At 41.1% G+C, this 144,179-nt stretch overlaps 3 protein-coding genes across 6 annotated transcripts; 1 reads left to right on the top strand and 2 right to left on the bottom strand.

Moving 5' to 3' along the window:
• Positions 1 to 637: 637 nt before the first annotated feature.
• Positions 638 to 70,204, bottom strand: AFG1L (AFG1 like ATPase). 4 transcript variants are annotated; one of them, XM_082047234.1, is made up of 14 exons: positions 70,071 to 70,204; positions 63,470 to 63,693; positions 54,305 to 54,356; positions 53,573 to 53,674; positions 52,069 to 52,199; positions 46,676 to 46,775; positions 43,723 to 43,781; positions 28,318 to 28,400; positions 24,817 to 24,887; positions 24,460 to 24,560; positions 8,225 to 8,384; positions 7,264 to 7,361; positions 6,499 to 6,612; positions 638 to 5,777 (listed from the first exon to the last, which is right to left on the bottom strand). In XM_082047234.1, exons 1-14 carry the CDS (start codon positions 70,174 to 70,176, stop codon positions 5,649 to 5,651), a joined length of 1,530 nt encoding a protein of 509 aa, XP_081903360.1. In that variant the 5' UTR covers positions 70,177 to 70,204; the 3' UTR covers positions 638 to 5,648. The 4 variants fall into 4 exon arrangements, with proteins under 4 accessions (XP_081903360.1, XP_081903359.1, XP_081903357.1 ...); XM_082047233.1 differs by lacking the exon at positions 7,264 to 7,361 and having other exon boundaries at positions 8,244 to 8,384; XM_082047231.1 differs by lacking the exons at positions 7,264 to 7,361; positions 70,071 to 70,204 and adding an exon at positions 69,616 to 70,010 and having other exon boundaries at positions 8,244 to 8,384.
• A 7,391-nt stretch (positions 70,205 to 77,595) lies between these two features.
• SNX3 (sorting nexin 3) lies at positions 77,596 to 96,133 on the top strand. Its single transcript, XM_082048823.1, has 4 exons — positions 77,596 to 77,917; positions 91,490 to 91,585; positions 91,855 to 91,979; positions 95,441 to 96,133. The coding sequence occupies exons 1-4, from the start codon at positions 77,756 to 77,758 to the stop codon at positions 95,544 to 95,546; spliced, it is 489 nt and encodes a 162-aa protein (XP_081904949.1). The 5' UTR covers positions 77,596 to 77,755; the 3' UTR covers positions 95,547 to 96,133.
• Positions 96,134 to 96,281: 148 nt separating this feature from the next.
• NR2E1 (nuclear receptor subfamily 2 group E member 1) lies at positions 96,282 to 116,780 on the bottom strand. Its single transcript, XM_082048822.1, has 9 exons — positions 116,684 to 116,780; positions 111,585 to 111,730; positions 110,739 to 110,826; positions 110,214 to 110,449; positions 108,810 to 108,956; positions 103,911 to 104,007; positions 103,375 to 103,524; positions 103,000 to 103,105; positions 96,282 to 100,399 (listed from the first exon to the last, which is right to left on the bottom strand). The coding sequence occupies exons 1-9, from the start codon at positions 116,706 to 116,708 to the stop codon at positions 100,237 to 100,239; spliced, it is 1,158 nt and encodes a 385-aa protein (XP_081904948.1). The 5' UTR covers positions 116,709 to 116,780; the 3' UTR covers positions 96,282 to 100,236.
• Between the last annotated feature and the right edge of the window lie 27,399 nt (positions 116,781 to 144,179).

Genomic DNA, 144,179 nt, shown 5'->3' on the forward strand with positions numbered 1-144,179 from the left:
TGATAAGGTCTCCTCTCAGCCTCCTTTTCTCCAGGCTGAACAGCCCCAGTGCCGGCACTTCTCTGCCTGCCCAAACGTCAAGTAACTGCTTCCCAGGGGGAGTTTTCCAAGCTGCGTAAAGCCTGTAACAACTAACCACAGAACTAATTGGCAGATGGTAAAAGCAGATACCGAACAGTAAGAATCCCAAATTAACAGGAAAAAAAAAGAGCACTTGAACGGTGGTTTGCACTCAGCTGGAGGGCCCCACCCTCGAGGTGCCAGAGAAAAGAGTCAGAAAGGCAGAAAACAGTTCCAAAACCAAAATTTAGGGTTGCTGGCAGCAGTAACTGAGGAGGACGAATCTAAACTGTCTGTGGAGGATGAACCTTCTGACAAGCCCTGGAAACATCTACCAAAAGCTGAGCCACGTGCAGGGCAATGGCCTGTGGTGCTGCGGCTCAGCCAGGCAACCAAGGGCCCAGACACTGCCAGTGCTGCAAGTCTGGGGTTGCCCCCTGGAGACAGAGATTAAAAAACAACCAAACACTCCCCCCCCCACCACCCCCAACTCACTAAGTAATTAACAGAAGACTTATCTATTTAAAACAACGTTCCTACAAATAGCACGAATAATAAGTGTAATGTTTATAAAATCTGGATTTATTATTTTTTCTTTATTACAACTAAATTCTTCTCAAATAACAGAGGGATTTAACAGTGTTCAGTTTCTTATATAGATCAGATTCAAATGTATGTGTTTAGAAAAAAAAAATTCTCAGCATATAACACAAAGAAAATCCCAACAGAATTTACAAAGCCACCACAGTTCCCAAGTACAGGAGCTAAGGTTGTAATGAACCTTATACGAAATCCATCATTGCAGGTAGAAGAAAAATTACATTAATTGGTTAGTATTTTAATCAGAAATCTCAGAATTTATTTTCTTTAAAACAGATGCATTAAAAAAATCATCACTACAAAGAGGCACACGGTGTTTAGTTGATTCAAAACCCACCTGGACACCTTCCTGTGTAGCCTCATCTAGGTGTTCCTGCTCTGGCACGGGGATTGGACTAGATAATCTTTCGAGGTCCCTTCCAATCCCTAACATTCTGTGATTCTGTGATAGCACTAATTCTGTAACCCAAACAAGGAAACTAATCCACTTGGAGTAGTTTGGTTTTTTTTGCACTATTTACATACTTTACTGAAGTATTTTTGTTCCAGAGCCTCAGCAAGCATCTAAGAATATTAATGAGTGAAGCCTGGCAGCACTCCAGTGTTGGCAAATGAGAAAGTAACATAATTCCCATTTTAGCAACAGGGAAACTGAGGCACCAGGATTATTCAGCTCCAGGTAGCTGCAGAAAGAGAACTCCTGGATCTTGATCCTCTTCAACAGGTCTTGATGGAGCGAGTAGCCTTTCTCCTTGTTAGATCCCTGGTGACCGTGCCAAGCACTGTTTGAAATCTGGTCAGTTTTTTCATGTTTAAATTGCTGCAAAATAGGTGACGTCTATCCAGCTATATTATCACCTATCACCATTATTATCACCTTTACTCAAAAAACCCGCGTCATTAGTGGTTTTCCTTTTTAGAACAAAAATCAACAACAGCAAGAAGTGTATCTTCAATCGCTCCAAAGACCTTTGGAAGGCTGTCTCATTATACCCAAATTACTGCAATTGTTCCCTTGATCTCTGCAAGGGTAAATTCAGAAAACCTGTAGCTTTGAAGGACAGAATTGCGTTATTTATTTAAAAAAAAAAAAAAGAGAAGAGCTACTTCACAAGAATGCAGAATGAAAATACAGCTTTAAAGATAAAATGCCTACATGGATAGAGTAACTATGTTCACAGAAGCTGTAATTTGAATTTTCAGGCATTGGGAACATTCCTTTGTCAATCAAGTATTCAAAATAAGTTAGTTGAGAGATTCCTAGCCAGGATGTGGCCTTTATAAACCAACATGAAACATTTTACATGGTCCATAATCACAAGGATTTTATGTCCTGTGACAGCAAAATATCATACCACACCAGTGAGGTTACTTGAAAAGACCTTTAAAAATAACTTGGCAATAATGTTTGCTGAATGACTAAAAGGGAAATAAAAACATGTTGCAGATCTGAGAGGACATTAATTTGCCAAGTTAAGAACCACCTAAAAAGCCAATACTTGAATTTGGGATAGAAGCACCTAGCACAAACCCAGCAATTTTAAGGCCATTAAGGAATGTGCGTACCTTATTCACACTGTTTACATTTGGGCAAATACAACTTGTTAATGTAGGAATAAGAAGCTATTGAATGCTGCTGTCTTAGAGCAGCAAGGAGTGGGCCAGGGGACAGGACTGCTGGGAGTGCAGGTGACCCATCATCCCAGGGCAGGACATGCCCAGTGGTGTCCATCGTGCCCCAGTGACACATTCTGGCCAGCACCAGTAGCCTGGGAGCTGTCTGGCCTCAGAAGCAGCTCCTCCAAATCCAATGCTGGAAGGAGACTTCATGCGAGCTACATCACTAGCAGCATCGTAAAATACACATACAGGGTCTCACTTTCTTCAGGAAACTAGACCGAAATAAACGTGCTGCTTCTGTGGTTACTGTGGGGATCTCTGCCCTGGCATCCGGGCTGGCTGACAAATTGGTCCCATCAATCTCTCTTTGTGGTCCTGACCTAAAATGTGGCAATCCACACGCTGCAGTGCAACCACAAATACTGCACAATGATTTAAGGAGCTTATATTGTTTTCAGCCCCAAACCACTTCTGGAATATTCTCCATTTCTTCTCCTTCATTACTGCTGGCACCCGCCAATGACCGCCAGCAGACAGCTTCCTGGCTGGCCACGGGAAGGCTGCACTGTGATTTTATTCAGCAACATGCCTTGGAAGCAGTGCTGGCTCTGGAAGCTTTTGGGAACTTCCCTCCTGTGGCTTGAGAGAGATCAAGAGACTGGGGCTGTTCAGCCTGGAGGACAGGAGGCTGAGGGGAGACCTTAGCACTGTCTACAACTACCTGAAAGGAGGTTGTAGCATGGAGGAGGTTGGTCTCTTCTCTCAAGTAGCAAGTGATAGGGCGAGAGGAAATGGCCTCAAGTTGTGCCAGGGGAGGTTTAGATTGGAAATTAGGAAAAATTTATTCAGGGAAAGGGTTGTGAAGCACTGGAACAGGCTGCCCAGGGAAGAGGTGGAGTCACCATCCATGAAGGTGTTTAAAAGCCTTACAGATGAGGCTCTTAGAGACATGGTTTAGTGCTAGAGTTAGGTTATGGCTGGACTAAATGATCTTAAGGGTCTCTTCCAACCAACATAATTCTACAATCAACAATATATCAGTCCCACTGCATTTATGAGCTTCCAAAAACCTGAGGTACCTGAGTCTGAGATGAGTGCTCAGATTGCAGGAAAGCCTCATACTGATGGGCAAGGCTGTACCAGTTTGAATACAAACAGATGTGCCCGAGGGGCTCCAGGGATCCCCTGGTTAAAGGAGGATGGTCACCACCCACACAGACCATGGAGAAACACTTGACTTCCCTGACCCAAGACAGTCTTCGTGGGGATGCACAACCTGCCAGGACCTCCTCTCTCACACATCCCAAATGTCTCACTTGTGTTGTGCAAGATTATGCACTTCCCCTGTACCACATGGCAGAAGAGGACATACAGGCTAAACATATAAACAGGTCTTAAAAGAACTGCAAATAAATATCCAGATACAAGGTGCTTTAGGATACCTACCACCACCTCCCATTTTCCCACAATACATTCTGGGTCAGACAAGGCAGAAGGCATTTGAAGGCTATTAGAAAAAAAGTAATGGCAGAAACTTCAGGAGATTCATCAGCACAAGCCCAGGCTGATGAGTATAGGCTGCCATATATAAATATAGAACCACACACATAAATTTTATATATATATTATTTTTTTATATATTTATATAAATTAAGTATACATGTGTGTGCATATACAGACACACATGCATGAATCTCAATAGTCCCCCTGTTGAGAAACCTAATACAAATCTCTTAAAATATACATCAATTATTTGGTTATTCTTAAGTATTCTTAAGTATAAGCGATGTATTCTGATTGGGGTTTTCATAAATATGCATTAAAATTTTCCATGGTCGTCACCCTTGTGGGAATAACAACATAGTTGCATATGTTGTCAACTATAAATACAGGCTCTACAAATTCTTTGAAGAACAGGTATAGCCAGTATAAGTAACCTCCAGGATAAACAGAAGTGATCAGAACAGAAAACCAGTCTTGAGCACGTGGTTCCAAACCATCCGTGTTGCCACAACACATGGAAGTGCACAGGACCTCTCTAGTCCTCCCTGCCCCTCAGAAGCGCCTTTTAAAAGCTTTCTGTAATTAGGATGGGGGCTACAACTGAAACAATTTAATCAGGCTTAATAAGGGCAGAGAAAAATATTTTGATAACCGCTACAGTACAAGAGAACAGTCATGTTGCAAAATCAAAGAAAAATCCTCAATTTCTTTTCCTCCCGAAGAATTAGGACAATCTTTTCAGTCCATCTGCATAATACTTTTCCCTGTTCAGGGTTTCTAATTATGCTCTTAAAATGACTTTTTATAAAAACACACTATAAGCCAATACACGCAACACCATATTTTGTTTCAGTTAGCTTAAAACCAAGAATGACACAACTGCATTTTTAACTAAAAGAAAGTTTCCAGCTACAAACATGAGACAGGCGACGTGTTTTGAGGTATCGGTTAATACCCCGTCTGTCTTCTCCATAAAACATATTCCTACGGCAACACGATGAATTGCCTCAGCAGTACCACGTACTGCGCTCCCCAGATGAGGGGAGGTGACCCAGCAGCAACTGAAGGTTTGGTATAGATGAAACCTGAGAAAATTCAGGTTACAGATACATGACTGGTGTAGAGGCACCATATCCAGGCTTGCAAAAACTGCAGAATTTAGGAAGAGTATTAACTTGCACTTATATATTACAGTATACCCTGTCTTATCACAGTTTCTTTTCCCAAACATGATTACTTAGATCGTAATCCTGTGCGGTTTCAGGTACCCTCAAGCTGTTCCCCAGGGTTCTCTTGTGATTTTAGTTTTCAACGAACCAGACTGAGCAGCTGCCTGGTTACAAGAAACTCTTGCACTCTGAAAGTCAGCAGATGGCTACACACAGAAAATAGGAAAAAAAATCCCAGAATACACTACAGAGGAATTCCAGGATTCTAGCAAGGACCCATACAATACCAGGAGTTTCATAAAGAAAGCACTTGATTTCTCTTTCGTGCAAACTGCTGTGACAGCACCGCAGGAACCACAAAGTGCCCTCTTCACATGGCATCATAAATCTACTGTGAACCCTGCATGGCCCATTAACTTTGTCTCTAGACCAATTCTCCAGAAAAATTCTAATCCCATTAAATTTCCTGAATGTCAAAGTTATATTTTACAGAAAAGAAAATGAAGGCAAAATTTCACATGTCCACACACTGGTGGTACAGAAAAATAACTGAGTCCTCATGTATTAAACGCAAAAAACAACTGATGAAAGAGAACATGGTCCAGATAAAGTGCAATTATCATTTCAGTTGTGCTAAAAAGCTTTCCAATTCTGTAATTTTAGTTCTTGGTGACTTTATTAAACTTTTAATTATAACTATTTTTTGCTTCTGTCCCCATCTTTCCAGTACTGTTCAGTTTGCATTTCTGTGAGCCGTGAGACAGTGCGCTGAAAGGCAAAGATTTCTTCTTCTCCTGTAAACATGGAGAGTCCTTTGGCGGCATCCTGCATTAATACACAAAAACAGCACCACAGAACTGTGAGAGATGTAGCTGTACTGAAGTGCATCCTATCTAATTCCTCAGGCTGAGCGCTTCACAGGCTTTGACAATGCAAGACAGCAGTGTGGCACCAAAAAATAAAATTAACATCCAAAAATTAAAGAAAAGCACCTATTTCAGCCAGATGATCTTCTGAAGGAACATGACAAAACAATTACTTGGGTTTAAAACAACATGATGACACGTTAACCACCTACTTTCACTTTTCTGATGACTATTTGTATACTGATTTAGACATATCATTTAAAAATTCATTAGCAGTAACTAGATTATAAGGAAAAGGAAAAACAGAATCAGCAACATGCAAAATAGTACTGTTTGTGAGAATTTGTGAGGTAGTGCTATATAGTTTAAGAAGACCATCTTTTATTTCTGTATTTTAAATGTGGGAGATAAACTTAAATCGGTATTTTCATACATGATTGAACAGATATAATGATTAAAAAATGACCCTAAAACTTACGCAAAATGGTTTTATATATTGTGACATTTTGGCTACGAATAAATAACGTAACATGCAATTATGAGAGCAATAGATACACTGCAGAAAAAGCAGCAAATCACTAGCTAAATGTTTACTTGAGTCCTCTTCCTAAAATGCTGTTGTAATTATGAGATCAAACCCAATTTTGTTACAAAAGGGAGAGGATGTTAATATCATGTACCTGGCTCAAGTCCAAATCATCCATCAACACTCTGTTGTCCTCTTGCTCTCCACTGTCATGTTCTACCAGGAACAAGCTTTGGAGAGGAGTCACTGCAGAACAAACAATACGCACCTGAGAGAAGGAAAACATATCATCACTTGGGCTTTACAGAAAGGGGATAAAATACTTGTTTTATGAAAAGCAAACTTCACATTACGACTTTCCCCCCCACCCCCTCAGGTATTTTCTTTTTCTGTTATTAGCACTGGTGTTACAGATTTAACTGACTCAGTCATTTGGAGTATTAACTTTACAGGATTTTCTTCTCAGTAACAAATCATGTAATTTTATTTGGACAACAGCACAACTGTGCTATTAAATACTCATACAAGCAATGAGTTCACAATCAAGTTTACTTTTTAGAACAACAGCTATAAAGTATTAGGAACCAGTGTTTTCTTTCCCCTCATAGTTAGATTCCTCTCAGTAGGTAAGTGCACTGCATACATATTTCCATCTAAAGAATGTTTACATTCCAAATTTACCAGAAGGCTGAGTGGAACCACGCTTGCTTTCACCTACACTACTCAAGTGCACATTATTTGCTAATGACAATAATGATGCTGTTTTCAGGTCTGCTAGGAGAAGATACAACATGCAGTGATCTAGAGTATCTCTTGGGGGGCTGCAATGAAGACAGGCTGAAATATTATTACAGAACAAACAAATATGCTCTCTTGGGTAGTTGTTCCAAACTACTTGTGATGGGAGTTTAACACTTGTGGTTTTCCTGTGGAGGAAGTAACAGAAAGCGGCTGATCGCTTGCAGTTCTTAATGATAGCATGTAGATAGAGCAGATCACAACATTCGCCCCCCCACACTATTTCTAACACACTATTATTAGTTTATAAATATTAGCATGTCCTCTGAGAAACTATCCATTTACAAATCACAAAGCACAAAGAATCTGGCTGACTTGAAGGAAACTACTTATATGCTTAGTTAGTTCAATACCTTGCTGAATCAGGGCCTTTCTGATCACCTTGCCAGGACATCCTTGAAAGAAATCTCAATCGATATTTCCTGATTGCATAAATATTTAAGTGTGTGCATATATAATCACACATAAGATAGGGTTTCGTATATTTTACTAATTTTAAAAAATAATCTTAAACATTAACTTCTCTTTGTTTTAGTAGTGTTGATTTTGCTTCCATGATTGAAACCTCTGTAAATCCACATGAAGTGCTGCATTTATCATTACGATTCCATTAGCAATTCTGCAACCTAATATAAAGTCTACAATGACTGTGTTTCCTTCAAAATTAATAATGTAACTATGCTTTTAACTCCTCAGTACCCTGTTCAGGAAGGCACCGATACCTGACCAACTGCCCACACATGAAAATTTGCTCCAGCACAGTTGGCAGCACAATCTTTCATTATTAAAATGGTGGTTTTCCTGGGTTAGAAAAGAAATATCATCCCTATTCATGACAGGCAAATAAGCTCAGGCTTGTAGTTACGGTCATGCTTAATACTCTCAGAAATAATAAAAAAAACCCCACCACCTGCTTATTGCCTTTACTGGAATGGGGCCTTTCTTGTGAAACAGGAATGATGTTTCTTTGCAGTGCTTGTTCATCCCACTTATGTTTTCCAAATAATTACTACAGAAAACCTTACTTCAAATAAAATACAACAGTCAGGTTTTAGGGCTCCCAGTATTATTCCCACACATACAGGAAAGGCTTATTCTCACCTTATGCTCATAAAAGGTATCAATGAGAGTAATGAAACGACGAGCTTGGGTCCTTTTTGCCATTGTAAGAAGTGGGATGTCGCGAACAAAGACCGTGTCAAAATGCTTTGATATCTCCAAATAGTCACTGGCCCCAAGAGGCTGAAACAAAAGAAGCCGTAAGAAATGAAAACCCATGATAGAATGACACATAAACGCTGTACCTTGAAATACTAGAATTACAGAATAGATCATATTCTTATTTTTGTTCCTTCACATCTCTCTTCTTGAATGCTTGTTTGTCCTTACTGACATAGGTATACATGGGTGCTCATTCATACTGTCAACGTTACCTGAACAGTCTCTGATAGTTAAAAACGTGGCTCTTTTGCATCCTGACAATGTTAAGATCTCTCTGACAACCTCAAACAAAATAATCACTATGAACTATAATCCATAGAGGAAAAGGAAAAACATAGTTAAGCTACTCAGTCAACCTTAATCATAAATAGTTTGAACAGCTATCTGAACAGCTGCTTTTCAGCAGCAAGATTTTAAAATGCAAATGCAGGGGCCAGTTAGTAAATTGTAAGCAGAGCTGTATTTGGTTCACCTAAGACTAAACCAGACTGAATAAAAATCTAGTGTTCTAAGTACTGAAAGCAGCAGGAAACAGGAAAAAATACAATTTTGTAGCAGTTCCTTTGTTCATGGTTTCACCTGTAATGATGAAATAAAAACCCTTAATAAGAGCTTGTTAGTGTCTATTTGTATATCTAAACCACCAATAGAAGATATGCAAAAATAGCAGTACCTCATTAAAGTACCCATTCAAATACATTCATTTAAAATGACTTTTTCCATTACATGGAAGGTAACTTTTTTCAGCAAGATCTACCCTATGAGTACTGCAGGCAGTATTTTATCTTGAGCTATTAGGTCATTGTATTTAGCAGAAAAACTTCATATGCCTGAAACGCATTCCAATTATTTTAATTGTGCAAGTACTTCAGTACCCTGGATGCAACTACTTCATAGAGCAAGATGAGCAGCATTTTGCAAGATAACGTTACCACTCCTTCCTCAGCTAATGAAATGTGCTGTACCAACAGGATAATATGGTTATGAAGCACTGCAATACCACTCGTATCTTAAAAACAGGAAATAAATATTTTCTGTAACTGAAACAGCTAGACAAATTTGCTGTAGGCCAAGAATAACTGCTTAACTAGAAGGCTTCTGCAAGAAGTTATTTTGAGTGATTATTAATTGCTGTCCATGACCAGGACTTTGGGGATTATTTAGATGCAAGAATGAAAAACCCGTAGAAGTGGTCTATATGCAAGCACAGGAGAATGCAGCCCTGATGGCATTCCAGAAATTCTTCTGAAAATTAATGGGAATAAGCCAGAGCTGCTCACTAGCTACCCCCGGCAGGTATTAAAGCATCTGCCTCTAAGCCAGTTCTCTCATTCGCAGTCTCAGGAATTACCCTGCTTTCCCATTCATGACCATGCAACTTCCCCACAGCATCTATGGAAAAGAATTATTACTGAAAACTTGGAATGTTTTAGCAGTGTTTAAGAGCATTACATACTATATCATCTCCTCAAAGTTATATATATACTGTTTATTTCCTCCCTCCATTTCAATCCCCCAGCCACTATTACAGACTTCTTAACAAGAAACTATCGTGAGGGTCACCAGCAACAGCTTCACCCATCACCTCTGAAAAAATCTCACCTGGACAAAGAGCAGCTGAACTTGAAATGTTTTGATGAAATAAAGCATGAAAAGGTTAAAGAACGTGAAAGGAACCGGTGGATGGCAACATCACAGAGCTGACCCAGAGCACACCTCACCATCAGACACAAGTAACAGCCACCTGGACAAGCGTCACATCCAATGCAAAACAAAACAATAGGAGCACTAAAAGCAACACATAATGGGATGTTGCTGGAGATTTTAAGATTGGTGGTAAGCAAATGGTTCAAGCAACAGTAATTTTTATTCCATACTTAGGACTGAAGTACTGTTAAGTACAGAGAAGATCAAGCACATCTGTGTGCTGAGTACCTGAAAGGGACACCAACACTGATCTAATTGTACGTGGGAAAAAAAAAATAGTTTCCCATGGCTCTCTTTAGATAAGAAAATACAGACATCACTGCTATTCAGGTTCATTCTTTTATGAGATGAAGAGCCAAAGCACCCTTCTGCCAAAGCCCAAAACCCCGAGGAATTTCTGTCTTGCCCCAAAGTGGTATACGTTTTCACCCAAACCATGAGTACACCCTTCTCATTTCAAACACAAAGTATCAAATATTAAAAGCTGTTTCCTAAGACAAATAAATAAATAATGATTAAAGGCTTTAAGCTTTTGCAAAATCTGCAAACTGAAGTGCCCAACCACTGTGCTATACATCCAAGAACTTGGTGGGCACCTTGGTGGATATCCAGATGTGAAAATGAAGAACCCAGGCAGTCGGGTAGAGGAAACAGGTGGGGGACAAAACCAAGGCTAATGCATTTCAAACGGGAAGAAAGGAAGATGAAATACTCCTTTTGCTTTTTATACAGACATAAACCCAACATTCATAGAGGATTACAATATGCATCTTTATCACAGCCAAACAAGAATTTGATCTACTTCAGCAGTGCAAAATGCAGGCAATTCAGAAACTCCTCTAATTAAGGACATAAAAGGCAGATCATTTAGAGCTGTTTAACAAGAATTTCTGAAACACCTACGCCAGTGCTAAGTGATAATATTCCATAAATGCTGGCAGAAACGTGCCTCTGGAGACTCCAAAAATCTTATGATCAGAGAGATGTGAGCCTAGCAGCCAGGAGTATTTTAATAGAGTGAGTATGTAGCTCCCTGCAAAGACTCAAGTCTGGCGAAACACAACTGAAACTCCAGGTCAGCCCAACTGTTATTTGTGGCTCAGCTGGCATCAGCTGTAGTTCTTTACACAGCAAAGTTCTCAAACCCTCTCTTTTTTAGAGTTCAGAAAGACATAACCCTGAAGATGAAGACAAAGCTTTTAATCTTGTTCTCAACATGACTTACTGTCATATCGGACAAGTCCTGTAATTTCCTTCTGCCTTACTCTACTTAGTGTAAAAAGAAGGAACAACCAACAAATTTACACATGCTCTGGGAACAGTTTAAAACCCTTTTTGTATTCCTCTAACCTTGCTATTGGCCCAGTTTCCATGCTGCCTGCAATTGCTTCAAAGCTTTTCTCACGCACCAGCTACACTCAAAATGCCCCCATGACCATGACCCAGGGGCACCCTGACAGCTTCTCAGGCCACATTCTCACATGCCTGTTGCCCTTGCAAAAATGGCATGGGCATCCACGTAACAGCTCTGTGCCACAGACAAAAGAGAGACAGGGAAAACGGGCTCAAGCCCAGGTTACACCACTGCTAGAGGTTCTGGCTGTACAGTCCATATACAGCAGGTTTCTGCTGTTCCAGCAGCCAAAACCTCTTCCCTAAACTTCACAACGTGGCCTCCAGGCCATTCTTCCTCACCACGCAGCAAGTACTGGTTGAGTCCTGACTGACAACAACACAGGCTGGGGACAAGATGACAAGACGAACAGCATAGAGTCTTAGACATCGCTGTCCCCTGTGTAACCCTCCAGGGCTGAAATTTATTTTACAAAACCTCAAGCAGTCACAGAGAGTATTACCACGAAGGTATTACCTCCTCTGAAGGTGTTAATGAAGCTACAAATCCTCCTAATATTGACACACATATATGTAATCCCCTTATTAAAAGTTTAGCCTGATTAATCTGGTCCTCGGAAAAACATTCTAAAAATAACAACTTGATTTGGTGTGTGTTTCACGTACTGTCTGATCTTTTTTTATTTCATTAATTATCAATCAAAACTCAACTTCAGAACCATAACGCATTTATCTAACAACTGTCACTTAGTATTTGTTACGAGCTCCTTTGCAGGCTGCTTTTTTTTTTTTTTTACAAAAGCATTAACAGATAAGAATCTTTCTTATGGCATTATTGTTCCTGCATGTGTATGTAAGGTAAAAGCGATGTAGGTTTTTGTCATTGACTCTGATGCCAGGAGTCAGTATTTTATAGGCATCATACTAATGCAAAACGCATTAGCACTAGCATGGGCTGCTTTGCTGACACTACTTACTCCACTTCAGCCTGCTTGACTGAGTTCTCACCTTCATTTGTTTTTGTCTCGCTGTCTACTTAATGCATTTTCAGCTATCATCATCTCAGTTCAAGTAGGATGTTTATTATTTGGAGCTCTCTGTGGACTGTTTTAAGAGTTAGTCGTCTCCCGTTTCTATTATATATGCCATTTAATTAAAGTATAAAGCATCCTTCTTCTTTGTTGACTCATCAATGACAAAGTAGCTCATCGTTTAGAGGTTGTCTGAAGAATACATAATGCTTTACATATGTTAGAAAAAGATAATGTTGGAAGATATTCCAGGGCCAGATCGAATAACATCCTGAAGAGCTGTGATTGACAATAACTACAATTTAGTGCAGACACCCCAACACTCCAAAACTTCCTAACACTAAAATGCAGTTTAAGATTAGATATTATTCACAACTTAGACATTAAGCAATAACAAAAAATTATAGAGCCCTTTCTGTAGTTTCCAAAGGAGCCATGCCCTATCACCGTGGTAATATTTCAAGATCATAATTCAAGAAAGAAACAGAAAAACCTGGGCATGATCTGCAAGGCAGTTGCATGCTGAAGTTTAAAAAAAAAGAAAAAGACTAAAATAGTTAAGGCACAGCTAACAATGAAAAAAATTTACTGATGGCAGTACAAAGCTATTGGGAAGCTCTGTAAGTTACAGGCAAAGATAACAAGTTAATTTGAAGCATTATTAATAAACAGAATTTAATTAAGAAGGCAATTTCTTATCAAGTTTTACTGAAGGTTTCTCATGGCAAAATTAAAAGGTATGTCGTTGTGTAATTATAAAACACATCAGAGGGCATACTGAGGAAGGATTAAAATAACATGCAGTTTTGTTTTGGAGCTTCCTAACTAAGCCCTGTGAATTATCCTGCAACTTTCAAATCATTATTTTAAGTTGTCTGAACACTACTTGATGTGAGGTTATACAACTTGTTTGTTAAATTATTCACTAATTGTTTTATTATTCTTTCTTTTAAAATATTCTTTAATGTACATTTTAGTTACTAAGAGCGAAGACACAAAAAATAAATAGACAAATGATGTTGCCAGCAGTAACCACACAAATGAAAACTACATTTTAAAAACATTATTAAAGCTAAAAAGTCAGACACAGATGTCAGGCAGCAGTTGCCTGTGCACCCTTAATCTTTATCTCTTGGATATATGCAACAGTCTTGACTTACATTACCTGATGCTTCCCCTTCTCCCTGGACCTTTGACCCACCAGTATTCACAATAGTGATTCTCATATAAAACACACTTGGAAATAAGTGTTTTGTCCTCATTTCTGGTGTGTCACAAGATGTAACTTTTCATGGACTTTTCAAATACTTGTGTGGAAGAAGAATTACGCATTTCTTCTTCGGCTTTTATTACCACAACAGCTACGTACTTCACCTGCAGTAACAAATTTATCTCTACAACTACAGCTGTGAATCAAGAAAGTGATACTATCTCCATTTTACAAACAGAGGACTCAGAAATTAAAGTTAAAAGCATATGTGAGCTCTTGATGCCATGTTAAGGACCTCTGAAAGCTGATTTTTCAAGTTTCATGGAACACCACCAATTCAAAATACAATGCTCACTTCAGTGAGAGCCATGACTATGGCAGCCTAGGATTCAGTGCCTCAAGAAAATTGCCCAGAAAATTAAGATTACAATTGCCAACAGTGAAAAGGTGGGGTTTTGGCTGGGTTTTTCTGCTTTTGAGTGTGCATGTGCACCTGGTGCAGACTGTGGCAGGCAGCATTCAGCTGTATGTGATCGTGTAATTACAGTATCACATAGGCACTACAGTAATAGTCATTGCTATGTAGAAAGAGGAACAAACTCAGATAACACAAGCAACAGTCTGGAATTTCCCAACTGCATTTTAGTGTTCATAGCACCTTATCCAATACCTACTGCACATCCCTTATGGAAGTTGTTTTCTAGCTTTGACACCCACGTGGTTGATCAGTAGAGCAAGAATCTGAGATCTATAAACCCTGGGGTAGATGATTTTTCTGGATCAAGCACAGCCCCCCTCTATCTCCCGTGACCTCATCACAGAATCTTGGTAAGAACCAATTTTGCTTGATTTTACAGCAAAAGATTTTTAGTCATGTTTCCCATAGCACAAAGTTGTTTCAGACCTTTGCTTTTCTGCTGATTAAGAAGATGCTTGTGACCTCCAGCTTTTTCCCGTATTCATAAACAATTTTACACGCATGTATCACAATGCTATCTCACTAAAATAGTGCTGTTCTGTTCCTGGTCTTTCTTTGGGGTGACTGATGTGAGTGAGGTTCTCAATCTTATTTGTTTTTCTTCTCCTGTGGGAAAATACATGTCATTCTAGCCTAGACTCTCCCAAGCGCACCTCTTCTGCAACTGCTCTACCTGAGTTCATTTTCCTGCACACAGATGAATACTGCTTCAGTAATCAATATTTGCCCATTTCCCCACTTTATCCCAATGGAGTTGAAAAGTCAGCCTCACCAGAGCACACTCCCATGTTCCTTCATAATCCAGCACAACCACTCCTGCCTTAGAAGAGCTTATCTACTCAACAGTGACTGATATCCACGCTGAACCTACAAGAGTGAGATGTCTCAAAGACCTACCAGCTACTCAAGGCTGACTACAGACTGGCAGAACAGTAAGAAGTGCATTTCTACTCCCAGAGCCCTCACTGTGTAATTTCCAGTTCCAACTCCAAAGCATTTGTCAATGAAAAGGTCTCCAAATATAGTTAAGGCTTAAATTAAAAAAAAAAAAAAAAAAGTTTCTTTTGCTTTGTACAGTAAGCAAACAAGCCAACAATTTCAACAGGGATAAGCAGATAAAACACAAAAGGCCATAAGGAAATATATATACATCCAAATTACATTTAAGTTCCTCTTAAATAAGCTACTAGATCACAATTCAAATGATCTTTTGATTTAAGTTTTCAAAAGAACCTAGAAACTACAGGAATTAGGTTTATAGATAATTCTGTTTATAGGTCTATTTAAATATTGGCACTTACTGGTAAGATTTCAAAACCTCTTTGTGTATTCCTTGATCTACAAAGTACAGGATGTAAAACCTCAAGGTTTATGCAGCTTTCACTAAAGTAAATGCTTTCTAAAATTAAGCCCTGATACACACAAAATAAGGTATAAAGCAGAAAGGAGGTCTGACTAACAATATTACTACATTACTATCTGAAATAAGTTTCTTAAGTGTATTTTACAAAACACACTTGGCAAGTTAGATAAGGCTTTTTTTTTTGGTGGATGGGGTATAGAAACTGACTACATTCTTAAAGCAAATGTAGCTAAATGAGAGACACACTCTCAGTCCAGAGCTTGAGCTGCAAAAATTAATCTCCTGCTGTGAATAAAACTAAGATCAAAATCAAACTAATGGAAACAATTATTTTAAACAGTTACTGAAAATAGTGCTCACTTCCAAACAACTCCATGGGATGTTTATTTACAACTACACCCAACAATCTTACAATCCTAAAGCTGACACCAAATTATATATACAGCAGATACATTTAGCTTACTTTTTAATGAAGTCAGTTCCCTCAAAATAACTCAGAACCATTGAACTGCAAATACAGCTGGGTTGCGTCATCATGTAGGAGAGACATTCGATTGACTTAAAAGCAGACGCTTGCACTCCTAAATCACTTGTTGCCTTTGAAAATGGTGACTTCGTTTTTTTTCAAAAGCTTGCTTACATCTTTCGTTTTGAAGTGCAAGCTATTCAAGTTAGGAACCACATCTTTCTCCTCGTCTGTAGAATGTGCCTATTGCAATGGAACCACAACCTATCAGAAACTGCTGCTTCTTTGTTGTGATAATCTACGCAAATACTGTGTTTTGTCAATTGCAGAAAAGCTAAACAACTTCTAAAAAAAAAAAAAAAAAAGAAAACAAAACCAAAACACAGTAAGATAACCTTTTACAACATAGATATTAAATTTGTTTTCTTAGCTTTGTTATGCCGTAGTTTGCCAACACTTAGTAATCCAAATACCCTTGCCCTGTTTTCCAGCTCAAACTGGAAACATGTCCTTATTTAAATTTCTTCAAAAATAATAAACCTCATAGACTCATGTAGCCCCATATCCTCTAGTAGTAGCCTGAGGCAGTTGTCTAGGGTGAATATAGGAATAGGATATGCATATCACAATAATTTGCTGATATACTTTCCCAGGTACCAGCAACTTCTTGTTCATGAACTTCCATGCATTTCTATATTAAACCTTCTGCATTTAACACGACTCTTTGTTCTTTAGTTTACCCATCCACAAAATCAGTTTTATAGATATAGCTTCCCATGGTGTTAAGACATCATGTTAATTGATACTTGGTCGCTGGATAAAAGGATATATTTAATTACCTAATGAAAAGACTAGAGCGTCCATGAAACAAAGTTATTCAACCTTTGTAAAGAAAAGGTTAAAATGTGTATGAGTACACTACAAAGTCAGAATTCCCAGTAGAGGGCAGTAGTTACTACGCACAAGTGAGAGGAAGACTGTAAAAGATAATACTGGGAGGAAGACAAAATCTCTTTACTCCTTAAGGACTTTGGAAGGTTACCTATAAGGTACACTGTTGTCTAAATTATTTATACCAGATCAAGATTTAAGACAAAGTGTCACAATTATCAGTTTTTAAACAAAATTTTAAACGGGAAGTAAAGAAAGAAGACTGGCAGAGTGTGATTTTTCTAAGGCATAATGAAAACAGAGCTTTATGTGTAAACACAGCGAAATGAAACCACTGTGATGCAGTAGTAAGACGTAGATTTGCACGATTGCTAGTTTAGGATACTGAGATTTTAAAATCAAGTTAATACATACATTTTATTTTTAAAAGTATTTTCATCTGAACTTTGGGTATACATCCAACTGCTGAGAAAAGGGATAAGGGAAAAAAAAAAGGTTTTAATAAACATGTTGCTGAATTCAAGTTATCAGGCCTGACCATCTGAAAAGCCTACTAGAATTTGTCAAGGACAATTATAAACTGTATTTGCTTGTCAAGAACCACGTCCTTAGGATTCACTATGGTGGTGATTTTTCATTCACACACTAACTCAATGAAAAAATTAACTAATTCTGTTTTTTGCAACAGTCTAACTCCATTGGTAAATGTATCCTTCATTGTAGAGACAGAGAAACTGTCAGGAAGAAATTAATTAAAGGCTACAAAGAACAGAGAAGGATAATGTTAGCACTAAAATCCAGGAACTATAGGTCAAATCCTGTTCAGTGTTTCTCCCAGTCTTCTCTGGTTACGTTTTGTTCATTTTACGGGGCCTTACCAAATGCTAGGATAACAAACATTTCGATGAAAACTGAGCATAGTTCTCCTGGACGATGAGCCTGGAGAAGCACATTTACTGGGCTGCATTCCAGTGAGCAGGTAACTACTTTCAAGCCACAACAAGAGCTACCGTGTGCCACACTGTGACCTCCTGTGTCAGATCTGGAAAACTGCTTCTCATTTTGCTCTAAAGCCACTAAAATAGATCAACATCCCCTTATCCAGCATTTTTTTTTAGTTTTAAATGTATTCACACTTAACTAAATTAGCTGAAACCTGGAGTTCTCCTCAACTGGGTAACTATGATTTAAAAATCTCTGTAAACAATAATGTAACAAGTGCTGATTTGCTATTTTCATCTGTTCTTTATTGGCTCACATTTCATGAAATCATGTGACACCAAAGTGGAAAATGTTCTAAAATTTCCCTTTAAAACAGAATTTTGATTTTATTTCAAAGGAAACATCACCGAATTTGAAAAAAGGTTTTACAGACTGTTGAGGTGAAATAACGCGTTACAGAAGTTACTGTCTAAATAGGTAATAATTCGACCAATTTCAGAGGTATCCCCTTAATCCTACACCAATAAACGTAAACAGAGTTTTTAAGTCTGAATGTTCACCGCTGTGGACTGCACAGTAATAGTTACCCAAGACCAGACCATAAGAGATATCATCACAACAATGTGAAAGCAGAGTTACTTGGCTGATAAACTATCTCTCCAACGTAACAAAAGCATTCACCCTTTCACATATTGACTCTTGCAAAACTTAAATTCTTCTTTCTGGAACCATTAAAGGTTATGGATGGCCAAAGGAATCAATTCACCAAGTTCTGACTACGATATTGTTCGTTCATGCTGCAAAGGCTATTGAGAACCATATGAGCACTGGTATATGCCAGTTTCAAAAAAACTCCAGAAAAATATCTTCCAAGATATTTTTGCAACAATCCAATATTAAAAGAAATAACTTCTTAAAACAACTGATTCCTTTCATTACATTCACTGATGCCTCTACCTTAAATTATATACTGGTTTTGTAATTATGAACCAAATACAACAGAGGAAATAAATGTAACCACAACTATTTGCATTAACTAAATAACATGATATTATATTTTGAGTTGTTCTTGCTCCCTTGTATTTATTAGATGTGAAAAATGCAAACAAATCCCTAACCAGAGTCAATATCCACCTTCCACTGTGAAACCAGCTTTCATCTTGAAACTTCCCCATTCTGAATGGATGCCTCAAACAGACTTCATATGGACATGCATCTATGCGTGTGAACGAGTATTCATTTTTTGGTGAATTACTGTATTTCTGAGAGTAAGGCTATTACACATCTTGCTCCTCAAGTTAAGACTTTTCTTTAGAAGTGGCTCAGTGAGAAGTTGTCGAGCTTCCATGCTGTGGTACAGGAACGTCAAATTTGAAAGAAAGGTTGCTTGGTATCAGGGAAATGTCTTATATACATCTTGTGAAACCCCACTCAAATCCAAGGAATTTACAAATCTCAGAAAAATGCAGACTGAGCTCACTGCACAGACTGATAGTAGACTAAGAATTGTCCCAAAAATCTCAAAAGCCTGAGGAGGCTGAGTGCAGGTTATCCACTTGAGACAGACTGGGCACGTTCCCCTGCCAGTTGCTGAACTCGAGACACTTGCCAACAGGCAGTGTGGACCCTGTCTCTCTCACATCCCTAGTTTTACACAATTTAAGACCAGAACAGATCACGTGACCCTTCAATTTCCTGAATTTTAGAGACAGCTAAGCCTAAGAACTAGTACTTAGGCTCAAACACAAATACCTCTTTCTAAAATGACAGTTTTGACCCAAAGCACCGTATAAGGAGGCTCTGCCACTTCCTTCACTGTTTCAAATATGTGAATGGCTGCTTTTCTTGTTCCTTTTTTTTTTTTTTTTTAAATGTAATCTAATCTCCGTAGGCTCTGGTTTTAATTATGTCTTCTTCTGCTAGCTTTGGGAGCCCATTAATATCTGTATTTTTTTTTCCTGTGAAAATGGCTGTACCTTATAAAATCATCTTCCTGTCTTCTTTTTAATAAGACGAACAAATTGAACTGTAAGTCTGTCATCTGAGGGCACAAATTCTCCAGCTCAAATGGTCTGTGGCTTTTTTCAACAGCCTTTTCAGCTTTTTCAATGTCTTTTCTAAAATTCTGATGTCAAAACCACATCTAACATTCTGCCATCGATCTGAGAGGTTTTTAAAATTAAAATAATCTTTCTACCCTCCTGTTTATTTTCACCCTAACCATCCCAGATGAAATTAGGTCTAATTGCCCTAACATTGGACCAGAAGCTCCTTTTGAGCTGTTTGTCCTTACAACACTTAAAGCTATTTCCAAGCCACTATGCCCAGGACACAGTCTCTTCCTCCTGTAGGTATGACTTGTGTTCCCAATTTCTAGATATAAAATTTTGTGTTTGCTTAGATTTAAAAAAGCCAAACCAAAACATACCCTCTCCATCCTCCCCCAAAATCTCAGTTCTGCTGAGAAATAAATTGCATGCAGCATCCTAGTTTTCATCACTCCCCCCATACACACACCTCTCTTTGTACTTAGAGCAAATTGTATCAGCATTTATGTTAAATTCAAAACTGCTGGGGAAAAAAAAATATTGTACTGGGCTTAGTATAAAAATGTGCTCATTAGAAACGCTACACTCAACAACAACCCTTTGGTAGTAATTCTTTCTATATGTTAGTTAACTAACTTCACAATCCATTTAACAAATACTTTCTTGACACTTCATAAAGCCACTATCTTGGTAAGAAGAACAGCTTCTACACAACTCAACCTTTTCCACAAAAATCAGGAAATTCATTTCATTTCCATTCTGTAGTTATCCACAGTGTGAATCCAGAACCAGCTTCTCCATTACCCTTTCTGGACTAAAATCTGGCTGCCAGCCTGCAGTTACACCAGTCATCATACTTGTATGAATTTTGCTTGCTTATTTTTTTAATATTGGCACATAGTAGCTTTCTTCCAGGGCCATGGAATTTCTCTTGCACTCCAATATTTATCAAACATAGAAAGCTAGTCAGTGATCTCAGTCTAGTTTTCTAGGACTCCAATGATTCAAAATTAATTTGCAGGCTATTTTTAATATGCTAACTATTAACAGACTGAAAGTCATTTTATCATCCTTTCGTCAAACAAATATTTCACTCTGCTTCCCCTAGAACAAGTATTTTTTGCAAAACCTTTTCCCTTTTCCACATCATTATTAGAAGTTCAGCCATCTCTATCTAAGAATAAGCCAATAACATTGAGATAATAAAAACTGTAGCAAACCTCCCATTTTACTTAACAATAAAAAGTCTCATAGCTGAGCAGACATAATATTTGCCATTTAGTTTCTCTTTATTCTTCCCATACTTCATAACTAGCTGCGGTTCATTCTATATTATTTGATTGTCTCAACAGTGACACAGGACACACATTTTACTCTCTTCTTCCTCAAAAAGTCCTTCTTGTTCTTTCCATTGTTTTTGTTCACACTTCCCTTTCAAATTAGTTTCGTTCATATTTCCCTTTTGCTTTTGAAAATTACCCTTCCTGAACACTCAAATATGTAATTCCCCTGTTTGGAAGTATCTTTTGGTTACACTGAATGTTAGAAAATTATAGAGAAGATTGTCCTTATGCAAGATAAATTCCTAGATGAATTCATCACTGTAAGCTCCCATAAAGCTGCTCAAATCAAATGACCCTGTACTGGATGCAGTACATTTTATGCTAGAAAAATCTCATTTGCAATTTTCAGGCTAATTAGATTCCACCATTTTCTGCATTTCATCTACAGCATAAGCTTCCCATACAATGGTATTTTTTTTCTTTATCTGCTTTTTATAGCCAAGTGCTCAAAAAGCAATAGACCTCATTCTCCATTTGCAACAGACTCCTATGAGTACTACCCTCTTGGGTTTGTTAATTAGTAGACTGATTGATATGTATTCAAGATCCTCGTATTAATTAACTTTAAGGCAGGTACCAGTGTCTTTAATGTTGCATACTGTCCTTCACCTCTTTTAGCCACTCTGTCCTTAAGTAGGCTGTAAGCACTGATGTAACATTCTTACTTTATGAATTGTCCCATGAGATTTCAATAATATCAATTATATCTCATTTTTCACCACTAATGAGAATTTCCTATTTATCATGCTTGTCACCAGGTCTTATCACTGATATAAATCCCACTGCAAATCTTGTTTTCGATTCTGCTATAAGTTTACTTGGCTCCTACGACACCAGCTTCAGATTGCACTTATCTAGCTAGTATGCTTCACTTGGCCTGGCAGTAAAGCCCCCTCCTGGTTGCTGCAGGCTCCAGTTTGGAAGATTTCCCACCCTGTGTCCCTTCAGACAATCTGCCTTCCCATGGGACTTTGTCCACATATCTGGCACAAAGAAACTTGCAGATTCACCCAAGCCAAAGCCAACAAATTCCCCTGCAGCATTTTCTCTTGTGGATCGTTTTCATTACATCTTTCTCAGCCTCTTAGTTTCCTTTTTCTTAACAGTTGCACTCATGATGCCTGTCAACTTATCTACCATTTGGCACCACAAGCAGTACCAAACAGCTTTTAGCTATGTCTCCTACAGATTTCTGCTTTATCCTTCTACAAATAATTCCCACTATTAGCCAGCTTATTTGAAAATATATGAATGACTGTACACTTCCTCTCATGTTGAATGTCTCCTGACTTTGAGGGTTATTTTGACAACAAACCACCAGTTCACTCCTCCAGATCCTACCTATTCTTCCTTTTTTCTGTGGCATCAGTGGGAATGACTTCCCATTCTGACTGTTAAAGAGAAGATACTGCACATATAAATTTTTCCACCAAAGAGTTAAAAAGTTTTCATTAAAAAAAAGGAACCTGGTTTCATGGTTTGACAACTTATTTTTTCTTTCGGCTTTTAGTAGATTTTAAAGGCAACAGGGCAGGCAAATGCAGCAGCTGGCCAGGCAAGGTCTTAAATGCAGCTTATACCAATAGGAATTTTTGACTATTGCTATGAAGCACTATAAAAGTTTACATTTGTGAAAAATATTGTATTAGAGGCAACTCAAGCCGTTCATCCAAATTTAATGCACAATTCTGAAGTTCATGACTATACTTCTCTACCTATGAAGTGAGCACAGTGATACCACCTTACCAACACACTAATGTAACATATATGAAGGTACACCAGTCACCTGAAGAGAAAAATCATGGCAAAATAAGTAATTGAATACAACAATTAAAGGTAAAAACAAATTGAGCCATACAAATTATGATGCAGGAAGCTGCTTAAGAAAAACATTTATTGTCTGCCATGTGATTATTGCATTAGAGACTATCATAGCACATCTGCAGAAGGCATCTGAACTGAGACAGCAGACTTCCCAAGTCCTGAGTGATCACCATCAGAACAATCCTGTTAAATGATGTTTAACATTTCACAAGGATTCTCTTTACTTATTCTGCAAACCAAGCACTTCAGCACTGTTACACCAAGATGGTCTGAACCCCACATCATTTAACAGGATCAGAACCTTCAGACCCCAAGTAGTGGCTGCTGCCACCTGAGCTACCAGAGCACTTCTCCTTAGAAGCAATTTATCATCTCAGTTAAGTACATAAGGCATTTATTGGACTAAAGAATTTTACAAGTGTTTGCTGACAGCACAGTTTGCTGATACATTAAGAGGCACAATGAAGAACAAGTCTCAAAACTTTTAGTGAAAAGCAAGCTGTTCTACCCATGACATACCTTCATTCTCACAAATGGCTAACCGGCTTTGTCTGAAACTAAAAAACAACAAAGCCTAAAACCTACAGTCTGAAACGTAACCAGTGAAATTTCTGTCCAAATACTCATCAACTTAGTAGCTACAAGGAAGTGAAAACAATGTTATAAACAAAGGACTGGTCAGCATCCTGATTCAAAGGTGCTCTCAGCCCAGTTTAGAGTTGTGGCCATTTAACAACAACTTCAGGTGTCAGCAGAGAGGTCACTGAAGTAGGATGCAATTTCTGGGGCACTGTCTTCAAACCCACTGGCGGTCACATACAAATAGAGCTTTTCAGGAATCACACCCCACATATTTGGCAGAGATTTTGGCAGTATTTAGCAAAATTTGGCAAATTCTGAGAAGAAGGCCTGATACTAAACAGCCCTTGTATAGCTAGTTACAATTAAGGCACACCACAACAGCTTCACTCTAGTGCTGCCAGCATTACTACTCTTTTGCTTGAGTATCAACTTAAACCCCAGATTTTAAAAACAGTATTTGAATGCTCTTTACATATTGATACATTGTGACTACTAATATTCCAGCAATTATGCTAACCCAGGCACATACTAGATTTTTGAACACAATCTGTAATATACTCAAGAGTGAATTTGCTGTATCATTAAAACGCAAATTATTATTGTTCTTTTGGGAAGCTGCGTTTTGTGGGGGTTTTTTCCTCCTGTTACATTAAAAACCTTTCTGCCAAGTTAAAAACAAAACAAAACAACACAAAAAACAACAACAACAACAAAAAGCTTTTAATTTAGTATGACTTGTGAAAATAGCAAGTTTTTATGTTTGGGGTTTGTTTTTTGTAGGTTTTTTGTGTTTGCGTTTTTTTTTTAAACTGTGAGAAGTCTGAGCATTAACTGATCCAGATTTCACTGGGTACTCACTCTGTCGCACAGCTCTTCAAACGTGAAGTCTGCAATGGTTCCACACGCTTTATTCAGCCTCAGCTCTCTGCCTTGCACTTTTAGAATCCTTGGTCTAGTTACTATGGGAACATGAACAAAGACTCAATCTTCTCTGGATAATTACTATAAAATTCATCTCTTACAGATAGGAAATGCATAGCTTGATGAATAATAGCACATGATTCAACACATAAATTAGACAAAATGCTGATACAATGACTGCCACTTGAGTGTGGCATCAACCCATATACAGCAATGGAACTTATTAATTGGTCAGTGGAGATTGGGCATTGTGTTCTAAATGTATTCTCTTTCAAGAGAAATTAACTTACGTACAATCATTTTGTTTCTGAGCCAGCTCATCAAACAACTTATCCATGACAGCCTCCACATCAGCTTCACTTGTGCTACAGTGAAAAGAATAATAGAATATGAAATTAATAACACTTGAAGCCAACATCAAACAGCTGCCTGAGCCTGCTTAGCTTTTTGCCCATAAAAAAAGAGAACAGGATGTTATGCTCTAAATACAAACATTAGATTTAGAATACACTTAAAAGTAGAGAATATTAACTCTCAGGTAGATGATTCTGCCTTATTTGCATACACTGAAAGACTTCTGTGTTTTGAGCTGTTTCCAGTAATGAGGCAATACAGGCACAGCAGATCCATTAACACTATGTGTACACAATGAGAAAAAAGGCTTCTGGCTCTATCTCGCATGCAAAATAAGAGCAAATAGACAAGGCAAGACAGTCAAGCACCTAAAGAAGTATCCTTTGAAATTTCTGAGAGGGGACTTTGTGAAATTAAATATTGGAGCAGCTTTCGGGGTTGTGGGGGGGGGGGGAAGAACATCAAGTCAACTGATTGTATTGATCAAACAATTTGCAAAATTAAACTACGAAATTCAAAATAATAGCATGATCTCTGCTTTAGTAATTTTATCAGTTTTCCTCTCTCTGTTGCCAATACTATCTGGGAAAAGATAACTACAGAGAGTTAAAATGCAAAATATCTGTGCTGAGAGCTGAAGCAAAGTTTATATTCATCTGCTAGTTGCCCCAAGAATTACAGACCTGTCTGATCAGAGAATATTTTTTGTCACTGGATGGGTTAGAGGGCATCTGAAAGATGATACATAATAATTCTAGCTGAGTTTGAAAGCTGAGTGTAGTAAATTAATGCCATGCTAGACAATAAAGTGGAACTAGGATTTCTAATGCTTCATTGAAGTTTGTATATTCTCATTTGGTGTGAAAACACTACTTTTATAGATCATGGAGGCACTCAAGTTGCATTGCTTCATGCAGTTCTACACCTCTTCTAAACAGTAAATGATGATCAGCATGTTACACAATTATTTTCCTATTCATTAGGCCTTAAGCACCTTAAAAATGTTAACAGCAGAACTGAAATAACTACTTTTTAGCTCCAGCTTAATGATAGCAAACCTTGTAGATATAAACCTTGGGAAAAGAGAAAACCACACACACATACAAAAAAAAAACCCACAGCAGCAAAACCCAAACCTCTGCAAGTGCCATTCCAAACACTTTTTTAAAACCCTTTTCTGATCAGAGTACATTAAAATTGTAACTTAAAAAAAAAAAAGATCCTCTCAACATTGATATTTGTGTGCTGCTTTCCTCTGACAAAACAACAAATTAAAAGAAACAGACAAAACCTGAAAAGAAGTCATAAAAAGGGGGAAAGAATGTGTATATATTAGAGAGTATGCACACATGTATGCATTGAACTATCAGAAAGTTTGATGTAAAGGCTACAAGAAGAAACAGCTGAGTATGATACCTGGATGGATACTTGCACCTCATTGCCAAGAAAGTTTGTTTTGGAAATAGATACCTGAGACTGAGATCAAGGAAGTTGCTTTGATCAGGAATCTTGTAATTGTGTTAAACTGACTGCTTTCAGATGAGTATGAAACAGCTTTAAGCAACCCTTAGTTGCATATTTTAAATTAAGAAAAGATTACATAAATTATGAAGCATCAAGAGGATTTTAAAAAAATTGTCATGGTGATACTATATTAATAGGCGAATGTAAACATGTTGGACAAGAACATTTTCTTTGCTAAATGAATGTCAAAAATCTGTAGCAAAATACTGTATAGTTACTAATTTTAAAACAAAAGAAAAAAGAATTCTCCACCTACTACACTAGTTCTGCAGGGTTGCCCCAATGAATGAGTTTAAATAGAAAAATGAATAACTTCCTCAGAAAAAGCAAGGAGGATCAAATAAGTATCTTATTTCCATTGCCAGCTATAGGATTATTATTTTTTTCAATCACTGGTTCCTAATGATTTACACAACAAATTCTAGAGGTAATCAACATCCTTCCAATGAGAGAACATGAGACAAACATCACCAGTCTCTGCCATTCATTTGATCACAAGTTTTACAGCGGAACACCATGAAATAGTTTGGCTGGGTCTTGCTCCTGGGGCTTGTTCATGTTTCTTCTCTTCCAAGACCTGATGCCATAGGCACCATGTGTAGCCTATTACCTGCTGGAAACCGCAGATGTGCTTTTCCTTGCTTCAGAGCACGGGCAGTGAGAAAATAATATGGTAGGTGCCCTTCACAGTCAGCAGAGTGCAGTGGGCACAAAAAGTAGAGCCGTAAGCAGGGCCAGCAACGCAGACACTGGAACAAGGGCTACGATGAGCAATGGTAACAGGAAGGGAACAGAGAGAACAGTGGCCACTTCAAACAGCACTTCCGAGCAGCCACCGCAAAACTTAAAGAAAGCGGAGCCAGCCAAGAATACAGAACATACAGAACGTAGAACTTTTCCTGAGTTGATACAGTCACACTCTGAAGATACAGGACCTCCATTTGACCTGTTTTCCATATATAAAATTCTGTCATTTCCTTCCAGAAGCAAAGTTACCTGTTGTAATTCTCTTAGGCAGTACTCCTTCTTCTGGACATACAATTTCTAACTTTATTATAGAATGATTCAGACATACTTCATCTCAAATACCTGTTACATCAATGAAAATACTGCACCTTTCTTAATGGAAACACGACTTTAAATCAAAACCGTATGTTAGGTTGAAAGATACAACCGTTATAAAACTGATTTTAAGTTATTGCTGTCTACCTTGCTCAGGTTGTCATCGATTAAATAATATTACAAGAGCAAATACAAGATAGAAAAATGTCAGCAATGCAAAGGTTTCAAAGTTTGTTTGCTTTGTTTTAAAAAGAGGATGTTTCTATTAGGCAGATACATGCTGCAACCATAAGCATAACTGTGAACATATTTTAAATATATTTATTTGCAAATATAGAATAAAGTGCTAAAGACATTTTGTCACGATAAACAGAAACAGTCTGTCAAAACAGGAGGGTGTTGAGGTTTTTTTAATCCACAGCACTGGAAACACCCAACATTAAATGAATCCTTGTCATTGGATTTCTATAAATACTTAATTACTTAAATACAATAAGGATGTTCTTCTATTATAAGAGAATTGTGCAATCTCTTACAAGAGGATATTCATTACTTTCTAACCATCTGTCACTTCAGTTCTCCAAACACCACACCTCCCAAAAAAAATCTAATTAGTTTTTATTCAGTCACACATTATAAATGATGCTACTGTGGATACTGAAAATGTAGTTTAATGAAGTTAATATCAAGGCATAATGGAAGGCGGTTTGCTGAACAAAATGGACCAGAAGGCAAAGAAAGGAAAAGTCACATTCTGCTAATTCTACTCTACATTTTTCATTTCCTATTGACTAGGAAATTCCTGGCTAATAAGAAAGAAAAAGAGGGCAAATACCATATCACAGATAAACTTACAGGTAGTAGAGTTTTCCAGCAGCGGGAAGCACTCGTTTCCTATAGTCTATGCCAGAATCAAGCTGGACTGTGTTGCAGTATTTCTACAGAGACAAAAAAAAAAAAAAAGGAATAGCTTTTCTGAAGCCAAAGCTGTGTTCATTATTGTCTGTGTTAGAGGAAAGACACACTGCTGTGATAAACCATCAGCACGAACATCATCTGCAAAACTGAAATCAAGATCACAAAATTGAAGACTCCTTCACAATTATCAAAGCAAAGAAACAAGCTGGAAATCATTCACATATTCCAAACAAAAAAGTAACCATTTTCAAAAGTCCATCACCTAGAAAATTAATATTGATTGGAAGCACAGGGAATAAATCGAGAGTGGATATTACCCCTTCTCTCTGGGTAGTGCTTTGTTGGGGGTGCGTGTGAAAATAATTATTTTCATGTTAAATAATACATATTTAGAAATAAAAAGTTAGGAGCAACAGAAGTTTAACAGATCACAATAGAATTCTAGCAGAGACAATTGAAACTACTTCTACTTTACAGACTAAAAATATTTTTCTTTTCCTTCTACTAAGAATATTAAAAATGTTATGAGTCAAACACCAAATATACAAACCATGCCAAGTCTTACTGCAAAATGGACTGAAGCATAAAGGGGAATAAACAAAGCTCTACAACAAGATTTTGTTTCATTTTTGTAATGTCTGAATTTACTCACAGGAGGACCTCCTTTCCTCCCACCCCACATTAAACAATCTGTAAGATTCCAAGTGGGATAGATGTGTTCCTGAGTAGTCACAATAATTGCTCCTCTTAGAAAACTCAAAACCAGCTGCACTAAAAGGTACTTTTTTTATGATTCAAGGCCTGAGGCTGAGAGCAAAATTATCACTAACCTCAGTGGGATCAAGATTTTACAACCCCTGGCAAAAGGAATAGCTCTGCTTATCTGTTATTACTACTGCCAACATACACAACTTCTGGATGTTAGACAGCCAGAGGCAAAAGAAGACATAAAAGAAAGGGAAGAAAAGTTTTAATATTTTAGGAAATATACCACTATCACCAATTTAATTAAAGCAATGAAACCTTTTTTTAGGTAATTCAACTCTATCAAAATTCTTTGGATTGCTAAAATCCACTAAACTACTCTGCTTCTTCACTGCACTATGAACTATTAGTTTATCTTTAACACTCTCATTAAGCATTTCATATTCTGTGTGTCAAATTTTTCAAAGCCTCCTTAAGGCCATTCAAGTATCAAAATTGGAAATGTCAAATCTCATTTATAGCAACTACATTGCAGGAAGAAAAAACTTACATTTTAGAAGAACTATTATCAGTGATTTAAGGAACAATGGCCCTTTTGAACAAATGCATTGAATAGGACTTACAGATTACAAATATCTGCAGGACTGACTGTGATGACTCATTGCACTAATTTTTTGCCCTTGGCTATTACTGAAGGCTCTACACCTATTTTAAACCTCCAACTTCTCTGCAAAGATACACAGCTGAAGAAAGAAGGTGAAAAAAAGTCATCCTGAAGGCACAGAATCCCACGAAAATCCATGTATCTTTAATTCCAGTAAGTGAAAAAGCCATGCTAATCAAATCATTATCTTGGGCTAAGGCTACTGCAAACACAATAGCATTGGTGCTACAATATTATTATAATCTATTCCCTTTCTTTTCATGAAAGCTTACAAAGAAAGAGAATAACAGAGCAGAAGAAAAAAGTTCCAGAGGCATCTAATAATATGCATGAGGGAGGGAGGATGTTTAAGCTTTTCTTCAGCATCAGTCTGGCAGTCAGGGCTAGAAGGAATATTCCTGAAATTTCACAGCAGCGCTGATGTACTTTGCCTTTCTTTGCCAGGCACTGATGCTCAGCTTCTTTCCACACAAAGTTTTATTTTTCTCAAGTAGTAGCTTAGTTCAAGTATTATTTTCTGCACAGAAAACAAACAAACAAACAAACACAATTATACAGCTATGCAGACTATTAAATTATTTAGATAAACCTTAGATACTCAGATATTTACTAATGCTATTTATAATTTTGGTTTTATTTTCCTGGAAACAACGGGAAATTTTGCATGGATCCAGCCCCATCTCTTTGGCCTTCAAGATTGGTTTAAAAATGTTACCGCTCTCTCAAGGTGTTGTGTTGCATATAGAGCGAAGAGCAAACACAGAAATAGATATACTGAAGCGTGTGGCATGGTTATGGTATGGCTGAAAGAAGAAAAGTGCACCTGAACACCGTAGCTGGTGTAAATTCATTGTGCTGATACTTACAGCAGTGCTTGTGGCTCAGCTGCTGATGCCGGGAGGGTAGGGCAGACATTCTGTGCCCTCACATACAGACTGACGCTGGGCTGGAGCACACAGGTCCCTGCAGCTTGCCGAAATACATAGCAGCACTTGGTGCTAAGCGGTTTAGTTCACTTGTGTTCTGCTTACAAACTTAGCACTCCTTAAATGCACTGAGAGGCTTTTATGACTTCACGGTTTAACACTACAGTGAATGAATTCTGGAGGTAAGACCTGTACATGTGAATACTATCAAAAGAGCTATGAAGCAGAGGATGCATTTCTTCTGTTTTCCCTTTTCTCTGTCTTCAAAGTAATTAGTATTAATATGATCATTATTCAGGAAAAATCACCCTCATCAGTGACACTAGTTAAGAAGATCTTGCTTGCTCAAAAGCTTCTTTATGTTTTTAAGCCCTTTTAAAGCTACAAATAGTTGCCTAAACAGATATTTCTTTTCCCTATGAACCTTGTCTTGGCATGTCTACAATAATGTACTTATATTCACTCTAATGTGATGTAACATTACATAGTTAATTTTTTAAATATCTGTTAGATATTCTGGGCTATAGGACCTTTCAGCCAGAGAGGCAACAGCAGCATCCCGTTCAGAGATATATAAATACAGCCATTATAGTCCTACTGATTTTCTGCTTCCTTAGGAGACAGAAGTCAACTGAACCAAACATCGACAAAATAGAAAAACAGAGTTGATACACAACAGTTTTCTGTAACACATGATATAAGCATAAATGCATGGGCCAGTTAACAGGAACAGAGAGATACTTAGTCCTTTGGAAGACACTTGTCATTTCACTATCCATGTCCTTGGATGTTCCTAATTAATTTCCGGGTTTGGTTTGGTGTTTTATTTTGGCTTAAATCTGTCTTATCTAATTCTATCTCATATTTTTAAACCAGTATTCTCAGTCAAATTCTGGTTTATATTTTACTTCGAATCTCTAGCACATTTTTCATTTATTACTGTCTCAAGAACCACTGACTTGGACCTCGAAGACAGGGGATTTTTTTGTGTGTGTGGTGTGTTGTTTTCTTTTTCCCCTCCAAGACTGATGATCTGTTCAGGAAAGCACTCCAGCCATTTAGAGCCCATGTTCAAAATAAAATTAAAACAGCCACAAGAATTTCCTAACCCTTCTACAGGTTCATGTATCTACTGTTGTTTATCATGAATTACTTTTACTGAGACACTTTAAAGCTCACTTGCACCTATCCTGTTAGGTACTGTATCAGTATACATAAAATGGGTGGCCCCTGCCACTAAAATAAAACATTATAATCTGTGTAGCAACATGCTCCCAGCAACATCCCTTTAAAACACGATTGCTGTTGTTAGATTATAAGTTTTGTAGGGTAGGAACAACCTTCTCATTACATAAATTTATGTCAGTAGAATACAGATCTATAGGTGCTACTGGAAAATAATGTAACAAAAAAAATCAAACACGAGTATGAATAAAGAAACCAATCATTAAATAGCAATGTGGAAGAAATTAATGTCAATAAACCAGCATAGAAACATGCACTGGTGCAGGCAACGCTACTGACACAAACTGAGCTCTACGCTGTAGAGAAGAGAAAGGGTGTGAGAGCAGAACCAGTGAACTGAAGGGTGGCCAAAGGAGGATTGCCTGCACCACCAGCACTCCTCCAAATTAAGCATGTAACAGTGGAGACAGCTCTGAAGAGGGATTCAGCACATGGTCACCTTTACTCAGAGTCAGAAAGGTCACAGGGAAGCTACGCGCTGAGCAGAGATCCAAATGTTTTTCCTTTTGAGGTTTCCTTTGTAGACAAGGGTACCCACTGTGGTTCTTTGTTTCTATGCACGTAAACATCGACTTATCTGCTTCACAGGAGTGCAGAGGACAAAAAGGTTGATATTTGTAAATATTTTTTCAAAAGGCATGCTTTACATGTTAAAAAGACAGCATATAACCACAATATAAAATAGAAGAAAATAAAGCACACCAAAATATCGTATATGTTCAAGCTAAGCACTTAACATACTAGATTTACAAAAATGAAAACAAGATACATGGTTGCCCAGTACAGAAAAACAAATCCAGCTCACAACTGTATGAAAGAAATACTGAACCTTAGAGAGGTGGCATATGTGTGGGGCACCCCCACACATCTTCTCTCCCCCTCACAGGTGTCGATGACATTATAATCCTGCATCGCGGAACTAGAAAATCAATACTATAACTTACAAACCCTGCAAGCTCCAGGGAGGGGAAGCAAATAAAATAAATTGAAGCTTTTCTGTTTTTTCCCTTTAATCTTTTTGCAGCATGGGGAAAACCCTACCAGGATTACATACAGAAGTTCTAGTTTCTTTCTCCATCTTTGGACTAACTTCTCCAACCCTGGACTGATTAAACCCTCCAGATGTGATTGCATCCTCACACGCACTAATCACCGCCACAGAATCCTAATCAACAGCCAAAGAACTAACCGGGGTGCTCAGATTGTTAGTCCTTAATTGTCAAAGCCATGACTGTAACTATTGGTTTCCATTTTTTTAAGATGGAGATTTAAACATTCAAATTTCATTTACTTGGGCTAAACGTGTACTTTCCTGTTGAAATAAACTGAAGATACAGTTAGTTTAGTCTGTTCTTGTGGAACCATTTATGGTTTCCAACAGATTTTCTATTCTATTCAGATATTTCAAGTCTGACTTATCCTATTCAATTCAAATGCATAAAATTAATTAGTCATACAATTTATTTTGAAGTCATTTATGTATTTATGTATACAAAGAAGAAATACAATTACAGAATTGAAAACGCAATTAGTTAAAAATACAGCACGATCATGCACTCATTTCCACTGTGACAGAAAACCTTTTTATTCCAGAAGGAAAAAAGGCAAAGCCTCAGGGCTCAACACCTAAAATGACAATCGTCTGATAGTATAGATAAAATGAGACTTTCAGTATATCTATTGTAGCAAGTTATTAAATATAGACTAATATAAATACATTTTTTCTCCCTGTAAGCACCTCTAATATTCCTTTGTTGCTGCAATCAAGAATGGTAGATATTAAAACGTTTAACTGCTCAAGAATTTAAAGTATACGACATGATAGATTAAGTAGAGAACAAAGGTTTCAGAACATTTCAAAAGGCAGTTAAAATTAACTGGATAACCCGCAAGAAGTTCTCAAGACTTAAGTTTCCCATGTGTCACCAAAAAAACCCTGAAATGCTAATATTAATAGATGGCCTTGTGGTCCATTGTACTAAACACAACATGTCCCTGTGAGCTCAAATATTGTGATCAGCTCATGACCCTTGATAAGGCAGGTGATATCTCTTAACCTTATTGAAGACCACCCTAAGTCAACCCAGTTGTCATTCTCTGCTCCAAATTTTAATGGCATTAGAATAAAAAAGAGCCACCATACAAGATCTTATAAATCATCCTGTCAGCACACAGGATCAGACCACCCTATCTGAGGACCACTGGAGAAGGTGTAGGGGGACAGAGACATGAGGGTGCTTCACTTTGGCTTGATTATTACCTGATTCCCACACCTGCTGAGCTTCCACAGCCTTTCACACTCGGGGTTAAACCAGACACCTGCAAAAGCAGTGGTAGCACTGCAGATGCAGTATCACATACACTTTCCATATGAGCAAAGAAGAGTACAGTCCTGTCCACAGGTATGCAAAGCTGCACAATTAATACTCTTGGCCTCTGGTGTAGTTCTTAACAAGCACATTAGAACATCTACTATTAATAACCAAGCCATGCCTAACTGAGAAGTGCAACTTCCAACCACTTTGAGCAAAATTAATCATAATTTCCAAGTAGGTATCATCTTGCCTTTTCACATGCATCCTCAGCATCTAATTCTTTGTATTAGCTTATATCCTAAAAAAAACCCTACTATACTTGAAAATACCCCACACCGATCCTGCTGATCTGTCTCCATTAACAATACACAGGATCACTAATGGTCCTTTCCTCCAGCAAATCAGAAAATAACGAGACTGTTCATTGACAATTGTTTTTCTCATACATTTATATTTAGCCTAGGAGAAACACATTATCATCACACAACATGTAGAGACGTGATGAGAACCCTCAGCCAGCAGCACAGGAAGAGTTCCTTGGGTAAACAGAGCTTACTAGGCTTAACCATTTTTATTTTTCCTTATTTGATCTCATGTAGTGTTAGATTACCAACAAGAAAACTGTTTCTTCTTTCTTAAAATTCTTTCTTAAGTGATTTCAAGACAAAGTTTTTTCATCCAAATGACACCATTACAATTGGCATTTTCCCAAACGATTCATAACTGCGGTAGAAAAAGAATCCTCTCAAGCAAAAATAGAGTGTGTCATGAAAAAATGACTTATGACCTACAAAGCACAGCCACAGGTTTTAATTTTGGAGTACTCTCAAAGTCACTAGCAAGTGACAATCACCAGCACGTTTCAGAACGTGAAACAGGTCCAACTGGGACTCACAAGCTGGGCAGGTCTGTCCACAGGCTGCTGCTCTAAAAGGAGATCAGCCAGACTGTCATGACCAGGCACGGTACAAGTGCAGGACCTTCAAAGGGCTGCTCCTTTCATCCACACTCAGAATTGGCCTTGTTAAAAAAATTTTAAAATAAAAAAAAAAAAAAGAGAGAGTAAATCAAGTTTGTAGCACTCCTAACTTTCTGCTACACCAACCCACGGAAACAAGAGGTACTGGGGAGAAGGAGAAAGGGAATCATCTGGTATTTGGTGGTGGATTAAAAACTTGCTCCAAATGCTGTTAGGTGTGCATACAGATTTTGTCTCTCTGTTCAGATGTTGTTGAAACAGTAGACTTTAAAGAAAATGTCAATGAATCCTCATAAGCACTATACATGACCTCTGGGGTAATTAGCAATCATTCAAAAGCAACAAGACTAAAATGTTCTATTCTTTATTACTGTCAGCTCTTGTCTTGATCAGCATTTTAATAAAGATGGTTTATTGCTAAGACAGTTTCATGAATCAGTCATAATTACATTCTGACACGCAGTGAATAGTAAAGCAAAACTAAATATCACTTCATCAACCTTTCTAACCTTTGTGCAAGTATTAACTGTAAATAATTTTTACACAATCTTAAAACAGAAAATCTGCATATTTCTTAGTTTTGTACATACTCTACCCTAACTGAATTTCCCGTGACCTATACCTGAAAAAAACCCTTACAATCAGGCATAATTACTTAGTCTTGCATGATATTCAGGTGTTGCCTTTCGCAGATCAAATCAACTTCAAGTACAAAAGGCTATTTGTTCTACAAAATAGTGCAATGCTTTAAGGGGTTAACTAAATTTTTTGAGAGTCTTTTCCCCCATGTTCTTCATTACCTGCAATAACAAAATACAGGGAATAGAGCCTTAGAGACTTCATGCTTGTTCCAATTTTAAACACTAACAAAAGAAAAGGAAAAAAAAAAAAAAGGCAAACAAAATAAAATCAAACCCTCAAAATCCACACTAACAAATTTTGAGGAAAACTTTCAAAACGCCATCCCAGTATACAACATAAATGAAACTAATCATGGTCAGATTACTTTCGGATGACAAAAACATTTTATTTGCGAATTATTTTTAAATGGACCTAGTGCACAAAGATCTGGGAAGTGAAATACTGCCACATACAATTTTTTTAACAAATCTGTTTCTTACACTTGTGACAAGAACATTTAAACTTTAAACTGAAGAGCTTAGTAGAGACAAATTTAGAGGGAAAACTGGTTCAATGGAAGTTGCACAAGTTTACATTACAGCCTTCAAAACGTTAACAACTAAGAAACCCCACTATTCTTGCTACCACAAGGAACATACGATCTATTGTACAACTTTTCAATAACTTATTTTAATGTCTAGCTACAAATCAGCTACCCCCTAAGAAGAGGAAAAATAGACAATTAACTTGTAAAATAATGGTGCATGAATAAAGACAGAGACTCTTAAAATGTACTGTTCTGTGAATAGCATTTCAGATATTCAGACAAAAGTGAAAGAATTCAGGAGGTACAGATGTGGCTGTGCTGGGTAGGAGACAAGTAGCCTCTCCTTTTTCCAGTCAGGGAGCCGAAGAATGGCAGAGTACACTTCATGCAATAAGAATTACACTGAACAACTCTCCCCATTTCACTTCACTTAGGAGAAAAATCTTCCCTGCAGTCTAAGTATAAATACAACAACAACAAAGCACCAAACCGCAACCCAAAATCAACCCACAAACCACTGTACAACATTCCGTTTCGCTAAAGAACCAATAAAGACTGTAACTTTCAGTCTCCTAATAAACAAGTTGTGGTGTTCTGTGAAAAGGAAATGCCAACAGTTCACTCTGAATTGATAACATGATGTTTTGTAAGCCAAGGGTCAAATTTACGCCTAATACATGTACTTAATTGGAATTATACCCTGGATGAAGTTATTTGTCTATATTCCTTTTTTGCCGTTGTTTTTCCTTTTTAACATTTGATTTGTATTTCTTTGGCCAGTATTAGCCTTTGCTCCTGCCAGAACTGTTGGCAGGCATGGAAAAAAAACAAAAAAAACAAAAAACCAGAAAAAAAGTAGTATTGATTTACGAAACTGGATTTCCCAGAATTAAAAAAAAACAAAACAAAACAAAACAAAAAAAACAAACTACTAAGATCTAAACAAAGGCTAAAGATGGCTTACGCTTAGTGCTGATGAGGTCCACTACCTCATTACCAACAACTGAAAACTTCTGATGCATTTTGTTTCAAGGGAATCCAAAAGTCCTTGCTGTAAAGCAGGCTGGGGGGTGCTGGGTCCATTCACTCTTTCTGTATCACGACCATTATGTAAGAAGTATAAAACACTGCCTTTATGCTGCCAAACCACAATGACTCTTCTTACATCAAAGCGTTTTCACCACTAGGGGTTTTTTTCTCTGAAATTTATTCAAGCCAAGGGCAGGGAGACAACAATTCATACACACTAATTACACCTAATTATCTATTCCTTTTTCTTTTTTTTTTTTTTTCCTTTCCACCAGCTTCGGCCAGTGCTATTTGCTATCTGGGTTTCTCACAACCTCCCCTTGCCCTGTCCATCCAACTCAACAGTAAAGTCTTTGAAGAAAACAGTCGTGGCTTCTTAGAATTTTAACAATATAAGGTTCAACTCAAATTAAATTATTCTATTATTAGTTTTGACACATTTATGTGTTAAATATGAAGGCCTCTTGGTTAATTTGGCAAATTCCTCACATCTCTTCACGGCTAGAATTGCTGGAAACACCCTCTCTTGTAGGAGCTTCTCCTCATGCTTTCTTTTCATGATCTAAATGAAATGTTTATTGGATTAAAGTTCTTCTCTGCAGACCTCCACGGTGGCCTGTGACAAAGAGCTTAAAAGCTTTATTAATTGGCTTGGGCTTTTTGGGGGGAGGCAGGACCTCATTTCACATTACATCACAAGCAAATAAAACTGCCACGTGTAATTAGACTAATTTACTCTGATCCAGCAGGAATCAACTATTCCATATCTATGATATGCTTTGATTTACTCATTTTAATCAAGGAGTAAACAAACCAAGCAAGAATTCGGGAAATTCTAACAACTAAAGGAAGCGAGAAGGCAGGGAGCCCAGCACTGAGCTACAGGAGAGACTATTTTATCCTTAGATAAAGTTTTGATCTGCAGCTAAATAAACTTGCTAGGAGCAAGTGTGTGTGTATAACAGACACAGAACTTAAACAAAGTGAACAGCTTAGTATCTAGAGAACACACTAAAGCAATAGGTACCTTATAAAATATTGTGACACCTAAGTGCTCTGAACTACAGAATTCAAATAATTCTTGTGTTTAAATTTAAACACGCACACACAGGCCCAAAAAGCTGAATGCTGAAAGGGCTGGTGACTTCTAATCTGACACCTTGCTCTCTATATACAGCATTTTGTTAGTTGACAGTCTCACGAATTTGTCTAACTAAAATTACCCAGAAATTATACTGATGTTGAGCACAAAAATACTTGCAATCATGCTACGTTTTCTATTTTTATTTTGTCCTATATTTAATTAGGTACACTTCACAAAAGATAAGTACTTCTATTACTTGCAGAGAGAGAGAACAAGAACAAATGCTCCTTCTGCTTAGTGGTTTGCTTGGTTACATACTAAGAAGGGAAACAAAAGGCCCAACATCTTCAGTAATGAAAAAGTCAATTGATAGGCAAAACCATCACAATATCAAAGGCCTAATCCCTGCAATTCTGACTCAGGTGACAGTTCACAGGGGTCAGAGTGGCTGACACTGACCTCAAAAGCAGGTTTAAACTATTCAACATGCTGAAAGCTGCTGGGCTATCACACCATTAGACTGGGACAAACTGACAAATCAATTTCATCAAGGAGATGACTTCTTTTGCATGGGGGGGGGGAAGAGGCAGATCTGCCAATCCACAAATCCCCGCATTTCTTACCCAGGTGGCTGGACAAAAGCTCAGAGCACCATCAAAGACATTTTATATCTACCAAATGCCTTTGTACAAAGCAAACTCCCACAATTTGTTTCGGGACAGCTCTAAATGTTGCAAACAAATATTTTTTGCATATTCAAACTAAGTTATTGAAAAGTCAAAATACTTTTAAATTCCTCCATTTCTTGCTTTGAAAGAACGGCTATATTTTAATTGAAACCAACCAGAGTAGAGAACAATGTCAACAAATAATCATTAACTAATTTAGTGTAAACATACATAGCTTTCTGTTTGAGAGGAACGTACAATGCTTACCGTTAAGAGTCATTTTAACCAAAGAGTTTTAAAATAAATAATTATCTGGTCCCTAATAGCAGAAGGAGAAAAAAAAGTTCTCTATAGGAAGCTTACAGTAATTTCATGTCTGACAACAGGTTTCTGGTTGATTCTCTCTCTTTAGTTAAAACAAAATGCAGGTAGCCAAAGCCAAACTTTTTAATTTTTTTTAAACTGTAGCTTTTAAAGGTATATTCAGGCTATGAAAGGTCCTAAAACTGGCTGACTTTCAGTTAGAATTCAGTGCAGTGCAGGTCTACTGCATGAAGAAAACCTGAAAAAATGCACAAGTTATGTATTTGGTACTTTGACTCAGCTTGACATTTTAAAACTTCACACTACAGTTCCAGGAAACCTTTGGAAGCTCAAGAACTGCTTATATCAGCTACAGACTTTACATAACAACCTATTTGAGGAGCTTTCCTTCCTGCTTGTCTGAAGAATTAAGTATTGAACCGGTCACTGAATTAGAATTAGGATTCCAGAACAGTTAAGGGCTGGTGTAAGTATCTTCACTAAATGTCTGCAAAAAATTAAATGTAGCCAAAATTACAGCCAAACTCGCATATTAAAGCATGCTTTATTTTTTTGAAGAGCCTCACTTCAGATCTTACATCAACTTGCTAGAGATGCATAACTTTGTTTATAAACCAGCTCTAAAATGTTCAGAAAGTTTTCATATTTCATATTAGTTTAGATTAACAATTTTAGGTATTTCTGCTCTATGCAGCTGAACAGAGTAACTGTGAGCAAGAAATGTTTTTCCTTTTTAAGAACTGCCTTTATTAAAAAAAAATCACTTAGGAGTTCCATGCGCTTTAAAATGCTCGGTAAGAGACACTGCAAGATTAAAAGCTCAATCAGAAGGGACTGAATCTAATTGCAATTATAGAATCAAAAGATTTTCCTTCCTAATACTTATCTCTGAACAGCTCTATCTCTGTAAAATTTCATGCCCTGAAGAAGCACTCTTATCTATTGCAGAAACTAAGCCCCTTTCATAAAGAATATTCAGTCCCAAAGAATTTTAGCCACAACAATGAACAGAACAATTGAGAGTTTTTCCCCGTTTATGAAAACTACCACTCTAAATTACAGGATTAAAAAAAGATCACTGAAAAATCAGATCTCAAACTATTTAAAGTTTCAAAAGATCAGAATACTGGGATATGTTCCAAATGAGGCAGGGGATACGTGCAGGGCAGGAAGAGCTGCCAGGAGCCCTACGCAGACCTAGAGCTTTTCTGTGGCCCTAAAAAGTGGAACTTATCAATTGCACCTCCCCCTGCAGACATTCAGCAATCACTTGCCCCCGGTAATCTACCACCTAGAAAGATAAAAAAGACAAACTCTGCAAGATAACTGTATCTTTCCTAGGGTGCTGTTTCACCTTTTTGCTTATTCCACACAAATTGGTTTGTGATTATCTTTGTAAGAAATAGGAACCCAAATGCATATACTAGAAAGAAACCATTTCTTTTGATCATTTGAAGACAGAGAAAGATTTTTGTATAACAGTTATCAGGGCATCTAGGAACCATGTGTTCCATTTATGAGGAACAGAAAGAGCCTGAAATCTATTTCAAGTGAAGCATCTCTTCACAGAAATGTACTGTCAATACTTTCCATTCATTCCAGTTTTCCAAGAACGTTTAAAGGAATTCAAAGCTCCTCTGTTGAACTTGAACTACTTTCAGTGCTAAAGCCTTTTTTTAAGATTTATGATCATAAAAGTTAATTTCTGAAACAAACAAAACCAACCCACTCATTCACCCCCAATAAACCCCACACAAAAGCCCCACAGGAAGTTCTGAGCGCAGCAAAAACCAAGACAGGAGTTCGTGTGAGCTGTCAAAGCCACAGCTGGGCAACAGGTTACATGAGACTGACGCTACCAGAGACACACATGGTGGGGACAGAGCAAGGTCAAGGTAGAGAAGTCCGGAAATAAAACATTTGCAAGCATCTAGTGTAATATTCTTCCTTTGTATTTCCATGCAAAACCCTAAAGGATATTGTCTTTACATTTCCTGAAGTCGCATATGCAATTATTAAAAAAATGAGGCAGAAGCTACTCCATCCATTAACATGAATTCAGTGATACGGATTACACACACATTGGGGATGTCTAAATCTGCATTTCTCAAACCACCACATCCAGAGTCTCAATTTAGTTATATCCATGCCTTTGCAATATAAAGGTCACTTGTTAAAATCTTACTTCAAAATACAATCCAGTGTGCTTTTTTTTATATATATATACTTCTGAAGCATTGAATTAAAAATGTAGACCTGGAAATTTTTTTAATTATTATTTTTAATACCTTGCCATTACTCTTCCATTTTCCAACTAAGGTCAGAGAATGAACTCTTGATAAGCTTCCTCTGATAAAATATGTTTTTGGGAAAAGATCATGTTATATTGGTAATATTTATTAAAGCGACATTATATTAAGATATATTTAGAGCAGGCTTAAAACACAAAGATGAAGGGGAAAAAACATCCACAAGTAATCAACAACTTTAGAAAGGCCCTTGTGAATAGTGTTGAGTGAAACCTTTTTTCTGCATTTATTATTATGGTAATGTTTATCTACCTCTAGTCTGGTTGTGCCACTTGTTTCTTTTTGCACTACTCCATCCCATCGCAGCTCTAAAGCAATCCACCTTTAGGGCTTCTCTCAGGGTTCTATCCACCTGATCCCTTCTAAAAATTTAGATTATTTTCCCATTCCTGATGAGGTGTTCTGCATGCATAAACTACATTTCACCTTTTTTCTTCAGTTGGCCAAAAAGACAAAAAAGGAAACTACAAATAAGCATGCATGATAGATATTCTTTAAGTCTCATCATCAATGAAATGAAAGAGCCTTACATTTATCAATAAAGAAAACTAAGAGGCAACAAGATAAGATATACAGAAAAGAAAGATTTACCACAAATGCTGCATGTCAAAAACCAAACTGTTCTTGAAAATGCTCTATGATCAGGATCTCTCCTGCATCCAATGCAGTCAGCTACAGAATAAACTCTTTTCAAGAATCTGAAATTGAAGTAGTTACTCATTTATTTTTATGTTTCTGACTTTTCTAAAGCCATCCAGGCAAGAATCACTTTCACTGGTAACCTCCCTGACTTTATACACAACTGTTCTGAGATACATCAGAGTGTCACATTCATTACATTGGCATATTAACTTTGAAACCATGTAATTGCTCAACTGTCAACATTAGATGGGATTTTCAAAGGTGCTTAGGCAATTAAGCAATTTTACGATCCTAAAATGTCTCATTGAAAACCCAAGGCACCGTCAACTGCTTTACTGGTGACCACTTTAACAGAAACAGCCAACCAATGTACCTATTATGCAATTCTCACTGAGCCAAACCTACCCTAAACAACACTTTACCTTCTTTTATCTTAGATACTGATATAGTTAACATTAGTTAGATAGTTATTCTGCCAATATTTTTGCGAGGTAGGGAAGTGCTGTTATTTCCATTTTATATGTCATTTCAACCCAGGCAGAGCAGGACACAGGAGCTGTATGCTAGTTCTCAATAACATAACAGTACAATCATAGCTTATGAATCAAAAATCTCCGTGAGTTGCCCGGAACTTGAAAGTGTAGTTCAGCATATGGGCTTTTCTTAATAGCAAAATCAGCACTGATTGTATTACTCATATCAAGAAAGGATGCTTCATTTTTTCATCTAAATGAAGCCATTCTAACTGATGTCCTGCCATACCACAACATGCAAACTCCAGGAAGCTCCAGAACTGCTGCTTGTTCAGCATTACATGAAGCCTCACAAATACCCGTTCAGAAAACTGCTTACACATAAGAATGACCCAGAAACAAGATCATTGAGGGTATGTACCAAACACCACTTCCTTGCACCAAACGTACCTCAAGTTTTTGTGGCATAATAAATGTACGATGTCCATAAGTACACCACAGTGTAACTGTCAGAGGAATACTGTGTTACACAGCATATATACATCAGTAAAAAGTCCTATCCAAGCAAACAAATTCTGCTACCTTAGTCAAAAAGGTAACTTTTTGCCATACTAAAAACGTCCAGCTTTCAAGACGTTAATTCTAGAGAGGAAGTGTTCCTTTTTGCCTTACCTTCAATTACATTTGCCTCAAACAGCTGAAGAATACACATCTTATTTGGAAACTAGAATCAAAGCAATCCTGTACAAATCTCTAATTCATTAATACAGTGAGCGAAATTGAAAAGCATTTAACGAGTGACTCTCCTTACCTTCAGTACAGCAATGAATGGTACAAAATTAGCTCTCTGAAGACCATTTTTATAGAGATCTGAAAGAAAGGAAATCAGTACCATTTTGCTACTTAGTCTTAATAACATTGTCAGCTTGTCTTTTAGTCTGGCAAATAAAACCTGGTGTTGCTAGAGAGAGGAGGAACAAAAGGCGGAAAAGGAGAGCTGAAATTGATTTCTCTTCTGCTGTATGAAAATTCAATACATTCTTAGGGAAGAAAGGAAAATCCTGAGAAAGTGAAAAAGTCAGGGAGCTATGACTTAAATCTCTAACAACATATAACTGATTTTAGCAGAAGAAATGAAACCAGCATCTGTTTTAAAGTAAGGATATAAAAAAGTAATGCTGGGTATACATTGGTATAAGGCCAAAACTATGCACCTACTAAGTCCCAAGTATATGGCAGAGGGGAAAATCCAACATAGAATAAAAAATACACTATTCGAGTTTAAAAGGTTAGTATCATTCTTGTTCAGTGTACTGTGGTATACTTTATCTTCTAGCAATTCTACTGTGTACACTCCCTTTCAAAAGTCAAAAAAAGGGTCAACCCTAAGGGAAAATAAAGGCCAAAAAAAAAAAAAAATCAATTAGTATGTCAACCTATGCAAACTTGCTAAAAATACAACTGAGTTAAAAAAAAAAATCAGAATGTTACATAACAAAATGCAAATCTGCCCTCAAATAAAAGATGCTGTAAAACAAAATGCAAACCAGCATTTTATATCTTATTTATCCCTATAGTTTATACAGCATGAAGTCGTCTTCTCTGGAACCTATTCAATCATCCAACATGCCATTACTTATACTGCATGATGGGCTGCACTTTTTCATTACTATTGGGAAGCCTTATAAGAAGTCAGTACAGCACCTATGACTAACAGGAGGAATAAATAAAAGAATACAGATAACTGGCGAAGGTGTCACCAAAATTCCCTGAGAAGACCATGCCAGGTTATTAATACCACCTATATTCCCCGTAATGCCTGAAGGCTACAACTAGGTTAAAGCTTTTATGCTCTACCAACACCTCATGGTGGACAGAAGATCCAGTATGCATGAGGAGCCAACAGGACACCTACACAACGGTTTTCACAAAACGGGATATGTACACAGAAACATTTAGGAAAATTATCAGTGAAGGTGATTCTGCATGCTAATTACTAACAGAATTGTATGAAGCCATGTATCACTTTCATTCATTACTCTGCACATCATGATAGCTACATGTATGGTAAAACAGCAACCAGTTCATATTTACTTGCAAAAATTAGTGAACGTATAACAGTACTATAAGACAGCTACTTCTGTTAGTTCTTCTAGTTAATAAGGCTGTGAGTTTTGAATAATGTCTCTGTTTTGTGAGAATGAGAAAAAAAACATTAATTTTGGCCGAGAAACAAACCCAGGATTCCTTGAACACTCCACCTCAATATTTCCCTTCATATTCTGCTGAAGCAGAAGTTTAACATGGTTAAGAGTATCACTAATGGTCATCAAGTAGGTACAGCTGCTCTCTAATGAAAAAGCCACTTTTCCAATTTGTATCCACAAGAAATGAACCTCTCAATTCAGTCTTAAAGCTGGATGCAGCACACTGCACTGACCCAACTCTCTTTCCCACAGGAGGATTTCAGACATGCTGTGATCAGGCACGTGCAGTGGGAAGGGAAGAAGAGACAGGCAGTGACCAGCATCTGGCTGCACCACAGCTCAGTTCTGGAGACGCCGTTCTTGACATTCTCCGTGGGGCAGCTAGTACAAGTGGATGTCTTTCAGGTTGACACAGTGACTTAATATGTATTACATAAACCCATATGACGATAATGGTCACAGATTGACATCTCAGTTTAAGATGTGGGATACGATCCCCGGGTTGTAATAAAAAACTCTCCTGAACTTCAAAAAGTGGCACTTCAAAAAACACAAGGATGCTCCCCAACTGAGTAAGGTACCAGCATCCAGCTTATCTGTAGTGAACCTGGCTACAGGAGTTATGATTTCATCTTGCTTGCTCAAGCAAGTAAAAGAAACCATCAGGAATTTGTTTCCACCTCTAGGAAGAATATTTGAGTATTTTTTCCCCTCAGATAAAATGCATTGTAAATAGTTAGTCATCCTCTTCTACTCAATTAGTTTGGGCAGAAAAATTAACCAGTATTTACAGTTAATATTGTGACTCTTAAGGAATTTTTGCGAACATCTGAAATTAATCAATCTAAAGTGTCATAAAAATTGCATAGAAATTATGCAGTATGCTAACAGATAATGTTGCGCACATTTTTCTCCTCTACAAAAAAATGACAATTGCTGCTTGGTTAAAACCCATACAGATTTGGGGACTTTGTAGAAGGATGTACCTAGCTAGTCACTCTCTATCTAAAAATATTGTTAGAAATGGAAACAACTCTCCACCTAAACAATATCCAATGCATGACCTCAAACCAAGCTGTGACAATGGCATCTTGATAAGGGGTTCTCTTTTGAGCTGGTGGATCGAGTCTGGAAGTCTCCAAGTTAGAAACCAGGAAGCAATGTACTTCCATTCCCCCTTTCTTCTGCAGAATATGATCGTTTCCTATCCTAGAACACATTTAAACCAGAGGCAGTATTGCACCCCTCCTCAACTCCCCTGTCCTCAAATACCTTCCCACTGGTTCGGATAGAGTAGAGAATATCAGCAAACACACAAGGATCTGGGAGGAGATGGGAAGAGGAACACCTTGAGTTTGGGAGAAGAGAGGGGTAAGACTTAGCAAAAACCCTTTCTTTCTTAAAAACACAAAAAAATGGGACGAATTGGAATATCTCAGGTTCTTGAAGACTCGAGAGTTTATTAGTATTAAATACCATATGATTTTAATATAATGAATCTCAGTATCTTACAAAACAATTGTATTTGGATAATACTAGTCGCATGTTTGTTTTTACCTTCTGGCGGCCTGTTAGATGTTGCCACAACGACAACCCCATTTTGGAACAGATTTTCAAAAAGCTGCTTCAGAATCATGGCATCAGCAATGTCAGTGACCTGCAGAAGACAACACATTTGTTTAATCTTGCTTTCAGCTTCTGCTGCAATAGATCCATGAGTGGCTTTGTAGCTAGGAAAAATGCTTGTTAGTGAAAGCCATGGAGAAAGATTCTAATTATTGCTTGGTGAGAAAAAATAAAGGGGATAATTAATAAGCAGTGAATACGCCACAGTCTTTCAAAACTTGCCTGCTCTTTATTGCCGAACTCCACCATTTCTTTACTGATTGCTAAATGATTCCATGTTAACTTCTATAATAGAACTACAGGTGGGAGACACAGAAAACAGACCTAAACATTTAGGAGACCTAATTAATTAGAAACACATGGTAAAAAACACAAGACAGAAAGAAAATACACATCGGCTGTTTTACATTTCTATTACCTTTGAAGCAAAGGTTTGCAGAGGTGAATTTAAATGGTTATGGGACTTCAGAAATAAAGACAAGTAGCCAACTATACATAATCAGCTGCTGTTGAAAATAGAATGATATGACATAGATACTATTGTGTGATTGTTGCAAAAAACAATTCAACAGATGGCCCATCACAAAAATAAGCAATTTCATTGTTCTTTTTAAGTGCCTTCTATTACTGTCCATGAATAATCAAAAGGCACGGCAGTCACTTCCAGCACAGACAGCCTCTTCTAACCTTCAGGCACAAAACAGAAAGGAAAAATAAAAATGGACGGGACAAGTGATACTGGGAAAATAAAATTTTTAAAAGGCTAAAAAATAAGCTATAAAGTAAAAGTTCTTTAAATATTGAAGTTTAGCTTAACAAACTTGCTTTACAGTACCAAGAAATAAAAGGAAAGAGAGAGCAAATTAACAAATGTAATAATTTTTTTCTGAATAAAGCCCATTGTTACAACAGCAATTTATACTTTTACAGGAGTTTGCCAGCTGAGATCAGCAATCCTAATAAGTAAACATCTTTATTTGTTACATTTGTTTCTCCTGCGTTCACTTTGACTATTAGACACTTGTTGCATTTTGACTTACCAAAACAGCCCCCAATTCTGAGGAAATAAAATGGTATGGTATGCACACTCATTACACAGCAGATTGACAGGCTGCGATGCTTTCACTAGTTTAGCTGTGTATGTTGTGATGGCAATACATCTAGACAAAAACTTCAACCAGTATAATTTTACTCCACCACCATCGCACTCCCCATCATCTCCCCATTTCTAAATGTCCTTTCTGGGCAGCAAAAAAATGTAATTCTACACTAGAGACAGTAAAAGATTTAAGTTACATTTCTGACAGCTAGTTTGGAAGCAATATTGTTTCTAAGGAAACATATGTAAACACCAGTTTCCTTGTTGCAAAGATTTATTCTAAGTAGCTCTATAAAATGCATTAATATGGATTTTTTTTTCCTTTTTCAAAGCCAAACTTTTACATAACCATTAAAACACCCCTCAGATTTGCACAACTCTGATCACTAAGATCTGATACTCCAACAAGCATGTAGTAATTCACTATTGTACTCTATGTCTAATGTATCTGCTTATGTGTCTACCTATCAATAATTTATTTCTTTTGAATACTAAAATTTAGGAACTTTCCCTGTTCCTAAAAAAACAAGACACACAAGGAATCAGTATACATGTGCCTTTTAGGAGTAAATGAATTTCCTGTATCATAAACCAAACCTCATAGCCAAGTTTTAAGAATGTATTACATAAATCATTTTGTTACAGACTTCTTTGTTTAAAAATACTGTAAGACATGATACCTTTAGAAAATAGGAATTAAACAATTAATGACATTCTCTTATTAATGAGAACTGTTATTTGATGTTGAATTCTGATGTTTTCAACTCCATTACAAAAAAAAAAACTAACTCTCGAAATGTCTGTCAAAAAGCAAGAGCCATTTTGAGAACTGGGATGCAAATATGAGTTATTTTATCTAATACAGCTTAGGAAAGACAGAAAATTGTTAAAAGGTAAAGCAGGTAGAAGACAGTAACTAAAGCATTGTCATTTTTCATGTTTTTACTATATCCAGAATACATTGCAACAGGAAACAAAAGCAAAGGCTACAAATTACCAATATGGAGAGCCTGCTAATGGAGAGAATTGAGAAATTTCATTAGCATTTAGGAGAAAAGATTTATTTTATGACCTAGTGCTGCTTTCCATTATGACTCACTCACTCAAAAAAAGAAAAAAAAAAACACCAGAAAAAAACACTAGACTAATAGTTAATTTACATGTGTAAGTGCCTGAGACTCAGTCATCCACTGATTGGTACAGTTCCACGTAATGAATGACAAACATAAGCATGTATTATCAGTAATTAGTATAAGCACAAAAATAAGAACCTAATTTTTGTTAGAGGCTTTTAATAGCATGCAGGTTAGTAAAAACTACTTAAATTGTAGTTTGCTTTAAGTCCAAGTGGTACCAGTGGTATATGTAAAGACTAACGCTGTATGATCATCCAGCTTACCAAGAAGCACAGATTCTGTTTTCATTATCAATACTAACATAGGTTACAGTCACATGCCAAAATTAGACTAATTACCTGTGGATAGTTATTTGATCGCTAAACAATAACTAGCCTCTCTCTTTATTGGCCAACCTCTGTGTTCTGAAACATTAAAATTATAATTACAAATGGATTATTAATAATTCTAGGGTTTTTCTTCAAAATGAGGACACATTTTTAGAATGGCTTAAAACTTTCATTATTTTAAAAAAGGCTTTAATATTTACAGTAAACTGTATGACAAAGATCAATAAGAAGTAGCAATGCTTTAATAGCCAAGAGCCTGTGGCTCAGGAAAATGCTGGTGAAAAAATCTGCTTCAGAATGAGTAAAGTCGGAAGCTTAGTGCCATCACTAAGGTCCTGGCTATCACACAGTATTTACAAAAAGAAGCATTTAAGACATAGTAATTATTTTTTAATACAATAGTTTGGAACACACAAAAATACATTTAGAAATACTAGAATATTTTTCCACATCAATTAGTCACTGGTCCTCTGATTCAACAGTTCTCTAGGCTTCCCAGGAACATTCACTTCAGAATACTTCCGTTTTGCTTTAGCCCACTGTCACCCCGGCAATGCTCTTATCTTTTGAAGTTCTGCACTTGGTCTCCTCTGAAATATGAGCATTAACATTACTGTTTGCTGCCCCTGTTACAGTCTCACTCCCCACGTATCTGAACTTCAGATAAATAAATATTTTCATTTTAGTCTCTTTTTTTTTTTTACCAATGGGTATTTGAAAGCAACCTGAAGCGTTTCAAGAAAATCTCATGAGTTTTCTGATATTTGCTCCACACACAACTGTTTTGCCAAAGTAGTACAGAGCCAGTTTGACTTTCCATCTGTCCAAACAGACAGTAGCTTTGCCTGCAAGTCAGAGCAGTGTATGTTCTGAGTCTCCAGCTCTTTTGAGTTTCATTTTAACCTGGCAATACTTTAAATGAGTGAGTCAGGTTGCAGTGAAATGTAGCCCTTATCTCCACTAAGGAAATAAGCTACAAACATCCTGAATTAGATATGGCTCCTTATTATCAATGTTAATTATGTCAGCACATGAACTGCTCTTCCAGTCACTGTACTACTTTATGACTATTTAAGCAGATGTCTTATCCCAAATTCAGTGCTTCCTGAAAAATTTCAGAAAGCTGGGACTCCTCTACAGTAGGCAAAGCCTGCGTAGCACTCCATGCTACAGAAAACCAGTCAAGAAATCCAGTTATTGAGAAATCTGTGAATTTAGGACATTAGTATACCCAGAACAAGTAGATTTTAAAAATCCACATAAGAATGTGAAGTCCTAGATACGCGTTTTAAAGTACTGGGTGTTTCAAAACGACAGACCCGATTTGAAATCGCTGTATATTTGAAATTGGGTCCATCTTTTTGAAACACCTGGTATACTTCTTGTATTACTTTCCCAACTGTGACCCACCAACAAACCAGGTGATTTTTACAACTAGAAGTGATTGATGTACCTCAAGCAAGTCAGCAGGGGGAGCAGGCAATCAATGTGGAAACAAAAAATACCAGCTTCTCCCTTTAGCGTGTGGAAACATGACAGTCTGGAAACACAGCAGCACTAGGATATGAAAGCAGTGGGGATTTTTTTATACAGAAAAGCAGGTATTTACACTAATGCATGGTACAGCACATATGCCTCCTTCTATCATTTGAGCATTTGATAACACGACAGTTAACGTTCCTCCTTGCCCTCTCCAAATCTTCTCATCTCTTCATAGCATAAACACAACTGTTTCTGCGTTTAGATTTTATACTGCAAGTTTTGGAAGCTCAGCATTCACGTTCACTACAGAAAGCCCAATTTAATGATCAAACAGCAGCAAGTGCAATGACACCACACATTCTGAAACCACAGATCAAATGACTACACCTTGTTGAAAAATGCAAAAGTAACTTAAAACAAAAACACCTACTACTGTACAGCCACAAAAATCCCCTCCAGGCAAGCTGATCATAAACTGGATATTTTCTCAGGTGCACAGGCTCATAAAATAATAGCTAGGTGATATAAATTGCTCTATTTCAGTAATGTATTAATTTAAGAACATAACACAGACAATTTACACTTCATGGATTATTCTTTTACTATTGGTGTTTTGAGGACTAACACAGATTTGTTCTTTTCTTGCTCTGGATTTTCTGAGGCAAAAAAATCTCAGCTGATTAGTGTTGCCAAATACCTCTAGCCTCTCTCCCAGAAATGTTTATAAAACAATTCCACACGTAAATAAAGTTTCTTAAACTCTTAGCCACGTTAATATAATCTGGCACTGACACGCTAAAGGCCCCAATAACTCTAGAAAAGGATTTAGGTTGAATTTGATATGTTATATCCATTGTCCTTTCCATGAGACAATTCTGTTGCATTATATGAACTACCGCAAAAACCTGGCATGCAAAGCAAGCATCAGGCGACTGCTCTCCTGGGCACTGTAGAGACCCAGAACAGGATGATGGTTCCTGCCCTGCAGGACTCATGAGCCTCTCACCAAACTCTAATACCCCCTTGTATGGACAGTAACAAGACTGGTAAATGAAAACACTATTAATGGACTTACACCACCAACTTGCATCTTATCTCCTGGAAGAAAAAAACCACACCATCTTCAAAATTGTGAAATAACTGCTACTATTCTAATACAGTTCACAACTGACCAGTGATTCAACAATTATATTAGCAGTAGGAAGAGTCACATTTTGAGATTAAAAGTAATTTTTTGAATTTTCCCTTGAAGCAAATAAGTAATCACTGACTTCTTACCTGAAATTCATCAAAACATAGGAGAGCAGCCTCTTCACTTATTTCCTCTGCTACTGGTGCAATTGGGTCATATGATTTGGCCATAAATCCTGCTTTTCTTTTCGGCAAGTTCTGCTTAAGGCGATGTATTCCTGAGTTGGAAAAAAAATGAAACAAAATAACAATTTTTTCTTTTTCTAAGATGAGGAGAACAAAATTATTTAGCTACGAAATAAAAAGTAACCCAGTGCAGTCAAAATCAGAAAGATTCAAACTTAGACCAGTTTCAAGGGGGCAAAAGAGTTTTCAGCTGCATCCAGGCAACTATTAAAAGCTAATCGATTCTGTTATTCGTATTTTCTTGTTTAAAAATATGCATAAACAAATATAAAAGAACCCTTGAATGCTACTATCAAACACCTACGCTTTATTAAAAAAAAAATGATATAAATAAGTTTTATCTTGCTCCAATTCATGACCTTAGTTTCAGTTTCACTTTGTAATTTGTCATTTTCTGTCCTAATCTTCTCTCTGAGTATGAAAGACCCTTACGGTGTTTACAAATCAATGGCACAGTTCTGTGTATTGCATGCTCTCATATGTAGAATGCATTTAGTTAACTCAGACACAGCAACACAATTATATTTTAAAATGTAAAGATTATTATACTGACACAAAGTAAGATTATTGCACGCAAATTTCACTGTCTCATGGATTGTATTCCATCTGCCTATAAACACCCCAAAAACAAAGATCCTACAGTAAGAAGCTACCTTTGCTAAGTGCAAATAACAAGAAATACAAGCAGAAAATCTCAAGTGACTCAACGATGACAGAAATGAGGGCACTAAAAGTGGCAGAATTTGTTTGCACAGATAAAAGCTTCCCAAGAAAAATGTAGCTGTCACAATACTTGTAAATTACACTATTAACAATTTCACAGTATTTCAAGGTCATACAATTTAGAAACAGAGGCAAATTTTAACATACCTAAAACAGTATTGCCATCAAAATGAAATGACTTATTCATTCTGTTAGAAAATTTTCTGTAACTTAGGATGAACTTCCTTCTATTATTTTTTTCCTCCAAATTACTGAAAGTATTACTAAGTAATAGTTCTCATTCTCCTTCACATTTATACCTGATTTAGTTTTTGCTTATTCAAAATGCAGATTGAATTTAACCTTTACTGTTTCAGTTTTAGCAGTTGCCTTCTTCAGACTGTGTGTAAGCTAATTGGTAACCAGAGAACATTTAGTTAAGGATTTAATCCTAAATATACACCCAAGTTTTCTATACAATCAGGTATACAGAATCTTTAAGAAGAGATACTTAAGAAATAACACACAATTAATAGGTACTCTGGTATGACAGACAATGCCAAAAATCCTATGACTTCTCTCCTATTTTTTACTTTTTTTTGCTTAAATACTTAAAGTTACCTTGATACCCATGAATGAGACAGATTTTTTCACAGATACCGTATTTTATAAAATTCATGTGAATATCTGTGTCTGCACTTACTCTGGTGTACATCTAGCATGAAGCCATGAAAATGGACTCTCTTTTTCCTTTCTACTTCTAAGTGAGAATAGAACATGTCCATCACCATTGTCTTTCCTGTGCCTTCAAATAAAAGACAAGAAAACCCCACCCAACAGGTAGTTAGTTTAAGAACAGTATGTACTGATTACAATAGTGATTGTTCATTAGCTTTGAACTAATGAAACTATACTCTTTCACAGAATAAGTACAAGATCAGGCTGTTTGCAAAGAACAGTTATATTTTCTATTCAAAAACCTGGAACAACTGCATTTTTATTTTTCTGTTTTAAAATTTTGATCCATATAGAGATAGCACAAAGGTTGCACAAATGGCTCCATATGCATCTGGAAAACATCCTCAGTATTCCCTCTTGAAAAGTATATTTTCATGCTGCATTGCTGCAGTTAGAATACATAAATTCTCTCTATGACCCCCTCAATTACTTCCCAAATTCTTAAAGTACATTCTTAAATACTAGTGAGTGGGTAATGTTGGAAAAAACTATAAATTGTAATGTAGTTCAATCCAACAGCTTCCAGAATTCAGAGTGCAATTGTATTAAATACCATCGTAATGTGGAAGAAAACTAATTCTGGAAAACTCATCAAAGCAATAATGCTACATAAACATGAAGCTTTAAGACACTTCAGTATTTGAATAAACACGCATTTAGAGAAAATTCCATTGGAATTGATGCAGCTGAAACTTACCAACATCTCCATAGACATAAAGACCTTTTGGAGGTTTGTTTTTTGCAAAAAGCTGCAAATCAAGAGAAGAGGAATAAATACGAATTTAGGGTAAAACAACAGCAAGCATATTGCTGTGGTAAAGTAAGAAAGTAGCTACATTTAACCATCAAAGTAGCCCTTGCTAGCAAAGTGTAAACTTGAATAAATCATTAGCTCAAACCAGTAAGTAATCTTACATACATGCAGGGTTTAGGGGCTTTTTTAGATCATCATGAAAATACCCCCCAACCCCAGATCTAGCACACATGCTTTTTTACCAGAAGACATTAAAAAAAATTATTAAATGTTTCCCAATCCATCATAATAAAAACAAACCCTTTCCTTCATTAAGCCATTTAAACAAATAGTTCTAGGAAAAATGAATTAAACAGTATCATAGTATTCATAGATATATACTCTCTGTATACGTATTAAAGCAGCTCCACTCAAGATATAAACCTTTAGCATATAGAAAATCAGTGTTGCAAAGCCAGTGAGCATAGGAGATCCCCTTCCTCCCCACTTCGAATCCTCAATGCAGAATTATCTCTGTTCTAAACATTATTAAAATCAATAGAGTCACAGTAAAAATATGTACCGATATACATGCGAGTGTTTGTTTATATACATATATATACATGTTAAAAGGTTATTTTCAAACTATGCCTTTTATTAATCATTTTTTCAACTGAGTTATGTTTATCTTGAATGAATACTGCTTAAGAATTTTTAATCACTTAACATTAATCAAGACATACATTACGACACCTGATGGTTTATTCTATTTCACCCAAATGGATATTTTAATGGGAAAACTTGCAATAACACCAAGACTTTAAATTTGAAACAGTTCTCCTCCCTCCCCAATATTGTGCATAGACACTTCCAAATTTAATTTTAAAAAGGAACTGTTTCTAAAAAACTGGAAATCTTAACACAATTCTCATCAAATCCATGAACTTGAATTGATATCCACAAAAACACTGCAGAAGAGTATTTGGTTGTCTTAAAGTGCTGTGCTTTCAGAGTTCTATGAGCTGAGCCAAAACAGCAGAAAATTAAAATTGCAACCCTGTGGACTCATTTGGAGCTTGGTAATTGCTGAACAACTTGAATCTAAAGCACTTTTCAAAATACAGTGCCATGTTAAAGAAGTGGAGGAGTCAGCAGCAAAACACTAATTAAACATGAAAGAAAATATATGACCAAAACATAGACAGATAATGTATCGAGTCTATAGTACCAGTTTATTCAGAAAATATGCAAGCATAGCTCTTATATAAGACTCGCTTATAGAATTAATTTAGAGCTATATTAATAAGATAATAAAAAATTTATATCATCAACCTGTGGCTGAACAGGGTTTCAGATGTTCTGAGGCCGTTCCATTAACAGACAAGGCTGCAACTATTTGCTAGTCGTTTGAAAGCACCGCAAGACAATTTAATTGACAAACATTTTTCAGTGTGTACTTTAAGACCTTGTGCTCATTAAAACTACTGACATTCAAAGTTACACAGCAAAGAAAGGAGAAACGGAAAAAATCCAAATTAGAGAGACATTCATAAGAATTGTTTTATTTTTAATTTGAGATTAACACATAATTTCAACAATATAAAACACTATCACGTTAAATTTATTACATAAAAAGGCTATATTAATGTGATTTGCAGTTTCACAAGGAATGACACAAAGCTAGGAAAACAAATCAATGTTTAGAGTACTTCCTTACCTGTCTTTGTAAGGTTATACAAACAAGTAGCAATGCCTACATTTTAATACCATTTTTTTCATTTTAAAGTGTTCATTAATTACATTTAACCACTATGAAGTTCATCTTTTTAGGCATACTTCATTCTTACTCCAATTATTACCATTTCTAGAAGACTTGTTACAGAGAAAGGTTGGGTTGGGGGGGGCATGGTGTGGGGGGTTTTTTGCAACTTCTGGCTGAGGTGTTTTATTTGGTGAAGACAACAATTTTTGAGTGATATCTAATTGCCAAAAAAAACACCAAGGTATAGATACTGTGGCAGACCCAAACATCTGTTGAAGCTGATCATCTCTAAAAGCAGAAAAACTCTAATCCTGTTTGGGCAATTGAAGTATTTTACATGAACTTCTGCCAGAAGTGACACTATTGATACTTTTAGGATACTCACTTCCCCAGTCAGGTTTTGCATAAAACTAATAATTATTTTTATATATTCTTGGGTTGTTCTGTTGTTGTTTATTTTGTTTTAACATTTATTTTTAAAAAGTAAACTCAATCAGTAGACTTTAAATATTGCAAATCACAAGCTATTCTGCGTAAACATAAAACAGATTTTTTTTTTTTTTTTTTTATTATTCTCATGCATCTTCTGAAGACTGGAAGTTGTATACGAAAAAGAGCAACTTCTACTAGTATTTGTGATAAAATCCAATCAGTTCTGTTGGTTCACCTTAGCACACAACAAGCAGCCAGACAAGAGCACTATGTGGAGACAAAGAAAGCTCAAGACTGATCTTGGTTCTATTGAAACACACTGCAAAAGAACAAGATGGGGGGAAGATCTAACACAGATCACCATTCCGTTACCCTAAAATAAGAGTAGTCTTGTTTAGTTCAGGGAGGGAAGGAAGAAAAGTGGGAGACGTAGGAAGACAAACTAAATGCATGAGCTTCTCCCTGCCCCTCACTTCTATATTACCCTGAGGCGTATTTGTGGCCTCAGTAAAATTATGTTCATTTCATTGACAACAAATTTGCTTTTACAACCATGAAAAGATCTAAGGATGTTAAAGATAATACTTAAAATGTACAAATCAAAAAATAATAAGGGAAACACAAAATTTGAAGGGGAGAATTTATAAATCTTTAAACGTATATGTATAAATTTTGACACCACACATGTCAAATCCCTTCAGTCCTCCAAGTTTCTTAATTCTCATAACATTATTTACAATAACTCAGGCATAATTTGAGTGCCTCACTGAGTTTCATTATCATCAGGACATGCTACAGAAGGAAACTTTTCTCCTTTTATAGATCTGTTGACTTACAGACTCTTCTTTGAAAATCATTCACATGCTATAATATTACAGTTCCACAAGAAGACACACACATCAGCATCCCCAGATGCACAGAATTCTCTATTACAAAAATGTTTTACACATTTCTGTTTCAAAACTGCATGTTGATTCTATCATGTCAATGTTTTCTTTTTCATTTAAACTTCAATCAACCAACATCCTACCTCATCTAAGGAATTACTATATATTGGCCAAAACATCTCCTTCATTCTGACAATTGCCTACTCTTTCTTAAATATCTTGAGTTACGTACAACATCTTCCCACCTTCTCCCATACTCCCTGCCTCAGACACCAGAAGCAAGCAACTCATTTCCTGGGAATATTTAAACACTCACTGAAGAAACTTTTAGGTGAAAATACATGTCAACAACTAAGGTGGTTAATTAAAATACGCAAAATTCAAGAGACAAGTCTCCAAACAGCAGATTTTCTTTCAAACGCTAACAAAACTGCCTCCCTCTCCCACTCTTTCAGACCTCCTTTTTGGTTGCTGTTGTAGCTGAAGACATTTTCAAGGTCTTGAATGGTGTTTACTATCGTTCATACCTCTTTTCAAAACATGACCTCACTTATAATTGAGCTTATTTCAAGTCATTAGTACAGCAACTCAAGAACTCTTATGATGTCCCAATTGGTATTATTTTGAAAAGCTGGAGATCTGAAACGTCTATGCAAACTCTTACGGCCTTGAACTTCAATTCAGAGGATCTCAAAATATCTCACCATACAAGGCCATGCTTTCACCAAGTTGAAGATCAAAGTCATTGTTTAAATTTGAGTAATAATTTTCAAAAACAGAAGCCTGCTTGGTTTGCAGCAGGACTAATTGTTTTCTCCCCTCAAATTCATTCTAAGCCAATGCCCCCAAAACCCTACATCGTAAAACATATATAGCTTTATTATCACAAAGGAAATGGCTGGTGTCGTGGTTCCCTGCCCCCCCAAACTATTAATTTCAGAAAGCTTTGGCCTGTGAGGTAATGCAAGGCTCTCAGATAAACACTGAAATGCTTCTATTGTACCTGATATAAATATTTGTTCCCCAATCCTACTTTTAACATATTTTCAGCAAAGAAAACTATTTAGATAGAAAGTGACAAATGAAGAACTAAAACCAAAGGAGACCATTCTTGTAATGGTTCAGAAGTATAAGTTTCTATTTCTGAAATAACTGTTATTTTAGAATAGGCTTCTGCAATTCTATCACAGAATAAATCAGGCAATAAAATAAGGAATATCAGACTATAGAAGAGACTGACACAGAGAAAGGTGCCTCTCTCTCTTCTCCCCCCTTTTCTTCACTGTAACCTCTCAACCACATTCTCTTCAATGACAGAGCCAGGAAAAATGAACATGCTTGAAATGCCAAGCACCACTATTTTTTATTTCTAAAAAGCTGACAGTAGATTCTTTTCAATGCAGGAGATTTCATACTAAAAGTAGGCTAGGCAAGTTGCTGAGAAAGCATCCTGAGAAAGCAAAAGGTCAGTCTATAAACTACTATATGTAACTGATTAAAGTGTTTGACTTATTTCCAAAAGGTCCCCAAGTAAAGCCCTTAAATCATTTACAATACATTAATTTATTTCATTTTCATCTATTAAAACCCAGTAAGCACAAAACATTAAACAAAACCAATGCAAATCATTTTCTCATAAAAACAACTGTTAACATCTACGGTATAAGGTTTATCTTTTACTTCACAGCACATTCAAAGTTACAAAGTAGGAGTTCTTCATAGGAGAGGATTGCCAATGCGCTGTTCATGAACATGGGATTTACCTCTGCCCGCTATCACTTGTACCTCCTGGAGACATCTACCAGTTACATGAACTACTTCCACTCATAAGCCTACACAAATCCTACTAAAGCCAAGCCAACTCCAGAGTGCAGTACTTACCAGCTCTTCTTGGCATGAAGAGCCTTAGTTCTACTCTTCAAAACTGAACCAGGTCTGCCACAGCACCCCTACTCTGAAAGTCCATGATAGAAAAACATATATTTTGCTTACTTACAAAATTCCTTGACAGATGCAGACATATGAAAAGCATATGATGGCACTGTCTACAGCTGGTACTGTGCCGGACAGCTATGATTCTACCAACTACCTGTTCACAGCTGTGACTCCTATTATATGGAAAATCTTCATTAAAGATATTGATTACAACTTTGCTGAAGCAAAACCTGACCTGTATTAGAATTTAAACCATCTTTTATTTGGAAATGGAGCTATGTCTGAACTGGGACATAACTTCCTCAAAGATAGCAGAAGAGAAACAAATACATTATGACTTCTCCATCTTGAATCATTATCTGATTTAACTACACAAGCTATCAAGCTTTAATAGATTTAAACCAAACTCACTGTTCTCCTTCTTTTCTGGGGTTCTGATGTATGACATGGCAGCATAGTGCTCAACTTGGGTTATCAGTTGTTCTTAAGATTTCCAAAGAGAGAGCAAGCTCTAGAAGAAAAAGCTCAAACTGCAACAACACTTATCCCAATAACCAGTAGTTCTACAGCTGCTTTGCACTGATGGTGGCCTTAGTTCCCAGGTATCAGAGAGCTATTCAACGATTTTTAAAAGCTGGTTTAAAATGAAATGGAATTGAAGCAATGCTAAATGAAAGAGAGAAGCACTTTAAAGGAACTAGTGAAAACCACATTCTCAACCTTGAAAACGGCATTTGACTTTTTCCTTTTAAGAAAGTGTCAGTCAGTCTGGCTTTACTGCCATTAGCTTTGTTATACAGGGACAAAGTAGCATCACAATTTCCTAAACAGAGTAAGATTAGTATTTGTTCTTTGCAATAAAAACTTTCTTCCCTATTCGTGCTTCCCAACCAAAGAAACACTAAATAACAAAACCACATAATGCTTGATCTACAAAGCCATTACAAGACACCTGCTCTAACAACTCTAATGATTCAGGGCACCCCAGTTAACACAAGTCAGCTCTCAAAACTATTCTCAAAGGCAGTGCTTTAAGAACAGAATATCCAAATGCCAAAAACACTTTACCAGAAAAGATCAAAATGCTCTATCCCTCTGATCCTCAGGTTTGACCTCAGGTAAGACCAACACCTTCATAATAACATTTTTTCTAAAGAATAAAAATGAATAGAAGTCTGTCAGTGTGTCCAAAAGATAATGTAGGAGCAAGCCAGAAAACTGATTTCCTTTTAAGTGACTTCCTCTTTTACAGTCCAGGTACAGTGTCTAAAGACAATTTTGAAATAGTCAATGTAAAAGATTACAAGCCCAACGCCAACACTTAAAAAAGAAGCCCAGACAGACAAAAAAAAACATTTCACACGGAGCATCCTCAAGATACAGAACTTCGGCCTGCTAGACTACACTTACAGAAGCAGTTTGGCAAGCTGAATCCAGCTTCACCTCCCTGCACTCATGCAAAAACAGTTATCGTTTAGGCACGCTGCCATATTGCTTCGGATACCAAAGAAAAGCAGTAACCATTTTTGAAAGACTAAATTTCTGCTTTTTATTTTGTACTTCCCAAACTGAATCAGGAGGCTGGTTTAGACTCAAGAGTTGGCCTACAAAAGGATCAAGACAACATGGATCCCCAGGCACACACTCACATACAATATAAATAAATGTTTTAAAATAACATAAATATACTTTCAGAGTGTATCTGTCATGTTTACACTGTTTCTGTGTTTTCAATAGATTTTAATTAAAGAAATCCCCAAAGTAAAATATATGTGATGAGCTGACCCACCAGCCAGAACAGGCAAAAATATACCCCAAACCATTGTTTGGCTCCAATTCCCACATTAGAGTTAGAATCATTCAATGATTTAGGTTGACAGGGATCTCAGGGGATCACAGAGTCATATCCCCTGCTTAGGTTAATGGCTTTCAGAACAGAACTTCCAAAGACACAGTCATTGCCCTCTAGGATTGGTCTTGCCTTAGCATTGCTTCCCTGTACTTCCTCACTCTCATGTTTTTCCTTGCTGAGTGACTGACTTCTTCTGCTCCATGGAATTATTTCCCATTCAGGTTTCTTCTAATTGTACTCAAAAAAAAAAAAAAAAAAAAGAAAATAAAAGAGAAAAAAAAAAAAGGCAAAAAGCACTCCTTCCTAGATATCTAGTCTGCTTTTTTCCATCAGGAGGCAGGAAGACATTTACAATATTGTCAGTCAAGCATATGATTTGCAAATACATGATATCCAGCTACAAATATAAGTTTAAAGCATTTAAGGGATATTGGAGGCAGTTTGATAAGCAGGCAAATGTCCCAGTGCTCTGTACCGTGTTACACTTGCCTACTTGAAACAGGCACACTTAGTAGTATAACACAGTCCATTCACCGGTATAATACTTGTTCCCTATTTTTCTAATGCCTTAAAGCTAAAATACATCGTAAGAGCCTTGGAGTGGTAACTTGTCATTTGGTGACTAAAGAGCAAAGGACAGCATGTTATGTAGAGACACCTGAGCCCTGTAGCTTTGGGCTCCCCTGATCTCATGCTACATCATTGAGGCTTGGCATGCAAATGTGGTAACTTGGGGTTGTAACGGGAACTATCTGGTTTGGTAACAAGTCAAACAGATATTTAGATTTATGCCTATGAGATGAGGTGTGTTGCAGAACAGATGTTGAAAAAAGCCGATGTGGAGATTCACTAGCAGGATCTGCAGTTGACAGCATATATTCACTGTAAACGTAAAAGTTAACTTCTGACAAAAAATAAAAACAAAAGTGGTGCGAGAGAAAGAAAAATCAGAACACTCAGTGGCTGGCTGGGAGGAGCAGTGACAGCTTCCAGACATCCGCGGCTTAGGTGTAGGGAGATGTGTCTCCAGCACAGGCAGGAAAAATGAAGATGATGACAGCGATGAATATTTTGCCACGCTTTTTTCCCAGCACTATACTTCTATTATCATCAAACTCAGACAAACATCCTATTGTTGTTGTTTCCTCACCACCACATTTTAGACTTTCTGCTGACTGGAGTATGTTAATCAGGTTCAAATAAAGCATATTCACTGGTTGTTCAGCTTCTGTACACATCTATGATTGCCTAACATTTACCAAGCATTTAAATGACTATGATGGACTTTGCTGGGCACTATGTTTGGTTTTCTGGGATATAAACACAAATCTACAAAACAAGAGGCAAGGAAAGCTGAGGGGGAATTCTCACACCAGTTTGCTTCCCACAAGAAGCTGCCATAAAAACGCTATCAATATTTGCAGGTGCAAGGCCACAAGAGCAACAATCTGAGAATAACAGCATGATAACAAGACATAAAAAATACTGCCACGGAAGCTCTAGAAAACACTATGTCAACAACTTCAGGGACAAGTTACAGAGCTACAATAGAGCAGGCTATTAGCATTATTAACGCTAAGGCACTATGGTTCCCCAAGGCACTGAGCAACAGCAATATGCCTGAATTTTTGTTAATACTTCGAAAAGGAGCTGTAATGCCCTCCAAAACACAACTGGGATGCAGATCACACCTCTGACTTCTTTCCTTACCTCAGCTGGAGACTGAAAACACTGGAAAGAATGGATTTTCTTTTTAAAAAAAAGTCATACCTGACCTATAATGCTAATATAATTATTAATTATATTAGCAAAGCTAAATTGTTTAGCTTGGATTACTTAGACTCTGATGGCTAATTTCACTTAAATTCATGGAAGAACTGTTAGAACACAAAATCTCAGTGTTCAGCATGTGTAACCCAAACACACGTGTTATACCAGCACTAGTGAGTTAAAACCTAGTCTAGGCCCCTCTCTACTACAGCCAAATGACATTACGGGAAAGGCACACAATGGACACATCCAAAATCATATCAGATTTTCTTACAGAATTATTTCAATAATATTTAGTTTGGTTGTTTACAGAGTGCCACTGGAATTTTACAAACCAAAAAGAAAGGAAGGAGATCCAAACATGAACAATAACCTATCTGTAAAGACTCAGCTGCAAAAATGAGATTTATGTTAATGACAGAAACTTATGTACTTTAAGCACATTCTTCTGAGCAAACAGAAATGCAAAAAAAAATATTTCTAAATCTCACCTTTGAGAGAAGGTTTTTTGAACCAATACTGTAGCCTTTAAGGCTCTCGTGCAACTTCTGCAGGTGCTGCACAACTCTTCTTTGTTGCTCATCATTCCTCAGCTCTTCTTGCTTAATCAGAAAGTCATAATGTTCTAAAGGTCCATTGCAAACCAATAATGCTCTGGCGTTAGCATCTGTAGGAGTACCAGGGACTGTCTTCTCACCTGCCTGAGCTGTGTACGCTGTAAAATGAAAAGTATATTATTAATAGAGGAGTTTTGAAAAGCATCCTCTTACATTCATAAACACACATTCTTAACAGTTTACAGAAAAACATATATACATTACTTACCTATACAAACACTAGAGTATGTTACCCCATTTTTCATTAAATCAACTTTAACTTTAGCAGTAAACACCTCTAGTAGCATCTTTTACCATTTTTTATTAACAAGCACACATACTAAAAAGCTGAGAGTTGGTGAAATTTGGATGAGTTGTTGCAAGGGAAGTTTTGACTTTTTCCCTGCAAACTGGAGCAAAATCATTTAAAAATTCCAAAGTGCATTTCTCTGAATAGATTAGTCCTTTAGAGGGTGGTAGCTAAACTAGGCAGAAAGAATTTAAATGAGACAAACAAGAGACCAAAACAGGAGTTCAATGAGCAAGCTGAAAGAGTCAAAGACCAGACTAAGCAAGGCAAAAGCTGTGAAGCCCTGCAATGCCACAGCCTGCTCTGCTGGCATTGTCTTCTGCCTAGAAGAGATAGGACTATGCCCAAGCAGGAATTCTATTTATAAAAAAAAAAAAAAAAAAAAAAAAAAGTCAGAATTGCTAGACACAAAATAAGATATAATTAGGAAAGAACATTCAGGATTACAAAGGCAGCTGGCTAAATCAGTAATATCAGAAACTTAACTATGGAACACACTGAAAAGGTGTTTAATGTCTTCTTTGATTGCACCATCATTTAAAAGGTTAAGTATAATCGAGAGTAACACAATTTATAGCAATGATGAAATAAACAGATTTGAGTAGTAAAAATGCAATAGAAGCATACATTAATAAACCCTGTTTTATTCAATACCGATATAGTTCAACCTGGAACACACTTTTCAATTTTCAGATCATATTTCATAGAAGGTATGAGCTAAGTAGAAGAGTAGATGATACAAAGACTATTTGTTAAACAATGAGCCACAACCCACAGAGAAGTTGTAACAGGCACAAAAAGAGTTTAAAATTGTTATAAGAAACATAAAATTAGTATAGCTATAAAAGAGAAGGATAAAACTGAATAATTAAATCAAATTGTTTATTTATTGCAACTAACATATTTGTTTCTCCAGAACAAGAGTCACCATTTACATCTGTTCCAAATAATTGCATCAAATTCTCCCGCCCTGAAGGAACTGAGTTACTGCTATGAATTAAAAGTGATTATAATAGCTCATCCCTAGCTAAAGAGATCACATAAAGAAAGTTGAGTTTAAAGTCTGTTATTGCAAATATTTGACTAAAACATTTACAGAAGACTAAAGAAAAGCACATAGCTATCTCCGGATACACACAAGGTACTGAGAACATGAAATAAACTGTATTTATACAGTTACCTTAATAACTGCAATCAAGGCAGTGAAATCTACTAGCTACATTTATACAGTCCTAAAATAACATTTGGCCCTTTGAAGGCAACCATGAGGCTGATGTGGCCACTGGGGAAAATGAGTTTGACACTCCTGGTCTAGAAGCTGCAAAACTTTCATTGATGGGAAGTGAATTTTAAAAATAAGTTTGACAAAAATCTGTCAGAAACAGGCCAGTAATACCTTACCTGACCTGACTCCAAAAGGATGGGAAAAAGGCATGTATGATCTCTCAAAGCTTCATCTTGTTTTGAACCATTCCACTCCCACAAAAAGTCAATCTCAGTCCTATGATCTCTACTTCTGAACTATCTGTGCCTTTGCAATGCACAGATCTGGATGGCTCTGAGAGCTCCAATGAGAGGGACAGCCAGTGCCTCATTATACCTAAAAAGCCACCAGTTCCTACTGTTTACTACAAGATCAGAGGGAGGGGAGAAAAAAAAATAAGCTGATATAGGGATAAGAAAGGGTTTGTGACTCATTACCTTCCTGGCCATGGACAAAGCACACCAGTAGGACTGCTCAGAAGTGTGTTTTTTGTCTCAGGTTACGTGTACTTAGAGCTAACCATCCTGGGAGTGGAAGAAAATACTTCATCATTAACAGATAACGAAGATGGAGAGTGATGACAGAGGGTGCCACGGGACAAATTACTCACTGTTCTCCTAAAATAATACTGAACACCGGGATTTAAATGTGCTGGGGGTACACTATCATACCCTACCAGGAGACAGTAGCTGGTGATAAACTCAAACTTGTAGCTGCAAAATAAAGGTATATGCTCTTAAAAAAGTGTGTAGGGGTTTTAGAGGTAAGTCACCAGAAGACAGCTTTTCAAGTGATAAACTATTCTAAGAAACGGGGAAAAAAAAATGTGTGTTTTCCATTCTAATCCATACTTTGTGGCAGAGATTGCAAAATCATTTGAACAACTATGCTTCTATAGTAATCTGTTCTCAAACTGATTAAAAAAAAAAAACGCCACACTTTAGAAATGTTAATGCATAGCAGAGGAATACCAGGCAACTGCTTTCCATAATTTTACATCAAGAAGCTACTGTTAGCATAGGAATCTCCAATGATTCAGCACTTTAATTGTAGTCCTACAGCCTTTTCCTCCATATTGCAAAAGATGGGTTTTCATTTCTCTATTCCTGTCTCATTATCTAATCTTTGTATTACATAAACTGTTACTCGATTTTCATTAGCTCCCCTCTATCTCTATGAAGTGTTCTACATACAAGTATAGAAAAGCACAGCATCAATTAGTTACTCTCCTAGTTTTAAACATAACAGTGCAAAACTGCAGACATGCGTTTATCCATAACGTATATTTCCCACCTCCATGGTACAGGACAGTTTTGGATATTACCACATTTAGCCTGACATCCACTGCTTCTTTAAGAGTCGCCACCAGGTTGCAACTTTTTATTAAATTCCTGTTCCTAAAACATACATATATCTCACTTTATCTCAAGCCATAAAATTAGTTGCTTGTGTTTGCCTTTCTGCTCGCCTATCCAAGGATCATAGACCAAGCTGCACTGTGATACACAGACAAAAGTCCTGCCTTGGAGAAACATAAGGGGACAAACCCACTAAAGCAACAAAGGACAAAAAACAAAATAAACAAACAAACAAACAAAACCCCACCACACTTATTAATGTAGAAATGCCTAATGAAAATGACAATCTGAAATTCTAAAAAATTGCCTTTGAAGCGGGGAACTTAGGACATCTTCAGTAAACTTGCATTAACTTTCCACTGCAAATACAAGTCCCTACATAAAAATATAAAAAGAGAATCTGTTCTTCAGAGACTTTCTGCTCTGGAAAAGAGCAGCAAATAGAAAAATTAATCAGTGTGTTGTTGAGTTTTCCCACTACCACTTAGAACTGATGTCTGAGATGACACAGGAGAAAGACATGTGAGTTTCAATTACACTGCTTATGAAAGCAACAGTCACAGCTGAGGCAGGCACCAGAGTTATTTCTGTAAGAAGACAATCTGAAATGGAAGCTAAGTTGAGGCACATCAAAAACTGATCTCAACAGCAGCCAGGAGGTTGAGAGCACAGAAGGCTAACCGAGATAAACACAACTCACCCTGGTAATCCTTGCTTTTACCTGGTAGTTGGATTTCATTGTGTAAGGTTTTGAACTGTGATGTCCAAAATCTGTCAGAAGATAATTCTGATTACAAAAAGCCTGCCAGGTCCTTGTCTTCCCCGTATTTCAGGGCTTAGGAAAAGAACCTGGGCTTCCCTTACATGAATTTTGTCTTTGCTATCTTTCCACGACTGCAGAAACTGACATATTTTAATTTATTAATCTGTGAGTTTTCAAGGAATGCAAAAAGACTTCATATGAATTTAAGATGATTATTCACCTCTGGGAGAGAAAAAATGTTGTACATCCACAGATGAATTCAAATTTGGTCTTCAAGATCTCTTACAGCCCTCAATCTAAACATCTTTTAAGCATATGATTAGAATAGTAGACTTTTAATAGGATGAAAAAGAAAAAAAGAAAAACCATGACAGAGAGATAATATCCAGCTAAAGACGCAAAGATCACACAAATGGAAATGAACTCCTTTTATTGCAAAAGGTAAGTCATGCTTCAGATTACAATATTCACCTCACTAGAGGGTCACTCACAGACAGTACACATGAAAATGTGTATTATTAATTCTGGAAACAAAGTTGAAACAACTTTGAAGTTAGGGGGCATTTCTATCAACAGGCAGATGGTGGTATCAGAGACCTCACTAAACTCATTCATTAAGCTGATAGCATAACTGCTGCAAAATCCTTCCTTCTTAGATGACATCACAGTGATGGGGAAGGTCAATGGTGGAGTCTTGTAGCCCCAAAGGTTATTTTCCTGCAGGAAAATGGGAGTGAAGGTTGCAAAAGATCAGAAAATACTCTTTTTTTTTTGCATGTTAGTACTTGTAAATAATAATAATATCATCATAATCTCATATTTTATTAAATATATGTGCAAATTTTGCAGAATCAGTCTAAAACAGGTAAACAGCCCCGTAGTATACAAGAATTTGGATGAGTTAAGCACATGCATTACAGTTAAGCACAAGTAAACCTGCAAAAGAATGAAGACTTGGCATGTAAGCTTATCAGGAAAGAGATCATATGTCATTTATAAAGCAGAAAATACATTTATAGTCCTGTAACACCATACAATTGCTCCTTTCAAAATACTTTACAATGCTTAATGAGAATAATGGGAGAGGAGACCAACTGAAAAAAATTATTTACTTTCCAATGATTAATAGAATGCTTAGAAAAGCAAAGTCTGACCAACCATACTGGGGGAGGAAGGGGAGAAGAGGCTAAGTTATCTGCACAAATTGAACATGTCAGGCCAATATCATGTGAAACAAAAACAAACAAGCAAACAAACACCCACACCTACTGAAATGAGCATTTCAAATCAGAAGAGGCAGGCAACTTACAGCAAAGATACAAGGACTTGGACTGTCCTCCCATCTTTGTCTCATTATATGACCTTGGATGAATCACTGAACCCCTGTTTACCCTTCATTCATTTGGGCAGTATATGAAGCAGTATTTAAGCTTCTAGAGAAGCATATGAAGTAGAACTAGAATTCTGGGGTTTTTTGCATACAAACCTGTGACGTTATTCTGAAATAATATTACTTATACTATTTCCATGCATACCCCATTTAACAATCTGACCTACAGATTAAAGTACAAAAAGATGGAAAAGTTTATCAGTGAAATTACAACTTTACACAAATACTACTTGTACAATTTTTTCATTAAGAAAAAGGTACAAAAGTGTGGAAAGCAAATCACAAAACAAAACAAAAATACCCTATACACCAGTGGTCATAAAAACAAAAGTGTAAGTTAATTCAGTGATGGTTGCCCATCCCTGCAGATGTCTTCAAATAACATATGTAAGGACCACCTTCCCTTTGACAAGGAAGCTGAAGAACTATGCCTAAAGCCACAGGATCTATTCCAACAATATTTTTTAAACGGTAATCTGATGGTTATAAAAAGCAACAAACATCTAATAAAAACGCACAACAGTAGTACTAAGGGTAGTGCTTGTCTGTTTTTCTTTAGGAAGTCTAAACATTGCAGAATCAAAATACAGTGTGTGTATGTGAACATTTACCAATCCTAGATCTGATGACTAACTTTCAGACCTTTGGGACTCACCTGACATCAACTGAAGCCTCACACTTACCTCAGAGTAACACTCACTAACAAAAAAAAGAGTTCTGCTTCTAACCTAAGCCTCAAGTTACTAAAACCTAGCGTCCCATAAATATGTGTATTACAGTGACTTTTTAAGTAAGGCTGCCAGACAGAGCTCAGCTCTGTACAACGGAGAAGGCTTACAGCAAAAACTCCCCGAGCACAGTGAAAGCTTTGGCAGGATCCAGCGCACTCACCGCCCAGCGAGCTCCCGACACGGCTCACGGAACCCCTTTTAACCGGGGGAAAGCGGCATCGTTACCTCGGGAAGCCCCGGGGCCGTTCACGGACCCCCACGCCGCTCCGGCGGAGCCGGGAGCCGACTCCCAGCCTCCGGTCGCGCCGCCCGGGGCCGCGGGGCCGGTCCGGGCGGACAGGCCGTCCCCGGCCTGCTCGAGCGGGGGAACATGAGGACACGGGCAGGGCACGCCAGGACGGCGGGGCCGCTGCGCGTTCCGGCGACTGCCGCCTGTCCACTCGCCCGGCCCTGGCAAGCCCCGGCAAACGCCCTCCCTCGGCCCGGCCCCACCTCCGCCTGAGGGGAGACCCGCCGGGGGAGGGGGCTCGCCGGCCCCCCCGGCCGCTCCACACTGCACTGCCCTGCCTGCCTCCCTCACTGCGCCGTGCCCCAGCATCCTGCCGCTCTCCTTCCCTTCGCCCGGCGGCGGGCAGGGCAGGCTGCGGGGCCGGCGAGCCCCCTCCCGCGGCGGCACTGACCTCTCCGCAGGGCGGCGGCCCGCACCGGTAGCAGGCGGGCGCCCCGCCGCACCGAAGCCCGCAGCAGACAGCGCGCAGTAACCAAGGGCGACACGGGCGCCGCCATCTTCCCGGCCCGGCCTCTGCGGCGGGGGCGCGGGGCGCGCTGGGAAATGGAGTCCGGCCGCCCCGCGGGCGACGGTCGCGCTCCTTCGGAGGAGCCGGGGCTCGGCCTGTACTGGGCGAGTCGTTCCAGCCGGGGGCCATGGCTCCTCTCCCTCCGTTTGCCCCTCAGGCCAAGCCGCAGGTTGTGGGTCAGCAGGCGGGCAGCGAGCAGAGGAGGCAGAGCCGCCCTCTCTGCACGGCCGCTCTGCACAAATCGAACTTTACAGACCCAACAAGTGCAGGCTGGTGCCATTTGTGGTACCTTACTGCCCCAGCCACCCACGCGAATTTTCCTAAAAACTCACTTTTTGTCTCTGGTTTGTATCATGCTTCACCGTAGCTGGAGCTGATGCAGCAGCTCTCAGACCAGCTTGGTGGTCACTGAGTTTTGGCAACTGAATTTGCATTTCTTGATGATTTATAGCTTGTGTTGTTGTCTTTAAAAGTATAGACCATAAAATAAGGACAAATACTTATGAACATAAACCATAACAGTAAGATACATTAACATAAAAGCAGATCAGAGAATCATAGAATCATTTTGGTTGGAAAAGACCTTTAAGGTCATCAAGTCCAAACATTAAACTAACACTGCCAAGTTTACCACTAAAACATGTCCCTAAGAACATCATCTATACATCTTTTAAACACCTCCAGGGATGGTGACTCCACCACTTCCCTGGGCACCCCGTTCCAGTGCCTGACAACCCTTTCTATGAAGAAATTTTTCCTAATACCTAATCTAAACCTCCCCTGGCACAACTTGAGATGTCCCTGAAGACAACACAAAATGTAAAGGCTGATTCGGTCCTGTACTGCAGTGTGTGCACACCGTAACCCTTGGCAAGTATTGGTTGACATGGGCCTCCGGAGAGCTACTCAGGAGAATGCCGGCCCCCTGCCTCATTCGGTAGGTACCCAACTGTCTTATCCAAACACCTCCATGGTGACTGTGATGCTCTTTTTGCAGAAAGTCACAATGCAAAAAGCCTCCACTCCAAGGGAAAGGCATTGGCACCGGGGAATCGCCAACTGGAACACTCACCTGTTCACTGGTTGGGCGTCTGTTCCCGTCAGAAATGCAAGGAAAGGTCAGGAGGAGGCTTCAGATGCTGTCTGCCAAGTGCATTGTGCAAGAAATAGATAACAAAATGTCTGCTCATGGTAAGAACACAAAGGAAATGCTTTAACTGACTTGTTGGTTTTGCAACATCAGAATTCTCATTACTTACTCTAGCATTAAATTTCCATGCAACATGAGAAAGCAAGCAAATAATTTTCACAAACTATTAATGAACTTTTTTAAATAAGAGAATAGTAAAATGTTGTATCAGGGCACTACAGAACAGTTTGCAAACAAAAATTTATTATATCCTGAATAGTATTGCTCATTTTAAAAATAATGTCTATGATCCTGAAAATATTAACAGTGATTCTAACATGATTCTAACATGTTCAGCTGGTTTAAAATAAGTGGCTGCTCCAGATACATCTTCAGTGCTATATACCTCATTAAGTAGTGAACCAAAGTGCCAATTTATCACATCTTAAAAGAGCTGTTTTCAGTGCATTTTCTTTCATCTTTCCTTTATTGAGCATTTATTGGTTTTGACTCATTCTAGTACATTATAGCTGTCAACACCTGTGCCCACTTAGGAATGAATTCCAGTACAAATCGTAGTGAATTGAATAGATGTCTCAAAGATGCATCACAATTGTTGCAATATTTTTAGAAACTCAAACAAGGAAACAAACAACTTCAGTAAAAGTGATTTAAATAACAAATAACTTATCTTTATAAACAACTTATCTCCTTGAGAACAAAGAATAAACAAGGCAACAAGAGCCGGTTTTTCTTCCGTTATTAACTCAGATCACAATACGAATGGGTGAAATGTCAAGAATAATTGGAGAAAATGACAGCATAATCTTCAGCAAAAACATCTGATTTATTTAAATTATCACTGTTTTTATCTTAACCATGTTATGCAAGGCAGCATAGAAAAACTTCCAATTTGAGTCTGTTCTGACATCTTCTACCTAAGTGAATAAACCCTCTGCAATGCTGTGAGCCTCCTGTACATTGGCAAACTCTGAACTGCCCCTGTACACAGCACTGAACACCCCAGGAACTGAATCTCCATTGGCTGTAAACACTTCGCAAAACCACATTTTGGTGTTAACTTCAACAAATAGGACTTTCAAGTATACTTCTGTGGATTAGTATGGTTAATGTCCTGTAACAGACAAAGATCCATTCTGGGGTATGTTTGTATACTTAAATCTCTGTACCTGTCCATTTGCTCACCTCCAAAAAATGTTACATCGCAACTATGTAGAAATTAAATGGAAACTTTTTCGACCCAGCTGCATTATTAGTCTGGCAGCTAGAAAAAAATGTATAGGTGGTCTTTAACAAAAATAAAAAACTGGGGCACAATAAAAGTCCTCCAGAGGCCCCTCTAGCTTCTGGTCCTCTAAACTGCACTCCCAGAAATGCTGGAGTGCTGAACCCTATGAGGAAGTATGTGTCCAAGGGTCTTTGGGTCTCTGCCATACTCTCTCCGAGATTCTGCAGAAGGAGGGCAGGCTTTACCTGTCTGCAAGGCTCCAAGATATTCCCACCATGGGAAACATCTTGGGCTCCCAAACATAAATGTACTTGTGATAAAAAACTGACCATTCAGCCTACAAAAATGGATTTTTGTGGCTAGTTTTCATCAACAGAGTTTCCACCAAAAGCCATTGCCCTGGGATTATGTCAAAACACTCTGGGGTAAACTTGATGTTAACCTCCTCTATTTTGAGACAATCACATATGCTGTAGTCTGCATTGCTTGGAAACACTTATATTAATAAAGCTGCATAAATGTTCCCAAATTTATGGACTTAGAGCCATTTTCACTGTTCACAGCTTGCATTTCAGTCAGCTCAAACAGCTCGATGTGTTAGAAATTCATTGCAGAGTTTTCCAGCTACACAAGCACTACTCAGCATCTCTCAGAAAAAGTTCACAGCAGAAATGAATGCCGTGAGGTGGTGGATGACATTTTAAACATGAAGGAATCTAGAAGGATGTATGAGAATCATCCCTTGTTGAAAGAGATAATATTACATAAAAAGGGAGAAGAGGAATTGAATATAATAGTTAAATCTGAATATAAATATCTAAAATGTGGACACTACAAATTATAAGATTAACATTTTTATCTTGAGGATAAGTATACAATGCAGATACTCAAACACCATGTTTCAAAACACTGGCAGCTAACACAGGAATCAGTAAGTAATTTTTCCACATAAAGTATTGCACAATTAGTTCAATGCCTTGTGGGTTTTGCCTTATCCTGAGTCAGCATTCTCCACAAGTTCTGATAAAATATGCCCATGTTGACTAAAATGTGTTAACGTGAGCACTTCTCAGAAGGCTAGAGAGTCCTAACTGGATAATGGAGAGATTTGGTTTCCTTTCCAGTTAAATGTGACCTTTTCTTTTAAAAACAAAGAAACAAGCAAAAATCTACTTGAGAGTTATTACTATACCAAATTTAAAAATTAATCATCCATTAATACCTGCTTTTGTGGGTTCACGCCATGAGACTCTAGTATTCATATTGCCATTTGAAGTTATGCCAGAATATCTTTGTGCTATAGTTGAATAAATAATGTGTAGTAACAAATCCCTGAGTACCTAATATCTTAGTTGTTACTCTGAACGCTTGACGTTTTACATCTGATCTTTGTACCTACAAACACAGCTGACTTCTCTCCCTCCAGATTTGATATTTGGCCCAAAGTTTATGTCAGAAACAGAATCGAAACTTTCTTTTCCGAATTTATGCTCACCTGAATCCTGACAGAATGACCTTTCTAGCAAGCAAAAGCGATTACGGACAGCATAACTCCAGTCTCATGGATCACAAAAAAACATCTAAAGCACAATTCAAAATAAACAAATGCACTTTCTGAGGGCTGGAAAGAAACAAGGAAGCTCACAGGACTCTAATTTTCTGCCACCTTCATTCCTTCTTCCTTCTCTTTGCCTCATTAGATAGTGTGGCTCGCGTACTTTCACACGATGTAGGCAGGGGCCCATCATGAAGTAGGACATCTTCCCCTTGGTGTCTGAGCTCAGAGGATTTGTGTTTTACCTAAATGAAAAAAAAAAAAAAAAAAAAGGGAAACCTCACCAAATCACTGTAACCTCCTTACTTACTGTGCTATTGACACATGGGCACTAAAGCATTCCCTCCCTGTAGCTTGCATGCACACAGCTCTCTGCCACCAGTTATCTCTGTCAGGAAAAGCAGACAAAACAGTGCTGCTAAGATAGTATGCCATGAGAAAAGCATCCAGTCTAAGCCTCATTTCTAGTATTTACCCAGCATGAGAACAAATTATATTCCTGATTCATCATAGGCTCAGCAACTTCCCAAATGCAGAGTATCACTTTTTTTGTTCCTTTGGAATAGATAATGAAACCAGGCTTGGCCAGGAGGCAGACAATATATTATACTTAAAACAATATCAGTGCACTGCCATATCTTCACATTTGCAGTCAGATACGGTAGCATAGGTTGTGTAAGAAACAAAAGCTTATCCAGATGTGTGCAATCTCAGTTGAATTAACGAGTTTTTTCTTGCCTTGCTGCAAGACCAGTTTAAAAACTCTGTCAGCTTGATTTCTGTTTATAAAGTGAGCAGTTGGCAACTATTAGCAGAAAGAAGGGAAGTAAGGAAGGTACACTAGTAAAGGGGAAAAATAATACTGGAGGAATGATGAGCAGAAAATTCACAGAAAAGTTACCAAACAAACCGCCTACACTGTATTGGTTATGTGGATGGGCTATTTTTGTACCTTGGGTTTATCTCTGCTTTCTCATTTTCTTTTTATTAACATAGACAACTGCTAAGAAAACTTGACAGATGTTAACTTTGATTCTCTCAGGTGTGATCTGGGAGCAGCCTGCCATTTTCTCTACTGCCTCCACAAATTTTTAGAAAAAAATTTAACCAGTTTTCTCATTCTACCTGGATGGTAATGGAGCATCACCAGAACTCTTTCTTAAAGAAGGAAGGAAAATTATATATGCATTTAACCACTGGAGGGGTACTGTTAACAGATATTTTAAAAATCTGGAAGACTTTTGATGGTAGAGTCATACAGAAATAGTAGCAGTGGATTAATATAATTTCTATTCACTTTGTCCTAGGTGCATCAGGAAGGTAAACATTCCACTTCTTTTGGCAATGTTTCTTTTATTTTAACACACCATCTACTTCAATCAGGTACTGAGGAATCAAAGACCTTAAATCTTGGAAGGGAACAATTCCATCAGCTTCCCTTCTCCCTTTCTCTCACTCTTTTTTCTTTCTCTCTTCAAGTTACTGTGAAAAATGCAGTTGTGATTCGTGCTAAGATGTTTAATGTTTACAGGTATAACCAAATGTGGCACGGACTCTGAACTTGGAAAAGGGAAAGGTGGTTGAGTTCTATGTAAAAAGTTATGAAACTTGTTTAGGAAGTTATATTGATAGAGGGAACTAACATTTTAAGGGTTAAGCAACTATATAATAAGGGCCTACTAACAAGCTAACATTTTTAACCACATAATTAATATCTAGTTTAGAGCTGTATGTAACTAATTGTGCTAAAAAAAGCAGGACTTCATTAAATGCCGAGATAAGAAGTTTTACAGCACCAGCTGCAACCTTGAGGAGACAAGATAGCCAAGATTTACAGCAAAAAGGAGGCACCAGTCTGGTTCCAGTTCGTTTGGTGGCTTGGGTTCCAGCCAGTTCCTCCTAATGAGCCAAAGGTAAAAAGTCCACTGTGACGAAGCTGAAGGAGCCTTCATCCAAAGACCCCTAAAGACCCTTCCTCAAATTCACCAAGTGACATTGCGCAGGCGCAACAGGAGAGGGTCAAGGAGGGGAATATGTAAATGGTTATCTGAGACTCATTTTAATAAAAAGCAGGAAAGGTCATTAATATGTATAGGCGTTTCTGGGGTCATTATGAATATGTAATACCATACTGTATTTAAGCACACTTCTTATTGTTAAAAGTGTGCATGTTGGGCGGAGTGAATCCCCCGTGCACCCAGCGCTGTTTTGCTTATGCTCTAATGAACACGTGTTTAAGGAATACAAGGAATTGGATTAAATGTTGTTTATCCATAGAAAAAGCGTAAGTTATTTATTTCATTACTATAATATTTAAAAACAAACAAAACAAAACAAAACACACCTGTGAACACAATTTTCCTTTCCTGGCCTTTATAAATGTGAACAAACTCTTAATCTTTGTAAGATATGAGAATATAAAATCTGAGACAGTTGGTTAAACTGCCATCAAATGCATATCATTTATGAAAATCTAGGACTTTTTGTAAGCTTTAATGCTACTACAGACAACATTGCCACCTTGCTTGCAGCTTGGCTCAATAATCTAGACTTTGTTTTCAACACAGAGCTTTTGGCAAGCACCTCCTCCAGCCTGCATTTGTACCTGGCTGATTCCTTTTGCTGAACACTCTGCATGTACAGCATTTCCTATCCAGTCCTTTCACCCTGGCTCTCACTTTCTCTTTTGTATCTTGAATACGGCATTGCCCTTTTCGCTGATCATGGTACATACAGTTTTGTTCATGTCCATCGACAATGCCATTGCAAAAATAATTTCTTATTCACTTACACCAAGACATAGGTTAAATTTCTGACTAATATACCAACCTAACCTTCCTGCGGTACCCCACCTGTAATGAACAGCGACCCTTCCTTTCTACAGTTTTTAAGGACCACAGGTGAATAGTTGCAGCCAGGACTAATGCACTGCTATTATCATTGTGTTGTTAAAATCTTCTTTGGTTTTAAAAAATAATGGATTAAATCGCTGCTGCGCTGACTGAATCCCCTCGCCGTTGTCTGTCTACGCTCCCGATCCGTGCTACCGCATCAACAGAGGCCGAGTGCCGGGCCCAGGCAAGGCGCCCCGGGGCTGCCTCACGGCGCGACCCGCCGGAGCCGTCCGCACCGCCTCGGGCCGTGCCCCCAGCCCCGCAGAGGAGCTCCTTCCCTGGACGAGAGAAGGGCACTCACTGCGGGCCGCTAGTTGGAAAGAATCTGCAGGACAACCCGGACCACTCCCTCCAGCAGAGCGCCCATTCGTCCGGCTGGAACCGGGCCGAGCGCCACAACCTGCACCCGACCCCTGGCGCTGCCCGCCTGGCGGGCGGGCCCAACGATCGTGCTCCCACAGCCGACACCACAAGCCTCCCGCGCACGCCGGGATCTGTAGTTCGGAAGGTGGGCAGCCACGCCGGGCGTAGCGAGCGGGCGGCATGGGAGAACTACAGTTCCCAGGATTCCGTGCGCGCGGGCGGGGGGCGCATCCGCTGGCGGCGGCGGCGTGGGTGCGCGTTGCCGGGCGGTCAGCTGGCCGCGGGGCGATAAGAGGGCGGGCGGCGCGGGGCGGCGGCGCTCGGTGCTCGCTCACTCGCGTTCTGCCGCGTTCCAGGGGAGAAGGCGTCCGCTCCGCCATGGCCGAGACGATCGCGGACACCCGGCGGTTGATCAGCAAGCCACAGAATCTGAACGACGCCTACGGGCCGCCTAGCAACTTCCTGGAGATCGACGTGGGCAACCCGCAGACGGTGGGGGTGGGCCGCGGCCGCTTCACCACCTACGAGATCCGCGTCAAGGTGAGGGCCCGGCCCGGCACGGCCTAGCCCGGCTCGGTCCGGCGGCGGGGACGTTGGAGCCGGCCCCGCTCCTGCTCGCCGAGTGGCTGGTCCCATCGCCGCCGCCCTGGCCCAGGCTGGTGGCCGGGGGAGCCTGGCGGGCGGCCCCGCGGGGTACGTGCCCGCCCCTCCCGCGGCGGGGCCCTGAGCCTCGGGAGCAAGTGTAAGGCGAGAGAAGGGGAATGCGGAGCCCGTGTGTCGGTGTTGGGCTCTGCCGCGGGCCCTGGCTGCCAATTATGTAACCGGAGGGGTGTCCCTGCCGCCGGGGGTGGCCGGGGTGGCGGGGACGGGCCGTCGTGTCCTTCAGGGCCTGTTTGACACCGAGTGCGGTGTGTTACCGCTGTGGGGGGCGATGGCGGAGCAGCAGTGGACTGAGAGCAGGCCCAGCTTCTGCAAGCGACCGGAGCTGAGAACTCAGATGGTCTCTTGGTAGCTAAGACAATGTATCTCAGTTGAGATAACCAAACGACAAATGCCCTTTCGGAACTGCTATGTGCAACTGCCATTAGTCTGAAACACTGCTGTACTGTGATCAACTGCTTATTTGCCTCTAAGTGAGGAGAAGAGGGTGAGCTCTCAGCTCTCTGAGGTGTAGTAAGATGGGTGGATCTGCCCTGAGAAGGAGCTCAAGTTTGGGATTCCAGCAGCCTCAAAAACCTGTAGAGAATGCGTCTAGTGGGCACAAGTGCTAGATCAAAGGTAGCTGAAGTGGTAAGGTGAGTGTACGTGGGGGAGGGATCCCCTTTCATTTGTACCTGAAACATAAATTGAGTGCCTAATAAATAGGCTGTTTCTCACTAAGTGCTATCAAATACTTTTTCTCAGTACCACTAGATTCATTCCTAGCTGGAAGGGCTGTGTTCACTGACTTGCCTGAAAGGCTAGTAGTCTTGAGTCTGAGAAAAGCCATGTAAAGTCATAACTATGTTCCCTGGTCTTTCTGGTTACATAAACAGGGCCTGGAGGAGTGGACAGAAAAATGCAATATCTATGGCATGGTCCTTGCTTGTGGCTGGTAGGGATTTGAGACAGGGCACCCTTTTAGTATACACTGCCAAGGATTAGTTGGGTTGCAAAATGTGACCTCTTACAGTTTTGTCTTTTTTTTGTAGGTTGTGGTTGAGTCCACTACCATGTATGGTTTTACTTTGTTACAGCTGATTGAACCTGGTCAGTTATTACAGGCAGTAATAGAGGAGGAAGCAGCCTCACTGCTGCACACATTCTCTGTAATAAGAGTTCTTCTTTCCCTGGGCACCATGGAGTCTACATGCCTTCATGGCAGGAAAGGCTTCACCTGTGGGCTGCTGCCTTGGGTGTTAGAGTTCTTCAGACAAGACTAAAAGCCTGTGTGGATTCTCTTGTATTAAAGATCTAAGTTCTCAGTTTAGTGTAACTTTAAAAAGCAAAGGCAACTGAGATTTAAAGCTACTAGGGAGGATACTTCTTTACCTCTGATGCTCCTAAGTTATGTCCAGTAGCTCTTTTCATGTTTCAGGATGTGTCCACAGGGCAGGAAGAATAAACCTAAACAACTGTAGCCTGTGTTTGGCCTTCTGTGTGAGGACAAACTAGAACTTGCCATCTTGTCTTGCATTACACTGCCCTTATCAGGGCCCTAGCTGTCCACTTAGCAGAAATATGTAACTCTACCTTGCTGGGAGGTATTTGTGCCTTAAGTTCTTGATGACTTTTCTTTCCATGAGACCAAGCATTTGGAACTGCTGCATCCAGGGAAGATGATACAGAAGGAACTTAGCTGTCTTATGGCTTGGGGATTACGCTAGATTTGCTGGAATTAAAAAAATAATTATTATTTTTTTAAAATCCTTAACTGAAGGTCTTCAGCAGAAAGGAAAGCAGAAAACCAGGTTTTGAGACAGGTTACTCTTGGCCTATGTGCTGTTTTGGGATAGAAAATTCTGGATCCCTGGTGTAATGAAAACCTAGAAATGACTTGAACAAATACACTGTGATAGTACTGTGACCTTCCTCTGTTCTTCCTCCCAGTCTGACTACTGTGTAAACACTGCTTCCTCCACCATCCTTACTTGGCATCTTTGTGTGCCTGTGTACAGGACTATCTCTTATAAGACATCATTCCCTTTCCAGTTGTGCACTACTGTACACAGTGCTTCCACGCTGTATGCATTCTGTATGCTGTCCTGAACTGTAAAACTGAGTTTTATGCCTCTCTATTCTGGAAGGCTACAGAGCAGGTAATACAAGTCATGCAGAGTTATGTTCACTGTCTAAACTTGTATCAATTAACTGCTTCTCAGCAGAACACAGACCATATTGCAAATATGTGAGCTTCAGCATGGGAGAAGAGTTTGAACTTGAATTGCTGTAGTGTTTTATTTCTAAAAGGTAGGTCTTGTGCTATAAGCTGCATTTTGGAGTGTGGCAGACCATAGCCACCAGCTAGCCTCTGTGATTTGACAACTGCTTGCAGTCACAGAAAGTAGCAGCAGACATCTGCCGTTTCCCCCAGCAGTACTAGTAGTGGCAATAGAACAAACCTGAGAAGATGGAGTTAGCTGTATCATATCTGGAAAGCTATGACTTCAACTAACACCAACATTAAAATGAGAAGTGGTACAGAAATGCCTGGTGTAACTGCTGCCAAATTCTGGTAAAAGCTGTTGGAAGCCTCATGTTATGGCTGGAGATAATGCAAAGCCAGCAACATTGTCAGAGGGGACATTGAGATCCAGGCTTGCGTTGAAGCAATTAGGCTTTTACGATTGTCCTGGTGTTTACAAACTTGGTCCAAAGGTAATTCTATCTTTATTGCTTTGTCTGAATCTCAAAGCCTAATTTTTCTGGGGAAGACTGAGCTTGCTAGCAGACTGCTGAACTGATATCTGATATTTAATATACCAGCAAAAAGTACTTGTGTGAAATACTGCAAAGTTCCCCCAAAGCTTTTACTGGCAAGCTTCCTATTCGTATTGCAGCTGAAGCGTATCTGTTGCTTGGAAAGCAACAAGTGAAACAACTTCATGCTTTAGTTCTTGTATTGCTATATTCATTGTCTTCTAGTGGAAGTTGGGAAGCCTGGGGGAAAACTCAAAAGCTTTGCGTAGGCCGGTCAGCAGTATACTACTGGATAAGCAAGTCAGTTGTATTTTAGTACTTGAGAAAGCTTTTCATAGCGTGTGTCTGAGCAAGCTGGTAGGATGGCTGTGCGTTGCAGTAAATCCATGGTGCTTTCACAAGCAGTTAAGCTCTGCAAGTGTTGCAGGTAGAACCTATACAGCATGTCCAGTGGGCAGCTTACTTAGCAGATGGTCAGCTGGCCAAAGTATTGACTTCTTGAACCAGTGCATTAATGCATTAAATAACATTCTATTCTCTGCAAACTGGACAAGGTGATGACAAAGCTTGCCACTGTAGCAACCAGTATAAGGCACACACTGTGGTGGTATGCCACTGCATTGCAGCTTGTCAATGAAAGGCAAACATCTTGTTCAGTAATGGTAAATGACAGAAAAAGCCATCCTGCAGTACTAAAATAGCAAATTTGAGTGGATCGTGTTCTTGACAGGGTACTTGAGAATTTGTTTTCCATCAGCAGCATTAGGTAGTGAGTTTGTACCATCTTAAGGTATCTTTTGTGTGAAGGCTTAGGGTGAGCTAAAAAAAGAGAACAATGCAGTAGGGTATAAAGCTCCAAGTGCTTTTTCTAGTGAAATAAAATTCTATGAAGTAGTCATCTCATCTAAAGGTGTCTAGGTGATTACAACATGGTAGCTGCACAGTGGTTAAAACTGACATAGTCAGCTAGACTGCCTGCTAAATTAAATCAACTCAGTATTTCACTGCCCTCGCATCTTGAGGAAGAGTGTGAACCAACAGTTAAGTTCTCCTTGTAAATACCCTTGCATGCCATATGCTGTTTCTCATGAGCCTTTGCTAGCTGTTCTACTCAGGAACCACCACCAGCGTTTTGGTGGTTCCCTTCTACTCGTTACACCTTTTCAGGGTGGGCTTGTGCATGTCAACACTCTTCAACCAGGGTGTGTGAATACCTGTTGCTATTTATGAACTGTAAGCCACTCCTTTCTCTGAATTCCAGGGAGCAAGTGTAAAACAAATGACAGTTGTCATATTATCATCATACAGCATGTCTGCAGTCCTCAATCCAGTTCTGGGTTTCATTTGACTTCTGCTGTAGTTGAGACAAACAGTTTTCCTGGTAAGTGGGTCAACAGGAGCATTTTTGCTCAATCAGGTTCTGTGCAACACCTTCAGTTGCTAAATCCTTTAAGGAGACAAGACTTAAGTTTTACAAGCTAACTCGGATCCCAGTGACTGGTGACATACTTCAAAGCTGTACACCCACTGTAGAAGCAGTGCCATAGATGAGTGCATGGGTTAGAATACTGTCAACAAAGCATATGGATATCCAGGAACTTGCTACATTTGGGAAAATATCACTTTGTTAATGTTGTTTGATCTGTTATTGTTTCTGTAGAAGTGACTTCTGTGCTGCTCATTTTAGTTTGGTTTGTCACCTAGACTAAAAGGTTAAATGATCTGTTTGTGGTTAGTAAGAACTTGCAGAGAAGTCATTAATATTCAAATGAGCAGAACTAGAATAAAATACCCATTACATGAGCTACTAGTCCAAGTAATTAAGTTGGGGTTTTTTTAGTCAAACCAAAGTTAAACAAAAGGCCTTTGTCTTAATTATGTTCTTTAATGCTGAATGGCCTGTTGGCTCTAATCAGTATGATTAAACTCAGCACTAAGGCACACCTTAGCTTCTCAAGTTTCCACAGCTCAGTGACTTGTCTTGAGGTGTAGAAAGGTAGCACCTTGCTGCTGTGCTTACAGATGTTGTGAAATGCATCACTTGAGTGACATGGATGCTCTTGAAGGCAGCAGTCACCTTTCCAGTATCTTCTGCAGACAGGCTCCTGTAGACCTGCAGAGGTACTTGACTACATTGGCCCTGTGTGAGGAAGGAAGTGAACACATAGGCTGTGAAGTGCCTGCAGTATTAAAAATAGTATTGGTCTCAAAGGATTGGAGAAGTATAGCAAAGTACTGCTAAACTTGAGCTGCTTCTGGAAGTCTGTTCTCATCTTAAGCTTTTTTTTTTTTTTTTTCAAGACCCAGCTTGGATACAATATTTGCATTTCAGCATATTTGTAGTAGTCTGACTTGAGTGACTGACTGATTTGAGTCTGACTTCTGGAATCAAATCAAGTCAGAGTAAGATGGTAAATGAACTGAAAGTATGACTTGCTCAGAAAGCACTTGTCTTACGCCATGGTTTTGCAAGGTGGCACTCTTGATCTGGTGAATGTGTCTTTGAAATGTTCTGTCCTTGAAAGGTACCCAATTTCTTGTCCTTCATGTGTTTGGCAGGGTTTGAAGTTGCAGATTCTTCTCCCACCATGAGAATAATCAAATCTGCTGGTGCACCTAGTTGACTTGGGCATTGTTCAGTTTCACAGTGTTGAGTTATGACTAAACACTGACTCAGTGTGGATGTGCTTAGGTATGCATAATCAGCACTAATTCTCTATTTCTCTACTACCGCAACTCTTGCGTCATGCTGCAAATCTGCTCTAACTCTAATTACTCTTTTAATACCCTATTCTAGACACTGCTACCAGTTAGATACTTTTAGACTGCTCTTCAAAGAGTAAAAATGCACTGATTCTGGTGACTGTTTTTATGTTCTACAGCACAGGTACTACACCTTGACAAATATTAACTGTTCCATTGAGCAATAATTCAGAAAAGGATAGCTGGAAGGCTAAGAACTTCCCAGGACACTGACTTGGGAGACAGAAGTGGAATAGCTTGGCTGAAGAGAAACTTCCAAAGCAAGGAGAGTGGATTTACAAGTCTATTGCATGTATTTGCTCAGCAGCTGATTTTTCTGTAGAGGTTTTTGATTAAACTAGGTTCAAAAGCCTAGTCCAAAGGTACTGATCTAGTTCAGTGTTGATGTCTGTTACTTTGTTAATAAAATAACCAAGTCCCTGAATAGTGCTTCTTATTAGTATATTAGTTTAACTGGTGACTTGGAGTCTTTTTATTCCTGTGCATACAATGTGGGCCTGGAGTGCACTCCAGTACAGTGCTGAACAGACCAAATCAAATGGAACAATGACTAATCTTTGTAGGGCAGATGGCCGTGATCCAGGTAGGCATGTGATGCCGGAGTATTTTGATACATCTTTATTCTTAGATGGCCTGCCAAAAAAGTGTCAACTTAAACTTCAGAGCAGTCAGGTCTCTACTGTTTTTCATCTGGGGAAATAAATAATGCAGTGTGGATTTTATGAGCTTCTAACTGTAGTGGAAGTATTTTTAAAGTTTTTTTCACTTGGTAATGCAGTGCCAGTTGCACTGCTGGAGGCTGGTTTAGCAAGAACATAATCTGAATGCCCTATGAAGGGCCTGAAGTTGCTGTTGCTGCTGTAACTTTTTTGATGTGAGAAGGATGGAGAAACCATAACCTTCTGCTCAAGGTATAAAACCAAATATTTACCAACTGAAAAATGGTCCATGAACATATTCCTTCTGTGGCTATTTCTTAAGAATCCATCTCAAAATTTCTGTCATGGGAGTATCTTCTGGGGCACATGACAGTATATTAATTTATATATATATAAAATAGAGTTTGTGTTGGCCACAAAGCTGATCTTGAGAGTATAACTATTAGCTAGTGTATAGCAGCTTTACTCTAAAATCCAGAAGAAAATGAAGCTATATCCTAAGTGTTTTAAAGGTGCCTCTATGCCTTCAGAGACTATTTCAGTGAGCCTAAACTGCAGCACCCCTGAGCACTAAGATATGCTACAAAGAAATGAAGAGGAACTGTCAGCCTTTCTGCAGCTGTTAGATGGCTACTTAATAATGTGAATGTTACTGTTCCAATAAAACTGGAAATATGAAGAGAATTTCTTGATACTTAGTATACTTCAGTACAAGTTACTTGTATCTTGCTGCTTGCATGTTTGTGAAGTATAGGGATACTGGGCTATCTCTAGCTTGCAAAGCACATTAAAACTTTTGTTCCTGATAAAAGCTATCAATTGCAGCAATTCACTGCAGTTTTGTCAGCCCCATTTGACCGTAGCTGGTAGATGTCAGCTAATGATGCTAATGTGGTGCCTCTTCAGTCATTCTCAATGAGGAAAGAATGGTAACATTACGGTAGGGCAAACCAGAACATGTGGAAGTTATACCATGCAGTTGTGTAAAAGTAGCAATCATTTTTCTTCAGAAGTAATATTTGGTATTTCAAAGGAGTCTTTGGCTTGCTAACCCTGAAAAATTATCTAGAGTTACTAATTCTAAGTGTCATGCCTTTGCCTGAAAGTGTCCTTAAACTGGGTTATTGTTTTTACATTTGGCTTCTGAGCATGGAACCTGAAGAATAAAGAATCACTAAACAACACATTTTTCTAAACTCACTGTTTTGAGCCTTTTGACCATGGCACACTGTAATTCAGCTGTTCATGATGTTGGTGAACTTGATCAGGTGATGATAGATGCTGCTTGGCAAAAACCCAGACACCCCTATGATTTTTTTTTAATAGAGCAGCTCTGGGCTCAAGGTATTGAACTTGACAAAGGTTAACTCCTGTCTAAAGAATGATAGTCTTTGTCATTGTGTTGCTATTAGGATTTCACTGCCATAGTCTTTAAGATCGAAAGTATCCTAGCTCCATGTCTCAGTACTGTGGAGTACTGCAAAGCTCTATAGTTCTTGGTGTAGCTTCAGTCAGCATTGTTTAAAACTTGGATGTATAGATATGGCCAGATCTTTCAGTGTTCTATTAACCATACAGTTTTTGCATGTAATGTGTTGTACCTTCAGTAGACCTGGACAGCAAGCAGATAAAAGGAGATAGAACTCTGCTTTGGTCAAAATGACTGATACTTAAAAAAATAACAATGTCTTTGTGACCTTTGGCAGTGGGGAAAGAGATTTTTGCTTCAGTAAAAAATACACAGCAACTTCTAGCAACTGGAGTTTAGAGCATGTTTGCCACCTTTATCGCTTCTTATATTTGTAGGAAATGGGGAGGTAGCTGCTTATGTCAAGTCAGGAAGGAAATGAACCACTGGCGAGGTTTTGGCAATAGCAGTGGTCTGCAGGAACCAGTTTCTTGTACTAAAGGACAGCAGGCTCTTGTGTTAAGAAAACCGTAATACTTTTTTATCCATCCTGAATGCTACTGACTGTAATACCCTGGGGCTCTCATTGGCTGACTGGAAATGTAGCCAAAGGGTGTAATCTCTTGACAAAGATTACTGCTTGTATGAAGAGATAGTAAGAAGCTTGAATTTAGCTTCTGAGAGTCAAGGCCACAAACTTCTATCAAAAGTGAGCTGAGTGCTTTCTTTCACTGTCTTTTAATGGAAATAGAGTTGTATCAAGGCTACCATAACCTACTTGAAAAACCAACATCAAAGTAGGTGCTATGGCAACAGCACAGCTTGATTCTCAGTCTGTTAGGAGTGGGAGACATGGGCAACGAAATGCTGCTGATGAGTGTTACACTGGCAGATGAGGAAATGAATCAAATTTACCTCAAACTATCCTGGACAACTACAGCTGTGAAGTTTCTGCAGTTGCAGGGGTGGACTGGGCTGCACTGACCTTCAGAATCAATCTAGTGGAGTGTCAGCATGCTCTTTGAAGGAACCCAAATGCTGTTTGCATCAAATTTGTGCCTGGAAACAAATTTATAGGAGCAAGTCTGGCTATTTTTAAGGCTTTTTCCCCTCACTGGGTAAATTAATCTAGTTTAGATAACACTTAAAATTACTTAAAATTCTAAACTAATGTATTTGAAATACTCTAGTGTTCCTCCTGCATCCAAGGTAACTTGTGTACTGGAATGCCTGCACTGGAGAGCTGTGTATCTGAAGCTGAATGGGCAGCATTGACTAGTACTCAAACTACTTGCATTCTGCCTGTGAAAGTCTTCTCACCTGTATACATAAACAATTTTCAGACTTTTAACTGGACATAGCTCGGGGATTGACTGTAGTAACAGCTAGAAGACTGCTATCTGGTTACCTAAGCTACTGTCTTAGGACTGTAATTTGCTTCTGAGGTGAGCTGGGAACCTCTTGAGCTTGGAGATGGACTTGCAGCTTGAATATGTTGTATTAATAATAACACAAATATAGCTGAAGAAATATGTCTTCTGTGAATACAGGTTTTGCTCTGAAGTCGATTAGCAGGGAACCACTGCTTTCCATTACCAGTTTGAACACTAGCCAAATGACTGTAGAAACTCATCTGGCATCTGAGTAGAAGATTGCAGGAGTGACTTAAGGGCCTGGGTTTCTCATCTGCTGTTTAGTTATGTAGGTTGGGACCAGTTCTGATAGTGTTTATTCCAGCATACTGGCTTGGCCATTAACTCACCCAGCAGAATGCACACTGTTAGTTTAACAGTCAGAGGAAGCCTAATGGGTGTATGCTTATAGACTGATAAAGAAATGGTGCTAGAGAGAATCTGTCTTGTCTTAGCAGCCCAGAAGGCCAGTCATATCCTGGGCTGCATCAAAAGTGTGGCCAGCAGGTTGAGGGAAGTGATTCTGCCCCTCTATTCTGCTCTGAGACCCCACCTGGAGTCCTATGTCCAGCTCTTGAGCCTGCAGTACAGGAAAGACATGGACTTGTTGGAGGGGGGCCAGAGGAGGCCACAAAAATTATCAGAGGGCTGGAACACCTCTGCTATGAGGACAGGCTGAGAGAGTTGGGGTTGTTCAGCCTGGAGAAGGCTCCAAGGAGACATTGTGGCCTTTCAGTACTTAAAAGGGGCTTATAAGAAAGCTGGGGACAGACTTTTTAGCAGGGCATGTTATGACAGAACAAGGGGTAACAGTTTTAAACTAAAGGAGGGGAGATTCAGGCTAGACATGAGGAAGAAATTTTTTACACTGAGACTGGTGAAACACTGGCGCAGGTTGCCCAGAGAGGTGGTTGATGCCCCATCCCTGCAGACATTCCAGGCCAGGCTGGATGGAGCTCTGAGCAACCTGATCTAGTTGAAGATGTCCCTGCTCATTGCAGGGGGTTGGATTAGGTGACCTTGGAAGGTCCCTTCCAACCCAAACTGTTCTATGACTCTGTGATCTTTCTGTGCTTAAGATTTTTGGGCTATGTGGGACTTCTGGAGAGCTTGTTTATTGGTCCTTCTGGAATAATGCTTTATCTACAATTCTGACAAGTGATTTGGTTGTCTAATATGTTAGGTAATGCATAACCTTTTCAGGTTCAGCACTTGCAGTCAAACTGCTAGGAGGCAGGATTTCAGACTAGGAAGTTGTTGAAAATGCTTTTAATAAAAATGAGCCTAATTATTACACTGTAGAAGAAACAATTACTGCAGTAATTATGTAGAATTTATCAGAGGAGTGAGCTGTGCTCCAGGGCCTGTGCCAAACTGGGTCATGAGTTTCATGATAGTAGACTTGGCAGATCAGCAGGCTAGAAAACTGACACTAGTGCTGAATGCACATGGGGAGAAATGTTTGTAAAAATAAAACTAGCCTGACTTTATGTTTTGTGCCTTAGTCTCATCTCTGTTTTAGCAGGCAAACAAAGCACTAATGGTGTTCAGAATAGTTACTGGCACCTCAGTGACTAAACAAAGAATTCCCAACATACTGTGAAACTGAGAATAAATTTGAAATGCTGTATGGTCTAGAAGTGACACTTCAATTGAAATCCGAAGTTTCTGCTGACACCTTAGAGTTGTCTCTTTCTACCGAATTCTTACTCAGTGGTAGTCCATGCTTCAGCAGCTGTCTGGCTTGCTTAATGAAAACCATCTGTCCATGGTAGGTGGAGGCTGTAAGACATGTAGAAACCCTTCCACTGAAGGAAGAAGTGGGTCTGCTCAAACAGGGTTATTAATGAGAAGCAGGGTTATGAATTAGAAAGGCACATACAGTAACTTCAGGTGTGAATATATCCCGAGTTAAAAATAGGGACCTAGGATGTAAAAAGGTTTAATAGTACAAAACAGGACTCTCAAATTTCTTTCTCTAAAGAAATAGATCCCTTCTAACAGCATCATATGTGAATAATGGTGCTCTATCAGTACTAGTTTCTGGAGAAATGGGAATTGCTGTAGTTTCTGGATTTTGAGAAACATGAGATTTAGAAGTTGATCTCAGATAGGGAGCTCTAATTCATATCCAGACCAAAGGACAGGGAATACACACTTTGCTTTAGCATGTAGTTGTCAAATTGTGACTTGAAAGACACTTAATTTAATGGCAGCCTTCTAGCATACATTTCAGTTGGAAGATTTCCAGTGCTTATGATCAAAATTGGAGATCTTTCAACTCAATGGGAAAACAAGTACTCTAGCTGTCCTTTTCTCCAACTTGCTAGCTGGGCTAGTGTGTCAAAAGTTCAAAAGGGGATGCAGAAGGTAAAATAAGCTCAACTGGCACTTCTACCCCCGCGTTGTACCTGTAAGCCCAATATGTTGTTTGGAGATTAACTTTGTGGACTTCATGCCCAGAAGCATGAAAAGAGTTCCTGGAGACCTGGCAACTGATTGGTTTTAGCTGCTTTTATTCAGTTCTAATCCCTCTTGTAAGTAACTTGAGACGAGAATGGAATACTTTCTGCAGGTGAGAGCCTATATGTTAAATATTGGAAAAGACTTTCTATCCAAGACACTGACAAAGAGTTGATGTTGTAATGTGGAAGGCTGAACTTGGCTAAAAAGCCAATAGCTGAAACTGGAGAAAAATAATCCAGTACTTCACTTCTGGGAATCTCCTTCATGCACTCTGGGGGACCTAGCTTTATTTACTCTTGAGTATTCTTATCCTCAAGATGAGTGTTTATTTATGAAGCCTGACTTCTGACATAATAGTCTTAAGTGCGATTTTATTATTAGTCACTAGTACAATCAACAACATTTTACCTAGGAAGGAGAGCTTGAATACTTTTAAACACTTAGCAATAAGAGATTTCATAACAAAACACTGTTCTGTACTTTCTCTGTAGATTCTGGACTAAATAGCATAACATGGAAGTACACAACTAACTTGTCAAGTACTTTTGAACTGTGGCAGCCAAAAGCTCCTTATGGCTGGCAGTAATACAATGTCCTGTAGTCATAGGCCTACCTAGTGCAGGAAAGTATCTTTGCAATTAAATCTGTTTTGAGCAGCCAAAAGTGTCACTTGATGATAGCTCAAGCATAGTAGCCTGTAAATGGCACTGTACAGGGATATCCACTCAAACTGGGACTAGAAGCTGAGTGAGGTGGCTTACAACTTAGAAGTAAACCAACAATAACCAGAAGGCACTAGCTGAGAATGACTACCGTTCTTTTGCCAACAGGAAAACTGGGAATAACTTTAGTCCCATGTGAACATCAGCATCCTAGAGTACTTCTAAAGTCTTCTTTCAAGGTGTATAAGACAGTGAATATCCCACCTGAGAACAAGAAGCTTTATTCTGTTAGTGCTGGTTATGGATGGCAAATACAGACTCTTGGTCTTTCCTTAGTAGGCTCTAACTCCTACCTGTTTTTTTATTTTTTTTTACTCTAGCCAGTTTGCCATCTCAATGACATTTAAGCTTCAGATTGTGGTGATGTCATTATGAGAGTTCTCTCTTCGTGCCTACTCTTAAAGTAACATGCAAGTTGGATTAGAACAATGGGATAACCTGGCATCGCAAGAATGAATACATGTAATATAGGCTCTTACACAAGTTAATGTAAGGACACCTATCAAAATGATCAGGTATGATCTTGTGCAGCATCATAGCTTGGCTCCCATTTGGTGGGTGTTATAGTTGGGTGCTGACTCTTAGCCTTGGTTAGGAAAATTCTGCCTCATCAAGCTCCACTTGATTTAACTTCGTAGCAAAACAGTCTGATCTTATCAGCACTGCGTATTGTGTTGCATCTCAGCCTTATGGGCTTCTTTGGAGCTGTGCAAACTTGGCAGCTTGTACTAGTAAATCTTCAGCTTCATCTGTCCTGAATGGATTCACTGTAAGACTTCTTGGTTTTGCTTTTAAAGATGTTGTATCAGGTGGCAGAACAGTACAGGAAGCTTGGTCAATGTCCTGTGCTGGTACCTGAAACACTCCCTTGAATGCAACAAGAGCAGCCTGTGTTGATTAGGACTCTTTCTTCCCCCCACCCCTGATCTTGTATGTATATTGGTATTGGAAGTCCAGGTCCTGAGACAGTGAGAATAGCAGATGCTTCTGCAACCTTAGGAACACCTCCTCAAGTGACCAGCAAATCTCCTATTCTCCTAAGTGATACAGTGGCAAAATACTAGTGATTAGGATGCTGTGTAAATGAGACCCACAGTTAAGCAGTTTGAGGCACAGCTTATGTAGCGTACAGAGCTTTATCTTTATTTCTGTGTCTTCAGTGTTTCTCAGTACTGTTGTTGTTGCTGAAGTGGAACTAATTTGTAACTTAACAGTGTGTTTTGTGCTTCTGCATATTAAAACTTCTAGTTTGTCTAATCCATAGATTATATTATTGTTTTCAGACAAACCTACCTATCTTCAAATTGAAAGAATCTACGGTCAGAAGAAGATACAGTGACTTTGAATGGCTAAGGAACGAACTAGAAAGAGAAAGCAAGGTGGGTAAAATGTCCAGAACCAAAACACTGTCTTTCAGCAAACCTCAGCTGTACAATGCTAGAGGCTGTTTAATGGTTTTGAGTTAATTCAAAGTTAAACTACTTGAATTCAACTTATCTCTATGGCAGATACTGTTCTTCTCTGGTCATGTTTTATTACTTCACTAGGGATGTGATTGAGTTGGGTCCTCTAGGAGGAAGAGGTGGCACAGGAGATGTATAATCTTGCTTACAGGCTGCACCTAAGGATGCTTTTCTAAATCTTTCAGGTTGTGGTGCCACCTCTACCAGGAAAAGCTCTTCTCCGTCAGCTCCCCTTCCGAGGAGATGATGGCATATTTGACGATTCCTTTATAGAGGAAAGGAAGCAGGCTCTCGAACAATTCATAAACAAGTAAGTGTTAGTTATCTGGAGACAAACCCAGAACTTGGTTCTGGAAAAATGAATTAAAACTGCTCATCCTCTAATTTTGGTAGCTGCACTATGTTCAGAATGTTAACTTTCATATAATCTTTCAGTAGGACATACTAACATTGCTCATGCAGTGTTTAGTTTGGCTATCTTAATGCTTACCTGAGCAGCTGAAATGAATGTTAATGTTGTTAATTTATGCAAATTACTACTAAAATTATAGCATCCAAAATAGTTCTATTTTTTCATTTCTGAAAAGGTATCCTCCATTGGGTGAAAAATGGAGCTTACAATGGGCTTACAGCAGTTTAGATTGATTGCAGATGTGAAGCATTATCAGTTTGTGTAATAATGCACATTTTCTCTAATCATCAGGAGAATCTTTCTGAAATGTAAAAACTACCTGAGGTATGCACATACATATTTTGAAATAGATACTTTGGGTTTTGTCACTGCCTTTCAAAAGGTGGGCAGAAATTATGGTAACCAAGTCCATTATTCCTTTTCTACCATCTAACACTGCTGACTGCTCTCTGTAGAATGACCTGAGCTACTTTCATTTCTTTAACAATGTGGATACAAACAGTGAGTAAGAAGGAATACTGTCAGTTAACCACCTCTTCTGGTCTCTAGAGCTAACACTGTTCAGACCAGCTGAATTTGGGACTCCTTCCTTTAAAAGTTCAAGCTTGTCAGTTCTACTAGTGTTTTAATCTTGTTCAATAGCAATGCTGTTTAACAGAAACAAAGGTTGTGAGTTAAGCCAGAATTTCATGTGCTCCTCAGTTATTGTTAGTCAGGTCAGGCATGTGGCTTGGAGTTGCAAGTGACTGGTTTGCTATAACTCTGTCTTGTTTAAGTAACTTAAGTGTGACTGTATGAAATCTCTTAAGTTTTCATTCACATAGTTGCTTGCTCAATTTATGGGTACTGCTAATGGTTCTGAGCAGGTAAAATGCTTCAGAATGCCCTTTCCTCTGTTCAAAGACAATTTCCAAGGTATCTAGTTTTGCAGTTCTAGACATGAAGGTAAATGTGCTTATAAGATGAAATGTGTTGGGTATTTTTAAGGCTGTACAATCAAGGCAGTCATGACTGTAAAGTACAACTGTCCATGCAGCTTGGGACTCTAAGTGTGGAAGAAGTGCACTCACTGAAAGTTTTGTATGCCAACTACAGAGGGCTGATTATGTTCTGAAGCAGCAAATAGTCAACTGAAATCTGCAGAAAAACTCAATATAGCTGGGAGAAGTGAACTGGCCAGTTTACTAGTATCACTTGTTCAGTCCTACAGCAGGCAATACATTGATCTTGTGGAAATATAAAGCTTCTTGGTCAATTTTTCCTCCTCTGAAACATAATAGCAGGCTGTTAATGTAGATATGGATGTAATGGCAGACTTGAGTACAACTGGAACAAGATTCTTCAGGCAGAACTCCTGGCTATTCAACTTTGTCAATTTATTCTAATGGCATGACCAACTCATCAAACAAATATTACTGAAGTTTTGAACCATGTAGAAGCTTTGAGACTTCTACCAAGTACTCTGGGTACTGGTTAAATTTGTCCTGGAGTTAATCTGCATAATACATTGACATTACTTCATTCTCAAAGCTGGTCTTTGCTCCTAGAACTAGAGGAGAGTCTCTCAGATAACTGATATCACTGTATCAAAAAAAGAACTTGATACACCAATGCCAGTTCTTGATATCCAAAATGTTGTTAAGAAGCTTTGTCATAGAGAGGGACTAAATCACAGCAGTGCAGCTTCCTTGAGTCAGCTGTCTTGGGCCCGCTTGCTGACACCACCATCACCACTGCCTACAATGACATTCATAGGGGTAGCTATGTTGCAAAACACTTGCCTGCCTGAACATGACTTTGGGTTACATGAAAATTTTTGAAGTAGCAGCTGCTCTGTGTAAGGGTCACCTTAGAGAAGAAAGCTGAGAAAAAGCCAATGCAGAGTGAGGTATTCATTTGAAACCAAGAGCTGAATCTGAGAGATTAGATCTGGTCTTGCAATTGAGCCACCAGTTTGCAAGGCTTCCTGAAAGGGAGAAATATGTTGCTGCCTCATCATCTTCTCCTGTATATCTTTCTCTTGAAGTTCATTGCCAGCAACTTCAGTCTGATGGGACTAAGAAACTTGAACTAGTTACTCCAGACTGTCTTCCTTGTGAACTAATGCTTGAGACTGCTGCCCATTTACTAGAACCTGGAAAGATTGTTATGTTTTATGACTGCACTTGAAATAATCTATCAATGCTGAGTAGGAGAGCTCAGCTTCCTCATTAAAGGACAACCTCAGTGACAAGTGAGTAATGACAACTGAACCTGTCCTGTGGTGAAATAAGCACTAACATACGTTTGGAGGAGATGCACAGAAGTGCTTGAAGTACTAATGTTGAGCCACTGGAGTTGACTGTGTTTAACATATGTTCAACTAGATAACTTCTATTTAGAGTAGCTATGTTCTGGCAGAGATGGAGACCATAAAGGTGACACAAGCTGTCCTAGAGAAGATGAGAGGCTTTCTCTCTTGAAGGGAGAAGATCGTCTTAATTGATTAGATGTAACTGTTCAAACCATACTGCTTTAGGTTTTCATCTCCATAAGTGATAAACTTCCATGGATTCTGATTCCCTTTATTTTTACCTGTATAGAAGGCTGCATGGTGTTTCAAGGGTTTAAATGCAATACCTTGTGGTTTTCTTCCAAGCTTGGGGGTGTTTTCTAATTCAATTTCACTCCTTTGCTCTTAAAAGGATGGTGGATCAGTCTATATGTGGACCAAAACTAAATCTGCTGTAGAGGTGCTGGTCTCTTTTAGAGCAGACAAGTTCTGTGTCTCCTATGTTTCATATCTAAAGCCATCTGCAGTTGACAGAATGGCCCATACCCTCTGACTGTGCATCAGTGCTGCTTGTACATGCTAGGAATAGTGACCACGGTAAGTCACTGATCTAAACAGCATCAGAAGCTTGAGAAGACCTTCACACCCTCTGGTGGAGTAAGTCTTTAACTCTGCCTGGACCACTGCTGTTAAATTAGACCAAGAACTGAGGAGTTAAACTGCATTTAGAAGGGTGTTCTGTGTCAAAGGCATCAAAATATGTAAAAATCCACTTAGCTTGCCTAACTCTAGGTTTCCTAATGCTAGGATGGGCTCTTTGATAGTCCCCCTCAATCGCAGGTGACAGATCATGACATAACATGGTTCCAAATGATCAGCAGTTGCTCAGGATTCTTATGGACTTGCTTCATCTGTGGGAGAATGACAAATCTTGCTGCTAGAAATTCTAGTCACCAACAGTGAACTGGAAGCAGGATCTATGCCTGAGTGCAGAACCATAGGTTACTGATAAGAAGCCTTGCTCTGCTGGCTAGCTACAAGTAGCCTCAATTCGTTAGTGCTAATGCTTGTTTCTTTTTCTTTCTAGGGTTGCAGGCCACCCACTGGCACAGAACGAGCGCTGTCTTCACATGTTCTTACAAGATGAAGTAATAGACAAAAACTACACACCATCCAAAATAAGACATACTTGAGTTCTGAAACTATCTTCTCAAACATTAGTGGTTCTTATGCTTGGTTTTAAGAGGTTGTAGTTTGTCTTAGCATGCTGAGGATAAACAGGCACAAAGTCTCCACTAACATCAGTACACTGCTTGGTCTTGCTTTATAGCACTAAAGAACTCACTTGTCTTCTAGCTAAATCCCTCTGAACCCTTGATTTAAGAGTATTATACTATGAGACCATCCACCCCTTGCAATGTCTCACAAATCTTTCCACTCTTATTTGCAATGACTTAACAATGTTTACTGACTTGGCCTTACTTGAACTTGCACAGTTGTAGTGTCACGTGTTCACTTGTATTTGACTAAACTGCTATGCTGTTTCTGAGGTAGTCATCTATCTGAACTTCTGTAGAAAGACTGCTTTATTTCTGATAACCTGTGTGAGAAACACTTATGCAATTGTCTTCAGGCGTGTAAAACACTTTATACTGAAGTAATGAGGGAATTATCTTTATATTCTGTAAGAGGGAAAAAACCAAATTTATATACTAAAGTAACTTGTCTAAAGTTTTGAAATAAAAGTGAAAATACACTTCAAATGTTTTGTTACTCTTGACCTTGAGTGTGGAGTGCCTCATGCTTTCTCAGCAGCAGGGACTTGACTATACAAAGTGAGCTGGTGTTTCAGCCTTGCTGTGATGCTTTTCTGCAATGTAACCTGGTGTTACTAACAGCCAGCACTGAATATCCTCTGATGCTGGCACTCACTGCTGGAGTGTTGAAGAACACATAGAGGTATTGAAGGCTGTTCCTGAGTCAAAGCTGGAACCCTGTTCATGGGAGGCAGCCAACAGATCTGTCGCTTCGGTAAGTTTGGGAAAAGAGTACCTTTCAACTTGGCATGAGAAGCACCAACCTAGCTTCAAATAGCAAGTGAAAATTATAACATCCTACTGAGAAAGGAGTGTTGATGTAACCTATAATGTAACTTTAGTCCTAGGCTGGAGTAGCTCTGCAAAAATACAACTGGGAACATGAAGGTGTACAAGCCTGCTGTAAGATGTGGTCATAGCCACTTCCCTGAACACTGGAGAAAGGGGAAGCCTGTAGCATTGTTCTTCTGTGACCACTGATGGAATTAAGGTGGTTGATGCCAAAACTGCAGTTCACAAGCAACATTACTGAATTCTTCTTTCTTACTGGATGCTTCTATAGATGGAGAAGCTTCCTTAGTGCTTCCAAATATGACATGGGAGCTACCCATTCAGATGTTCTTGAAAACAGATTCAAGAACACTCTAGTAGCAATCTGATTCAGTGTTTTGTGCTATTTGGTAACAAGACATAGTAGCCTAGACTTGACTCTACTGCTTTTTCCTTCTTATGCTACTTATCACTGTTGAGAACATCCTACAAACCTACTGGGCAGAGTTAGTTTGCTTTAAATAAGACCATTAACCTCATTTGTGGAAGTCTGGATGGAAAATATTGAACTGACAAAATAGTGAAAGGGTGACTGGATTGTATGTATTACTAGTGAATGGTAGTTAGATGCTCAAATAACCGCTCTTTCCCCCTCATACTTAACACAGACTGCATTGAATCTGCCCAGCAGTTGTATTAATGATACCAGGAACCAAAACTGACACAGCTGACTTGCAGCCTAGAGCTATCTTTTCAATAAGTTTTTGATAACCTAAAATCAATTCTAAAATTTGGTGTGCTTGTTGAATCACACTTAAAAGCTGAGTTACTCTTACAAATAGCGAAAGAAGGGCTAAATGTATATGAAAGGTTTAGATACATAGTAAGGTGTTCTCTTTCTTTTCTGAGAGAAGTTTCTGTGAGAAGTCAAAGTAAATGCTCAGTCTTATGCTTAAAAGATGATGATACAATCTATCATCTGCAGTGGGGAAAAAAAGCTGAAGAGGAAAAAGCTGTGGGCTTGATGTCAAAGTATTCCTCTTTCCAAAGTGAGTGCTTTGGAGTGTTGACCTCTGAGGTCAATGGGACATCTGCACTGGACTCTGGTATTTTACCTGGGCTTCAGTCCTTCAAGGTTAACTGGAGACCCTAATTCTAGTGTAGTATAACTGGTTCTGCGTCTGTGCCACCTGCAGCACTGGAAGACATGGTCTGATATTAGCTGTGCTAAAACCAGAGAGATATGGGTGGTGTTCTCTGCTCTTGAGTTTGCTTTGCAACTGGGCTAGTTCCTGCACATAAGAGGATGTGATACAGGTGTGCACCCATTGCCTTGTCTGCTTTGCAACTGGGAAGAAGCCAGTGTACTGTGTTGCGTCCTCTAGGCTGGGTGGTGTGGGGACTGGGACCACAGCATGCTGCAGAGTGCAGGTATCTTGCAGCCTGGATGCAGTTTGTGTTTAGTGCTGCTTCAAGACAGCATCTTGAATCTTACTGAAATTAGTGTTCTGTCGTGGGTTCTGCACAGTGCTGGGTTCAACAGCAGAAAATGGTTGGAGGTTATTGCAGGTGCAGTAAGAACATTTCATCAAGCCTTTGTTGGTGTCTTTCTGAGAATGTGTTATGCCCTGTGGTAAATGCATTCTCAAGTGCTCCATGCTAGTTTGTATAGATGTCCAAAGTCTTGTAGTCCATGCTTTGTGTCACCCAACTCATCTAATGACTGATCTTGTGTACTTTTGGTCTGGCTGTCTTGGAAAGGGCAGAATGCACAAATGGAAGAGAGATGGGGTGAAAACTTTGAAACATTTGAGATTTTGGTGTTTGGAGTTAATGGAGCTAGGGTTTCACTTGTGATCTGTGTTCTTCATGCTAAAAAACAGTGAGCCCTTGATCTGCACTGTGCATTTCCACCACTCATTCTACTGTGCATGGTTCTTCAGTCACTCATTGCCATATGAACCATATATTTCCCTTCTCCTATTGCCAACTTGTTCTTGTGCATTGGGAGTTGCTTATCTCTTTCTTTACTGTGATGACACAATTGGACACCTTAAGAAAACCTCAATCTTTTGAATTGAAGCAGTGTTTTTCTACTCATCACCCTTTGTTAGTTGCACAATTTACTGATATTAAAAACTGTAGTAATGTGAAACTGAAGATTTATACTAGGTTGGACCTCTGATCTGTTCAGTATTGTGTCTTAGAAAAAGCTCTGTGTCAGCTCCTTGAGAAAGAAACCTTGCAGCAGGTGTATATTTGAATTATAGAAGACAGTTCTATGTGGGACCTCAAAGTCACTTTGCCCCAAGGCAGGATCACTGAAGCTATTCCTTTAATGGTTGTCTAACCTGTTTTTTTTTAAAGCTCTGATGATGGAGACTACACAGGATCCAAGTTAATCTGTTTTAGTAGAGAATATTTCTGTTCCCTAGTAAGTAGGGTACAGTGGAAGAAACTAATACAGAAATAGGACAAGCATTAAAAGAACAGTGGAAGGTAATTTAAATTCAATATATTTTTATTCTTTGTAAATACAATGAGTACAACTTTTTAACTTCACAAATCAGTTAATCCACTTTGTACAGGAAAAGTTTTACTCATTCTATGATAGTCCAAGTGCTGATTTTTCTCAGTGCTAGTTTCTAATAACAAATCAAATTTGAAAAGTACAGCAGCTATCTTTAAATGTTTTTTTTTTTCTACATTTTTTTTATACATCAAATAAGCAGCTTATAACACTTTTGTGTGTGAGAGGGTGTAGGTGAACAAGGCTTCAAAATTAGAACCTGGAGTTTTCTAAAAAGGCATTGGAGACTTTTGGAAATTGTTAGCATTTTATCAGTCAACAACCTTTATTTCTTTGAAATAAAATTCCTTCCATTGATTTTTTTTTTTTTTTTAATAGTCATTTCACTTCTCTGCACATCTCACTGACAGAGAGTTTGGCCACCGTTGCCTTTGGTTTCACAGCACTGTGCCAACAGGACAGCCAGCAGGTCACTGAAGCAGTCATCTCCACTATATTTGGTTTTGCTGTTTTAGTCTTCCTCTCCTGACTTGTATCTTTTCAGGGGTGTGTGTGAACATGTGTCTGTGTGTCTGGAAGAAGGAGGAGGGAAGGTTGGGGGACGTGTATAAAGCTCTTCTGTCTTTGAGATGTTAACCAAACAAATTGTGGTGATGTCTGCATCAAAGGTCACCAGTTTGTTTTGCAGGAAGAATGGAGCTGCCGTCATAAGCTACTTTTTAATCAGTTCCGAAGGCCACTTCATGATGTATTATAGCAGAAGCAATGTTTTGGTAACCTGGTCTGAAATGTTGCCTATCATTTAAAAACATTTTCCCAGCGTGAGCTACTTTAAAAACAGTTCTGAAGGCCATCGCATCCTGTGTTACAACAGAAGCCAAGTTTGGTCACCCAGTTCCAAATACTGAACAAACCATAGTACCTTCTTTCACATTTTGTCTCAGATCTGCCAGTTAAATGAGAGAAAAGCTGAGTCTTTGTTAACTATGACTGGCATCTGAATTGCCTCCATCCTGTAGTAACAGGAATAGCAGCCAAATTCCAACCACTTTCACTTTTTCTGTAGAACAAAGCGTTCTCTCCGTGATCTAAATCACTTTGTTCAGAGCAGCGGAATCATATCTACTGGGGTAATTTTTGTCAATGGGTTTAAAGGCTAAACATTCCCAGGCTTATGCTTCCTGTAGATTTTGTTAGTTGAGGCTTATTCTCCATAGATAAAAGTTCTTCTCAAACTGTCCATCCTGATTGTTTCTTTAAGGTCATTTATATGTCACTGGATTTGTACATATCTGAAAGCAGTCTTGTAATGGGTACATTCCCGATGGTCTTTTTGAAAAACACTTCTTCTATTGTAGATGGACTAATTGAACGTAAAGCTGGTAAAAGCAATAAAAGTTTTCCAAAACGACAGGGTTGTGTGGGATACCTGGGAGAAAGAGAGGGAGAAACATGTTGTGGAACTTTTTAGATATTTTTTCCAAATAAAATACTTTACTTTACAGAAAAGAACAATATTCAGCAAATTGAACAGGTGGGTGCTACCTGTGTTTTCTACTCATGTGAGCAAGGAGATTGACTCCAAGGAAAACTCTTTTAATGGGAGTTATCAGAATATAGACCAATGTCTCTGAGTTTTGATTAGCTCCTTTGTTTATTCCCTCAGAGCAGTAGCAATACAGATCCACTCTGACTTGTCCCTCAGACAACAACTACATTCTCGATGCAGTTCAGGGAAGGGCTTGACCTATAATAACTACCCTGTCATTTTAAGTGCAGTTTAAACCTGGCCGGATTGTCATGGTAATCATTTTGCCCCTTTTTGTTCCCCTTACACATTGAATACCAATTGACATATAGAAAGATTTTCTTTGTTGTTGTTAAAGCAGCTGTGGTTTATCCCCAGGTAATGTATTTATGTAATAGGATAGTTTCTATCCTTCCTCCCAGCTTTTGAAGCCAACATAATATAGGATATGTATTCTAACTGTGCTTACACTGACTTTACACCAGTGATTCTCAAGCCTCTGCTTACAGTGGTGTCCCTGAAAGAAGGAGTGGGTCCTTCAGAGAACCACTCTGCTTCTCCAGTCTGCCCTCCCATGTGTCCTGCTGAGAGTGACTTCTCTGAGATCAAAGAAGGCAGGAAGGAAAATTCAAGCCTGAGAATGAAACACAAGCTGAACCCCTGTCCCTTGGAGTCAAATGTGGCAGCCCTGTCAGAGAACTGCACTTTTTTTCCTTGTAAAACGTTGTCTTTTATATCAGATACTGTTTAGCCCAGTAGCTAAATATTTCCAACAATGCAGAAGTGCAATGGAAAAGTTGCCGAGCCTGGAATGGAAACCATGCCCATGTAAAACTGTTGCTCCCTGGTTTCATCCACCAACAGGCCCTGGCTCACTCACAGTCTCCAGGGAGCAATTTTCATGGCAAGACCTTCTGTAAGAACAAGAAGAGGTTGCTATGCGGTGGTTATTCTTTTTGCTCTGAACTAGCCATAACTGGATGCTATTTGCAATTTTGCTCCCATGCCCAGGGCAGACCATTCCCTTTAGTCTAAACAGAAGTACTTCAGACACTGCTGCCATCTGATCTCTGACACCAAGTTGACTTCTGCTAGACAGAGCTCTTATGAGAGCGGATCCAAGTTTCGGAAGAAAAAAATGGCCCAAAAGTTCTTTGACCACTCCATCTCTCACTTTGCTAGTCTCATGGACCTCCAGCGCAGATAAAGGGCTGAGACATGGTCTTTACAAGACCTATCACAGCTCTCCCTGGGAGTCCTGAAGCAGTCAGAGCAGCTGTTGCAGCAGATGTTAGGTGCATTCTTCTGGCTTTTCCTCTGGTCCATAGGAGGAGTCTACTGGTCTGCTCATAGCCAGCTGTTCTAGAGTGTGGGACTGTGTTTTGCACAGTACATTTCAAGAGTTCCTGGGATTACCCCTGTATACTTTGTGGGATGACAGCTACAGCTTTTACTACAGGTTTTAAGATTTTTGTATCCCGTGGGACTTATCCTGAAAGAGACAGAGGGAAATATATGATTCCCAAAGAATTATTCTCATCACTCTGCTGTGGCACCAAAATGGGCTTCACAAGTTCTGGGTTTTTCATTTCAGCCTGAGAACATACTCAGGGCGGAGTCTTGGAAGAGCCATTTAACTTTCTTGTGTCCCAACTTATGTGTCTGCAAAATGGGAGAAATCAAATGAGGAAGTGTATTGGAGATCATGAGTCAAAAGCTCTTATACTGCTGTGAAATGTGACGTTGTTTTGAGAATCACTACTAGCAGTATTTAACTGAATAAAGCGTGGAGGAAAATGTAGCTTTCTGAACCACAAAGTGTTTCACAGCAGGTATCACTTCTCAGGGAGGTCTCTCCTTTTACCACATTTCCATTTGTCTGACTAGATTGAGGTACTGGAGCGTGTCCAAAGAAGGGCAATGAAGCTGGTGAACGGTCTGGAGCACAAGTCTGCTGAGGAGCAGCTGAGGGAACTGGGGCTGTCCAGCCTGTAGAAAAGGAGGCTGAGGGGAGACCTGATCGCTGTCTGCAACTACCTGAAAGGAGGTTGTAGCATGGAGGGGTTGGTCTCTTCTCCCAAGGAGCAAGTGATAGGACAAGACAAAATGGCCTCAAGTTGTGTCAGAGGAGGCTTCAACTGGATATCAGGAAAAAAAATTCTTCAGGAAAAGGGTTGTCAGGCACTGGAACAGACTGCCCAGGGAAGCGGTTGAGTCACCATCCCTGGAGGTGTTTAAAAGACGTGTAGGGACATGTTTTAGTGGTGGACTTGGTAGCTTTAGGTGGACAGTGGACTTGATGATCTTAAGGGTCTTTTCCAACCTTTTATATGATTCTCTTCCATCAGGAACCGCCAAATCCCAGCAGGCTGACAGCCAATGTATACTTGTAGCAACAGCCCGGTCCCCATTTCAGTCAGTGGCAATGTCACCTCCACTGGAGTGAGAGCAGGATTTTACCCCTACACCTGCAAGAAGTACTGAGAGGAGATGCCGCTCACCTGGTATGAATGTAGCTGTTCAGAGTGAGCTGGGCTTCATCTTGAAGGGCTGCTATGGCAGCAGCGTTTCGGAAACTCCTCAGTTCGGAACCACTGTGTGTAGGCACTGGAAAGCAGATCAGTTACTAGTTCAGCTTGACTCTTGGGTGGGTCAGAACAGTTCAGCTACTGCTATTAGTGAAAATTAAACATTCCCATTAGTGCCCCTGCACTCCACTGTCAGCCTTTCAAAATACAACACTGCCTACTGGAATTCAATACCGGGAAACCTGTTGGATGATATCAAGCTATGTCTGGTTTAAAACATCGTTTTTGCTTTAAAGGAGCAACCTCCTAGTTATCAGACCAGATGAGCAAGAGATTCTTTCTGCTTACCAGCTTTAAAAGTGACAATGCATTTGAGACAGGCAAATTCGGTAGCATCTAGCCGAAGTTGTCTAAATCTAGCCACAACCTCCTGTAAAGCCTGTATTTCTGAAATAATTTTATTCAGCTTCTGAGAATCTGTATTGTCACCGTTCATGCCTAAAACAGAAAGAGATGAAATAAATAATATTAAAGGCATTTGCTTTATTTTATATTGATTTTTGACAAAATCCTGTGTATCAATATCCACTCTATTGTCACACTTGTCTGTCTGGTTCCATGTAAACTGACTATATTGTATGAAAGTTAATATAAAATCTTCTCTTGGATGATAACAAACACAGTAATTTGCATTTAAATGACAATGCAAGCAGTCATGAATACAACAAAACAACATTATTTGCATTTAAATATAGATTTATAAATGACAGGTATGCTCTATTGTTCACTAGGAATTTGTTATTCTTTACATGTTGTTCTTTTTTTCAGTAATGTATTTTTATGGTAATTTTTGTAACAAAGTCATTAAATTGTGCAATTCTTACCCGATACAGCCAGTAGAGTGTTAGCATCAACTGGAATGGCCCATTGTGCTATTCCTAGAACAAACAGTTCTCTCCAAGCATCTTCCAAAAGCATCAGCTGTCATACAATAGATGTACAATATAACATAGTGTATAATTTATAGATTTATAAACAATTTAAATATGTAAATTTCTGTTATTTTAAAAACTGCTTTAAATGCTTGTCATGGTATTTTCCCCACAGCATTCGTTAGCTCTTCTCTTAGCTTTTTGAGAAGGTGTCTAGAAATAAGCCTGTGCATTGCAGAAAAACACTGAGGGCTGGCTCACTGTGCACCATGTTGTGGACCAAAAGGGACGAGGAAGAGAAAAGGAGAGTGAGAAGTCCAATCCCAGAGAGCTTCCTCACAACATGAAGACTCGCCCGTGTTTCTCAGCACAGCATGGGCTCTCTCCTCCTCTCCCCCGGCACACACACCTGTCCTGGGACAAGCTGGATGAGTGCTCTCCTGTCTCTAGGGATTACCCTCTTTTCCCTCAGGAAGGCAGGATTTGTGAAGAAAAGCCTGGAAAATGTCCTGAAATTACATCACTCGGTAGGGAGCACTGCTTTAGAGCACATATGTATCTTTAACCCCTTCCTTACTAAGTAAGTCTTTAGCTCTTGCAAGCACAGCATCTGGACACGCATACAGTTTCTCAGTGTCATTTGTTTCCTTGCTTTTTGCTTTTGCCGTTTCCTTTCAGAGAACTGAGTATCAAAGCACCTACGCTGACAGGATTACTACTTCCTGCAGTTTTTGTACATTGCCTGGTTGCATGGAGGATGTGTTTTTCTCTGTTAGGAGGCAATGCCTTTGATTTCCGTGGAGAGGCAGTGGTGCATCTATGAGGAGATGTGACTCCTGGTAATTCAGACCAGGAAAGCCAGAACAGACATGTTTAGTCTTGAGGGCACCTTTGTATTGTTGGCCCAGACCAGCTCTTAAGAGGGGTTTGGAGGGCCTGCAGTTCAGCTGAAGTTCATGGCCTAGATGACATGCTGTAGTGTGTACACATTGCTGGGACGTCATGTCTCTCAACAGAGTGAGAGAGATTTGGAAGGGTGAGAATTGTAATGGACTCAGGAGGGATCATCTGGTGGCTCCATGCAGTAGCAACAGATTGCCCAAAACTCATGCAGAAAAACAGCAAACCACAAGCATTAATATTGCTGTGGTTCCTGAAAGTATCAGCAACTTAGCTTCTTAGGAAAATAGGAAGGAAGGTATTTTAAGACTATAAAGGCTTTGCAAAAGGAAGAACGAAGTAAAAAAAAAAATACATCTCAACAGATGAACTGTGATTTCCTTGGAATCAGATATGTGAAAATAATAGATGACACAGAAAGCATAGAATAAGAGTGGATCCTTTAGCTATGTGCTGACTCTTAACAGTATTATGCATTTTAAACCAACCTGTTCCAACTGGAATGGGAAGAAGAGTCTCAGAGTCTCTGCTCTCAGCTTCTCACTGCAGGCTTATGCTCATTTTGTGCCTTTTTGTGCTATGTGCTTTGCAGAACTTCTATATAACTTGACTAAGGAAATTGTGACGGGAAAATATTTCCGTCTCTGTGTATAGATACTGTTTGAAATAATTACCTTGGATTTTACGGTACTGGAGGCTGCCCAGATCATTGCACAAAATATGGAGGGGCAAGGGGGCCTGGGGTGCAGTGCCCATCTCAGCTCTGTTCTAATAGCTGCTGAACCTGCTCATTATTCTCTCAACTGCTGCTGCCTGCAAACTCAGCCCCTCCTCTGGATAATCCTGCCTGATGGATGTGCAGGTTTCTACATGACATAGGAAATGATTTGCCAGCCTTTCATTTGCTTTTGTAAAACTTTTTTTGTCATTCATTCATGCAGATACAATGGTAATGGATGGTGGTTCCTTGAAGATATCAATTTCATATATTCTTTCCCACTAAGTCTTTAAAGTCAGAAGACTTTAGAAATGAGAGACTATTCCAATAGCTGAAGCTTTCTTCATGCCTATGCATAAGTCTGTAAAACCACCAATTAAAATAATTCATGCTGAAGTCATACACAGCCCTCTTTCTTCAAAGAAACAAGAAATACTAGGCTTTCTGAAGGACTGTTTTTTGCTTCTTAATCAGCCTCATCCTGTTAGTACAACCTTTTGTTGGTGACCTACACTGGGCCAACCTGTCTTACAGACAAGCTGGGCAGGTGTGCAGGCCAGCAGAACTTGAAGCATAGAGTTTTTGTTGTGTGGTTTCAAATCCATGATGGGATTAGCTCTACGGAGCTGGAGAAGGAATACAGCCTCTGTTTTACCGAAGGCAGTAACACATCAATCCTCAGACTTTTATTTTGTCGGCAAATTGTTTTCAACTTATTTCCTTGCCTTTGAGATGAAACTGTCACAGAGTCCTGGAATCACAATGCATTTGCCTTTTTTTGGGAAAACACAACAAAAGCAAAATCCAGGAGAAGGTTTTAGTCTCTCCTCTGGCAGACGTCAGGGAGAAATGCAGACATTTACAGCTGGGCCATTGTCAAATTAAATAATGCAATGGCGCTATTATAAAAATCAACTGTCTGATTATTCATGAAATAAGGTGATTAAAATCAGAGTTATTTCTTCTCCAGCTCTCCAAAATATGACAAGGGAATCATGCAGAAAGAGGCCCAGGTCAAAACTGTAGAGCTGAACAGCTCTGAGTTGTGAGGAAGCTGGCTTGCATTGAGGTACAGCAAGTCAAGGTGCTGTTAAGGAAAGGCTGGGATTTTAATACGTAATTTGCTGACATGAGTCCCTGATGTGAAAGTGAAAGAGGCAGTGAGTTATTTAAATAGGAACATTCTGGTATCTGTGCTGTCTCAGGCATGCTTGGTCATGAGCAATAGAGGCTGCTCTTGCTCCCAAATCCTGCTGCCCCCTCCTCTGCACAATAACAGAGACGACCTTGTGGGAAACATACCCAGTTTACATCAAATGAAGCCTTCCCCTAAGGGCTCTCCTGTGGACCTCACTGGTCTAGAGAAGGACTCAGCCTCTTCCCACGTGTTGAGGCTCCTGCTGAAGTGACACACTTGCTGTCAGCCCCGATATTTGGGCCCATTTCTTTGGTTGCTTCATGTGCAGGAGTAGCAGCAGCAGAAAACAGCATGTGAGAAGAACATGCTGCACTGGGACCACTGTTTTCCTAGCGGTGTGTATAACCTCCTGGGTCCTGTCTCATTGCTCCCCTAATGGTCACTCCACAGCAGCACTGCAGCCAGAGCTGAGCAGCATCCCCCTTTTTCTATTTTCACAACAGGGATTTCAAAAACGTGGGTCTGGTGCTAGAACAAGAACATTTCAGTGTGCCTTAACTTTATATCACCTTGTCAGCGTCATGATTTACCTTTAGGTAGAAAACACTATTGGTTTCCTAATAAGCCCTTCTCTTTCAATTCAAAATACATATTTGCATATCAGCTGCAACACTTGTAACATGCATCCATGGAAAGGAACTAGTTCCTCTGCTGACTGCGATGCAACATCTAAGGCACAACATTTCTAGTTACCATTTCGGGAAATTAGCTCAATCATATCAAAGTATTAGACACCTTTTATGATTGGAGCTTTGTGTAGATTTCTCCCCTTTCATTTTATAATTATGTGATTACTTTTTTTTAAATTAGTGCATTATACAAAGCACACTGAGTCCTCATCAAGAATCAAGTCATTAAGAAATTCCTTTAGCTCATATGGTTCACATATGATTTACCTGAGGCAAAGGCAAATTGTCATAGAGGAAAACAAGACAAATTAAGGAAGGTTTTAATTAATGGTGAAAAATGTTGGGGGCCAGCCAAATTGTGATGTAATGTAAGTTCACTGAAGCCAACATGAATAAGAAAAAATGTTAGCTGTGTAAATGAAAAGAGGAAAGGAGAGGAGAGAGAGGAGAGAGAGGAGAGGAGAGGAGAGGAGAGGAGAGGAGAGGAGAGGAGAGGAGAGGAGAGGAGAGGAGAGGAGAGGAGAGGAGAGGAGAGGAGAGGAGAGGAGAGGAGAGGAGAGGGGAGGGGAGGGGAGGGGAGGGGAGGGGAGGGGAGGGGAGGGGAGGGGAGGGGAGGGGAGGGGAGGGGAGGGGAGGGGAGGGGAGGGGAGGGGAGGGGAGGGGAGGGGAGGGGAGGGGAGGGGAGGGGAGGGGAGGGGAGGGGAGGGGAGGGGAGGGGAGGGGAGGGGAGGGGAGGGGAGGGGAGGGGAGGGGAGGGGAGGGGAGGGGAGGAGAGGAGAGGAGAGGAGAGGAGAGGAGAGGAGAGGAGAGGAGAGGAGAGGAGAGGAGAGGAGAGGAGAGGAGAGGAGAGGAGAGGAGAGGAGAGGAGAGGAGAGGAGAGGAGAGGAGAGGAGAGGAGAGGAGAGGAGAGGAGAGGAGAAGGGGAAGGGGAAAGGGAAGGGGAAGGGGAAAGGGAATGGTCTTCGGAAAACACCTTGGTCTTATCCTGCTGCTGCCTGCTTAACTAAACACTTCTTGTCCCAAAATAGCAAAGTAGGTTGCTGTTCCCCTTTTTATGGAGGGGAAAGTTGTCCCACCAGTGGCGAAGCAGTTTTGACATGCTAAGCTTGGTCTGCAGCCTGGTGACTTTTCCTCTAGGACTTGTCCTCCCCTCCCATAATATTTGCTTTATATTAGATTTTTTTCTGGGTTGATTTTAATTTCCTTCATGAAATAACAGTTGGAGGAAAGCAGTTTCTAAATCTGTATTTTCAGGACAGACCAAAACTCTGCCCTGAACTTCAGAACTGCTGAAATCCATTACAGATTTAAAGATCTAGAGCTTAAGGTTCAGGACCCAATCTGAGCTCTGAGCCTTCTTTAACAGGCAGGCCAGGCCAATGCCACTCCCACCGCAGATGCCTTACCTGATCTTGTAAGGACAAGGTAGAGAAGGCTGGGACACTCTTGGCCCACTTGATGCTCATGAACAGAAGTCTGGCTGCTGACTCGCAGACGGATTCGGTGGCCACTTCATAGAGATACATAGGGGTACCGTTGACTTCATGTGGGTACTAATGTCAAAAAGAAAATAAAGCAACTTCATACAATGTCACCAGGGCAGCCTGGTCTTCCTCTCCCCTACAGCAGCCATTCAGTGCATCGTGCTCATGCCAATACAGAGTGTGCACTCTCTTATTTGGCAAGCAGAGGGCATTGCTGTCAGTGGACCCACTCTAAACTGCTCTCTGCCACTCATCCATGTGGATGAACAGAAACAGTTCTCTGGGGGAGGCTGAGGGGAGAATGAGATTTTTACATGAGGGGAAAAAAATTACCAAAATGCAATGTCATCCTTTGCCCTGTTACACAATAACACACCTCTGGTAGCAGAGTTAGAAGAGTACAAATTGGATTAAGACTTTGTGATTTGTAACCTATGCTTCAGAGGCTGATTTAGCACTCCAGGCTTGCTCAGCAAATCAATAAACACTGATTTCACCTTACCCTTCATCTAGCTCCCTGACCACAGCAGGCTGTAAGCAGATGCGCAGAGCTAAGCGTAACTACATGAAGGGTGTGTAGTGTTGGAATGGAGTTACATTTTCAAGCATGTGCTGTTTTCTTGTTAAATAATTTCTGAAGCAGTATTTTTCACAATTATAACATAAAACTATATGTTGTGAATATGTTCATGATGGATTCTGCCAAGCTACCAACTGGAGAACTATTTAAGTTGTTTCTTCTTTGATTTTCTAGGTGCTATAAACAGGCAAAATGCCATTGCAAATGGGTTGACGAAAAACACCACCTAATGGCTAATTCCTGTGCAGTTGAGGTCAGAGCAGGGCTTCCATTGGGCTGCTTAGGAAATGTCACAGCCAAGAAGCACAGAGCAAGCTTAAACATGTTTATATCTGTGGACAAGCTGCAGGCTTTGGTCAGTACATATAGTACTTTCTGGAATACACTGCTGTGGACATGGGCATTTTTCTGACGAAAACTCAGTGACTGCAGCTCATCCTCATGAAACAAGGTTTAAAATTGATTTGTGGATGGCCTCCAGGCAGGAGGAGCACTTCTGCAACCATGTGGGGGTAAAGATGTGGGAGAGACAGGGTTTGTATGGAGCAGGTTATCAGTTAGTCCTTCTGCGTACCTCTTCTGCAGAGGCCCTCTTACCCCTTGCACCTCATATCTTCAGAGCTTTTAGGGACATAACAGAAGAGTCCCCACCACAACCTGCAAGGCCTCAAGCCTCGCTCTTTGCCACATCTACCCTAGAGCAGCAAGGGTCTGCAGGTGTGCCAGGTGCCAGGGCAGTGGCTGACCTTTGGGGTGGGCTGTGCCAGGCCCACCAGAGTCTGCCTCTCAGGGGTGCCAGCAACAGCAGCTAGCTCCAGGCCATGGGGCTCCAGCTGGGACACGGCGGTGAAGAAGGCGGGTGCCGGCAGGGCGGCAGCAGGGAAGTGTGGGGCACCACCGCTCTCTTCCTTGTGCCCGCGGAAGTAGAGGGCCACCTGCTTCCGTATTGTCGAGGTCCGAGGGCCCCGCTCGTGTTGCACCGCTGCAGGGCACAAAGCAGAGGCAAGGGAGTCACCGTGGGGTCCCACACTGGGTACCCCACATTGCTTGGCTGCGCTTCCCTCCCTCCTTGCAATTTTTCAGGGCTGGCCTCACATCCCCCACCCAGGGGGTATCTCGGACTAAATGGGCAAGGCTGCCACAGGATGGGGGGTCGTTAGGGTCCCTGAGTGGGAGAGCCTGCAGCGACACACCATTCCCCAGTTCAGAATAAGGCCCGGCTCCCTCCTGCCACCCCATCACCCCAGCCCCGGGAGAGGTGGAGCAGGTACCGTCTTTGTTCATGTTGACCTCCAAGCACTTCTTCAGCCGGCAGGCCCGGCACTGATTCCGGTGCGTCTTGTCCACCGGGCAGCCTCCCTGCAACACAGGCAGCCGTCGGGCCGGGGGGAGCAGCGCACTCACCCCGCCGGACCGCGGCGGCGGGATGCACGGAGGCGGCCGCCTCTGGGTGCTCCAGGGGGAACTGGGCCGGGGCGTGGGAGGCCGGGCCGGGCCGGGCCGGGCCGGGGGTCTTGGCCTCGCGGCGGGGCGGGCCGGGCTGCATTCAGCACCCGAGACAGCGACGGCGGCACCGCCCCCTCGGGCCACCCCGGTCCCCTGTGCCCCCCGCCGCGTCCCCAGCCCCGCATCCCCGCGGGGACAGTCCGGGGCTGGGAATGAGCACAGCCGGAGGGGGAGGGGTAAAAAGCAGAGCTGCCTCCGCCTGGGCGCAGGTGCGACCCGCCGGGGGTGGAAATCGTTTTGGTTGCCAGTCGACCGGCTATGGCTTGTGGCTTACCGGGGGGCTGCCCCTCTCTTGCCTGGTGTAATCAGCCGATGAACTGGCTGCACGCCTCCCCACGCCGTCACCCCCGCTCCCTCCTTGCGCATTATCCCCCATCCTTCCCTGTGGGCTGCGGCCGCAGGGCCCGGGGTGGGGGGACGTGCTGGAGGGAGGCGGGCTGGGACATCCAGCACCCGGCCTCGGCCAGGTAGAGAAGGAAGGTGGTGGCTGCGTGGCAGCTGGATCTTATTGCTACGGGTGTTTCTGTTGACGGGGAGGGCAATACTGGGCCCTGGGGGGAAAAGAAGGGTAAGAGGTGCAGACGCTGAGGGGGCTGCGCTGCGGCTGGTACCTGATTTCCCGATTTGCAAACGTAGGTCCTATTCCTCCTGATGCTCCGCTTGAAAAATCCCGAGCACCCATCGCAGGCGTAAACCCCATAGTGTTTCCCGGAGCTGCGATCCCCACACACTTTGCAAGGGATGTCTAAAATGCGACCTGAAAGCACAGAAGGGAGAGAGGGAGCGCTCAGCAATCCGACCTCCGGAGGGATTAGCCCCAGAGCCGCAGTACAAGCAAATAATGAAGTGATTTTATAGCCAACTTTCTTTTCCTTGAGCAAGTGTCAGTTTTCTACAATGAGAATTATTCATGCCCCACTACGTTTATTTGGATCTTCTATAATCGCCAAGACCCATTTTGGAAGGGAAGATTACAGCAGCGGGAGCAGCAGACTTGCCCGCTAGAAGTGGGGATGCGGGTGGGGTGAAACAACTTGGGGGGGGGGGGGGCGGGGGGAGGCGCGGCGTTTCCCTCGCTTTCTGGCGCTCGGCAAACAGAGGACTGCACTTTCCCTGGGCGGGAGAGCGGTCAGGAGACCGAGGCACAGAATAAACAAAAACAAAATAACATGACCAGGGTGACAAGTAACCCACTCTCCCGCGCAGCAACCCCAGGGAAAGGGGCCTGGTTCCTGCCACAGACGAGCCATGCCGTTTTCTTCACCCCAAAATCTGCAGCAAGACTTTCCGCCTCGCCTTCGTGCGCGGAGGCGGGTGCGGACTGCGGGCGGGATGGGGCGCGGGGCTGCCTGCGCACCAACTATGACTAGAATTGCAAATGCTCTGAGGATGATGTAAAAACCTGAACAGAGTTTATCGCAGCCCAGTTCAAGAAACGCGCCAAAACCCCTCTCGGCTTTTGCCCTTTTCTCGGGTTTTACTCTTCTCTTTTTTTTTCTTCATCTTTTCTTTTCTTTTCTTTTCTTTTCTTTTCTTTTCTTTTCTTTTCTTTTCTTTTCTTTTCTTTTCTTTTCTTTTCTTTTCTTTTCTTTTCTTTTCTTTTCTTTTCTTTTCTTTTCTTTTCTTTTCTTTTCTTTTCTTTTCTTTTCTTTTCTTTTCTTTTCTTTTCTTTTCTTCTTTTCTTTTCTTTTCTTTTCTTTTCTTTTTTCTTTTCTTTCCCTTTTTTCTTTTCTCCTTTTCCTTTTCCTTTCCTTCTTCTCTTCTCTTCTCTTCTCTTCTCTTCTCTTCTCTTCTCTTCTCTTCTCTTCTCTCTTTCTCTTTCTCTTTCTCTTTCTCTTTCTCTTTCTCTTTCTCTTTCTTTCTCTCTCTCCTCATATTTTTTTTTTGCCTTCGATTCTCTTCGATTCTCGTTTCTTTCTTTTTCTTTTCCTCTACCTCAAATATCCTTCTTTCCTTCTACCACAACTTACGCTGGAGATTCAGTGTCTCTCACCAAACCTTAGTCTTCAAACTCCGACGGAAAGCGCTCGGAGCCGCTATCTTTGTTAAGAAGTAATTTAGGGAGAGCCACGGCTGCGGGTGGGTAAGAAGAAGAGAAGGGGGAAGGCGGCAGCGTGTGATGCGGTCCGGAGCGCTGTTGGGGGGGCGGTGGGGGAGGGAACAGGCCGCAGGGGCTCCTCTCGCTCCCTAGAGAATTTAGGAACCCGAGATATTTTCAGACATGTCTACGCTAAGGCTCTAAGACAATGCCTGCTGGCAGACAATAGGGACATTAGATAAAGTGTTAACTTAATGATTTTGCCCATTGAAACTCGTTTGACTGCCTCCAATGAGCACAAGCTGCCAGCTTCTCCCCTAAATGAAACCCGACAGCTGCTATACACAACACGGCGAGAGGGACGGGGATTAGGTTAGGGACTGAGAGAGGGAGGGGTGGCGGAGGGAGGGTGGGAGGGAGAGAGGTTAAAGAATAGAAAACTTTTACGCAATTAATAAGGAGCGCAGCTAAAGAAAGCCCCCCCGCCCCACTGCCTGCGAGCAAGCCGCGGCTTTGGAGCTGCAGGTAGGCGCCCGTGAGGAGGGCTGAGGCCAAGGCACGGTTTCTGGGAGTGTGTAATTACAAGCCCTCCTTGCCACCTGCCTATTGGGGCACCAGTGACCCGTCAAAAAGTGTAGCATGGGAATTCGGATATCGCACAATGCCAACGGGGGAAAGCGCTCGACTTCCCTCTTCAGCCCTTAGCATCCACGGGGAGAGAGAGGGTCCACACGCACGCACACAAAGGAGGAGGAGGAGGGGCAGGCTGGGGGTGGGGGGAGAGACACTGAAGCGGTACGTGCAGCGGCGGTGCATCCCGGTGCAGAGCCCGGCACGGCCGCGCTGCCCCCGCGCACCCCGGCCCGCCGCCGGGACGCCCCCCCGCTCTCCCTTCCCTCAACAGCCGACCCCAGGACCCGGGCCCGCCGGAGGGCCGCCGCCCGGGGCACCGGGCAGCCGCGGGGGTCCCCGCTTCCCCGGCTGGCCGGTGGCGAGGGGGTGGCCGGCTCGGCGGAGAGGAAAGAAACTTGGGTTGATTTTACAGAACAGTTTTATCGGGCCGGATTTGAAGTTCGGAAGCCGCTTTTAAAACCTCATGTGCATTATATATATATATACATATCCACACCATGCATCTAAACATATGTTCCATATATTATTTACACAGCCACATATTCCATGTTTAAAACCCGAGCGCCTGGAGCATCTCGCCAAACCCAAATAACCACGTTTCCAGACGGCGAAGCGGCGCAGCCTGTCCGATCAGCTCCGCGGCTCCCGACGAGGAGACGAACAGGGAGAGGGGACACGACGCAGGGAGCGGCTGGAGCCCCCCTCCCCGGTCTGCTGGGGGGCCGCCCCGTCCTGCCGCCCGCCTGCAATCCCAGCCGCGCTCTGCACCCCTCCGCCACCCCCATCTCCAGCCCCCGGAGGCTGTTATGAGAAAACTTCCGTGCAGGGCGAAATATGAAATACGCGGACAGGGAAGAGGCAGGGCGGGGGGTGGGAAGAGAAAAATGTAAGCTTGACACGGGGTCATGAGATAACTGATTAACTCTGTTTAAAAGCGCTCCGGTTCCCCGAGGTACCGCTTCGTCTCAGAAGTTTAGCGCTAAGAAAATGGGATTTCTGTTCAGCTGGGAAACCGTTTTGAACATCCCACGACAGGGGGTCCTTGGGGGCTTTTTTTGTGTGTCATAATTGCTTAAAGGATATATGGCAGCCCCGATTACTGTAATTACCATCAGAGGCTGTTGAAAGAAGTTAGTCTGGGCTCGGGGGACGGCGGGATGGGGTCTTGTTACCACCCAGGCAGACATCTCAGTTGACATCGCTAGACGCCCACCGGCGGGCAGAAAAGCCAGGCTGGATGCCCCTAGCCCAGGAGTCCCCGGGACCCCTAGAACGGACTCCCAGGCCCCGATTCAGCGGGTCGGGCTTCTGCATGCGCAGCCGAGGCCGACTGGGCTCGGGCCCCGGCACAGGACAGTTCTCGCATGTCCCCATCCCCGCGGGGCCTGGCCGGGCTGGGCCTGGGAGTCCTTTTCGGGCGGTCCCCGAGGGCCTGGGCGGGGGACGGAATCAACAGTCAAAGCAGTGGCGGTGGTCGGGGATCGCCCAGCGCCGTTCGTCCGGAGGCCGCGGTCCAACCTAGCGGATTTTCTCCTCGCAAAATGTCTCCGGCAGAAGCTCTGCCGTCCTCTGGAGACAAGGCTCTCCGGCCCTTCCTGCCCCTTCACCGACACTCAGAAATCCGCCTGGCGCTCCGACAACGTCCCGGCGCGGCTGCCCATGGGCCCGATCCCACTTCGTTTCTTCTCACACTTACCGGGCAGTCTGGGGAGGTCAGCCGGCGGCAACCAGCCCCTCCCGCCGCCGCTTTTTCCGACGCTGCCCACTTCCCCTCCGCCGGTTATCACATCGACCGCTGCCCTGCTACTGTTTTTTATTTTTTTTCCCCTGGGGATCTGGCGCAGAAAAAGTGCCTCCCTCAGTCCCACGGGGGAAGAGAAGGCAAGCCAAACCCACGGCGAAGCAGCGGCAGCTCGGCCGTAGCGCTGGGCCTCCGCCGGGCTCCGTGCCGCCCGCCTCCTCCACGCGCGACCTCCACGCCGTGGTCCCCCCCTGGTCCCCGGCCCTGCCGCCGCTGACCCCCGGTTTCCTGGCCCCCGAGGACAAAAGGCGGACCCAGGTCAAAATAATGGAACTCAGCGGCAAGGAGAAGGCCGCGGGGCAGCCCGGGGCGGCCGGTGGCAGGTACCGCAGCCGGTCCCTCCCGGCTCTCCCTCCCTTTTTCTACCGCTCCGCAACCCTGGGAGCTCGCCCGAGCGCAGAGGAAATAACTGTCCGATCCATCACTTGTCAGACATTAAATTGGATTGGGTATTTTCCCCCCGCTTTGTTACTGACTCCATCCATATTAGAAACTCCGAAAGTCCTATTGGGATTATACGGATTGAGCCATTCTGTAAGAGCGGTTAGTCATGCTTTAAATTCCCCAGTTATGAGGTGCATGGATTTTGGATTAAGGAAAATGTGACTTTTAAGTTGTTTCTGCTTTCCTCGTTGCAGGATTATTTGTTGTAACTGGAAATGGTGTGCAAAGTATTGCATTTAAATCCTCCTTCAATAGAGTTGCTTACGCGATTCCGTGTAACTGAGTGACCGGAGTTTCAAACTCTTAAAAATAAATTATTCTGTCGCAGCAGATTGCATGAAGTCCGTGAGAAAAGCAGCACGTCTCACCTCCCTAATGCCCTTTAAACCCAAACGTTCACCCCTCCGCCTCAGTACTGGAGACCTGCAGACAACTACCCGTGCCCAGGCTGGACAAGCCCCCTCCCCGTGGCCGGAGGAGCTGCCTTTCCCGGAGATCGCTGCCCCCGGGCTCCTTCCCCGGGTCCCTGTGCGGAAAGCCGGTGCGGGCAGCTGGAAAGCGGCTTATTATGAGTCCCGGGCCCAAACTCCGCCGGGGCAACTCCGAGCCTACGTTTTCATAGCCACTCCGGATGGAAACACACACTTCTTTTTTAATGGGGAGGGGGGGGATGCAAACCCAAACCACAACCCCCCCTCCTCTTCCTCTCCCTCCCCTCCACCTCCCGCCCCCCAGGCCAGGCTGCAGCCGGTCTCAGAAAGGCTGCTCGAAGTCTCCACCGCGTTATTACCCACTTGTTGATCCCGCCGGCTTGCTCATGCTCGAAGCCCCCGGGAGTCGTTAAACTCGGGGCGAAGTGTCGGCGCCGGGGCGAGGCGGTGCGGCCCCCCCACCCCGCCGGCGCGGCGGCTCCACGGGGCAGGTGCCTCCCTCGGGCGCTCACTGATGGCTCCGCCGCGGGGGCCGGCACATCCTCGCCGCTGCCCCGCTACCCAGCGATGTCCTCTCGAGGGACAGGTACACACGGCGGGGACGCGGCGAGGCGAGGGAAAAAAAAAAAAAAAGGATCAAAAATAAAAAAAAAAAAAAAAAGAAAAAAAGAAACGAAATCGCACAAAGTCGGCGGCCGCTCGCTGCACCCCTGCGAACAGATGCTTTTGGGACCCCGGGAGGGTGTCCAGGGGGGTGCGAGTGTGCTCGCCACCGCGCTCCTGGAAGGCGAGCGAGAGGCACAGCAGCCAGGACAACAATGAGACGAAGGAGAAGGTAGGATGGGGAGCGGGGCTCTGCGCCGAGCGCTTCGGTGCAGCGAGCAGGGAGATCAGAGCCTGGAAGAATAATGGAAGGGGGGAAAAGGCGTCAGAGGAGGCTGTCTCTGCCCCTCAGAAACTGAATGGTATAAAAAGGGAAAGGTTTCCAGAAGTTCATTACACTGGCTGACTTTGCGCTTTGAGCTCCAGGCTTCGGCCCCTATAATATCGGCAGAGAGGCTGTGACAGGCAGCGTCGGGGAGGGGAGAGGGACGCCCCTTGCCCACTGAGCTTCCCTTGCTTTACCCCCAAATCCTGCCGCCGCGTGACGTCACCCTGCGCTGGAAGGGGAGGGGGCAGGGAGGGGGTTAAATGCTAATGATATTAATGAACCCCCGAGCAGCTTCCACACAAAATGCAGCGGCTGCCGAGACGATTCCGCCTCCTCACTCGCCTTGTGCCCTCGCTATCAGAAAAAGGCACCCTCGCCAATACCCCCGCCAAAAAAAAAAAAAAAAGAAAAAAAAGAAAATCAGAAAGAACGGATCAAGATCCCGCTTCTTTTGCATCTTATTCGTGGAGAGGTGGGGCCCGCCGGCGGTTCGCCCCTGCCCTTGCCCTTGCCCCGGCCCGGGCAGCGACTGTGCTGGCGGCCGGCGAGGGCAGAGGGGGAGCTGGCCGGGGCTGCGGGACGAGCCGAGCCGGGTTGGGCTGCCAGCCTTCCTGCCGCCGGCCGGACCTCCCTCTTGCCGCGGGAGCCGGTGGCTGGCACGGGGGAAACCGGGGTGGGCTGGCTCCTGGAGGCGCACGGCGGGCTGAGTAGGGGAGCAGGGCGGCAGGGTTGTTTTCACCCTCACGAGGAGCGAGTAATGTTCTGCCCTGTCTTAGCCTGGAAAACCTCCGCGTCTTCCAGTGCCCGGAGCCGGAGTCGCCTCCGCCTGCCGCCCGCTCAGCCGACCCAGCCCTGGGCACCGCGGTACTGGGCACCGCCGGCACCGCCGAGCTCAGCCCCCTGGCCGGCGGCTCCCGGTTTACCTCTCCCCGGCGCCTGGACTTGTTGCACGGGGACCGTGCAGCGTGCCCATCCGCAGCCGGGGGTCACTCCTCCTGCTCCCCACACTGGGCCCGGCGGGCGGGCACCCACGCCCCTGCCCCCGGGGGACTGAAGAGGGCCCCGCTTGCCCCGCAGGGGTGCTCTGACCCCCGGGCACCGCCGACCTCGCCGCGTCTCAGCAGCCCGCCCCCCCGAGTGCCCCGCAGCGCTGCCGGGGCCGGGGTGCCGGGGGGAGGCGAAGGGCCAGAGTTAGGACCCCTTCCCAACTCAGCAGCTCTGGTTTCACCGAGAGGCTGCCGAGCTCTCCCAGTCCTGTTGGAAATGCGTTTGTGAGATGGGAGTGGATAGAGCAGCCCAAGGGTGGAGAGAGGTGCGCGTCTGGGAAGGGAGGAAAGAAAATTTCTCCTGTAGATGGAAGCTGAGGTGGGTAATGGCATCAGGAAGCAGAGCCATCAGATGCTGAGGAGCTTGTGAAGCCCTTGGATGTCCCTTGGTCACTATTTTATCGTTCCCGGCACTGATGCTAGATGTTAATACACCTCGACTGACTTCTACCTTGCTGGTTGTGATCCTAGGGCAATGTGGTGTTCAGCCCTGTCCCAAACATGCTGTCCCTGTCCTTCCATCTTTCTGTCCCAAGTCACAGGTGATTCCTCTTGTGTATATACCAAACCTGTGTCACAGGGCTGCATGACTCTGGACAGCACTGGGTTCCCAGTGACTTCCTGCTCTTTGGTCTCCATGGGACCAGTGCATCCAAGGCACAGAAGGAAGCCTCGAATCAGGACAAGCCTGGTCCTGCCTAACACTGAGTGACACTGTCCAGAGGGCTGGGAAGTTGCTCAGGGAGATCCCAGAAAGCAAAGAAATTGGTGGATCAGGGAACACAAATGTATTTTCACTTCAAATCTGCTTCTAGGGATGCGGGAAAAAGTTCAACTCCTTAAGCAACATTCAAAGCAACAGGGAAGGAGATGACCATGCTGTATTAGCGAGGCTTGGTGGGCAAAACAAAGAGAGGCGATTAAATGGCAGCATGGCCCAGACTTGGCCCTGGGCACTCCCTGCACTGGTGAGGCAGATCTCTGACCCTGCAGCAGCCAAAATTCTTTGCCCTATAAACTCAAAGCCACCTGAAAAACACTGCAAAGGCTGGTCAAACTACATCCACAGGTTCCAGCCACACATGAGACAGGCTATTCTGAATGTGAGCAGGGCTTTCCCTCCCACATACAGCATCAGTGTCTGTTGAGAGAGAAAAAGAAGAGCTCAAACTACCCATCTCTCCACTGAAAACTCCACTAACATAACGCAGACACCCAAAGCTGTGTCTGCACATGGGCTTGGGCTACAGGTTGTTGAGTGTGGAGCAAAACATCAGTCCTTCCCTGTCCCCTGGGCTGTGTCTGGTGTTGCTTTGCAGTCCTGCACCAGCTGAGGTTTGCCCTCTGTCTCTTCAGAACCTTTCCTGTGGCGTTCATTGTGGACAGAGATATCTCAGCCTTGAAAGTGAAGGCAGGATTCATACTCCAAGAGTACAAGGAAGATCTCTCTCCCCACTCCAGCTTTTCACTGCACTTTTGTCAAAGCTGTTTCCATGGTCATTTGGTGGAAAAGTAGTCCAGCTCCAACAAGGCAGGAAATTATAGTTAGTTTCTAACATTTGTCATTATTACCATTTAGCGTTTACCATTATATTTAGCATTTTGCGTATTAGGCAGGCCTGCATATACGGGAGATGCTAATACAGTAGTGAAATTTACTGTCTCCTCATAATACCTTGAAAGTACAAATAATTATCAATCCAGCTGCAGAAGCTGGTGTGTGTTCCCTTTTCACTATATCTCCTTCAGGACTCTGGACTATCACTACAGTTACATGGTGACATTTCTTAGCATTGTGCCATGGTCTCTGTCAGATATATTTTCTTCTGTTAGAGTCTTAGAAGCAGGAAAAGTCCAATGTGCAGCCTGTCTTCAAGCACACCACTCTTTCTGCCTTTACCTTGCTTATCTTCTCTGCTTTTTGTATGGGGAGCCAAAAGATCTTCAGAAAACAAACAAACAAAAAAAAAGCCATGAAAAAAAACAACGCACAAAAAACCCAAACAACAACAACAAAAAACACAAAAGGAAAAAGAAAAAAATAAGGGGGTCAGTTAAGGGGAAAATTAAGGCTGCCAGAGATCTATGGAGGTAGCAGAAGAGTATACAGATGTGCTGTTTTCATCCATTTCTCTCAATGGGAAGCAGGTGGGTGAGATCAGGCAAATCTGACATATCTGTTTTCTTGGAAAGAAGGAAAGGAAGGAAAGAATAGAGCTATTTTCTCCTGGGAAGAGGAGCTGCTGTTGCTTTGGGGCACTCAAGGAGCTATCTCCACTCCCCTCTTTCGGTGCAAGTGCCAGGGAAGAGCTGGGGGCGTCCCTCGGCACCCCAGGCAGCTCTGTGCAGAGAGATGAGCACAGCAGCACTCTTATAGCATAAATACCCACTGAGTTTAGTTCTTCTGGGTTGCTAAATTCCCCCTGAAGTCTGAGGTACCCTCCCTTCTTTGTAGGTCACAGTCTGTGTTTTTGCAGCATCCCCGCAACTCCCTTTCTGCATCTACCTGCAGGCAGATGGATGGGCAATAGTACCACAAAAGGCACTGAAAAGGACAGTGCTGCTGCCCCGCTGCCCCACCATGCTCCTGGCCTGTGACATGGCTGTGCTTGATGCCCAGCTCGGGCTGCTCCCCATGAGGGTGGTGGAAATGCACCTAACGAGCTCTTTTGAGGTACTGAGTCTTTCTTGCGAAGCCCCTGTTCCACAGACGTCTTCCCTGGAGGGCCCCACATCATACAGCCAGCAATGGCAGCATTGGCCTTCCCCATGATCCTCCTGGCCCATTGCACCCAACATGGCTGACCCTGGGGGTGGAGGGCGCTGCCTAGCAACTGCCCTGGCAGCCATCTTGGTGCCACCTCATGGATGCCCTGGGGCTGAGCGCCTTTCAGGGCTGCAGGGCTGTGCTGAGAGCCCTGGATAATGAGAAAGTGAAAACCACCACAACTTCACACTTTGTGTTTTCTCCAGGCAGGGTAAGAAAAGGCTTTTTTTCCAAAATGTGGAAATATAAGGCACAGAAAAATGACCTAGTGAAAAGACCGCCTTGTGAATGTTCCCTCTCTCCTGATGCAAGAGGGATTTCCTTGTGTTTATGAATCCTCTGTAAGGCAAAGCCACTTTCCCACTGCAGCTGAGGATGACTTTCCACAAGGTGGTGGCATCCTATGTTTGATCTTCACACACCAAGGTGTCCCAGTGAATGTATCAGTTACCTCTGGTGACTTCTGGGCTTGAATAGCTCTCAGATGATCCTCCACCTTGACTAATCCACCCAGCAAAAAGCTGGGAAAGACCTGTGTTCCCCACAGATGCCAGTGAAAAAGTGGTAAGTTTCTCCCTAGTGCATGTGCATGCTTGGTTAAATAAGTAAATGATTGCATGAAACAGTGACCATATAGCTCTATTTCCAGACGTGCATCTTGTGAGTGCACATTAGCAAAGCCCCCTTGCGCAGAATAGCAGGTAAAATTATACCTAAGGAAGATAACTGAGAAAAGAGTATCTCTGTAAGTCATGGCATTTCTTCTCAATACTTGCATTCAGGAGTGGAACAAGCCTGAGTTCACTTGCAGCAATGAAATGCCCCATTAATCACGTATGCCTTTGAAAGGGATATGTCAGGCTTGGCTTATACGCCTACATTGGTACCTGATCCCATCTAGACAATGCGAGACAAGCGCTTAACAAAGCAGCTCTAGTTGGTAACTTGACTTATTTGTTAGTTTGCTAGTTAGATATAAATCAAAGTGTCGTAATAAGCCAATGATGTTGCAGCAGCTGCAATCTAATTTAGAGAGAAACAGCCTCATTTTAGTTTTCTTGACATGAACACAAAAGACAGCATCAATACTGAAGGTGGTAGAGACATAGCTGTATAAAACTAGTAAAAGGTCCGAATACAAGGGCAAATATATTATTATCTCAATAAATGAAAACTTAAAATAAGATCTGGTCTATACTTTAACAGTTTGAAATTGCCAACAAAAGAATGCTGACTACAAGGAATAAATACATCTTGGACCTATGCCATAACATTTAAAAATTATTTTACCAATGTGTTAAACTAATAACTCTGGTTATACCCTAAGCTCTTGTGTGTGCCTCTACTATGACCCTGATTGGTTGCACTTCGAGCGTAATAATTTCTCTGGTAGATTGACCTCCCGAATTTTGCTGTAGAAGCCTATTAACAAGCTGACCTTTGAGGCAATTGAACAAAATACTGTGTAGTGGCAGCAAAGAATGTTCTCAGGAAGGGCCGTATTTCTCGCTGGCAATGTAATGGCTCAGCTCCATTGACTTCAATTTAGCTATATCTCTTGATATTGGCTGGAGACCAGATCTGTGGTATCTATTTTGGGAAACAAATTTAGAACCAACAAAAAAAAGTACTTCCAGATGCAGCATTGAGTCAGCATCTCACATTCAGTGCTGCTCAAAAGTATTGAGTCACTTGGTGCAGATAGATTTTTAAGAAGAGATGGATAGTTTTATGGCTGTCTATGGCATTTATAGACACACTTGCTTTATCTCTTGCTTCATAAAATATAGGTCACAGGATATCTTTACAGGTAGAGCAATTACTGGCAAGTCCAAGCAGAGAAGAGCACACTATGCATCACTCTGCAACTAGCTAGATGTATTATGAGGTTGTTTGGAGTTTTCTGCCTTTTGAGATTTCAGACATTGATGAGGCCAGGATGTTGAGCTGGAGAAACCAGTGTCCTGAGCCTATGTAACAAATCTAGCACTCTTATCTCTAAGAAGAGAGGAAAGCAGAGTTCTGACATATCCCTCTGTAAAATGATTTAACTCCTGCAGCTGTTTACACTTGTTCTACCTGAACAGAAAATGCAGTCCAGTGAAAACTTACCACTGAGGCAGATTTTGATCCTGCAGTCTTCCATCATAAATATGAAATAGGTAGCACTTTAATGAACTTAAGCAAGATTGTTGGTGTGCACAAGATCTGCAGAATTTGGTATCAATGATTGAAGTTTTAGGCAGTCTATCTAACCTGAAGAGGACTGTCACTCTTCAACTAAGATTCCACCATTCAAACACGTCCTTGAACTTGCAATGGATTTTGGTGGTTCACAGACCCTGGTGCCTGGAGTGCTTTCTGCAGTGTGGGACAGTCACATGCTACCAACCCAGGGATTCCAAGATCTAAGTGCTCTTAAAAGAGTCTTCAGATATTTTCACTCATGTCCTCAAGCAATTTTGCCAGATGCAATTTTGCTGCTGTTGTTACAACAGTATTGTATCACCATAAATATTGGGGAATTACAGGTGCTTGGATATGGAAGAGGATACCTCTTTGGTGAGATGTGATCCAGTAACTGTATGTCCCTCTTTTCCATGAGGAATAGCTCTTATAAAGAAATGCAAATCAGGGAAACATGTGATGGGAAACCCAGGACAGAGCTTTATCTTGTGACTTGGTTCTTTGTGTTGCAATACAGACCACAAAGTATTAAAGCATTGCATCTAAAACTCTGAGGACTGACATGGGTGGCAACTCTTCATGGAATGGTGCATGTGGAGTGAAAACAACTAGCAGTGCTTACATTAACTGTTTTTCTTAATTATTTGGCTCTGTGGCAGTGCTGATACTCTTAAGCAAAGTTGTGTGGCAGGTCACTTATTTAAAGCAGTAGAAATCCAATGCGCAGTTTATTGCTCAACAATGTTTTTATTCCAATTATGAGTGCAGAGACTATACTGCGTATTAAATCATTATATTTAGAAAAACGCAGGAGTGATCCAAATACTGTAATTTGGCTGCAAATACACATGGGAAGTTGCTTAAAATCTACTTTACAGTTAATTAACAAGTTTTATTCTGTCAGGAGCATTTGTTTGATTACTATTGACACTTCATATGCTGTCAAGGCAGTCATTGTTGGCTGACACTGCTTAAGTCTTTTACTGACATGTGGCTGATATGATTCAGCACCCGACAGACAAACAGGAACTATATTCTCCTTCCATTCATTTTTCTGTGCACATGGTAGCTGGTAGAATATTTTCTGTCATATCCAGTAGCTGGATTTTTCTTCTATTGGAAATCATAAGCAAAATCACTGCTTGAGGAGGAAGAAAAGTTTTGGTCTTGTGAACCTCGTCAATCTGATCGGCAGCCAGGGCCGGTCATGCTAAGGGAATAAAGAATGTGGCAGCTAAGCTTCCTAGGAAATACCATTGTCCCTGGTACCGGTGTTTTTTCCATGCTAGGGAAGAACAGTGTTAATTTACTTGCGCATTTCCAGGAGAGTTGAATGAGTGAGGCCTTCATAGCAGAGATGCCACTTTGGCATCTCTGACTCCTGAACTTCCTGGATATTTGACCATATTTGCAATTGTACCGCTTGACTTTCAGCCCATCTCAGTGCCTTGCACCATTGCAAGATGTGCCCATCCTCTCTTTTCTGCCTTTAGGGTCTCTTAAAGCTCATCTGCAAATGGGGAAGGTCTTCAACCTGCCTGCTGCAACTGGGGACACTGCTGCTCTGCAACTGTTTGTTGAACTCTTTGTTGCCTGTGCTAAAGGCCACCTAGTACATGTGACACGCATTAGTGTCTTCAAGCAAGTAGCCTGATGTTTTAGTTTTAGCTCAGTGTATTCTAGTTTTGCTGTAAACCAATTTCCTTGGAACAGTTCTAACCTAATTGTAAAACCCCCTGCTTCTGGTTGGTTTATAATTAGACTATAGCCACTTATGCCTTTTTCCCTTTCCAAGAGCGAGTGTAAGCAGTCTGAGGGGAATCTGGTGGGTATAAAGCAGGCTGGTGACATTTTTGACGTCTGTTTGGACTTGGCCTTCATTTTTCTTGTGTCTTTCAGGAAATGCCTTGGTAAGGCCATCAAATAAGCACCAGTGGGCTGGGCAATACTCAAACAATAAGGTTCTTTGAGTAATGTAGATCAAACCCATTTAAGATACAGCGAGACAAAAGTAATCTGACAGAAGAGCTAGCCCAGCTGTCACTCAGCAATGGAGTCTACAGAGTTCATTGCAAAGTTTTAGGGCTGTAGAGCTGCCTTATATCCATTTTTCATGTCCCTCCTTTTGGTCAGATAGATGCAGCAGATCTACTTCGGCGAACTGGGTTTCTTCAGCTTTGTTTGGGAAGCCGAACTGCCTGAACAGCAATAGATAAACACCATGACTACAACAGAGCTGCTTGTTCTCCTGTAAATTTGGCTTCTTTGCTGTGCAAGGCCTTCTGGGCAGGGCAGGCTATACTTGCTGTCCAGGTGATGAGCTGATGGTTTCTTGTTTGCAAAGTGCAACCTATACTGGGCTGAACAACCTCTTCCAGCCTTTCCAAAGAAAAAGTAGGGCTCTAGTTTTCAGCACCATGGTGCTGACAGAAATCTGCTAATCACCTCCTCGCCACATGCCCAGCGGGTGTAACAGACGGTGGAGTCACAGGTGAGATCAGGCATATATTTTCCATTTTTCCCCAAATTTGTGCTATTACGAGGGATTACTCTGACAAGGTTGGGAATATTAGGGACTGGAAGGGACCTCGAATGATCATCTAGTCCTATCCCCCCTGCCGGAGCAGGAACACCTGGATGAGGCTACACAGGAACGTGTCCAGGCAGGTTTTGAATGTCTCCAGAGAAGGAGACTCCACAACCTCCCTGGGCAGCCTGTTCCAGTGCTCTGTCACCCCCACTGAGAAGAAGTTTCTTCTCAAACTTAAGTGGAATCTCTTGTGTTCCAGTATGAACCCATTACCCCTTGTCCTATCATTGGTTGTCACCAAGAAGAGCCTGGCTCCGTCCTCGTGACACTCACTCTTTATGTATTTATAACCATGAATAAGGTCACCCCTCAGTCTCCTCCAAGCTAAAGAGACCCAGCTCCCTCAGCCTTTCCTCATAAGGGAGATGCTCCACTCCTTTAATCATCTTTGTTGCCCTGCGCTGGACTCTCTCCAGCAGTTCCCTGTCCTTCTGGAACTGAGGGGCCCAGAGCTGGACACTATATATATACATATATATATATATATATATATGGACCTGGATCTGCTGGAACCCAAGCTGGATAGACTTGGAGTGTGTGGGGAGGTGTTGTGGGGAAGGGCAGGTCCCATGTGTGAGCCAGGGATATTGGGCAGTGCTACAATCTGAGGGTGGGAGCAACAGCAGCACATGTGAATAGCTGCAGTTTGTAATGAAGCGGGTTTGACCCTTCATTCATGGAAAGTCCTTGAAGTCCAAAGGGGAGTGTGCCCCTAAGGAGCGGAGTAGCACTGGTGTGGGGGCAGGAAATACTTGTGGGTTTGTTTCACTGTTTTCTGCCTGGGATACGTGCCCCGGTGCACCATGCACAGGAGAAGCTACACCAGCCTGTTTGCAAAAAAAACCTGCTTGTGTTGGTTTAAATGTAGATTTTTGGTAGCAGGGCCATGGAGATGAGGCTTGCTGCTCTCAGACTTGAGCTGCCAGTGAAGTGTTTGAGGCTTGGAAAGGTTGGGCAGCGTACCACAGTGCTGTGTAGCAGGCATGACAATGCCATGTAAAAGGAGTTCCCTGAAAGGCTTTCGGAAGTCAGAGCAGCTATACAACAGCCTGGGAGCTTGTTAGCTCCCTTGCTACATCTGCCTTGAGATGAACAAGAGCCCCTATCAATGCCATTTCGCCCTTCGGTACCTCAGGCCCTGCGCCCACCCCACCTGCTCAGGACAAACATCCAGACAGACTGACAGACAGACAAGGATGCACTTGCTCTTCCCCCTACACTTCTTTTTCTCCCCTTTTTCCTGCATGGCTTTTTGCTTTTAAAAGTTGCTGCTGACAAATCTATCTATTTGGGGCAAATTGTCAGTGAGAAACTTCCGCTCGAACTCTTTGGGACAAAACTGCCTCTTTGAAAGGGTAAATCCCGTTGCATGAAGGTCTGAACAATGGCCAAATGTGTTGCTGCTACTGCTGCCGCTGCTGCTGAGGCCGGGGCTGTGACAAAGAGCGGATTAATTGGTGCCGCGGCTGACTGGTTCGAGATGGCTCCACTCAGCCCGCGCTGCGGGGAGCCCCATTGACTGGGCCCCGAGTCCCACTTTTCACAAACTCCAAACAAAAGTCAATTTCTTTTTTATAAGGCAAGGGAAGAAAAAAAAAATCAGTTCATGTTTGAGCTCGGGAGGTTGACTTGTTGGATTATAGGGCGTCATGCTCTCTCTGTCTGTCTCTCCCATGCTTTATAGTTGCTTCTCGCACTAAGAGAAGAGAGAGGGGGGAAAATGGAAGCAAAAGTGACCCATTCTTATCAATGTGGATGTGAGAGTGGGCCCTGGGGAGAGAAAGGTACCAAACATCCTGAACTCTGTGACTGTGCTGAGGACACAACCAGAGCTCTTATTTAGTGGAGATAAACTTCACCAGCTGCCTGATGCTTTCTCAAAGGTGTTTGTAGCACATTCGGTCCTGAGGTAGATGGTAGCACTATCAGGGAATGAGGGTTAGTGTGATCAAAGTCAGCATATCCATCCAGAACTTTATGACTGGCAAAGTCTCCTTCTCCCTTCTAAAGGGATGGTTTTCTCAGGTGAATGTGGGCAACACAACTCGATGTCTTGTGTCCTCCTTGAATAACCTTTGGATTCCTCTGAGTCTAATCAGGTCCCACCAGGGAAAGCAGGATGAAGTTCCCAAGTGGTACAGGCCAGGCACTCAGAAAAACTATGATATATATAGGAGAAACCAGAGAGAGAGAGATGGAGAGAGGAAAAAGAAACAAAACCAGGGCATTACTCTTGTGCATACAGATGTTAATAGCCATTACCAAGCTGGCACAGTTTCTGCAGCTGAGGTGATACTGCAGCATTTTGGGAAGTTAATCCCTGTAGTTGGTTTGGTAATCTTGTGGTATTTGAGATATCACTTAATCAATATTTAGCTTTTCTTTTGGAAAGTAGTGATCCCCAAATAAAAGAGAGAGGCTATTATCAGATGTAACTGCTGACCCTCTCCTCCTGGAGGTGGTATAGTATCAGATCTCCTAGTTATCTGCAATTTATTTGCATATATTTTCTCTTTGCAGGAGGACATTTCACACTAGATTCTATTTCTCCCTTTTCTTCAGAGTGGGTCCTTTGATCTGACTCTCACTAATTGCTTTGACACACAGGGGAGGGAGTAGTGCATCTGACAGTTAAAGTTAATTCCCCTGAATTTTTAAACATAATTTTCTGTGATCTGTTATTACTTTACAGGAAACAGAGTGTGTTTTACCATCCACAGCTTTGCCGCAGACTGTATGCAAGTAAACAGAGCTGGAAACTAGGGCAGAAGGGTATAGAGTGTGGCAGTTTGATTTGAAGTTCATGATAATTCTCATGTTACGTGTCTGTGCGCTCTGTGCATGAACTTTTCTAAGGTCCATGTAAAGTGATTACAGATTCTATTCCATCCCATCCACTTTTCAAGTAGAACTATCTTCGTAACGATGGATACAGTGAGAGCCAAACAGCAGGAATATCTTTTCATGTTATCCATGTAGTGCTCTGCAAGTATAGCCTAACTTGGAAAGAGCCTCTGGCTTCATTGCTGAGCTATAGGATTTAACTCCTCCCCAGACCTTTGACTGTGGCCTTTGCTATGCCACTGCATTTGCTTTTACCCTGTACAATGTTCTTTGGCTTTCGGCTAAGATGACACTGGAAAGACTCCACTAGTGTCCTAGCCTGATCTTCTATCTGTCTTTATTGTATGAGTATACATAGTTCAGAATTAATCCATCTCTGATTTTAACAGTAAACAGAGAGAGCCATGAAACAACAAATCTGTAGAAAGGTGAAATTACTTGTTTAATTATTCTTCCTTTCCTTCCTCCTTAGAAGAATCCATCAAGGAAACTATGAAGAGATGAGAGGTGAAATCTCTCATATTATACATTAAGTCTAGCATAAAGGTCTATAGGAAGCAGAGATTTGTGTGTTGGGATTTTCCCTACTGTTGGGTTTGTCCTGAAAATCTTCATGGTTTTCTAAGAGGAGCTTCATTAGTGCGCAGAAGACAATGCAAAAGAATGATCCTTTTCATTGTGCCCCTATACTTACACTTCTGGCTGTCAGCTACCAAGCTCTCCTAAAACTAAAGATGGCAATTTTCAGTAGAGCAGCTGAGTTGTGGGGAACTCCAAGGGAAGGAATAGTCTGATATGTCAAAGGTGTTGGAAAAATCAAAGGGAAAGAGGCTGGAGAAGAGGTTGTTAGAATTGACTAGAAGGACATCATTAGTGATTTTAGAGAGAGCAATTCCTGTGGAGTGAAGTGGCTGAAAACCAGACTGCTGAGTGTCAGAGAGGTGAGTTCAAGAGAATGGGAGTAAACTAGTCATTTGAAAGGATAAGAGGTAAAGGAGATGAGAAAGGTATAAGGGCATGTAGAGGAGGGTTGTTTTTGCAGGGACTTCAGAGTATATTTGAAAACAGATGAAGACGGCGATCCATAGAAACAGTATGCTGGTGGGTCTGGAGAAGGAAAGTGCAAATCAAAGAATGAGTAGGGATGGAAAGAGGCTGAAGGGACCATAGCAGGGAAGGTATGAAGTAAGGATTTTTCTTTTACAAGGCTAAATTCAAAGATGCAGAGGATGAACACAAGGGTCCAGACACATTCACCAGATCATGTGCCTAGAAGAAACAAGGCAGTGCAGAGGCTGGCAGAATTAGTAGTTAGTAGGTCTGGAAGGGCAACAAATGAAGCAGAGAGGAGAGTTACAGGTAACTATCATCAGATTGATGGGCTAAAGGGAGAACAAAGCAAGACGAAGAAATCAGAGCAGCCAAAAAGTAACTGGAGAGTGCACAAGGTGTAAAAGTCAGAAACATCTATGCAGGGAGATCAGTGACTGTCTGTCGAGCTGGCAGCTGAAACTCAAAGCTCTTAAAATAGGACTTGAGCTGCAGAAGTCAAGGAGAGAAGCTCAATCAGCAACAGTGAGAAGGAACAGTTACCAGGAACACACTATAAGGCAGTAGGTAAGAAAACAGAAGAAAGGGATGGGCACCACAGCTGGCAGATATAACAGAATTTACAGTGAGACAAAGAGAACTGGGGAGACAGCAGTGCCATTGTGTACTACAAGGGATTTTGACATATTAATCTAGTTTCAGGCATAGCCATAGAGGTTTCCAAAGCTTGTAGTCCTGCCTCGGTTGGAGTAGTTGGGAAATAGACAGGAAACTCCTCAAATAAAATAACAGGCAGGAAGAATCTATGGGTTCTCTTGTTTTCTTTTTCATCCACATAAACCCCTTGGAATCCTCAGATCTTCTCAGGTATCAGGATTTGAATCCTGGACTGATGGACCTGCCTCCTGTTCTTGCTGCTCCCTTCCTAGAGAGTCTGGTGTTCAGCAATGGCATCCTCTGCTAGGGCTGAGCAAAATGCTTTCCTTTCACTTCTAGTTTTCTCTTTAGTTCCTGAGATCAACACATAGGTGCCTATATCAACCTGAAGGCACTTTAAACACCTGATTTTGGAGATAAAGCCTTTGCTTTCCCTACATCTCTGCTATTGAGCAATGCTGAGCAGCTCAGTCACCCTTCCTGTGTCTAAGACTATTTTGTAAGTCTAGTCCTGCTCATCCATAAAGCTCTGGAAATATAAAGGAGCTTCTAGAGAAATAAGAATATGAGTTGTACTTTTTTGTATCACAAGGACTGCATGGACAGCTCTTGGCTTCCAAGAGAAGCAGGCCTATTGTGGTGAAACTTTACCAAGGTGATCCTTGCACAGGGTGCTGTGTTTGCTGGTACAAGTTAGGCAACAGAATAGAGCTGAGTTTTCATGTCTACTAGACATGCAGATAAAATGGTAGCTACCAGGTTGACAGTTGCACTGGGTTCACCGTGCTCACCCAAAACAGGGTCATCTGCTCAGCCCCATTGAGTAAACGTGTGTAACATCACTGTGGGAACAGCTGACTGTGAAGACAATACTCCTGCAGAGCACCAAGGTGATCAGAGTTGATCAAGGCTTCTGCTTCTCAGAGCCCAGGCTGCCTCTGCCAGAGTGCCAAGTAGGTAAAGACACTTTTTTTTTTTAATATAAATTAAGCACATTTGATATGGAAACCACCAAGAGGCAACAACTATGCAGTCTTGCTCTGCTTTGTATAAGGTCAAATTTGAGAGCTGAGCACACTCTAAAGGTACAAACTGCAAGGACTGACATTTCCGTTTCTGATGAGTCCTTGGGCTTCTCCTCCACATGAAGGCTGAAAGTATGGAGAAAGCCCATATAAGCATCCTGGGCTGAGAAGCCAGATCATCACACCCCTCAGGGCTGAGAATGTAGCAAGGTGGATTTTCTAGTCCAGGCAACAATACTGGAGCTGTAGCTCCTGCATTTCCCAGGGTTCAGCTCCAGTCCTGCCAAGGAAGTTGGAGTCAATGAGCTACATGCTCAGGACTTTGCTACCAGTTTGAACACAAAAAGATAATTTTTGTATTTTGAGAAGACAAGGTAAATGCATTTATGGAGCCCTGGTTTACGCTCTCTGCCAGTAACTTATTTTTATTGTTATTTGTATGAAATTGTTGTTTCTGGATGACAACTGAGCACAATTTAATTTAATTGTACACCACCATGTTCTGCAAGGCTATCTGGCAAAAATAATTTCTTTCATCCAGAAAAGGGTAGGCTGAGCTGGAAGGAGGCATCAGCCTGTACCTGCTGCCTCTTTCACAGACTGTGAAATATGACTTAAATGTCAGAAAGTAAAGTCCAGTTCTGGGTGTACATGACCCTGTGAGTTGTGTCAAGGAGCAAGATAATGAATGTCTTATTTGCTGTGAAATATTTCTACAGATCATCTATTTAGTTTGAAATAACAAGATTTAAACTGTCATGTTCATTACTGAGGAAGAAGTCTTATGCTTTATTCTGTTGAGTGTTAATCAGGTTTTCCCAATTAATTAGTCATTGGATTATTTAGGATGCAAAGGCAGTTAAAACAGTATTAAAAGATATCTATCTAAACTATATTCATCAGAGCTCTCTCTTGTACTGTATAAACAAATAGAGGAGGTTAATTTGACTTGACTTTAGAAATCCGAACTGCAGAATTTGTTTTCCCCATCTCTCTTTATGCTTAGAAAAAGGCATTTTAATGCTGCATTCCTCAGATCCATTTTATATTATAAATTTTGGATGAGATTAATTGTATTGTAAAAGTACCAATCTAGTAGACAGCCTAAAAGCAGCTGTCTGTTTCCTGCCAGGTGAATGCCAGACTGGTCTTTAAGGATATGTCCTGGTTTCATCTGGGACAGAGCTGATTTTCTTTCTAGCAGCTGGTATAGTGCTGTGTTTTGGATTTAAAATGAGAAGAATGTTGATAATACATTTATGTTTTAGATGTTGTTAAGTAGTCAATGACTTTTCGACTTCTCACACCCTGCCAGGTGCACAAGAAGCTGGGAGGGGCAACAGCCAGGGCAGCTGACCCAACCTGGCCAAAGGGATATCCCATTTCTTATGACATCACACTCAATATATATTTTGGGGGAAGCTGGCTGTGGGAACCACTGGTCAGGGATGGGCTGAGCATTAACCACCAGGCGGTGAGCAATTGCATTGTGCATCACTTGTTTTATATATTCTCTCATTATTAGTATTATTGTTATTACTACTACTACTACTAGTTTTAGCTGCCTGATGGGTTAAACCACAGCAGGACGTTGCTTTTTAAGAGGGCAAAAAGGGCAAAAGATAGAAGAAAGGAAATATCATTATCTCCATCTCACAAATGAGGAAAAGGAGTGCAGAGGGACTGAAGGTGGGCTCCATCTGACCACAAAACAGACATCTGCAGTACTTAATGTTCAAGTTTGGTATATGGACTCTTCATAGTCAATTGGGAGAAAACTATTCTGGGGCATGGTTCATATTTCATGTACCAGACATCTAAAGTAGGCATTTCTGGGTTAGTAGTCATATGACATGTTCCACTGATTCTCAAGGCATTCAGTCTCACAAGGCTCAGATGCAGATATCTTCACATGGATATTAAAAGTCAGGTGGGATGAATCCACTCAGTCTCCATGTCACATGGGAGATTTGTGTTCATGCCTGAGAATGAACCCAGTTTTCCTCAGAACCTTATCAGTGATGCCCTTCTCTGAACACCCCTTGCTTTAGTACGAATACTCTTCTGAGGCAGAGCCTGGGGATCCTGAAAGCTTTCATCAATCTCTAAAGGACAATAACTAACTATTGATGTGGGATCACTTGTATCCCACAATGTCTGTCCTCTGGAGGGTCAGGTAAAACATGGCCTGGTTGCGGTGTTCATCTGGAGCAGGATAGAGCCTCGGGCCTTTGTACATCCTCCAGCTGTCCAGTGGCAGTGACTTCCAGAGGGAGGGAAGGTGTGCTGCTTCTTTGCTGGATCGTGATCTCACACATGTCATTAGATTATCTTTCCTCAGCAGTCTAAGTCAGATGATGCCAAACCTCCTTTGGGAACTTGCAGGCAGAAACATAGAAGGCATTTAACTGAACATAATTTTTGCAAGGTGCCACTGTTCATATTTAGTCAGAATTATGAATCGACCCCCAGGCTGTTCCTAGGACATATAAGGGACTTTGGAGGATGATTAATATACCTTACATCACTCAACAGGAGAATAGAACAAAGAAGCAATAGATGCCATCTTACACGCCAATTATTCCATTAGAAAATGTATATATGGCAGGATCAAACCACCAAAAAAATAATGTGGCTATTTGAAAACTCAGACTTTTGGTTTGACATGTTGCATTTTGCATGTCTACAGCTTTCATACCTGATCAGTTCAAGGCCTTTTTTAAAAAATGCTCCTTCAGTGAAACATAATTCCTGTAAAGATGGATAAACGGAACCAAGGTCAAAGTGACCATTTTCCACTGCAAACCCATGGCAGTGAGGGATAAAATTGGAGATAGCCTGATTTTGGGGCCTCTTTTAATCACCATATCATGCTCCCTACTCAGTTAATTAAAAAAAAATCTCCAAACTATTCTGTCCTAGATTTTTTTTTCTGATGTAAATTTCGAGCTCAGTACATTCTGTCCGGGAACACAGGTTGTGCAGTCAGATATTTGTGCAGGGTTGTACAACTGTATGTTTATATTGGGGAGCAATTATTACTCTCTTCTTCCCTGCTCTGTTGTTCTGTGCTGAGTAGAGAAAACCAGGAACAATTAATTTCATGTCTCTTCCATAAGCCAAAGAAGCACTCTCAATCTTTACTTTCAGGAAGCAATTAACTTCAGGTTTATTAGTCAAGTTGTGCTATGAAGTTTCAATCTTTCATTGTACACTGTGAATTTTAATTACAATTTATTAAAATAATTTAATTGACTTCAGTCAATGAGCGTGAATGAGGGCAGAATTTCCCTGAGAAAGCTGTAGACAGAAGAAAAGGCCACCCATCCTAAATGCCTTCTGCCTGCCCTTTTTTGGGTTGCATCAGACTGTTTGAAAGAGGGCTGCATTTATCATCTTTGATGCCTCCAGCTCAATGGTCAATTCATATTAGATTCCACAAAAGGCAGTGAACCAAATTCATCTCTGATACAATTCCATTGACTTCAATGGTTTTACCACAGGGATTAATCTGGCCTAATATTATAGTATTAGAATGCGTGTGTGTGTACTATTAGCCCAGACTCTTTGCTGGAGATCATGCCGTGTAAAAGCTGATAGCTGCTGCAGTTGCAATTTGCTCAAGAAATCCAATTCCTTTTGTTGACCCACTGAAGTTCACATTCCAAAAAAAAAAAAAAAAGGGACTCAAACCCCCTCCAAATCCCTAACCAATTTGAAACCGCAGCTGAATTTAGATGCATATTTGCTAATTTGGTTTATTATGCATGCAAATATTAGTATAAAAGGTGTTTCAATTATTTTCTAAGGCAGGGACCTATGCATTCTCCACAGTCACAAAGAGTTTAAATGGAGTTATTTTTCTCCGCCTATAATCGTTCTCCCTTTTAAGTACCCAGGCAGAAAAAGTAAGTTTACTGCTTCTAGCACAATGGCTCTCTTCACTTTTAGGTTTGGGAGACCTGGGTGACCTACGAAAGTTAATTAGAAGGTTAACAAAGACTAAGGCAGAGTAGAATACAGCGCCTCTCCTCCAGCCAAAGATGTCATCCATTAATTAGGGAAATCGTTAAGGTGGCCTTTATTGAATCCATAGAAAATCGGCAGTTGGCGGTCGACAGTTTTGATCAGATTTTCCTCTCCCCAATAATACTACCCTTAATCGCAGGAGACGCGGAGAGTTTGGTGTGGGATGGGAGGGGTGAAGGGGAAAGTGTGTGTCCGCGTAGGGGGAGTATGTGTTTCAGCGACATTACAGTTAAACAGCCGCCAATTGTGATGGCTTTGATTCTCAGGCTTACATGGCATACTTTTTCCATGATGTAATCTTTATTGAACCTGGAAGCTTGGGGGTGGGGGGCAGGGGGCAAGTGAAACTTGCTGCTGCTGCCACTGCTGTCTCTCAGCCGCAGGAAGCCATGGAAGTTAATATTGCAGTCATCATGGGCAGAGCTGGCTGCTTTTGCATGGTAATATGCTATCTGCCTCCCCTTCCCTCCTCACCCAAGCTGTCTGCTTCTTGCAATGAGAGCAAACAGCCATCTGCACAACAGACCCTTCATTTCTCAACAAATACATTCACTTCAAAGTTGAAGGGCCTTTTTGAAGACCTTAGGTTTTTTTTTTATACTCTTTTTTTCCCACTACAGTACCAAAGTCGTGTTGCTATGGAGAATTTCACGTGAAATGTTAGACAGTCCTGGCATTTTAACATGTATATTTTTTAACCTACCGGGAGAATTGGCCTTTACTGGTTTAGTTTTGACAGTTTTCCCTACACATTGAATACGCCATGTCAAGAACAGTGATTACGGCAAGTCCAGCCTGTGCAGTGTTGTAACCAAGTGACCTGGCATTGTAGAAGTGTTTTGTTTGAACATGGGAAGCCATCACCTTCCAGGAGAGGAAGGCAAAGACAAGGGCTAGTGCAATCTAGGATGTTTATATTAAAGCAATACCACTCCAGCTCTGATGTCCTGGAACCTGTGGCCTGGAGCTATTGGTTTGAGGGTTTTAAAAAATGTGGAATCAAGAGCTGTTTGGATATCCAGAGGACTATATCCTATGCAACACGTGGCACAAAATGTCTTAGAAAGATTTTTAAAAAATAAAACAATTTAATGAATAATACTTTAATTAACTGGTCTTCTTCAGGATAAATTATACATAGTTGCAGGCCATTAAAGACCAACAAGCTTCTAAAAAAGTCTTGTACTTATTCTTGCACCTCATATTCTAGTAAAAAAGCTTCTTCATCTTAGCATGAATTTCTCTACCAAAAAGAATTCAAATGTGAAATACCAAGAAAAAATGGCTACATTTTAGAAACAAGTTTTAGTATGCACAGGGCACACATCTCCCTCAGTGCCTATATCATTCTGTACACAGCAGTTGACAGTACTTTATTTTATATATATCCTATAAGTCAAGCTCTCCCATAAAATAATTCAAGCTTACGTAGTATTTTTAATGTGCAAAGTATGTCATATTGAAAGCAAGTATCAGCACAGAAACAGAAGCAAAGAAATGCCCAGCTGCTTCTGATACGTGCCGTGCGACCCTCAGCTTTTCTGCGTCCTTCTTCTTGTGTCAAAGGGAGATGAAGCAAGGTATACTCCATGAGCAAGGCTTTTTCCATGCTTTGAAGAGCTCCCACAGAATTGTGATTTGGCCTGGAGAGGCGTTGTGTTCCCACAGCTCTGTTTTGGACCTTTTTCTGCATTAGGCTAAGAGACAAACTAACTCACTCATTGTGTAGCCACTGAGATCCCCAGATAAAGTGCTATAAGAGGGCCACACACTATTATTCTTTTACTATGGAGCAGCAGTGGCTGTTCAAGAGTTACTGTGGATTTTTATATGTTTTCCTACTGCCTTTTGTCTTCTAGTAGCAGCCCTGTGGCTTTGAGAGCTTTGGTCTCCAACTAGAGGGGAGTTCCTAAATTTAAGGTGGCATCTTTGGGAAGCTTTTGAAATTGTTCTGGGTAGGTGAACGCAGAGTCTCTGTTGCTTAGACGTGTTTTTGTATCACTGTAGCTTCCATATAAAAATGCATCTGAGGGTGGAGAACTGGTGTCAGTGTTAACTTCAACACTCCTGTGATGACTTTCCTGACAATATTGAACAGCATTTGTACAAAGCCTCTGGTGACCAGTGCATTATGTGGAGATGTTGACAAGAGTATGAACAGCATGAAATCTCAAGAGTGGGAGGAGATTCTTACAGTCATATCTATAAGAAGCATGTGAATGAGGAGAAGGTGACTTACAGATCTTATTTTCTCAGCTGATACTCCTGGAGGTGCAGCTGAAATCTGTAACCTTGGTATGGAACTTTACTGGATTTTTCACATGATTTTTTTTTTCCTTGGTGGCTGTGACTGAGTTCAAAGCAAATGAGATTCATTGCAAACACCATTTGACAGTGATACAGTTAATACAAATTTGAGGTGACTGCTAAAGTGTGTACAGTAGTATTACTTTTTAAACTATGTTTAATATAGCAGCACTAAGTGACTGAGAAGGGGGGAAATGGTTTGTTTGGTTTTTTTTTAATCCGCTTATTTTTAAATTTCCTGCAATGGCACAGGAGTGTATTTTTCTGTTCAAAGGGGAGAGAGGAACACTTGTGAAGCTGATTTTTTTGACCTGTTTCAGACTCCCACATCAAGACAAGATGAACTGTGCCCTCAACATGCCTGTTTCCCTCCTCGGAGTATACAGAGGATCTGGACAACAGCTTCATCTGAGTTAGGCTCAACCTTCAAATTGAGCACCATAGCTAAACCAGAAGCATTTTCTAGTGAAGGGGCACCAGCACATCTAGATTTCGATGTAACACCTTGTGGGACGTCATGAGCTGAACAGTAGGAAAGGAGAATCACTGGAGAGCTATGAGGTGGAAAAGGAGCTGGCTAGACAAGAGGAAACAGCTGGCTATGCTGAAACTCCCTCCTGGAGTTTCTCAAGAGGGTGCCCAATTTATCTTTTTAGTATATACCTGGGTGCAAGATATAGCAGCATCAGCTACACAGGGGACAGAAATATCCAACAGGAAGAGCTGATGGTCTTTACAAATAGAAATAAGATTATTTGCAGTCATATAAATGCTCTTATGGATGAGTTGAAAGGATTTCCGCTTGAAGCCAGAAGTTCTTTACGTAGAAATGAAAAAGGGGAAAAAAATCCTGTCCGCACTCTGACTATGAGACTCTGAAGTTACAGGGTTGCCAAGAAGGCAAATGCAATTCTAGGTTATATCAAATGAGCTGTTTCCAGTAGAGAAAGAAAAACAGGAATGCTGTGCTCTGCCATGCACTTAGACTTCCTGTGGAATTCTCTGAACAAAACCTGCAGAAATGGAAGATATGACAAGTGACTAAAATAAGGGCTAAAGACCCAAGAAAAGAGCATGAGACTTCGTAGAAGGGATTAAAGCAACATCTGAAGCCTTTGCTGAAAGGCTTGGGAGATGGCCTGCAACTGGAGGTAATATTTTTGGGGGGCAGCAGAAGCTGGAACGAATTCAAAATGGATGAATAAGGAACCAGTAACCAGATGGCTGAGGACCAGCAGCTTTTCCGGGGACAGGAGAGGCCAAGGAATCTTTGGCAAGCTTGGAGGTTACTAACTAAGCAGGATGGCAGTGAGGATTGAAAACGCTAAAAATACCAACAGCACAAGGTAATCAGAAAGTTGCAAAAGTCACAAACCTGATGTGGAATTACGGCTGTCAGAGGACTTCTATTGCCTAGCCGCCCCTAACACTGTCACAACTGCAGAAACTGTAAGGGAAGAGGTCAGACAAACTGTCTAAATATATATGAAACTGCCAAAAAAAATTGCAGTGAATGATCGGAGGAAGCAAGCCCGGCACGTTTTTGTCAATATTTAATGTGTAGACCACATCAGTGGCAGAGAAGATGCAGAGCACCAGTGTTTCCCAGGAATCAAACAGGTCTGAAGCATTACATGCAGGAAAAAAAAAAAAAAGACTCAGTTGTCCACTCCATTTCTGAAGCCGGGCACACAATCTGAAGCCAGAAACCAGCCTGGTAGGTCAGGGCTCAGCAGGGATCTCAGAGAAGAGAAAGAATGAAAGAGTCTACCTAAGCTGGGGGGGGAACCTGAGGAGCCTTCCCTCCTGGCACCCCTCCAGCAAGGGCTGCCAAGATGCTTTGGCAATGGACCAGTTGAGAGGGACTCAGCTAGACTTGGCCTGGCCAGCAAAGATCAGCAAAAGGAGGCCAGAGCTGTTCTGAGAGGTGATGGAATTTGCCATGGGGCTCAGGTGCTGCTGTACGCTGAAAGGGGCCGTGTCTGCGGGAGAGATGCAGGAGCCCAGCCCTGTGGACATGGTGAGTAAAGGCCACAGCCTGACAGGCGGGATGGGAATCCTCCTGATGGCACTTCTGAGTAGTTAAAAGAAATGATATAATTAGTTTGTGTGATGAGGAAAACGGTTGCTAAGGGAAGCAGCCCTGTTAACTGCTCATTTAAGGGTACAGGTAGAGAAATGCTGCATTAAGAACAATGAGGTGTGTGGCCAAAACAGAGTAACTGGTGGTACCCAGTGAACAACCGTGCTCAGCTTTGAAGGGGAAAAATTGCAGCTTATTGACCTGAGTGTCAAAGTGTAGAAGTAGAAGGGTCAGAGCTGCTGATGTAGCCATCTACCTAAGATGACTGTGGCCAAATGTGTGAGGGGTTAGCAGGTCTGGGGAACAGTGAGCACAAGCTGAACCTATAGGTCATTGCATGGGCATGGGCTGAAGAGAGGAGAAAGCATGATGGGGACTGTGCAGCCTGCTCTGCAGCTTGCTGTAAAAGGCCAGTCTCTGAATGGTGGGGTCTTGCTGCGATGAGAGTGGACTGATGCCCTTGCAGACGTTTGTGCTGTTTTGACTGAAAATGAATTTATCACCCTTCATGCAGTTAGAAACCTTCCTTTTTCATAGCTGGCATGGTCAATATTTGGATTTAGTTTGAGAACAATACGATAACACCCTGGGACAGGGTTAAAGCTTTTAATTGCTCTGGTCTGTGAGCCAAGGCCTCTGAGCTCTGCCCACAGGTGTGAGGCAGCTGGGAAGGGTGGCATAGATGGGGCAGAGCTTGACTGACATTCAGGCTGATCAATGAGAATATTCCATGCCATTAAGAGATTTGGGATCTTCAGGCTGGTTCTTTTGCAGAGCTGGAACAGAGACCTGTTTGGGTGGGTTCTGTTTGGAAGTTTCTTTAGATCGGCCTTTGCCATCCTGCCATTTTGCAGAGGCCTCTGGACCTTTCTACCTTTTTCTCTCTTCTCTTTCTGGGATTGACTGTTTAGGATCAGGTGCTGCTTCCTGGGACTGGCTGCTTGGTACCAATGGAGTTAGTGAGGAACTGCACTGAGTATCTTTTTATTTTATATTATATTTCCATTTTATACATATCATGATTAGTAGTAGTATATTGGTGTTATTTTGTTACTTTATTAAACGGTGTTTATCTCAACCCAAGTTTCTCCTTTCCCTTTTGACTCTCTCCCCTACTTGGGGTGGGGTGGGGGGGAAGCAATAGGGCAGCTGTCATGGTTATATTGCTACCTTGGGTTAAACCACAACAATGTTGCATGGTTGAAGTTGATGAGCCGAAAGCAGCTGATCTATAGGGCATGGGCGACCTTGCTTGTAGGAGAAGAAGGTGTCATAACAGTCTGTACGCTGCTAGTAGAAGAAAGATGGGGATGATCCAAGATGTGTCTTGAGATCTGGTAAATCTTGGTAGTGAATGTTCCTGTGCATCAGGGTGGCACCTGCATAAACAGGTTGCTTTGGAGCCATGGTGCAGCCTTGAAGCTAATCCTGTGGTGACCCTCACTTTCTGCAGGTTGGCTCAGTGACAGAGCAGCTGGAATGTGTCTAAGCTCACTGCCTGTCAGAGAACACTACTTGGGAAGCTCAGATGCCCACCAAACATGCTCCAAGCATCCCATTCCCTTGTGTGGTGGGGTGTTTGGTCCAGGGAAACTGACTAAATGTTACATGAAGAAAACCCCTCAGGCTGAATGCAGTGTAGATTTGGAGGCCAGTAACTGTTTCGGTCCTCTGTTGAGCCAAAGTGCTTGCTGCCACAGTCACTGCCAGGCGATATGGTAACTGTGCAGTTGTGAGTTATGGGCAACAAACAGGGAAAGGTTGAGCGCTGGGTCAGGATGTCTTTTAGTGACTTTAGTTAATGGAAAAGACCATGAAGCTGTGCTTCTGGTAAGGGTTCAAGGATGGCTCCTCTGAGTCCTAAAGTCACTGGTTTTACTTCATAACGAAGACTCAAGGCTCATTTTTAGAGGCACTGACCCATTAAACTGCCCCACATGTGGGGAGAAGGCATTGTACAGACCACTGAAGACCTAAAGGTGCCTTAAGCAGCAACTTGAATGTCATCCATGGGTCTGGTTAAGGGAGACAAGAGTCTGTGCCTCAGTGCAAAGTATAACATGCTGAAAGAAATAAACACCATAGTAGGTGCAGTTGCTGTCAAAGGATGATAACACCTTGGATACCACAGTGTTTCAGTCTGTTTTCCATACTGGGTTTTAAGAAGAATTGGCAAGTGGCAGTGGAAGCAAAGAGCAGGGGTGAAGGGCAGGAGACAGCATTTCTACTGCGTCAGTAAGCAGCACTTGAAAGTGCCGGCTTCTGGCTGACACTGAGTGATCTTGGAAGCGGTCACTGCAAAATAAGTCCCTTTCAGCCTGTCTACTGTGCCGAGATGGCTCTGGGCACACTCAGAGACTGCTGGTAAGAAAGGCCGCATTTACAACCAGCCTAGGATCAGATCAAGGCTGCCACTGAACCTGAGCTTCCTGAAATGGGAGTTGCTCTGAAAAGCAGTACCTTCTCATGGACCGACAACCCAACGAGAGAGAGTTTTCTCAAAAAACAAACAAACAAAAAAAGGACTGGGAACAGGACTAGGCAATTTCCCAGGCAGTCACAGATGTGCAGTTTGTAGAGCTCTGAATTTACTACGAAGGACTTATTTGTGGATTTGTCAGTACTGCAGAGGCATGTCATGAAATGTGTGAGAAAGAGACACCAACCGCAGTAACATGTGAGACTTTTAACCACTTTCAGAATTAGAGTTGCTTTTGTCTTGGCAAATCCAAAGTTGAAGATCTAATATCAGCAATGGTCTAAGTAACTCAGAGACTTTGTGAATGGGAATTCAGAGAGGCAGTTTGCCTGGAAATGGGGGAAGAGGTTGGGCTTTGTACTCACCCATGTCCCAGAATAAGAAAGGTGCTACAGACATCTGGTCCCAGTTACCTGATGGAAGTCAGTTGTAAGTGTTGCCCTGAGTCAGATTGTCTGGGAGAGGTTTTGTAGAAGACAACATTGTCTCTCCATTTTCATGACATGTTCAGGTGCAAAGGTTTCTGGTGGGTGCCTTGAATGCTACTATACACAGGGTCAGATATGCCACAGAAATTAAGCTACTTCCCAAAGACTCTGCCTCGGATGTAGCAGACTGGGTAACTACAAAAATCTATTGGCAAATGTACCCATCCATGAATACTGCAGAGCTGTCAGCATGACAAAGAGATTAAAGAGAAAATGGTGTAAAATATGAGAAAACTTATCCAGTGGTGGTTCTGGTACAAGCTGGTGATCTGAAATACCTCATAGCTCAGTTCCAAGCTACACAAAAGTTTAGAAACTGCCAGATATTTGGAGAATGCAAAAAATCTTAGGCAAACTATTAGAGGATTTGTGCTGAGTAAAGCACTAGAAAAAAAGCATAAGAGATTTGGCAAGAAATTAGTTCTTTGCAATAATAAAGCTGTTGGGATAGACTAGATATACAAGAATAAGGAAGAGGGTTAATGATTTATCGGAGAAGGCATGTAGAAAGTAAGCCCAAGACTTTCTTTTGGTCTCCTGAATTCCTCCTGCAAACAGGAACATCCCTGATGAGGGAGAAAGTTTGCCACATCGTTGTACACAGCACAAATATATGGCACATATTATACAGCTAAGGACTGTAGGTCATGTCATCAGCTGGGAGAAATCAGCATGGCTTCATTCACTTTCATGGAACTACACACATTACTCCAGCTGCAAATTTGGCTCCTCTGCTCTTCTGCTCCACTAAGTGAGCTGTTTTTCCTGGCAACTTGTTTTTCTGGAGTTTTGTTTGCTTGTTTGTTTTTTGGGGTGGTGGGGGGGGTGGGGTGGTGGGAGAAGATCGAGATGCATTCTCCAAGAGAGGACCTTGGAAATAGTTGGGAAGATAACTCCTTACACAGCCACCCTTCTCCTGCACCAGAAGTCAACCCAGCATGCACAGTTAGGGCAGTTCTCTTACACCCTGCTGCAGAGAGAAGCCACCTTTCTAACTCCCTCCAGCTCTGTGGTGTGTGTGTAAGACCTTAAACGCAGTTTCAGGAAGAAGGAAAATAAAAAAGATGGGTCCTCAAAGTTTGCCTTATTCTGATTGACATAAGTCCCTGTTTGCATTTCCAGAAGACACAGCCAAAATGCAGAGCTATGTCAGAGTGAATAAAATGTAACCCTACTTGCTGCAGTAAGAATGGATGAGGGGGAAGACTGGGAGGGGAGAGGATAAACTGAGGACATGACCCAGGAGACAGTGAAAGGCAGACACCAGATTTCATTCTGCATCCTGTACAGCACCTGACCCAATAACTGACAGCTGAGAGGCTGTGAGGCTTTTCTATGGCATTCAGAACTGAGGAGGGGGGTTTGGTAGAACCAAA

The sequence above is a fragment of the Streptopelia decaocto genome (genome assembly GCF_964273445.1).
Source record: "Streptopelia decaocto genome assembly, chromosome: 3".
Taxonomy (NCBI): Eukaryota; Metazoa; Chordata; class Aves; order Columbiformes; family Columbidae; genus Streptopelia; species Streptopelia decaocto.

Coding starts and splice junctions, on each gene's coding strand:
- AFG1L (XM_082047231.1), bottom strand. CDS start 69,988: ATGCTGGGGCACGGCGCAGTGAGGGAGGCAGGCAGGGCAGTGCAGTGT. Junction 53,675..54,304: donor TTATGTCTATGGAGATGTTG/GTAAGTTTCAGC, acceptor TTTTATTTGAAG/GCACAGGAAAGACAATGGTG. Junction 28,401..43,722: donor CATTCATTGCTGTACTGAAG/GTAAGGAGAGTC, acceptor TTGTCTCTGTAG/AAATACTGCAACACAGTCCA.
- SNX3 (XM_082048823.1), top strand. CDS start 77,756: ATGGCCGAGACGATCGCGGACACCCGGCGGTTGATCAGCAAGCCACAG. Junction 77,918..91,489: donor CCTACGAGATCCGCGTCAAG/GTGAGGGCCCGG, acceptor TATTGTTTTCAG/ACAAACCTACCTATCTTCAA. Junction 91,586..91,854: donor AACTAGAAAGAGAAAGCAAG/GTGGGTAAAATG, acceptor TAAATCTTTCAG/GTTGTGGTGCCACCTCTACC.
- NR2E1 (XM_082048822.1), bottom strand. CDS start 116,708: ATGAGCAAGCCGGCGGGATCAACAA. Junction 103,106..103,374: donor CATTGTCACTTTTAAAGCTG/GTAAGCAGAAAG, acceptor TCTGCTTTCCAG/TGCCTACACACAGTGGTTCC. Junction 100,400..102,999: donor AACAGCTACATTCATACCAG/GTGAGCGGCATC, acceptor TCTTTCTCCCAG/GTATCCCACACAACCCTGTC.